Source organism: Mus caroli, unplaced genomic scaffold, assembly GCF_978045245.1.
Source record: "Mus caroli unplaced genomic scaffold, Mus_caroli_1 scaffold_20, whole genome shotgun sequence".
Taxonomy (NCBI): Eukaryota; Metazoa; Chordata; class Mammalia; order Rodentia; family Muridae; genus Mus; species Mus caroli.
This window is the reverse complement of record NW_028227275.1, coordinates 58,305,044-58,427,233: the sequence shown is the minus strand read 5'-3', so window position 1 is coordinate 58,427,233 and position 122,190 is coordinate 58,305,044. Positions and strand designations below refer to the sequence as shown.

At 49.4% G+C, this 122,190-nt stretch overlaps 3 protein-coding genes, 1 long non-coding RNA gene and 1 pseudogene across 6 annotated transcripts; 2 read left to right on the top strand and 3 right to left on the bottom strand.

Annotated features, from left to right (window-relative positions):
- Positions 1-20,015: 20,015 nt before the first annotated feature.
- LOC110285953 (large ribosomal subunit protein eL8 pseudogene) lies at positions 20,016-22,816 on the bottom strand (annotated as a pseudogene).
- A 4,070-nt stretch (positions 22,817-26,886) lies between these two features.
- Cpt1a (carnitine palmitoyltransferase 1A) lies at positions 26,887-86,665 on the top strand. 3 transcript variants are annotated; one of them, XM_021151271.2, is made up of 19 exons: positions 26,887-26,957; positions 49,121-49,274; positions 52,349-52,488; positions 57,209-57,380; positions 59,084-59,185; positions 62,957-63,094; positions 65,487-65,564; positions 66,861-66,968; positions 67,481-67,568; positions 70,158-70,353; positions 71,991-72,179; positions 72,842-72,947; positions 76,829-76,945; positions 78,101-78,265; positions 80,116-80,250; positions 81,788-81,940; positions 83,278-83,391; positions 83,600-83,692; positions 84,677-86,665. In XM_021151271.2, exons 2-19 carry the CDS (start codon positions 49,134-49,136, stop codon positions 84,761-84,763), a joined length of 2,322 nt encoding a protein of 773 aa, XP_021006930.1. In that variant the 5' UTR covers positions 26,887-26,957; positions 49,121-49,133; the 3' UTR covers positions 84,764-86,665. The 3 variants fall into 3 exon arrangements, with proteins under 3 accessions (XP_021006930.1, XP_021006932.1, XP_029328587.1); XM_021151273.2 differs by having other exon boundaries at positions 26,942-27,056; XM_029472727.2 differs by lacking the exon at positions 26,887-26,957 and adding an exon at positions 27,099-27,615.
- On the bottom strand, positions 73,951-77,028 carry LOC147000209 (uncharacterized). The gene is made up of 3 exons (XR_015046217.1): positions 76,978-77,028; positions 75,333-75,428; positions 73,951-74,075 (listed from the first exon to the last, which is right to left on the bottom strand). It is a non-coding gene; the product is annotated as an uncharacterized LOC147000209 (long non-coding RNA).
- A 3,171-nt stretch (positions 86,666-89,836) lies between the features above and the next one.
- On the top strand, positions 89,837-108,601 carry Tesmin (testis expressed metallothionein like protein). Its single transcript, XM_021151274.2, has 9 exons — positions 89,837-90,282; positions 93,074-93,232; positions 94,712-94,832; positions 96,492-96,565; positions 97,520-97,611; positions 103,023-103,113; positions 104,779-104,916; positions 105,741-105,916; positions 107,732-108,601. Exons 1-9 carry the CDS (start codon positions 89,899-89,901, stop codon positions 107,922-107,924), a joined length of 1,428 nt encoding a protein of 475 aa, XP_021006933.1. The 5' UTR covers positions 89,837-89,898; the 3' UTR covers positions 107,925-108,601.
- A 2,124-nt stretch (positions 108,602-110,725) lies between these two features.
- Positions 110,726-115,360, bottom strand: Gal (galanin and GMAP prepropeptide). The gene is made up of 6 exons (XM_021152524.2): positions 115,186-115,360; positions 114,894-114,974; positions 114,150-114,204; positions 112,333-112,422; positions 111,904-111,981; positions 110,726-110,955 (listed from the first exon to the last, which is right to left on the bottom strand). The coding sequence occupies exons 2-6, from the start codon at positions 114,972-114,974 to the stop codon at positions 110,885-110,887; spliced, it is 375 nt and encodes a 124-aa protein (XP_021008183.1). The 5' UTR covers positions 115,186-115,360; the 3' UTR covers positions 110,726-110,884.
- Between the last annotated feature and the right edge of the window lie 6,830 nt (positions 115,361-122,190).

Genomic DNA, 122,190 nt, shown 5'->3' with positions numbered 1-122,190 from the left:
GTCTATTCAGAACACATTCTGCTTTCAAGGCTGGGGACCAGACAACAACCAGATCAGTAGGACTCACTTCCCACCAGCTCTGAGCTGCAACACCTTGCAGTCCACATAGGCAGATTATGCCAGAGGCTGCAGCCTACCCCACCCTGGCTATCCTTCCAAACCCTGTCTGTCAGCCACTGTAACCACTGCACATGTCTTCCAGAGCTGGCATCTGTCTTCCTCTCATTTCCTGATCCACAGCCCCTAAAACCATCAGGCTCTCCTGGGGAACAGGATTGTCTTTTGCTATCAGCAGTGAGCCTACTGTTTTGGTTTCATTTGACCTGAGCTCTCACTACATACACCATGCCAGCCTCACAATGCTCCTCTTAGCCTCTCCAGTGTTGGGGTTGTGGGTGTGTACACTGCCCATTGGCCACACCCGATTTTATGGAGTTGAGGGGTCATATATGGTGGGATGGGCCAGAAGCAAGGATAAGAGGGTGGGACCCAGCCCTTGGCAAGAACAGAATTGGAAATTAGGTTCTATGAAAATACAGCTATGGGTGTGCATAAGACACACACACTTTTAAGAGGCTGTCTGAGAAGGCCTGGGACTCCTAGATGAGGAAGCTGCCTGTGAGTGCTTCAAAGCCCCTTTGAAGCCTGGCTGGAGCCACTCCTGAAGAGAGGGGGTATAGTGTGTTTGAGAGGACTGTGCAAGCCAGAATGTGTAAACAATCCATAGAAAAGTATCATATCTCTTCCACCTGGATGTTTCTGAGAAGAGAAATTGGGTGGCCCGAACACTTCCCCCACCTAATGCTATAAAGCCAAACCCTGAAGGGCGGGCTGTGGAATTCAGGCAGCCGGCTGCCGAGCAGGTGTGTCTGACTAGTTGGCATAGATCTAGGTGAAGGCATTATTTTTGGAGCAGCAAATGTTCCCCTGGTTATAGTGTAAAACACAGGCAGCTTTATGGTTTAGATTTTCCGAGCCCCCATGGGTTAAAGATTTGGATTCTGCGGTGGTGGCGGTTATTAGGTGGTGGTAAAACCTTTAGTAGGTGGAGCCTGGCAGGAGAAGTTAAGTCTTTGGGGTTGTGCCCTGAATGGAGGTCATGTCAGTTAGTTTTCTTGTTATTGTGACAGAGTAGCATACAAAAACAACTTCCAGGGGGAAGAAAGTTTTCTTTAGCTCAGGGTTTAAGGGACAAAGTCCGTCACGGTGCAGTCACAGTGGCAGGAATAGAAGGTTGCTGTCAGAGAGCCGAGAGGTGGTGCTCAGATTCATGTCCTGTGCTGTGGGGGACTCCAGCTCAAGGGGGTACCCCCTCCTCACCTGATGAGTTATGTCTTCTCAGTGGTTCCAAATATTTTCTGTTTTGTTTTGTTTTTCGAGACAGGGTTTCTCTGTGTAGCCCTGGCTGTCCTGGAACTCACTCTGTAGACCAGGCTGGCCTCGAACTCAGAAATCTGTCTGCCTCTGCCTCCCAAGTGCTGGGATTAAAGGTGTGTGCCACCACTCCCGGCTGGTGGTTCCAAATCTTGACCATGGAAGAACCATTATGGGAAAGGAGAAACACGCCGCCCACCCTCCCTCACCCCCACCCTGCCCTCTCCCTCTCCCTTCCCCATCCCTGCTCCATCCTTTTGGCTTATCTCTTCTACTCTTACATTTTCTCATCAGTTCTGTAAGGAGAGCAGCCTGCTCTGCCACAGGCTGTCCCGCCTAGACATAGGCCTGAAGCCATGGGGCCAGCCCTGCATGGAATAAAAGAAAAACCTCAGAAACTGTTCCAAGTGGAACTTTTCTCCTTTTAAATAGGTTTTCTCAAATGTGTTGTCACAGCAACAGGAAGCTACTTGTTGGTCCATCTTGTCCCACTAGCAGTTATTAACCAGACATGTAGAACATGAGCCTGGGACCCTCTGAGCCCCTCATACTGACAGAAGATCCAGGCACGGGAAGGTGGGTACAGCCTATTACAAGCCCTCGCTGCTCTTCCAGAAGACCAGAGCTCAGTTCCCAGCACCCACACCAGGCAGCTCACAAGCACCTTTAGCCTATACACACACACATACACACAGAGAGAGACAGAGAGACAGAGAGAACAGAGACAGAGTGGGGGCACTCACATAAGAGCACATGACTGTTCTTCCAGAGGCCCTGAGTTTAATTCCCATGTGGTTACATGATGGCTCATAACCATGTATAATGGCACCCTCTTCTTGTGTACACAATAAATAAATCTTTTAAGAAAGAGAGAGAACAAAAGAAAGAGTGAGAGAGAAGAAGGAGGAAGGGAGGGAGGGAGACAGAGAGAGAGAGAGAGAAGGAAGGAAGGAAGGAAGGAAGGAAGGAAGGAAGGAAGGAAGGAAGGAAGGAAGGAAGGAAGGAAAGAAAGAAAGAAAGAAAGAAAGAAAGAAAGAAAGAAAGAAAGAAAGAAAGAAAGAAAGAAAGAAAGAAAGAAAGATAGAAAAAAAGAAAATCTCTGTGTGTCTAAGCGTTACATGTGTTCATGTGGGTGTCAGTGGTTGTGCATGTGTGTGTTGTATGTGTTCATGTGGGTGACAGTGGTTGTGCATGTGTGTGTTGTATGTGTTCATGTGGGTGTGAGTGGTTGTGCATGTGTGTGTTGTATGTGTTCATGTGGGTGTGAGTGGTTGTGCATGTGTGTGTTGTATGTGTTCATGTGGGTGTGAGTGGTTGTGCACCTGTGGAGGTCAGAGCACCATTCTATGTCTCTCTCAATCATTCTCCACCTTAGTTTCTGAGGTGGGCCTTCACTGGAGTGATCTCACTAAATCTGGCCACACTCGGTGGACAGCAAGCCTCAAGAAGAGCAGTTGAATCTCATGTGGGGATCCAACCCCTGTTCTCTTACGAGAGAACACCACAGGCCCACCTTTATGTTTTTTAAGGTTTATCTATTTAGGAGCTGGAGAGATGGCTTAGCAGTTAAGAGTACTTATTGCTCTTACAGAAGACCAGGGTTCAATTCCTAGCACCGACATGGTGGCTCACAACCATCTGTAACTCTGGTTCCTGGGGAGCCAGTGCCCTCTTCTGGCCTCCACAGACACAAACCTTGAGTGTGATGCACATATATACACGGAGATAAACAGTCATACATATAAAATAAAAACTAAATCTAAAATGTATAAAATACATTTACTTACGTGGGTGAATGTTTTGCTTGCATATATGCGTGCATCATGTACATGTCTGGTACCCACAGAGGCCAGAAGACAGGTGTCTGACCCCCTGGAAAAGAGTTTTAAGAAGTTGTGAGTTATCAGACATGGGTGCTGGGAACTTAACTCAAGGCCCCCACAAAAGCAGTCAGTCTTAACTGCCGGCCACCTCTCCAGCTCCAGGCCCACCTTCACTGAGGGTCTCTAGCTGGTAGTCAGAGCTGCTCTGATTGAAATGGTTCTGGCCTCTCTGCTCCAAGGACAGTGTTCTACAGCATGGTCCCTGGGGTAGAAAACAGCAGTAAGTAAGTCCTGCCACCTGCAAAACAGACTGACACACATATGGTGGCTGTAATTAACCTAAAATAATACCTCATTTTAAATTTTATTTGTATATGTGTATGTGTGTGCCATGAGAAGTTGTCTGATCCCCTGGAATTGTTTGCTGCTAGACATGGGTGCTGGGAGTCAAGCTCTGGTCCTCAGGAAGGGCTGCCTATCCAGTCGCATGGCTGTTTGTTAAAATCTTCCTTATATCAGGATTCCAGAGCCCCTCACAGCCCCGGCCCTGCTTTCCTAGCTAAGAGTCTTGGGCACAGGACTGAACAAAACCAAATGAAGCTATGGTGTTAGTGCCCAAGGCCTGGTATACAGTGCTGCCTCCCCTAACACCTGACCCGGCACAATGGCAAAGTGTGATGTCCCTTGCATAGGTGGTAAAGTTGGGGCCCATGGCAGGTGAAGGAGAATCATAGCTCAGGTTGAAGAAATGAAATTGGCCCTGTAAGCAGAGTGTGCATTCTTACACGAACCCTGTAAGCAAGCAGGATGTCCCCTTTGTTTGTTTGTTTGTTTGTTTGTTTGTTTTGTTTTTTTCAAGACAGGGTTTCTCTGTGTAGCCCTGGCTGTCCTGGAACTCACTCTGTAGACCAGGCTGGCTTTGAACTCAGAAATCCACCTGCCTCTGACTCCCAAGTGCTGGGATTAAAGGCATGTGCCACCACTGCCCGGCTAGGGTGTCCCCTTTTACACGAAGCCTGTAAGCAGGGTGTACATGAAGAAGGCCTGGACTATGGCTCAGGAAGTAAAGGCACTTGCAATCCCAACTGATAACTGCGTTTGATTCCACAGACCCACATGGTGGAAGGAGAAAACCGACACTGAAGTGGGCCTCTGACCTCCACGTGTATACCATGCTAGTTGCGTGTCCGCATACATGTACACACACAACAAATAAAATCTAATAATTTTTACAAACAAGGAACTATGTAGCTCATTCCTGCCAGATCCCTCAGAAGGTGACGGACACATATGGAGGGCACCACAGCAGTCTCTAGAAACTGGTAAAACCCAACAGAAGCCTGCACCCTCCTCAGGTGGCCTCCCAGGACACGTGTGCATTCCATACATTCACAGACTGAATTAATTATTCCTTTTTGTGTGTTTATTTGCTTTAATTGCTTAATTTGTTTATTTTATGTGTATGAGCATTTGTTACCACATGTATGTCTGGTCTCTTTGGAGATCAAAAGAAGGAGTCAGAGCCCCTAGAACTGGAGTTATGATGTGAACTGCCATGTAGGTGCTGGAAATTGAACCCTGGTACTCTGCCAGATCACATGTTCTTATCTACTGAGCTAGGTCTCCAGCTCCATGCTTGCTCTGTGTTTGTGAAGCAGGATCTCATGTAGCCCACTGGATCTAAACTCACTATATAGCTGAGAACGGCCTTGGTCTTCCTGCCTGTGTGTCATGTAAGCTCATCCCAGAGGAGAGAGCTGGGGAATCCCTAGGGATTATTTTCAGACACCAGTAGATATACAGATAGATGACAGATTTGTTGTTAATAAGTAGGAAGGTAGATAGACAATGGATAGGTGGATAAATGGATGGGTTGATACACGGATGATACATAGATATATGATAGATGGATGGGTGGATGGATGAATGGATTGGTGGAGAAGTAGGTGGATGGCAGATAGATGATGAATAGGTAGATGGACAGACAGATGAGTAGGTAGACAGATGATAGAAAAGTCAATGATACCTAAAAGATGCTGGAAAGAGAGGGACAGATAAATGAGCAGTGGTTGATAGCGCTAGATATCTAGGTGACAGATGTTAGAGTGGCTAAGAGACAATGAGTAGACTGGCAGGTAGATTGTAGATATCAATAGATGATAGATAGATAGATAGATAGATAGATAGATAGATAGATAGATAGATAGATAGATGATACATTGATAGATAGACAGACAGAGAGACAGTCATCACAGCAGATGCTGGATATATGAGAGATGGCTCATAGACAGCTAGATGAAGCCCGTGTCTAAAGTAAAATCTGCTACTTAACCATTTGAACTCTTTTACAGAACCAAAGAGAATATATTGTCCTGGAGGGCTGGCCCAAGGCCAACAGGAGGCAGCGGTTGTCTGACCATCTCTCCCTCAGCACACACCACCCCCAGGCCCAGCGCATCAAGCCCTGCTTTAGAGGGGATTGAGTCTCCAAGGCTCTGGGATGTTGTGGCTCCCAAGAAGCCTGAACTGAACTTTCTAAAAATTCCCTGTGTAAACTGGGGGTGTAGCTTGGGCTGTGAGGTGCTTGACTAGAATGCATGAAGCCCAGGTTCCATCCCCAGCACTGTGTTAGCTCTCAGGGTATGGTAGCTCACATCTGTCATCCCAGAGCCACAAGAGGTGGAGAACAAGGAGCAAGAGTTCAAGTTCCAGCCGGGCGGTGGTGGCGCACGCCTTTAATCCCAGCACTCGGAAGGCAGAGGCAGGCAGATTTCTGAGCTCGAGGCCAACCTGCTCTACAAAGTGAGTTCCAGGACAGCCAGGGCTACACAGAGAAACCCTGTCTCGAAAAAACAAAACAAAAAACAAACAAACAAAAACAAACAAACAAACAAAAAACAACAACCAAAAAAAAAAAAACAACAAACAAAGAGTTCAAGTTCCTCTCAGCTGCACTGGGAGTTTGAGAGCAACGTGGGTGAGATGCTGCCTCAAATACCAAAGTGGTGTATGTGAGTGTGTGTACATGTGTATACTTATGTATACATGTGTACATGTGTGTGTACATGTATGTACATGTGTGTAGAGGCTACATTCACTTAGGTGGGTGTATGTAGAGACCAGAGGTTGATGTGGGAATTTCATCCTGAATCTATTCTCCAATGAGCCTCTGAGATCCTCCTATCTCTACCACTCAGTGCTGACATTACAGGCACACACTGCCCTGCCCAGCTTTTCCTTGGGTCAGAGGGGATCCAAATCCAGGTCCTCATGTTTGTACAGCATCTGCTCTACCCACTGAACCATCTCCTCCGCACTCCCAATTTGTAAGTGGGTTTCATTATTATTCAAGCTGGCAGGGCCATGGCAAGAGAATGAATGAGGTATTAGAGAATGTCACAAACAGTACAGGGACAGGGATCAAGGTGTCCCTCCTGAGGATGATGGCAAGCCAGGGAGCCCCCACTACCTCGTAGCAGACACTAGGGATGTTGATGCCTGGAATATGACAGGAGAAGATGGGAAGGAATTCTCAGGCAGAGGAAACAAGAAGCAGAAAGGTCCTGAGGCTTCAGAGTGGAAAGGGCTCAGTGTTCACAGTCCTGATGGCAGGGAGGAGGAGACACCTCAAACAGGAACTCCGTGGGTTAGACTGTCCCTGTGGTCAGAACTGACATAGGTTTGGATGCTAATGAGTTTACCAAGTCCAGCTGGTTTCTGTGTCACGTGGCTCCTGGGTGGCGGTCTCAGTCTTACATACAACAAAATGCAGCTTGCAGAGCCCAGGGGAGCACATCAAACAGAGTCCAGAAGCTTCCAACTCTTGCCAAAGCCAGCACGCAGCAGGCTCTCAGTAAATAGTAGTTGAAAGCTAGGCATGATGATTGGGTCCTGTAATCCCAGCAGTAAGGAAGCTGAGGCAGGAGGATTTGCATGATTTCCTGACCATCCTGGGCTACACAGAGAAGTCTAACAAGCCTGGGATACATAGAGAAGTCAAGCCAGACTGGGCTACAAAGTGAGACCTTGGATAAAAAACCAAATAGAAGTCGGAGATAGATGGTGATACACAACTCTAATCCCAGCACTCAGGAAGCAAAACCAGGCAGATTTCTGTGAGTTTGAGACCAGCCTGTTCTGTCCATACAGGCCAGCCAGGGTCACATAGAAAAACCTTGTCTCAAAAAAACCAAAAACAAAAACAAAAAAAACCAAGACCTGTACTCAGGTGATAGTTCAACAGGTAAAGTACCTGCTGTATAAAGATGAAGACCTCTCTGAACAGCAGAACCTGCCAGTCACAGCAGCACATACTCCTAACCCCAGTTCCCGAAATATAGAGACAGATGGATCCCTGAACCCACTGGCCAACCAGCCTGGCTCACAGCAAGCTCCAAGAGTCTTGAGAAATGCTCTCTCACAAAAGCAAAGTGAACAGCTCCTAAGTAGGTAGTCGTCTTCCTCCACGTGCACACGAACACGCATGTGCACCTACTCCAACAAGATATCCACACATGTAAGCACATACGAAGCTAACCATGCTTCCGCTGGGCATGGGAGCCACACGTACCTGTAGAGTCAGACAAGAGAACCAGCTCACCATTGCTCTTACAGTAGGAAATGGCGCTCAGGATCAGAGGCCAGACACCACCACCACACATTGTGTGACTTCATTTCTGTAATATTCCCTAGTCTATGATACTTCCCACCTAAATGAAATGTCCTGCAACTTCCCTAGACTCGTATATACTAGTTCTGTACAAAACCCGGGAAGCATAGACCATCAAAGCTGTGTCTTCTCAGGCAGGGAAGAGGTGAGACAGTATTCAGCTAGTTTAACCTACAAAAAGTAGGCAGGGGAGAGAGAGAATGAAGCCCATTCTCTGAAATGCCCAGAATAGGCAAGTTCACAGGGACAGAAAACAGACCAATGGTCGCCTGGGGCTGACAGAGGGCAGAGCGTGGGAGTGACTGCTGATTGTAGGAGTTTCCTGTGCAATGGTGACATGATGTTTCTGAAACAGATGAAGCTGATGGCAGCAGGGCTCGTTAAACATCATCAACCCCAGCGGCAGATGCATGAGTTCTGTCAGGTGCTGGTCACACATCAGCGGGACCAGTTGCTTGTTTGGCTTGGTTTTGTTCTTGCCCATTCATTTTGTTTTGTGGGTCTTTTGAAACAGGGTTTCCCTGTGTAGCTGTGGCTGGCCTCGAACTTGCTATGTGGGCCAGGCTGGCCTGGAACTTGCTAAAATCCTCCCACCTCTGCCTCCTGCCTTCTGGAATTACAAGCACATAACAGCAAAGCCCTACGTTTGTTGTATTACTACTCTTTCTTTGTGTGTTTGTGCGTGCTTATGTGCCACAGCATGCCTGAGGGTGTCAGAGGACAACTTGAAGGAATTGGTTCTCTCCTTTTTTGAAGACAGGGTTTCTTGCTGGCCAAGGGCTCACCAATGAGGCTAGGCTGGCTGGCCAGTAAACCCAGACAGCCACCTCTTCTCACCAGTGCTGGGCCTATCACCACATCTGCTTTTTAACTGGGTTCTGGGCTCTCACACTGACACAGCATGCTTTACAGACAGAGCCATTGCCCCAGCCTCCTGACAGCAGACACTAATGGACAGACCTCATCCAGTCACTTGGAGGGATACATGGAACACAGACCTTTCTTCAGGCCTAACTGCCTTGACCTTGGAGAATCACTATCCTTGCCTTTGAACTCACACTGCAAAGTCTCCCTGCCTGGTTCTCAACCCCATCGGCATTCAAAGGCGAATGCACTGTCTGCAGCTGCAGAGGGCAGGTCCTGGTGGTTGACAGCTTTGACGAATCACAGGCACACACAAGCTGCACACCCATGCGAACCCACACACATGCATACATACCCATTTGCTAGCGTGCACACATTGGCACAGAGGACACCCACATCTCCGTTTAGGCCAGCCTCTTAGGACAGCTTAATAAAGAAGACAGCTTGGAAGCCGGGCGTGGTGGCGCACGCCTTTAATCCCAGCACTCGGGAGGCAGAGGCAGGTGGATTTCTGAGTTCGAGGCCCGCCTGGTCTACAGAGTGAGTTCCAGGACAGCCAGAGCTATACAGAGAAACCCAGTCTCAAAAAAAAAAAAAAAGAAGAAGAAGAAGAAGAAGAGGACAGCTTGGTAGCGAGCACCGACAAGGCGTTCTGCACATGGCCTTGACCCAGCAATCAGTTCTGATAGTCCTCAGTACCCACTGGCCTGAGCAGCTGGCCTTTCAACTGTTATTTGGGGCTGTAGTATCTATGACAGGAAAAGCTTGAATACCCCTCCTGTTTCAGGGAACAAGTTAATTGTGGCAAAATAAAGCCATAGGAGGGGATACTCTTAGTAACCAGTAAGTCAAGAGGGATATCAGGGAAGCTGCATTTACTAAAGGCAAGTAGATTCAAGGTCTATAATGAAATATTACAGGCTAGTGGGAGCTGGCCATAGGACAAAAGAAATATCTAAACTGCATTATTTTGGCTAGGTATGGTGATGTATGCACACCTGTAATTCCAGCACTCCAGAGGCAGAACAAATCTCTGAGTGCAAGGCCCGCCTGGTCTACATAGAGGGTTCCAAGGTTCTGCCTCAAATTTTTATTTAATTAAAAGTTAAAGACAAATAAATTTGTTTGTTTATTTTTACAGTTCTGTTTTTCCAGTTTTCGGATTTTCTACACGCCCCCCCCCCCCCACACACACACACAATGAGTACCTATTCGGTTTGCTATTTAAAATTAGCATAAGAAAGCTTAGTTGTCCACAGCTTGTCTATAATTCCGAAGGCAAAGGAGGCAAACGATGCATCAAGTAGAAGGCCAGCCTGCTGCTACTTATACAGCTAGACTGTCTCTTAATACACAGTATAGCCTTGAGGCAGGGCTCAGGCGCTGAGGATTACTGCTGCCAGCACAGGGTGCAGACCCAATCCAGAGCAGGAATCCTGGAGTGCAGCTGCCCTATAGAGAGCTCAAGGCTGCGCCTGGGGGTGGGGAACCCACTGCAGTCCCTAACCCACCCCAGAGTCCTGCACAGGGCTAGGGACGCCTTCTCATTCTCCACGTGGGGGTGGAGGGACGCAGTCTGTCTGACATTAACCCTGAAAGAATGGCCCGAGTCCACCCACTCACCCCTTCAACCCCTAGTCCACACGCCCTCCCACGCACACCCCCTAGCTCCTGGCCGGGCCACCTTGACTCTCCCTCCCCCCAGCACAGGGCATCTGGATTCCCTGGTTTACAAGGGAAATACACCTAAGAGTCAAGGCAAACGGGCATCTCTAACTTAACCTGGGTGGAGTGTGGCCTCCGCAGCTCCCGGCCACACTCACCCGGAAGCCACAGGGCACAGTCGCTCCAGCTTCCACCTCCTTAGTGCTAGGACTGGTCTTATCTCCCTGGGGAACAATTAGCTTATCTGGAGGCCAGCTCCCTCATTTTCCATCACACAAGTTCTGTAGGGTTGGAAGGGCCCCAGGTCTCATTGGAGTTTCAGATAGGGAGTGGTGCAGGGAAATGCTGCCAATCCCAAGGAAGGCAGCTCAGAAGCCGGAAGACAGGGTTATCAGTCGGTCTTAGGGTCTGAGAGATGACGCAGGTAACCATAAGGTTGGACCTTGGAATCTCTTTACTTCCCAAATGGGAAAGACTTCAGCAATCTAGTCACAGTTTAAAGTCATAGTGAGAGGACCTCCCACCAACACACCCTACCTAGGCTCATTAGAAGCCACAGTCACCCCTCCACTGATAAATGGAGAAAATAAATGTGGTATGCCCATACAGATGGAATATTACTCAGTCCTACTCAGTGGTGGTTACGCCTTTATTCTCAGCACTCAGGAGGCAGAGTTAGGAGGATCTCTGTCAATTCTAAGCCAGCCTGTTTTACAGAGCTAGTTCCAGGGCAGCCAGTGCTATACAGTGAAACCTTGTCTCAAAAAGGAAGGGGGGGAGGGAAGAGGAGGGAGAAGAAGAAGAACTAAAGACACTTACCACAACACACCAGGTGACCCCTGAGAAGGACATGCGCAGTGAAAGAGGCTAGACACAAATGATCATGTTGTATTTATATGATATGTCTAAAATAGGTTAATCCTTATTTTTTTGTTGTTAAAGATTTATTTATTATTATATGTAAGTACACTGTAACTGTCTTCAGACACTCCAGAAGAGGGAGTCAGATCTCGCTACGGATGGTTGTGAGCCACCATGTGGTTGCTGGGATTTGAACTCCAGACCTTCGGAAGAACAGTCAGGTGCTCTTACCCACTGAGCCATCTCACCAGCCCAATTCTTATTTTTTAATTTGACAGAAAAACAAGTTAGTGCCTGCCAAGGATTTGGGGCTGGAAGACTAATGGCTTTTTATCACCCTGTGGGTACAGCCAAAGCTACCAGATTGTGTGTCTCCAAGTAACTCAATATGATACACAAGTCATATCTTTTTAAAAAAAATATTTAATGTATGTGAATACACTGTTGCTGTCTTCAGACACACCAGAAGAGGGCATCTGATCCCATTACAGATGGTTGTGAGCCACCATGTGGTTGCTGGGAATTGAACTCAGGACCTCTGGAAGAGCAGTCAGTGCTCTTAACCACTGAGCCATCTCTCCAGCCCCACAAGTCATATCTTTGTAGACTTAAAAATTGAGACCTTACATTTTAAAAAAAATACCAATATACAGCAAAGATGAGTTCATTGTCTGAACACAAAAAAGCCAAGCAGAGCTGCATGCAACCGGTGCATGCTGGGGCTCACTGTCACCCCATTTGCCCCCTAGGAGGCTGATACAGCAGCCTCTTGTTGGTTCCTGCTGGCACAGCATAGCAGGCAGACTAGAGCCTGTTTGTTCTCCAGGCATGTCTTCTCTAGAGAGCCAGGATTAATCTGGTTGGCCCCTATCTCCCCTTCAGGTCTCTGGTGCATAGCTGTACACAAAGACAGGAAGAAAAGACAGGAAGCCTAGTGAGGTCCTAGTGCAGACATGGCGGAGCTCAGAGATGTGGGGACTCAGGCTGGGAAGAGATCCCGACTCGAGGGCAGGGGCAGCTCTACAAGTATGCCACCTAAAGTCAGTCACATAAGTATGCCACCTAAAGTCAGTCACATGAGACCCCGCTGTTGCTCTTAAAATTATTCTCTTCTTCTTCTTCTTCTTCTTCTTCTTCTTCTTCTTCTTCTTCTTCTTCTTCTTCTTCTTCTTCTTCTTCTTCTTTTCTTCTTCTTCTCTCCTCCTCCTCCTCTTCCTCCTCTCTCTCCTCCTCTTCTTTCTCCTCCTCCTCCTCTTTCTCCTCCTCTTTCTCCTCCTCTTTCTCCTCCTCTTTCTCTTCCTCCTCCTCCTTCTCCTTCTCTTCCTTCTTCCCTCCCCTTTGGTATTTGGAGACTCATCTAGTCTTGATGTGATTGTCTGCCGTTCTTTTTGCTCCTCTCCCTGAATACTCAGGTTCTGCAGAGGGGTCTCCCTTACCCATTCATCCCATCTCCCTCCAGCCATTACTCTACCTTGACCATCTCCACAGGGGTTAAAACTACTACTTAGGACTTTGTCACATGTCAGTGTTTATCCCCTGTCTTCACCACTGAATCCCAAGCCCCTGTAGGGTGAGGACTTGGCTTTCTGCAGAAGCCAAAGCTTATTACGTTTTAAAAGCATGTTTGTAGGGGTGTCTACAAGTGTGCATGTACATCATATGTGCATTTGATGCCCAAAAAAGTCAGAAGAAGGTGTTAGATCCTCTAGAACTGAAATTACAAGAGGCTGGGAGCCACCAAATGGGTTCTGGGAACCAAATATGGGTCCTTTGCGAGAGCAGCCAGTGCTCTTAACCAATGAGCCAGTGGTGGTCTTGGGTTGTATGAGAAAGGTAACTGAGCACACAGGAGGAACAAGCCAGCAAGCAGCATCCCTCCGTGCTCAGCTTCAGTTCCTGCCCTGACTTCCCTCAAGGAAGAAGGGAAACTTGAAAGCCAAACAAACCCTTTCCTCTCCAAGCTGCTTTTGGTCATGGGTTTACCACAGCAACAGAAAGCATGCTCGCTGGATTTTTCTTACATTTATTATTTATGGAGGTGGGGCTGGAGTGGAGGGTGGAGGACAACTTGCAGGAGTTGATTCTCTCCTTTTACCATTTGATCCAGGAAATCAAACTCAAGTCATCAGGCAAGCACCTATACCACCCAGCCATCTCACCAGCTGTCTTGTTTAGGGTTTTATTGCTTCAAAGAGACATCATGACCACGACAACTCTTATAAAGGACAACATTTCATTGGGGCTGGCTTTCAGGTTCAGAGGTTTAGTTCATTATTATCATGGTGGTGTCCAGGCAGGCATGATGCTGGAGAAGGAGCTGAGAGTTCTGCATGTTAATCCAAAGGCAGCCAGAAGCAGACTTTCTACACTGGGCAGAGCTTGGGCACCAGCAGACCTCAAAGTGTACCCCCACAGTGACACACTTCCTCTAACAAGGCCACACCTCTTCTGATAAGGCCACACTTCCCAATAGTGCAACTCCCATGGGCCAAGCATATTCAAACCACCACGCCAGCCCTATTCCTAGTTTCTTCAAGGTTTTAGACATTTTTTTTCCCCTAGCTGGGCATGGTGGAGTACACCTTTAATCCCAGCAATCTGGAGGACAGAGACAGGTGGACCTCTGAATTCAAGGCCAGCCTGGTCTACAGGGAGAATTGCAGAATAACCAGGGCTACACAGAGAAACTTTGTCTTGAGAAAAATAATTTCTTCTTTTGTAGGTGTGTATGTCTTCCATTCATATGTATGTGACATGGTATCATATGGAGCTCAGAGGACACCCTCAGGAACTGATCCTCACCCCCTATCTTGTTCAAGGCAGTCTCTTTGTTGTTACCACTGTGTACATCAAGCTAGCTGGCCTGTTAGCTCCTGCAAATCGTCTTGTCTGTGCTTCTCTTCTCTCTCTAGGAACACTGGGATTAGACACGTGATATCATGCCTGGCTTTCTATGGGTTCTTAGGGTTTAAACTCAGGTCCTCGTGCTCGTATGGCAAAAGTTTTACCCACTGAGCAACATCTCTGGCCCTTTAAGAAAGTTCTTGTAAAGAAGGGGTGTTGAATTTTAAACAATATATTTATGAATTTTTAAGAACATTTTAACGTTGTAGATATTGAATTTTATCAAAGGCCCTTTCTGAGTCAGTTGAGATGACATGATTTTTTTTTTATATTTTTATTACATATTTTCCTCAATTACAAGAGATGACATGATTGATTTGTGTTGTGTTCTCCCTATGGATTTGCATATGTTCAATCATTCTCGAATCCCTGAGCAAGACCAACTTGTGATTAGTGGTCATGAAGTGTGAAAAATCCTACTGTGTTCTTTTTGGGTTTGTTTTGGTTTTGGAGACTTGTTTTAGTTAGGATTTTATTGTGACGAGGAGACACCATGACCAAAGCAACTCTTATACAGAACAACATTTAATTGGGCTGGCTCATGGTTTCAGAGGTTGAGTCCATTATCATCTTGTTAGAAAGCATGGCTGCGTGCAGGCAGACATGGAGCTGAAGAAGGAGCTGAGAGTTCTACATCTTGATCCACAGGCAGTAGAGGAAGACTACGTGCTACCCTGGGCATAGCTTGAGCATATGAGACCTCAAAGCCCACAGTAACACTCCAACAATTGTACTTCCTCCAACAAGGTCATGCCCACTCCAATGAGGCCACACCTCCTAATAGTGCCACTTTCTATGGGCAAGCATTCAAACACATGAGTCTATAAAGGCCATTCCTATTTAAACCACAACAAAGACAAAGTCTCTCTATGTAGCCCTGGCTGGCCAAAAACTCTGTTTGAACCAGACTGGCGTCTAATTTATGAGAAATGGATTAAAGGAGCATATCCCAACACCCAATTTTTAATAATTCCTTTGAGAATGTTTTCGTCTGTGTTCCTCAGAAATCCCACCTGTCATGTCAACACCCAGCCATTGGGAGAGCAGAGGAGCAGGAGTTTAAGATCATCCTTGGTTGGTTACATAGCAAATTTGAGGCCAGCCTGGGCTTCAGAAGTCTCATTTTCTGCTGTTCTTTTGTTTTGCTTTGTTTTTGAGGCAGAGTTTCTCTATGTATCACTGTCTGGCCTGGAATTCCCTATGTAGACCAGGCTGACCTCAAACTTGAACTCTTAGAGATCCGCCTGCTTCTACCTCCCCAGTGCTGGGATTAAAAGCATGTGCCACCACACCTGGCTCATAAGATTCATTTTCAAAGAATTCCCTCCAAATTTTTTTCTTAAAAAAAAAATCAATGGTTGGGCTACCTAGTGAGATCCTATCTTAACAAAAACAAATATTAATTTAAGATGAGTCCTTTTTTTTAAGATCTAAAAAACTTTTTATATGTGTGTTTATGTCTATGTGATTATGTTCCTGGTGGGTGTACCTGGAGCTGAAGTTAGTGGGAGCCACCTGACATAGGTGCTGGGATCCGAACCCTGGTCCTCTGGGAGATCAGTAAGTGCTCCTCACCATCTCCCCAGCCCCTGGTTTCTAGATCTTTCTAGGGTTTATTCCCCTATGAGCCGATAAACAACAACAGTTAATTTTGACCTCTTACCCTCCACTTCCCTGGCGATGGGCAAAGAGACACCTTGTTGATAATGTGGTTCTTGTATCAGTCAAAGGCAGAGCAGACAGCAGTCCTTTGTCTATCCTAGCTTGATTCCTAGCTTCCTGGACAAAGCTATCTTATGGCTATGACTCATAAAAACTAAGTCAAATCAAATCAAATCCAGGCAGGGCAGCACAGGAGGAGGAAGCCAGAGACCTGTGGATTGCTATGCCACCCATAGAACTGCCCTCCAGCACATGGCACAAGCAAGCTGTAGATACCCACTTGCTGCTATGCCATGCAGCACAGGTATAAGATGTCACCCAGGAGCCCACCAGCTTCGAGGATAGCCTGCTGGAGGCACTACAATGTGTGAGTCTGTGGTGGTCAGATGGAAGGGAAAGAGAAATGGAACAGCTTGAGTGTTATGAAGAGAGATGGAACTGGAAACTGGAAGGTAGAGGGGAGTTGCCTATTGTGAGTGGCCAGCTCTGCCAGCTGGGTATATTGGTGAGGTCCCAGCCCAAGCTGCCACTGAGGGTCATGTCTGAGTTCATGGACACACAGTGGCAGGGGTCAGTGTTGATGTCCCTGGCTCACATTACCACTAGAGAACACGGGGAAGTTCCCGGTTGGAGCAGCTGCCTGGGACCACCTGGATGTCCATGGGCTGTGTAACTGGCCCCGCCCCTCAGGGCATGCAGAGCTCTGGAGAGATGGCCCCATCTCTTACCAGGCAGCAGCACGTAGGAGAGCAGGCCCTGAACTTCACCCAGGCAGCTGGCTCTGGAGGTGGTGGTGTTGGTGAGCTAGCCCTGAGGGCATGAGTGTGGGAGCACTGACCTCTCCACTTTATCTGCCCTGAGATAGCACAGATGCAGGGCTATGTCCTTTCTCCCCTCTCCACTTCCAGCAGTGGAGAAAGCTGCCCACAGAGTCACGAGCTCAGGAGAGCTGGCCCTGCCCCTCCCCTGGACAGCACAGCAAGCTGACCCTAGTGTCAGGGAGCAGGCCATTAAGACCCCAGAGCAAGAGTTTGGGAGCCTGGTCTCATCCGCCATGAGGTGGTATTTGGGCTAGGCTGATGCCCTCCCTCTCCTTGCCCCTCATTGCCTGTGGCATTCTGGAGGGCTGGCTCTGGGGTTGTGAGAGTGGGAGAGCTGGCCCTGCCCCTTACTGGCTGTAGAACTTGGAAGAGTGGGCCCTGCACCTTGACTGGCTCTGGAGGTGTGGGTAAGAGTGATCACTCAGGAGAGCAGGCCCTGAGTCACCTAGGCAGCAAGTGGAACTGGCTCTGGTTAGCAGCGGGGCGTGGGTGAGCTGGCCCTGACGCCATGAGAAAAGGAGAGCTGACCCTGCCTCTTGCACATGGTGGCATTGGGTCACCTAGCCTGAGCAGTGCTGGAGAGCTCACCCTGGTGGTGCGGATAAGAGAGAGCCAGTGCCCTGAGGAGCTCAGCTGCAAATGGCTGGGACACACGAAAGGGCCAGTCCTGGAGTTCCAAAGTTGCAGGATCTCCATGACACAGGGTTTCAACAGGATAACTGGGAAGGGAGTGGGATGGGGGTATCTTGATGAGGATTCGATATTGATGATCACAGAACCCAGAGATCTCCAACCAGACCAATGATTCATTGCAATGAGCATTTGCCATGTGTAGATGTGTTGACAGAGAGATGTGCTGTGGGACACACTGTGACACTCTATGAGATTTTTTTTCTATGTATGCTTTGTTATTGTTGTTATTGTTTGTGTTTTATTTTGGGGGGAAGGTTTCAAGGGTGAAGAATGGATATGAGGGGATGGGGAGATGAGCAGGACTGGGGTGCATGATGGGAAAATCACAATAGCTTTTTTTTTTAAAGAGATAATTTTGATATTCTGTATTTGGTATGACTTGTTCTGTGGCCTAGAAAGATTCTAGAGACACTTCCTTGGTCTAGACTCAAACTTGCAGCAAGCCTTTTGCCCCAGTCTCCCAAGTGTTGGCCTTACAGGCTCCAATTCACCATGTGGCAAGAATGACCTTAAACTTCGGATCCTCCTACCTCCAACTCCTGAGTGCTGGGCTGGCAGGCATGCACAACCTTGCCTTGCTTGTATGGGGCTACGGAGCAAACCGAGGACCTTGTGCTTGCTCAGCAAGCACTACCAACTCTGCTCCATCCCTGGTCCCTCAGGGTAGGGACAAACCCCAAGTGTACTAGGGCTTCCTTGCTCCCGTGGCCTCAGGCTGCACTAGGTCATGTGTAAGGAAATAGAAAATACTCAAATGCATTTTAAAACCTGAGAAGACTAGCATTTGCAAGTAGAACAGAATAAAGCAGACTTATAAATACCAGACCCACAGCTCCTTGAGCAGCAGCTAGGGCTACATTAATAAATAAATAAATAAATAAATAAATAAATAAATAAATAAATAAATAAATACATACATACATACATACATACATACATACATAAATACATAAATACATAAATGAATAAATAAATAAATAAATAAATATCCTATCTCGATAAATAAATAATCTTTTATAAAAAGAATGCCAGCAACTGCTCTCAACACACAGAAGCCAGCTCAGCCATGCCCACAGTGAGTCCCCTGGTGTCCTGTAACCTATGGAAAGAGCCCTTCTGTCAGGGGAGTCCCAGTTCCTACGTCCTAATTATGACCCTCTTCTCCCATCCTCAGGCCCTTGGTGGTCTGAGACCTTGCACCACCAGACTTCAGCTCAAAACCATTTGCCTCTCTCGGGAATGATGACACATGTCAGATGCAGTTGCCAGCAAGACAAAGGTGTGATTCAAGTTTCAAGTGAGCACATGTCAAAGCAAGTCAGAAAAGACTCTGGAAGCTGAGTCTAGCTCTGGAAGATATGAGCCGGAAAAGTTGAAGAGATAGATAGCCGGGTGATTAAAACACTTGGCCATGAAAGTCTGAGGATCCAAATTCTGGTCTCCAGAAAACCACATAAAGACTGACCAGTATAATTCCAGCCTTCGAAGGCAAGAGATAGGGGGTATCCAGAACATACCGGCCAGCAGGACTAGGCATATCAGTGAGCTCTGGATTTGACTGGGAGAGTCTTCCTCCGTGAATGGGGTGGAAGAGCCCCATTCTTTTTTTTTTTTTTTAAGTATTTTTATTTTGGTTTTTTTTGAGACAGGGTTTCTCTGTATAGCCCTGGCTGTCCTGGATCTCACTTTGTAGACCAGGCTGGCCTTGAACTCAGAAATCCACCTGCCTCTGCCTCCCGAGTGCTGGGATTAAAGGCGTGTGCCACCACGCCCGGCTGAGCCCCATTCTTGTAATGGAAGATGGCTCTTACATCAGCCTCAGACCTCCCCATGCCTGTGCACCCACATGAACAAGTATCCTCACACATGCAAAAACATGTGTGCATGTAAATTCATTTTAAATTATGAAAATGTTTAAATTTGTATTAAGAGCTGCAGCAAGGTAGCAGAGCAAATGAGAGAAGATTCTAGAACCTGGGAAGAAAGCATGCTGTAATAGACTAATTTCCAAAGCAGTTAATACCAAACAGAGCAGCAAAGCCCAACCTTGAAAAGACTCTTTGAGACAAGGTGTAGTTAATAAAGCTTGAGCTGGCCTTGAACCCATGACCCTCCAGCCTCAGCCTCCCAAGGACTGGGAATTACACATGCACTCTGCTGCAGCACTCTTGCTTTGCCTGTCCTCACTCTTCAGCCCATTAAAAATCTTACTTCTACCCTAATATGTCTTCATTCCCCCCTCTTAAAATTATTTTAAAATAAAAATATTTGTCTGAAGCTGCATTAATTTATTGTTATTTAAGCTGTGTGGCAGCGATCTGTGCTTGTTCTTTCTCCTTCTCCCTCCACCCCCCATTCCCAGGGTCTAAATGGGCTTGGTTGGTCTGAAACTCACAAAGATCTGCCTGCCTCTGCCTCTCTCTCTCTCTCTCTTTCTTTTTTTAAAATTTTATTTATTTAATGTATGAGTGCTCTGATGCATATATATCTGCCTGCCTGAAAAGGGCATCAGATCCCCCATATAGATGGCTGTGAGCCACCATGTGGTTGCTGGGAATTGAACTCAGGACCTCTAAGAGCAGCCAGTGCTTTTAGCCACTGAGCCATCTCACTAGCCCATTTGTTTGTTTGTTTTTAAATTTTGTAGTTATATTTATGTACAGAAAACTTAATGTACATTTAACCCAGTGTAGTGGCGAGTTCTTTAGCCTTTGCCTTTTCCAGCTTGGCAATGTGAGCCACAGACTTGGGACCCAGGACGTTGCCTCCCCAGTGGCAACGGATCTCATCATATCTGTCATTATAATTGGTCCTAATAGCTTCCACCAGCTTAGCCAGAACACCCTTGTCTTCCGAGTTATCCTGTGTGAAGACAACCGTGGTGCATGTCTTCCTGTGGACCAGGCATCCCAGTCTGGCCTTTCCCTGGATGATGCAGTAGGGCACCCCCATCTTTCGACACAGGGCAGGCAGGAAAACCACCAGCTCAGTGGGGTCTACATCATGGGCAATCACCACCAGATGAACCTTCTTGTTCTCCACCAAGGTGGTGACTGTATTGACTCCTGCTCGGAGGACAGGTGGTCTCTTAGTTGGGATGTCACCTTTGCCAGCAGCTTTCTTCTCAGCACGGGCCAGTAGCCTTTGCTTCTTCTCTTGCTTTGCCTCTGGCCTGTACCTGTGGGCAAGCTTAAGCAGCTGAGTAGCTGTTTGCCTGTCCAGCACCTGGGTGAACTGGTTAATGGCAGGAGGTGCTTTGAGCCGTTTATAGGGGATGGCTCTTTGCCGCTGCAGCTTGATGTAGCCGGGCCATTTGACAAAGTGTGTTAGATCTCTTTTGGGCTGGATATCCTGACCAATTCCAAAGTTCTTGGGCCTTTTCTCAAACAAAGGATTGACCACCTTTTTGGCCTCCTGTTTCTGGACGATGGCTGGGGCCGGGGCCACCTTCTTCCCAGTGGCCTTCTTTTCTTTGGGCGTCCTGCTTGGCTGGTGGAGAGAGAAAGTGCCTCTGCCTCTTGAGTTCAAGAATTAAAGAAACACTCCGGCGAACCCAGCCTTTTAACTGAATTTTACTTAATAATAACGATGGTGATGATAATATTTATTACTGTGTCTCAAGAATGTTGGTTTCTTTAAAAGTCAAGTTATGTTATGTGCCTATGTTTTTGTTAGTTTATTTAACCCCAGGTTTGGGATAAGAGGCTGCTTCACAGCAGGTGATTATGATTTGCCTCAGCACTAGCAGGGCAGTGATTTTTGTCAGCACAGATATTTTCATTTGGGAAACTCTGGAGAGGGTATACATGAGAGAGTCCCCAGAGGGCTGTGGCTGCTGCTGCTCCCCTGCTGCTCCCCCAGCTGCTCCCCTGCTGCCCCCCTGCTGCTCCCCCTGCTGCTCCCCTTGCTGCTCCCCCAGCTCCCCTGCTGCTCCCCCTGCTGCTCCCCCAGCTCCCCTGCTGCTCCCCTGCCTGCTCCCCCAGCTCCCCTGCTGCTCCCCCTGCTGCTCCCCCAGCTCCCCTGCTGCTCCCCTGCTGCTCCCCCAGCTCCCCTGCTGCTCCCCCTGCTGCTCCCCCAGCTCCCCTGCTGCTCCCCCAGCTGCTCCCCTGCTGCTCCCCTGCTGCTCCCCCTGCTGCTCCCCCTGCTGCTCCCCCAGCTCCCCTGCTGTTCCCCTGCCTGCTCCCCCAGCTCCCCTGCTGCTCCCCCTGCCTGCTCCCCCAGCTCCCCTGCTGCTCCCCCAGCTCCCCTGCTGCTCCCCCAGCTCCCCTGCTGCTCCCCCTGCCTGCTCCCCCAGCTCCCCTGCTGCTCCCCCAGCTCCCCTGCTGCTCCCCCAGCTCCCCTGCTGCTCCCCTGCTGCTCCCCTGCTGCTCCCCTGCTGCTCCCCCAGCTCCCCTGCTGCTCCCCTGCTGCTCCCCCTGCTGCTCCCCCTGCTGCTCCCCCAGCTCCCCTGCTGCTCCCCTGCCTGCTCCCCCAGCTCCCCTGCTGCTCCCCTGCTGCTCCCCCAGCTCCCCTGCTGCTCCCCTGCTGCTCCCCTGCTGCTCCCCCAGCTCCCCTGCTGCTCCCCTGCTGCTCCCCTGCCTGCTCCCCCAGCTCCCCTGCTGCTCCCCTGCTGCTCCCCCAGCTCCCCTGCTGCTCCCCTGCTGCTCCCCCAGCTCCCCTGCTGCTCCCCTGCTGCTCCCCTGTTGCTCCCCTGCTGCTCCCCCTGCTGCTCCCCTGCTGCTCCCCCTGCTGCTCCCCCTGCTGCTCCCCTGCTGCTCCCCTGCTGCCCCCCTGCTGCTCCCCCTGCTGCTCCCCCTGCTGCTCCCCTGCTGCTCCCCCAGCTCCCCTGATGCTCCCCCTGCTACACCCCTGCTGCTCCTCCTGTTCCCCTGCTGCTCCCTGTTGCTCCTCTGCTGCTCCCCTACTTCCCCTGCTGCTCCCCTGCTGCTCCCCTGCTGCTCCCCTGCTGCTCCCCCTGCTGCTCCTGGTTGCTTTTGTTGCAGTTTGTCTGGGGTCATGAGCAAAGAGATGAGAAGTTGGAGATATCCTGACAATGAGGACTGAACTCGCCCCAAGGAACTCAAGGCCTCCAGTCAGCAGGAAGTGGTCTAAAGAGGTGCACACCTCCTTTCCCCTCTCACCTTCCTTCTCTCCTCTCTGGTGTTGGAGGGTTGGAAGGGATTAGAGTACAATAACTGTTTGGAAGGGAGGCAGAGAGATAAGAACCCAATAAAATAGCTAAATAACTATGCCAACATTATTGTTGTTGTTGTTTCTTTTTAAAAGTAATATCTGTATCTCTGTTTTCCTTCATACATGTCTGTGCACCATTTGTGTGCCTAGTGTCCTCAGAGGCCAGAAGAGGGTATAGGGTCCCTCATAACTCAAGTTACAGAGGATTGAGAGCCACCAAGTGGAGGTGGAACAGAATCCAGGAGCTGGATCCTCAGCAAGAGCAGCCTTTGCCCATAACTACTGAGCCTCACCTTCAGCCCTTTCATTTTTCCACCCAAGAGGAAAGACCTAGGGCAGCCACACAGTAAACCTCAGCAGAAGACCGGAGTTCAGTTCCCAGAATCTATACAAAGCCGCTCACAACCACCTGTAACTCCAGCTCCTGAGACCTAGTGCCCTCTTCTGACCTCAGGGCACCTACACATCCGTGAACACAGATAAAAAGCTTTAAAATCTTTAAGAATAAATAGATAGATAAATAGATAGATAGATAGATAGATAGATAGATAGATAGATAGATAGATAGATAGATATTTTAAAAACAAAACTCCTAATGACAGAGCTTCTTGCCTCACTTGTTTCCTCTACCCCCAGAGGCTCTGTCACCTACCTAGGCATCAACTGGACACAGCCCAGACTTATCTGAGGACATCACATGAGGGGAATTGCCTAATTCAATTGGCCTGTGGCACATCTGTGGGAGTAGCTCAGTTGGTAGGGTACTCAACATTCCTGGCCATTGTCTCCAGCACCACACAGACCTGGCACGATGGGGCACATCTGCAGTCCCAGTACGGGCAGGTAGTGGCAGGAGATCAGGAGTTCAAGGTCACTCTTGGCTACGTCGTCAGTACCAGACCAGCATGCACTACTTCTCAAAGAATGGTAGGGTGGAGGGGCAGGAGTACTCATTGGCCACTCTTGCCGAGGACCCAAGTTCAAGTATTCCTAGCATCCAGATGGTAGTTCACAAGCATTTGTGCATGGTGCCTTATCTGTGTATGTCCATGAGTGTGTGAGCCATGTCTCTGGCCCTGACTTCATTTCCTAGGGTGAGGAAACTGAGGCTTACATGGGACCAGGAGGGGTTCACACTGACACTCCTAGCCCTGGTCTTGTGGCTTCGATTGTTTCTTCTCTGGGATAGTAAACACTGCCAACTTTCCTTTCACTGGGTGCTCGGGAAGGCAAGGCAGAGGAAAACAGTGAAGTGGTCCCCAGAGGGGGACAGGCAGGGTACATTTCACAGGACATTTGCACTCTCTGGTGGGAACACCGGGACACAGAAGAAGCCTCATGGACTCAGAGTTTCTTTTCCCACACTCATTGGCAGCCTTGGGTTTGTTATCCTTTCGACAATGCCACTGTCCTCATGAAACCTGGTGACGTTGGCTGAGCAAATACTACCTCCGCTATTGACTCAAAACGTGTACAGGGGCTCAAAGTTCAAGTTCAGGGGGGCCCGAGGCTTGAAGAAGGGGAAAACACTGCCTCCTGTGATTACAACATTCTTTAGTATGAAGTAGAATTCCCACAAAACTAGGTCTCAGAGCCAAGTCCCCAAATGTCTTAAGCACTTTGGATAAATATCTATTGAGTCCTGCCAACCGAAAAGGAGGCTAGAGAGAATGACCACGGAGCAGCCATTCTCTTGGCAAAACAGTGGGGGCTGTGAAGTCCCTGCCTGTCACGCACGTTAGGTGGATAGTTAGGGTTGGGATGTTGTCGGGCCTACTACACATAAGACCTTGCCTTCTAGCGCTAGTACTGAAACAAAACAAAACAAAACAAACAAGGGCTGTGGTAGCTCCGTGGCAGAGCACCTGACTAGCATGCATGCAACCCTACGATTAACCAGCTTATCTTATTCTTTCCATTGTCCTCAAACTTGATATGTGGCCAAGGACAACTTGAACTTCTTGCTGGGATCACAAGTGTGCATCATTATACCCTCTTTATGTGGTGTGGGGGATGGGATATAGGACTTCATGCCTGATAGACAAGCGCTGTAATACTGAGCCACATCCCCAGTTGTGGTTTGTTTTGTTTTGTTTTGTTTTGTTTTAGATTAAAAATAATGTGTATGGGAATGTATGGACACATAAATGCAGGTGCCCATGATGGCCAGAAGGGGGCGCAAGATCCCCAGGAGCTGGAGTTATAGGTGTTTGTGAACATTGAGACTTGGATGCCGGGAACCAAATTGTGGTCTTGGGCAAGAGTAGTATTCGTACTTAGTTACTGAGTAATTTCCTCCAACTCTGTTTTTGTTTTGTTTTGGTTTGGTTTGGTTTGGTTTTTGAGACAGGCTCACGCTGTAACCCAGGCTGGTCTCCAACTCATATATGATTCTCCTGCCTCAGTCTCCCAAGTAATGAAATCACAGATGTGAGCCACCACACAGGGCAAGCGTATCCATCGTGAGCAGCTGGCACAGTCTATGGGATTAAAACTGAGAAAGAATGTGAAAAATAAACAGGCAAGCTTGAGAAAGGTTATTCTAGCCTTGGTGCCAGTTCCTGGTATATTTTCAGCGCTCAGGGAGTTTAGGTTAATGCCCCAAGCTTCCCCATCCCCACCCGGAGGGGCAAGGGGGAGGTTAAGCTTTTTATTAATAGCCACCCCAGGAGCTACAGTCCTTGGGAAAAGGGCTATGGTAAGGGCAGAGGAAGGAAAATGAGGTCTCCACAGGATAAAACCAGGTGCAGGCAGCTCTGGCTCATTATGGTGCCTCCCCAAGGCACGAGGTGTCTGAGAGTTCCTTCTGATGTTGTCTCCGCCCCTGCTTCTGTCCCTCCTGGCCTGCAGGGAGGGCCTGCTGTCAAGGCCGCTGAGCCTCCTGGACAGACAGGGCACAGGGCCAATCCAGAGGGACGCAAAGCAGGACGCCAAGAAAAGAGGAAGTGTCCTTGGGGAGGGGACCGGTTAGGGCTGGGGTTCTAGGGAGAGAAGGAAGGGCATTTAAGGTGAGTCCAACAGTCCAGGACTTAAAAGGAGCCTTAAGTAGGGGGCAGCAAGAGGTGACACTAGAGCCATCGAGGCCGAGGCCCGGGGGACAGCAGAAAGTGTTTCCAGATACCGCCTCTGCAGTGCCAGCCACATGTCACACTTGTCTCTCTGCTTCCACGCTCAGGAACAGGTGCTCAGATAAGGATGCTTAAGAAGATGGAAGGCGTTTGGGTGTGTGTCAGAACAATGTAGGCAAGTGAAAGACCCCGATTCTCTATGAGTCCCTTCACATAAACTAAGTAAAAATCGCAAAGTTACACCCAACAATCGCTTGGCCTTTTAAATAATAGAGGTGTAGGGGGAGATGAGATACAGCAACAGTTAACTACAGTTGGGGGCGGGATCAAGGGGAACTTTCATTTTCTCTATAGAACCCTTCCGCGGCATGCAGGGAAAGATGGAGGCAAACAAGGCTCTTCCATGACCAAGCGTGCTTGACCTCAGAGCCGCGATGGAGAGCTTGCTACACGCAGGGCCTGGAGCTGCAGCCTGGGAGGGCGCCCATTTGGCGGGTAGAGTGCTTTGCCATGTCTGGCCGGACTTCTCTGCACCCTGTTCACAACTCACGCTGCAACCTTCGTTCCCCGTGTGCTGCCAGCTATCCCCCTCCAGAAGCCACTCTGTCCGAGGTTCCAATCACTCCCCTACTGACACCTATTCGTTCTCAGCGTTCAAAGAGTACTTCGATTCCGTTCCTTTTGGGCGCAGAGACTTGAATCCAGGACCTTACACAGGCCAGGAATGCACGGCATTGTGAGCTACTCACACACCCTAATTGTTCCGCAGATGAGGGTCCCCCCCCCCCGACGATTTTATCCCAGGGAGACTATGAGTGTGTTGGCCTCTGGCGCCAACCTGCCCCCGGATGACAAACATCTGTTCGCAAACTTGGAACTTGAGCTTACTTCTTCATTCTGTGATGTTAGACAAGCCGTTCTCCCTCCCCCGCAAGCGTCCCACCCCCCTTTAAAAAAAATAATCAACCAAACAACCAAACAAACCAAAAGTCTGGAGCAAAAACAGCATAACCCCCGCAGGGATGCAGAGAAGTTTACGTGCGGCTGAGTGTAAACCGCGAGTGTAAGCCAGGTATGGTGCAAAGAGCTGTTATGAGCATGGCTTTAATGAGTTGGTCCCTTTTGTATATGAAGAAACTGAGGCTCTCAGGGTAAGGAATGCTGTCCTAGGTCTGCTGTTGGCAAGCTCGGGACTTAGCCTCAGTTTCCTTACTGAACTCCTCCCCGCAGCCCCGCCCCGTCCAGGCCCCGCCCCGCCCCGCCCGCGCTGCAGCCGGGCCAGGCTCAGCCAATCACCCGCGGCGCGCGTCGGTGAGCCTGGCCTCGCCCGCCCCGGCCCGGACTCCGCTCGCTCATTCCGCCGCGGCCGTCTGCAGACTCGGTAAGACACCGCGAGGGCATCGCTGCGGCACCGCCCTGGGCTGGGCGCGCGGGTGTCAACCTTAGGAGCGCCGAGGGAGACCCAGACTGTGCCCGTAGGGTATGCGTGAGCCGCGTATTGGAGAAGCAGAGGGCACTCCCTCCCCTGCTCAGTGACAGATCTGGGGGATCCCGGGACGGGAGAAAAGATGCTTGGTCCCCCGGCTGGGCAAAATGCCTCCACTCGGGACGCGTGGGACCTCGGCTCGTGGTGTCCCGCCCCACGGTGGATTCTCTCACCGCGTGGGTTTGGGGGTCTTCATTGCTCTGTGAAAGATGCTCAGGATTAGGCGTCACTCCTTGGTCCCTGACCAGTAGGGGTATCAACTCCCTTTCTGACCCCTTCTCACTCCCCACTCCGCGGGTGGCTTGGGGCCAGTGTGGACGCCGAGCGTTCTCCAGGCTCTTTCTACCCGCTACTCTGCAGGTGGAATGGTTCTCGGGATCCGTGAGGGTCGGGCTCGGCAGTAGGAAGGATGCTCCGACAGGGGACTTGGCAGGTGGCTGGTGCCCTCTCTTCGTGCGGGTCCCTGCAGTACAGCCTTCGGGACACACCCTTGGCGCAGAGACTTAAGTGTTTTGCACCCCTCACCGCGGTTTTGCCCGGGGTTCAAGGGCAGGTGGGTGTCAGAGACTGCCCAAGGTCGCGCCGGGACCAGAGCCCGGGGAGGGTGGGGGCGTCACGTGACCTGGCCTGGGCGAACTTGGCCTGGGACAGCCCGACAGCGCGGTCTGGGCAGCCAGGCTGTGCCGTAACAGACGGTGCCCTTCGTTTTTCTTCATCTTATTGTGAATCGGGTCTGGTTTTCGTTGATGTCACAGAATACAGATGAAGGCTCAGGTTTTTAAGGAGTTATAAAAAGTTCCTAGTGTGAACCAGGCTACATACAATCAAGCTCAGTACTCTCAGCTCTGGGCCGACTCTCGTTCCGTGCATTCAAATAGTTGTCCAAAAACAGATTTTAGTCGGAAACTGCTAACTTTGGAAGTTCGCAAATAAAATGAAAGTGAGTTTAGAAGCCTTTCGGAACGCGTATTTAGTTACAGCATTTTGTTGCACAGGCGTCTGGTTTCTGGTCATTCCTGATATTCAAGCGTGTTTATCACTGTCAAAACCACAAGCCAAATGACTAAAACACAGCTTTGGCCTTTTATTTGTGCCAGCAAGCATACATCACCACCACCCCCTTCCTAGTCGGTCGACTCAGGGCTCAGTGAGGACCTAAAGCAGAGGACTGTGGTGAGCGGAGGACAGTGCTTGCTCCGGGGCAGTGCAGAGCAGTAGGTAGGTCTGGGCAGCATCCGCATTCAGAGTCTTGGACTAGACTGGTTTTGCTGCAGCACCCTGAGCTCTTTTGTCATGTAAATTATTGGTTTTTTTAAACTAATGCCTCGTTAGACTTAACCTTACACTTGGATTTTCTCTTTTATCTATTTATTTACTTTTAAAAATTGAGATAGGGTCTCATGTAACACAGGCTGCCCGCCAGCCTGCTCTGTACCCAAGGTTGGCTTTGAACCCCCGATCTCCTTCCTGCACCCACCCCTAAGTGCGGTGATTATAGGCGAGCACCACCACGCCCGGCTTTGAACTCCTTAACCGTCTTTGGAATCAAGCTCCGGTTAGGTTTTGCATCAAAAGTGGCCGAAGCGGCTTCCTGCACAAGACAAAACCTTTCGAGTTTGAGCTAGAAAGCCACCTGACTGCAGATGAGGGGTGGAACGCCTCCCTTCCGCCGCCGCTGCGCTTGGCCCTGACCCAGTGGTCACGAAACCGGCAGGCCTGATTCTCTCGGGAGTTTGGGGCGCTGGCCCGAGCTTAGCCAACCCTGATTCCTCTTGCCCATTTTGCCCATTCATAAAAGCGCTGCAATTTTTACTTTATTTTCCTCTTGGGTTTCGCAGCGAAACCCTTCGAGGCACGGTGCCGGCTGGCTGTTTTGTTGTATGCGACAGCTGTCCTCGGACAAAGCGGATCGTTGGCTCCGGGATGGCAGCGGCGACGCGTCGCTCCGGAAGGCCTGCGTGGGCTCGGCCGGTGGAACAGGATCCGAGCGCCCCGGACGCGCCAGCACGGGGGCGGGGCTCCCGTAACCTTTCCCCTACTTTTCTCAGCCGTCACGTGACCCCGGCCGGGTGGGGGAAGGGGCGGGGCGGGAAGCCGTTGTTGCTAGTGCCCTTCCCTTCCCCAGCGCCTTGAACTTGCAGTCTGGATCTGCAGGACTCTCCTGTATACTTTGACCGTTTGAAGGGTTTTTTGGGTTTTTTTTGTTTTTTGGTTAGAAAATATGTTTAGTCACTCTGCATAGATATTCACCGGTAGGCCCGAGTCTTAAGGCTGGTGGAAGTCTGCATTTGAACTAGTTTAGAATAAAATGGTAGTCCAAGGTGGATAATTTTAAAGTGTGTTTAGCAGACTCTCTCTCCCTGAAGGAGGGAGAGTCGCTCGAATCTGGGAGTTAAGGGACAGCCTGGGAATAGGCAAAGATCCATCCTCAGCTCAGGAAAGAAGAAAAGGGGAGGTGGGGTTTTAAGCCGGTGGCGCGCCTAGTAGGCTTAAAAAGGATTACTGCACACTTGAATTAATGCCAATTTAAGCTCTTAGTGCAAGAATTTTTGTTGTTTGGAAAATAAGCCTGCTGCCAAGCCTGACTACCATAGCTCGAAGGGTGAAAATGATCCCGACTTCTGCACACCGTGCTATAGTGTGCACTCAACCGCCACCATAAATAAATAAGATACATGGTTTTGTTTTAAGTAAAAAGCAATACAAGCATATTGTGCAAAGTTAGAAAGGTGAAAATGGGGTGCCACGCGGTCACCTCCTTACTCAGTAGTTACTGCAAAGGCCACCACTGTGAGCAGTTCATTCAGGACTGTGATGGTGTGTGTACCTGTACCATCTAGCTCTTCGGAGGTGGATAGAGGAGAGCCGGACTTAAGGCCAGCTACCACCATCTGTGAGTTGGAGTCCTGTGTGGGATACACAAGAACTTGTCTCTAAACCAAACCTAGACTGCAAAGTTTATTAATTTTTTTAATCTCTTACCTAACACAAGGAGTGAGTTCTCCTTGTTGATTTCAAATATCTGTTGCCTTTTGTACTCTTCACCTTGAACCCCGTGCAAATATTGAGGTGGACATTGGGTCCCCGCAGGCCCTGGGCTAAGGCCAGCTTTGCTCTGTTGAGGTAACGTGGCAGCCTGGTTCTGAGAAGTGCCCACCCTTTGCCCTTTTTGTGCGAGTTGTTCTGACCTTCAGGAATGTTTTTTGGAAGTTAATAGCAGCGGGCATGCTGCCCATTTCAGGGCCCCGACACCTGGGTAACTGCCACTCTAGAAGGTTGGGAAACAGGATGACTGCTGACCTTGCCTCTGAGGAGTGTCAACCCGTGTTGCGCACAGACCCATTTAGGTAGAAATGTAAGTTGCACACAGACCCATTTAGGTAGAAATGTAAGGGAAGCTTGGTGTGGTATAAAACACCTATAATCCTAGGGTTTGGGGGATGGTGCTGAGGCAGGAGGATTCCATGACTCCATAGTGAGACCTTGACTCAAAAAATAAAATTAAACAAACCAAACCAAACCCAGCAAAGACCGGATTAGACTGGGTTGTCCATGCCTATAATCCCAGTCCTTAGTAGGTGGAGACAGAAAATTAGTAGTTCAAGATCAGCATCAGTGATGTACCTGGTGTAGGGCTAGCATGGACTACTTAAGACCTATCTCAAAAACAAGACAAAATACTGTATGCACTGGTGTTGTGCACTGGCTGTGGCACTTAGGAAAACAAAGATCATCTATACTCTTTCTGTCTCTTCCTCCTCCATGTGTGGTCCAAGGAGCTGAGTCTCACTTCTGTTTCTTAAGTCCCGCTAGAATTTGTCTTCCTCAGTCTCCCTGACCCTGTGCAGGCCTGCAAATCATTGCTGAAGCAAGGACAGGTTGGGGCTCCCTTTCTCCACTGGACACATCCAGCCTACTGATATTAAGGGGGTGAGGGCCTTTTGGAATTTTCACTGGTTACACCCCTAGAAATTAATGCCTAGAGGGAGGGCTTAGAGGAAGTGGTTGGGCCCCTAGCTCAGTGTGCTTCCATGGTACGCGGCTCTGGGATGGCTTGCCTGACATCTCTGTCCCCATCCAGGCCACATGCTCTCTGCAGTGACCACATCCAAACCCACCTCTCTTCTTTTAGGGTTTCCTTGGCTTTGGGTAGGTAAAGCCATGAATAGAGAATTCAACAAGCCTCGTTATCATGGCCAGAAGGGATATTCCTATGTCTACGGGACAGGGACACTGAGTGACTCCCCACAACCCTGTCCCCCTTGAAACAAGGGTTTCACTCTGTAGTCCTGGCTAGCCTGAAACTCACTATGTAGACCAGGGTGACTTTGAACTTCTGATCCTCTTGCCTCCACTTCAGATAAAAACTTGGCCCTTTATGAAACTGGCTGGTTTATTAACATACTCACCCCTAGCTTCCCAGAAGCTGCTCCTGGAAATGCTACAAGGAAGGCCCAGCCCCGGAGCCCACTGCGTCCACTGGTCTGTGAAGGTATTCTGAAAAGATATGAATGAGCTGCCCATGTTAGTCAGAGTTAGAAGACAGGCTGAGGTACCCTATGCTCACCCTGAAGCATTGAGCTGGGTGGGCCTTGGGGGAAAGAGCCAGGACAGACACCCACTTTCTTGAAGGACAAGTGTTGACTTCAGGCTCCTGGTGGGATAACAGAGTGTGGCCTTGTATTAAAGAACACGTTCTGTGTTTGCACACTCTAGTATCCTTCGATTGATGGGAGCTGTTCTGCCCTGTGCTGATAAAGCATACGGAAGAGGCTGATGTTTGTCAGTGAGCTGGAGATCTGGAAGTGAACCCAAATCTGTGTTATAGCCACTCTCTCACCTGCTGTCACAGAGCAGGGCTCTTAGTGGCGGCCATCACCTCTATACATGCAGACTTAAGACTGATATTGAAGTGCGGACATGTCTGGGTGTTCATTTCCTTCTCTGTAGGATGGTAGCTCTGATACCTGCTCTCCCGTGTCCCTTGAGTCCCAGGAGACTCCATTAAGGAGTGAGACCTCAGTCTTAGCGTTCAGGTGACAAAGATAGGCTGATCTCTAGGTTTGAGGTTGGCTTTGTCTTCCTGCAGTATGACCTATGCATAATCATGAACTTTAGAATGCCCTTTAAAAAAAAGGATTTATTTTATTCTTCTTTTTGTTTTGTTTTGATTTGTTTTAGGATCAATATGTATATAGCCTTTACTAGCCTGGAACTTGCTACATAGACCAGGCTAGTCTTGAACTCACAGAGATCTACCTGTCTCTCTCTCCAAAGTGCTGGGATTAAAGTGTGCCACCACACACAGTGCTTTTTACATTTTTAACTTTTTTATTTACGAGTATGCTATGCATCTCTGTGTGCGCACCTCCGACGGCTGGAGGCATCAGCTCCCAAGGGGCTGAAGACAGGCAGTTATAAGCTGCAGAGGCGCTAGGAGCTGTGCTCACTCCTCTGAAGAGCCTCAGGCACTCTTAGCCTTCCTCTAGCCTGGTCCCTGATGCCTGAAAACACCACACATCCCATGGAAAGTGAATTTAGAAGGTTGACTTTGGATCTTCTCCTGGGGCTAATGAGGTGAAATGCCATCTTCCATGTGACCCTGGGTGACTTCAGCATGACCCCACAACTGTGAGGAGGACCAGAAGCCCTTCACAGGACATTATGTTGTGAAGGTGTGAAGGTGTGACAGACAAGCAGTAGATTGAATGGACTCCGTGTTTTTTCCTTTTTTTCTTCCCCCTGCATGGAGACTGGCTATGAGGATTATTGATGAACTTGTGCAAGCAGCAGACATTCTTAACCCCTAAGCCGTGTCTCCAGCCCCACCTAACAGCATTTTCTACCTGGAGGTGGCCTGTGGCATGTGACTCCTGCCCCATACATCAAAACATTTGTAGATACAGGTTCTAGACACCAATGTCAGGACTGCACCCGGGTGGGTTTTCTGGTGGTCAGATCTCAGGTTGCTGAGGTGACAAACATAGAGAGGATTTGGGAACGTGTATAGGGACAGTGGTATGAGGAGGAGTTCGGTTTTCTTGAGCTAACAGATGCATGCCACTTCCTGGCAGTCAAGAGTTCAGGCTGGCATCCTGTTCTGGCAAGATTGGACCCATGTGCTGTTTCAGCATGGATGGGGTAGACTCTTAGCCTTGTTAAACTGTATTTCACTTCTCATTACAAATTTTTACATGTATTTTTGTTGTTGTTGTTGTTGTTGTTGTTTTGGTATTGTGAGGCAGAGGTGTGTGTGTGGGACCTGTGAGGAGGTCAGAGGACAGTTTGTGGGACTTGGTTCTCTTCCTCTCCTGTGAGGATTGAACTCATGTTGACTTGGCAGCCAAGAGCCTTCTCCTGCTGAATCATCTTGCTGGTCCTCTTTGTTACTTTGTTTTGCAGTTTTTGAGACCGAGTCTTAGATATGCATGGTGAGCTTAAACTCACTATGTAGTTGAGGACAATTTGATCCTCCTGCCTCCTGCTCTTGAGTACTGGGATTACAGGTCTGTGCCACCAAGCCAGCTTTAGTGGCATTAGAGAGAGATGCAGGGTCATTCGGACTTCCCCCATGCTAGACAAGTACTCTGTCAACTAAGCCATGTCCCCAGTCCTGGCTACTTCCCTTAGAAGTGTGTCCTCTGCTGGCTTCCCCACGTGTCACATTTCTCTGACTGCCATTTCTTAATCATGTGCTGCAGTCTACAGCCTAAATTGGATTTTGCTTTACTTCGAACTTTTCTTTATTTTTGAAATGGGGTCTTACTAAGTAGCTCTAACTGGCTTAGAACTGGAGATGTAGACCAGGCTGGCCCCAAATGTACAGCAGTCCCTCTGCCTGCTCGGATTACGGGCGAGCACCACCACACCTGGCTTTTATTTCATTATTATCGTTATCATTTTAAATGGAGGCAGGGTCTCTGTAGCCTCAGCTGGCTTTATGGCCACAGATGCCTTTGCATTCCTGATTCTGTTGCCTTCAGCTCCCAAGTGCTGGAGCTGGAACGGTTCGGCATCCTGTCTAGCGTGGGTTTTTACAGTGTGTGGTAGGTGGGATTTCTGTTGTTATTTTGGGGGAGTGTAGACTGAATTGAAAATAGATTGAAAAAAAAAAGAAAATAGATTGAAATTTTATTTTTACCATCCAAAAACTAACCCTGCTTAGCTTCTTTTAAAAATCAGACCATTTAAAATGGTATGTCCAGGGCTGGAGAGATGGCTCGGTGGTTAAGAGCTGACTGCTCTTCCAAAGGTCCTGAGTTCAATTCCTAGCAACCACATGGTGGCTCACAACCATCTATAATGGGATCCAGTGCCCTCTTCTGGTGTGTCTGTAGACAGCAAACAATGTACTCACATATGTAAAATAAATAAATCTTTAAAAAAATTTTTTTTTAAATAATAAAATAAAATGATATGGCCATAGACCAGAATTTGTTTTCTAACCTGATCTGAACTACTGTGTCCAGCCAAACAGCACAAATGGCTTATGGTGATATGCCACAATGTGGGAAAGTCACCCAGGGCTAAATTACATAATGCAAATGAAGACTGTTCAGGCATGAATTCCAAATACAACCTTTCACAGTGAGTTCCTGTGACCTCTCCACCTATACAGTAAGTTAACAACAACAACAAAATTGAAATCTGGTAGCCAGTGTGACAGTTTCCAAGGTGGAGTCTTTCAAGCAGGGTCTAGTGTCTTGGTCTGGATTCGTTCTTAGATTGGATTCATTCTCATAGGTATAGTGCCTTGGGCCTCTTTCTCTCCTCCATACTCTTCCACTCTTGCCCACGCTCCAACCACTCCAGTGCCTTCTCCCATCCAAGGGCATAGCATAAGGCACTCACCTAGAAGGAGTGATCCTGAACTCTCCAGTCTCTGGAGCTATGAGACCCATAACTCTCTTTATAAAGTACCCGCCCTTGGCAACTCTACAGCAGCTGTAAGTCTACTAAGACACTCCTTCACCTTCCTCATACCCCAAGCCAGCCCACAGAAGGCACAAGGCGCAACGGTCTCATTTCTATTTGGGTATAGCAGTTGTACTCAGATTTTTAAGTCTCTTTTTTATTTTTGATGTGTGTGAGCATTTCACATGTGTATGTAGCCCAGAGGCCACAGGCAGTGTCATCTTCAGTTACTCTTCGGGTTTATTTTTTTTCTTTGAAACAGGAGTGTGTGTGTGTGTGTGTGTGTGTGTGTAATGGACGTGGCTGACATGGAGTTATTTATTGACCAGGCTGGCCTCGAACTCACAGAGATCCACCTGCCTCTGGCTCTTGAGTGGTATGCCCGACCATGCCCAGCCTCTCTAAGTTACAGACATTTCTGTTTAGCGGAGCAGAGCGCTCCCAGAAGTTAGATCCTACCAGCAGCATCTGCCCAGGGGCAGGGCCCAGGGTTCATCAGCCCGGTGCTGTTCCTTCTGAGGGATGCCTGCCATGTTCCTGGATGCCCTGCCTAGAATTCTGTTAAGGTGCCACTTCCTGTGGGTAACCCTTTCTCTCAGGATTTCCAGAGGTTGTTTACTGTAGTCAAGATGGACAGCTGGTAAGGGATTAGAGCTGCAGGCAGAGCCTGCGTCTGCCTGGCGATGAATGATGCGATTCTGGTGGGCACCTAGGTCACACTGAGTCATTAGCCTTGGTCCGAGTTTGTAGTAATCGAGTTTTCCTGTTGGCTACCATCTATCATTTTGGCTACAGCAGTGACGTAAGCCGGTGTGTGTTGCAACTGCAGGAATCTTTTGCTAGCCTTTGCTGTCACAGCTGCTACTGCACGTTGGAAGGTAAGGACATGCCCGTTGGAGCTGAGCCTGGACCTGATTCCTGCTTTACAGTTGGCTAGCTGTGACCTTACACAAGCGTTTGACATCTGAGTCTTGTTTTCCTCATCAGTGAATGGGGACAACCGGGGATTCATTAATTAGAGTTGTAGTTAGAATTTAACAAGCTGATGGATGAGAAACAAATTAATAATAATAATAAAACCGGCAGGTGGCCTATGCCTTTAATTTCACTTGGTAAGCAGAAGGTGGAATCTGTGAGTTTCAGGCCAGGCCTCATAGACCCTGTCAAAAGAAGAAAAGAAAAAGGCCTGGGATGAGGAGGTGGTTCCGTGAGTTTTGTGCTTGCTGTGCAAGCATGAGGAGCTGAGTACGGATCCCAGCGCCCACGTAAGAAGCCGGGAGCAGTGGTGCAAATCTGTAATGCCAACCCTGGGATTAGAGACAGAGACCGGAAGAACCCTGGGGCTCGCTGGTTAGCCAGCCTCGCCACATCGGCGGTCTCTGGGTTCTGAGGGAGACCCTTTCTCAAACAATAAGGTAAAGAGTGATGGACACCGATTTGGACACAGGCATTCATGCACAAAATAGGGAGGGCATTGTTTGGTTTGTGCCAAGCAGTTATTAGGCAAACCCCACACCTTTTTGGCCATGAAAACAAGCCTGCTAACCATCCATGCTAGTATACGGTGAGTCACCTGCTTGCCTGTTGTCTTGTCTGCCTGTCTACCGACCTATCTGGCTCCCCATCTGTGGGCTGCAGGGCTGTGTTGCAATACTCCCTGGGGCCCAGAATCCATTTGCATAATTCGGTTACTCAGAAGCCTGTCATCCCTGGGTAGGTCTTATTGTTTGATTTATATGGTGGACACGGTTTTCTCATTGCAGTTTCTCTGGCATGTGCCAGTTTCTGGCGGTGTGCTGGACCTCTCCTGAACTTTCCCCTCCTTTCCTAGCTGGCTGCCTCTCAACTCTGCAGCCCCGGGGAGCTACAGGAAGAGCAGAGAGGCTGAGAGGGCCTGGTCGTGGGGTGGCAGCTTGGTGGCATGGCCATCGTTAGGGCTCATGGGCTAACCTCAGAGGTGAAATGGTTTTGATGCAGACGGCTTGACTGTGGAGAAAGCAAGCCCAGTGGGTAAAGTCCCATCAGCCAAGCTCAGAGGACTGGCGCTTGACACCAAGCCATGTTATTAAAATGAAGACAGTCTCAAGTCAGCAAGAAGCCTCAGCAGATAAAGTGCTTGCTGTGCAAGCTTTGTGACCTGAGACAACTCCCTGATCCCACATACATGTAGGAGATAAGAGACTTCACAGAGCTATCCACTGGCCTCTGCACATGCTCAGTAGCGTGTGTCCATACCCCACCCCATCCCCTTCATGCACGCACACTCGAACAATACTAAAAACAAATTTAAAAATGAAGACAGTCTTGGCAGAGGCAATTGTGCTGCAGCCTGCAGGGTTCTACGTGATTTGATCAAGAGCATTAAGCTTTGGGGTCTTTGAAAAGCTTTCAGTTAATTGAGGGGATGATTAAACACAGCTTGAAAAGGGGGAATCCTTTGCCAGAGAGCAGAGGTGAGTGCTTGAGTGCCATCTTGTGCATCTCTGTACTTTGGGAATGTGAAGTCAGTAGCTGTCCAAAACCGGGTCCTGAGGGAGCTAAGGTAAGAACAGGTATGACCCAGTAGGGGCTAAGGAAATGGAGCAGACAGTGAAGTGTTTGCCTTGCAAGCGTGGGGACCCAAGAAAGGTCAGGTGTGGCAGTGCACAATTGCAACCCCAGCTCAGAAGAGGTGAATTCAGGAGAACCTCTGGGGCTCGCCAGCCAAACCAACCTCGAGGAATTAGCCAGGGAGAGAAGCTTGGCCCTTCAGGAACAACACCCAGGATTGATCTCAGGTACACACACACACACACACACACACACACACACACACACAGACCAAGAGCATAGTGCAGGTGAAGATACAACATAGCAAGCAGGTGCCAGTTAAACACCAGACCTAATATGTGTCCTTAGTTTTTGGTGGAGGTATCTTGTTCTGCATTGCAGTAAGGGGCTTAGGAGTCTGCCGTAGCCCTCTTTGGGAGTTCCTCCTTGGCAGGTGAGGTTTGAGGCTGGTATGTAGGCAGGGTTGGGCCTGGAAGCATGGGGACACCTGCAGACAAGGAAGTTGGCAGGTAGGATTTGGGAGTGAGCAGTCACCCACCGCACTAACACTGCCACTTGGGGCAGGGCAAGAGCACAGGTCTCCACGCGAGCATCTTTGTGTTCTCTCTGACACCAGAAACCAAAGCCTAGTCATACACCTAATGGAGGTTTTAACTCTAGGCCTTGTGGGTGCATCCCTGGCCATGTTTAACTCTAGGCGTTGTGGGTGCATCCCTGGCCATGTCCTCCTGGGCTGGGCTAGGGTACAGGTTTCTGCCACAGAAACCACCTGTAGTTTTGCCCTGAGCCATTGTAAGGACACAGGGCAAGACACTGTGTTGTGTTAGGAACAATCCCAGAGGGGCCTTTCCTGTGTACCTGGCCAGACTTGCTTCTGAGTTAAAGCTGTCGGTGTGTTTACCCTACAGGGTGTGTCCCATGTAACCCTTTTCCTCTGGTTTTGATTTCTAATCCAAAGGCTAAAGCTAGGTGTGGTGGTTATATATACTGTAATCCCAATATGAGGGCAGCCACAAGGTCAAGGCCAGTCTGGTGTAGACACTGAGTTGTCCTTGCTGAGCAGCTTGGGAGGGACAGTGAATGGCAGAGGGCAGGTCAAAGCCCTTCTCTCTGTGCCCATGTGTCTCTTATCATGCTTCTGTCCAGTGTGTGCTCTTGTGGCCCTCTTTGAACTTGGGTCCCAGGTGCATGCCCTGCAGGTATCGTCCCTGTGGTCCTGGTGCTGTGATGGCTCAGCCCCTGGGGCAATATACAAAGCAGAGCTTCACGGGGCACTTGGGACATCTTGTGAGCAGTAATAGAGGTCGGGGAATCAGGAGGGGCACTGAAAAGCCAAGTCTATATCCAGGCAAAGAAGGGTGCAGGTTGAAGAGGCACTGGTAGGCTAACACGCCTCCTTCCTCTGTGGGTTCTGTGCCTGGGTGAGTGAAGCAGAGGCAGGGAGATCATTTTGGGTAACTGATGGTTCCTGTGTGCCCCACTGAGGCAGGCCAAGTAGGGGAGAGGTCAGGTCGAGAGAGTGCAGCTTGAGAGATGGGCTGATGCAGTATCTGTAGTTTGGGCCTTGGAAGGTGGGTTTGTAACATCTGGTCACATGCACAGGTTGTAGAGGTCTGATTAGGGACAGGGGCCCTGGCTAGCTCCTAGGGTAAAGAGAGCCAAAGAACCTCCTATCAGTGCAGACAGAGATCGGGGTTGGAGGTCTAGCAGACAATGTGGTGGGCCTGGCCTGTGTAATCGAGGACTGGTTGTGGGAAAGCAGTGCTTTAGTGCCCCCTGCATGGAGCCACCATGGAGGTCTGCCGGGCCCTCCCTACAACAGCCTTTGGAAGGGAGGAAGCAGCTGCCCAATGTCAGTGGTCTGTATCCAGGCACAGCTGGCTTGCCAGACAGAATGGCTGGGACAGTTGGCCTCGAGGGCCTTTCTTCCAGGACGTCAAGTTCCCAGCTTCATAGACACAAGAATGCAGCCTTGTGCCCAGGCTGGGCAGGGTGTGATGGCAGGAAGGGCTCTTGGGAAGGGAGAGTGGGAGTCAGAGCAGTCGGGGCTCTTACTCTCTGGCCTCAGGTGCCAGCTGGGGAATGGATTGGCTTTCTATTGGCAAGGGCACACCAAAGAAGAATGGGGAGGGACCTGTGGATGGGTCAGGCAGGGACAGGCCTGGCCCCAGGCCTTGCTGCTTCTGAGACAGGAATACGTTTCTAGAGAAAGGAGAGGAAGGGTTTCTGGTGGGCAGACCGCTTGAGCACACTTCCTTGGGTGTCTAAGGTGAGGTGGGTGGGGACATGCAGACTCCTGGGGGGAACTGAGTTGGGGATACGGCAAGATTTGTGGACCACATGCACACACATGCTTGCGTGTACAAATGTGTACACTCACACAGGTAGCCCATGGCTGCTCAGACACAAATGTGAGAGAAGCCCAGGGTTCCAGGGAAGAGGTGTCGGAGTGTCTGCGTGTGTGTATCATGTGCATTGCAGTGGCCTTGGAGCCTAGACATTGGGTCCTCTGGATTTGGAGTTCAGGCAGCTATTGAGCCACATAGTGTTGGTGCTGGGAACTGAACTTGGGTCCTCCTTGAGAACTGTATACTGTTTTTTAAAAAGTAATTATTTTTTATTATTTTAGATTATGTGGTTATGTGCAACTGTGTGCGTGTGAGTGAAGGTGTTCCTGAGCCCAGAGATGTCCGATGTCCCTACGGACAGTTACAGACATCTCAGAATCATGTGATGTGGGTGGTGGGAACTGAACTGGGGTCCTCTGCATGAACAGGGTGTGTTCTTAACTACCTAGCCACCTCTCCAGCCCGAGGCTGTGTTCTTATTTATTTATTTATTTTTACTTTTTATTGATTCTTTGTAAGTTTCACACTGTGCACCCCAGTCCCACTCATCTCCCTGTCCCCTCAGGTCAGCCCTTGTAACCCCAAAATAACACATACACAATAGAAAAAAAAATCTCATCACATAAGCTGTAGTGTGTTACAGTGTGTCCCACAGTATATCGGTCTGTCCACACATCTTCCCTTGCAACAAGGAGTCATTGGAAGTGTCTGGCTTCTGTGACACCATCACTACTGGGTCCTCACTGGGACTCCTCCAGGTTATGTTGTTGCTGTTGCCCTGTGTCGTGGAGATTCTGCTCCTTTGGATCAGTAGGACCAGCTTTTCCACGCATCCCAGCGATTGACAGATGATACAGATTTGGGGGTGGGCCAATTCAGTGCCCTGGGTCTGGGCCTGGGCGGTAGCTGAGCTGGTGGTCAGCACACCGGCTCTTCCTTACCAGCACCACTAGGGAAAGTTCTCCAGCATTGTTTCAGCTAAGCCATCCAATGCCACCATCAGCAGGAGGCAGAGTTATGCCCTCAGGCTGGTTCACCCACACACATGCCTTCAGAGCCAGCTCCACTGAGTTGCCCAGGAAAGGTGCAGGGCCCACTCTTCTGAGTGCTATAGCCAGTGAGGGGGCAGGGCTAGGTCTCCCACTCTCACCCCTAGGGACCAACTAACTATCCTAACTGCTCAGATGGTAAGGGAAGGAGGGAAGGCATCACCCCTGCATCCTTGCCACCTCCCAGCAGACAAGTGACAGAGCCTGCCTCCCCCCACCCTTGCTCTTGTCCTCAGGGTTGGAGCACCCACACACTCTTGACCAGGGCTGTCCAGGTGAGGGGCAGGACCAGCTCAAATGGTCTCACAGCCCTGTGGTCAGCTCTCCCAACTGCCACAGGTGGCAAAAGAGGAGGGAAGTGCATCACGGCCAAAACCACATCACCTCCTGGCAACGTGGAGCCAGCTCTCCCTGACCCCCATCCCCACCCCACTCCACTCTTACCCTCCGGGAACCAGCTCACCTGTGCTCCCACCACCAGGGTCAGCTCTGCTGTGCTGTCCAGGGGAGGGGCAGGGCCTGCTCTCCCAAGGGCTGCAGCTGGTGAGGGACAGGACTAGCTCTCGTGAGCTCATGACTCTGTGAGCAGCTTTCCCACTGCCAGAGTCAACCCTCTCTACTCTCACACCATGAGGGCCAGCTCTCCAGAGTGCTGTAGCCAATGAGGGGCAGGGCCAGTTCTGCATAGCCCTTGGTCAGCTTTATGGTCCCCTATGGCTGTCCCAACTAGGGACTTGCCCATGTCCTCTAGTGGTAATATGAGCCAAGGATAGAAACACCGGCCCCTGCCACTGGGTAGCCATTGACTCAGACTTGGCCCTTAACAGCAGCGAGCTAGGACCTGTAACAAGCCCAGGTGGCAGGGCTGGCCACTCACAACAGGTGACTCCTCTCCACCCTCGAGTCTCCAGTCCCATCTCCTCATAATAATACTCAAGCTGTTCCACACTTCTCTTCCCTCTGACCACCCATTCCTGCGCAGCCTGTGCTGTGTGCCAGAGGGCAGTTCTGTGGGTGGCATTGTGGTCTGCAGGCCTCTGTCTTCCTTCTCGTTACACTGCATGGTGACAGGAGGGGCTCTGTGTGTCTGTGGCCTGCCTGTGCCACGGGGCAGCTCTGGCCACCAAGCCAGGCATCAAGCTAGGATGAACAAAGGACTGCCCTAACCCTATAAGGTTAGACTGCTATAAGGACAGCAAGGTGTCTCTTTGCCTTTGCCTGGGGGTTGGGGGGTGCTGTATTATTAATTGAAGAGGACCAGATCGCCATAGGTCTGTGTCACCAACAGGCCATTGCTGGAGCAGGTACACAAGTGAAGTTCTGTACTGACCTGTATGTATTGTGTTTTATAACTGAGCATTTGAGGAAGTGTTCAGTTAAGGCCAAGTTCATGGAGGCTTTGGGGGAACTCTCGCAAGCTCCTTGGATTTGTGGGCATTTTGCTTCCCTCCATGGAACTGTGTATACCCCAGTACCTTCTCCTCACACATCCAGCCGGCTCTGCCAGGTGCACCAGGCCTCCAATTCCATGCTTGAGGGTGAACTTGCTTTTGGTGCTTTACAGAGAGCTACTCATTCTACCACAGTGGCTTCAAATGGTAGGTGAGGGGGAACCAAGGGTGTCTGACCCACAGCCTGTGGGGCACATGCCGCTAAGGATATGAAAACAGCCCGGCACATGCTCCATAGTATTGAGTAGAGGTTAGAAGACAGTTTTCAGGAGTTGGTTCGCTTATCCCACCCACCATGTAAATTCTGGAAATTGACCGTGAGTGGGCAGGACTTGGCAGCATGCACCTTTTCCCGGTAGCAATCTTGCTAGCCCAGGATATTTTTCCTTTTTTTTTTTTTTTCTTTTTCGTAACTTGATTGATTGTTGTAGATAAGTAATGTTCTGTTGAAAGTCAAAACGTGAGACATCCTGCCTACGGTTACTTTCCCTCGAGGGCCTCTGGGATGCTGGCTCTGAGTCAGGGATGAAGAGGGCCTTCCCCACACAGGCCTGGGATCAGGTTGACTAAGCAGAACTGTGGTGACTGGGTTGGGACTCTCTGGGGCTACTGTTTCTGGGGTCACAGAGCCTCCCACAGGGACATCTGTGCCCACCTGAAAAGGAGGGAGCTGCAGGTGGCAGTTTCTGCCAGGTGTGGGTGTGGTCCCCAGGGCAGGAAGAGAATGGCAGGACCAGTGTGCATCCCGACCAGCAGGTGTCGTTGGGTCTGGTCAGATACCTCAGAGAGTGGCATATGTACACACATGAACTCAATCCAGATCAGGCCACAAAAGCCCAACTGGGCAAAACAGTGATTTTTGGCGGGGAGAGGTATTTACGGGAATAGAGGGGAGGGATTCCTTACTGGAGCAGAAATTACTCAAAGACAGCTGCCTTCCCAAGGCACACCCCAGCGTGGGTGACAGCACACAAAGCTGGGAACTTAGAGCACACTGCACACACTGATGGCCCCTCACACATTGGAGAGAGTTCTTTCCAGGAGCCTCGGTTGGCCTAAACCTCTATCAGTTAGCTTGGCTGGTTTCTGCTTCTTTTAGGCAGCTGGTCTCTAGAGACTTCTTTGAAGTTTGTCTTGTCTTTGTCTTACTTACAGCTCTGTTGTTGGGCTAGTCTCAGAGGGACCCACCGCTTTTATTGTTTTCTCTGGCAGTGAGTGGCCTAGTGGATCTGGTCAGTTTCAGGGACTTCCTGGAGGTGTTTACCCTTGTTAAGGAGCCTGCCTGCAGGATGGAATGTTTTGGAGGAAATGGATACACAAGAAGTGGGCATGGGATGGGAGTTGGGAGCTTGGGTTGCTGCAGCTGCCTTCCCCTCCCTCCTGACTCCACTTGCAGGAGTCTGCTGTGCTGTATGTGGGTGGAGCAAGTGCTTCACTTCACAGCAAGCATGGGCACCCAGTTCTGCTTAGCATCCATGAGAGCTCTGGCTTATTGAGCAGACAGCTGTGTGGGTACATTCAGAGCTGTGGGGAGATGATAGACTTGTACAGAAGAAGAGTTCAGAGGATGGAGCTTCCTGTGGTCACTGCCCACCTTTCCGGGCTCTCACTGAAACTCTGCCCACTCTTCCTCACCCAAATCCTAGGTGCCATGGAATCCATGGTGGGATTCCTGTAGGTCAGAGGTCAGATTCCTTGCACAGTCTGCCTTATTTTTTTTTGAGGCATGGTTGAAGCAGGCTGGCTGGTAAGCCCAAGGGATCCTCCTGTGTCTGCCTCCCAGTGTTGGGGTTACGTATGTGTCTGGCTTTTTTTGTAGATTGAGCTCAGATCTTCATTCCACTCAGCAAGGGACGCACCTTACTGTCTGAGCTGTCTACAGATGCTTTGGTATCTGTCCTACCGCACCAGGAGATCCCTGAAAAATTACTTAGTTCTGGAGGGTGATGTTTGTTCTGAATGAAGCCTTGGAGGGAACAGTGGTGGGGTGGCCTGCTAGAGCCACTCCTTCCACACTGATGGCCGCAGCTGTGTGACCAGAGATGGATTTGATGCTTAAGTGTAAGTGTTAAGAAGACAACATTTGTGTTTCGTGAGAGGACATTTCCTTTTTTTCCTTTCTTTCTTCACCATTTTTTCTTTGTGAATGTGCAGTATATTCATGTGTATGCGTGCCTGCATGTGTGTGCATGTGGAGGTCAGAGGTCAGTTGTCTTAGCAGTGGTCAGTTTTCCTTCCACTTAAACATCTTAGTTTACTATTACTGTGTACATGATGTGAGAGAGAGAGTGGGGACGCATGCGCCACAATGGATGGAGGGCAGAGGACAGCTCTGCACGTCAGTCCTTTACTTTCACATTTTTTCCCTTTAATTAAAAGAAATTTAGGGGTGTGTGTGTGTGTGTGTGTGTGTGTGTGTGTGTGTAGGTTTTCCTGTGAACTTGTTTGGGTTAGCTTAGCCAAGGAGAGGTTGCTGGGTTCCATGGGTTTTAGTTTTGCTTTTTGTTGTTGTTGTTGTTGTTGTTGTTGTTGTTGTTGTTGTTGAGATAATGGTTATTTAGTGTAGCCCAGGCTAGCCTGGAATTAGCTTTATGCTTAGCCTTTCAGGAAAGGACAGGCTGTCTTCCGGAATGACCTGAACCTGTCACATTTCTTTGACAGTGCCGTAGGTGGGGGTGGGGGTGGGGTGAGGGAGAGCTCCTGATCTCTCAGTGTCCCTGACAGCACCTGTCACTCATTGTTTGCATTCTAGCCATTCCTGTGGGTGGTATGTGCTGTGATTTGATTGTACTTCTGGAAGCAGTCAGAGAATTTAAAGTAGTCTGTGAAGCCAACATGGAGACTGTGGCCGCCTCATTAGATCTGTAGGCCTGAGTTTCTCAGGCTGGTGTTTTCTGGCACCAGTGCCTGCTTAATGGCTTGACGCAGGGAGGCTGTGAGGGCAGAGTGCAATGTTCATGCATGCCCACGGAGCAGCAGGAGTGCCTGCTATCCCAGGCCTTTATTAAGGCCTTTATTAAGTTTAGGCAGGTTTTTTTAGTCTGTTGGTGGCAGGGTTTTATTTAGACCAGGCTGGTCTTGAATTCACTGTGTAGCCAAAGATAACCTTGAAGAGTCTCTTGCTTCTACATCGATAATGTTAGGTTTATAGGCTTGTGCCGTCACACCTGGTTGGTTCGGGTGGTTGTGAACATTAGACTCAGGTCATGTGACAGGGCCATTTCACCCTGGAAAGGACACCATAAATATTCCCAGGCCCCATGATTGTCCTGAGACCAGGTTTGGTTTCCGGGCAAACATGGGGTTCATGACTTTGGATAGAATTAATTGCAACACTGTGTTTAATCCACTGCTGTTAACAACCCCCTTATGAGCTGGGGAGATGACTCAGTGGGTAAAGTGCTTGCTGGGCAGGCTTGAGTTTGAGCCTCAGTATCCATGGAAAGTGCTGAGAACAGAAGCGCAGCTCGGTTTCCAGTGCTGGGGTTGGTGGTGGGAGCAGGAGGTTCCTCGGATGCGTTCGTGGGTGTGCATAGCTGCAGGCCTGAGTTCAACACGAGATGCTTTCTTCTGTGGTTTATAACCTTACTGTTTGGAGGCAAGGTCTCTCTCAGAACCTGGAGCTCGCTGCCTGGCTGAGTGGTCAGTGAATCTGAGCAGGAGGTTCCTCGGACGTAGATACACAGGAACTTCCCTTGGGCTCTAAATTATCTTCAGTACCAGTGGCTGTCTCCCCCTCAACCTTTCTGAGGTCAGAACAGCACTCAAAGGCCAGTTTCCAGGTGTGCCACCCACAGGTATTGTCCTCTTCCTCCCACATCCACCTGTCCCTAGCTGCCCCACCTAGGTGTCCTAGATGACACTGTGCCATTTCCAACACAGCAGGCCCACAGGTGCATTGTCTGATGTCTGCTCCTGCCACCCCAGGAGTGGCTCCGCAGAGCACAATAGTTCAAGGCTGCAGGGTCCCTTTGATCAGCTTGTCCAGCTCACAGGTCTCAGACCTGTTCAGTAGGGTGGCATCTTCATCTTCACTGGCACCACACTGAGCCAGGGCTGTCTGCTCTCCTTTCCAGAGTGGCCTGCTGAGCTGTGTGGTGTCCTGCCTGGCCCTCTTTCTCCTGCATCCTAACTACTATGTAGGCATTGCTTGCTCTTTGCCTCTCAGCTCTGCCACAGGAGGGCAGAAGGGTCATTTCTGCGAGGGTCTAGTTCCTCACCTCTCGGGTTCATGGAACACAGACAGCAAGGATTTGTTGAATGACCAAGTGATTGACAGTTGATACCATCTCATTCTGCAGCTTAGGCTGGTAGATCACTCAAGCTGGCCTCAAACTTGTGGCAATCATCCTCCTGAGGTGCATGTCACCACACACAGCTAGCTTTGGTTGATATCTTTGAGTTGTATTGATGTGTGTGTGTGTGTGTGTGTGTGTGTGTATTATTTATTTACTTATTTATTTATAATTTCTTTTGCAGTGCTGGGGTTAGAACCCAGGCCTCACATACATTAGCAAATAAATGATCCAACCACTGAGCTACATCCCCAATTCTGCTTGTTGATATCATGTAGCCCAGGCTGGCCTCTAACTTTTGATATAACCAAGGATAATGCTGAACTCTGATTTTCTTGCCTCCATCTCCTGAGTGCTGGAATTACAGGCATGGGCTACCACACACAATAATGAGCATCACACCGAGGGCTCGTGCAAGCTAAACAGGCATTCTTCTACATGAGCTACAGCCTAGAACCCTGACTGCTGATTTTCTAAAAAGGCACATATTTAAAGTTTTTTAAAATCTGAGTGTTTTGCCTACATGCATATATATATATATATATATATGTATATATATGTATATATATATATATATGCAGCATATATAAGTCGTGCCTAGGGAAGACAGAAGACAGTGTGTGATCCTATGGAACTGAAGATACAGATGGTTGTGAGCCACCATTTAAATGCTGGGAACCAAAGACAAGTCCTCTGTAAGACCAGTAAGTACTTTTAACAGCTAAACCATCTCTCTAGTCCTGATACCTATTGGTTTAGACAGGTTTCTCAGACTGTCTGGGCCTCAGTAGGAAAGTTACTATCTGATGAGAACATACCCATAAATTTGATTTTATTATTGTTCTGCATAGTTTTTACCTTGTATCTTTTATATATGTATACACATTTTATATGTATATAGTATATACAAAGTGTGTGTAGTATATATAGATTCACACACACACGCACACTTCGCAAACACACTTTGTAACAAACAGCTTTGGAAAACAGAGGGGTTGCACACTTTCAGAAGAGGGGATACCTCAGGCACTGCTGGGGAGTGAGGGAAGCCAGGAAGGGGTGATACTTCTGCTGTACTGAGTGTGGAGGGGGTTGGAAGCTGTTGATTCTGACAGACAACAGGAGTAAGTGAAGAAGAGAGGGAAAGAATGCATTGTAGATCCCTCTTGTTCTATTATTTGCCTGTATTAGTGTACACTGTGTGTATGTGCATGTGAGTGTAGTACCCACAGAGGCCAGAAGAGGGCATCATATCTCATGGAGCTGGAGGTATAGATGGCAGTGAGCTAGCTGCTTGTCTTGGGTTCTGGGAATTGAACGCAGGTCCTCTGCAAGAGCAGGAAACATTGTTCCCAGCCAAGCCATCTCTTCAGCTCCAGATCCTCTTATTTTGGGGGGCTGGGGATCTAACCTGGGCTTCACACATGACAGGTATTGAGATAGCACCTGTAGATTTCTAAGATTTACTGTATTGAGTTGGGCAAAGTACAGAAGAGGCTTTGTTTTGTGCAGGGATGATGAAGGCCCCATACATGGGTGCTTAAGACCAGTTTGACTTGAGGCCTGGCCTCAGAGGACCAGGACCAGTGGGGGTCTGTGCAGTTTGTAGGGTGCTAGTGGAGTCTTTTTTATTTTTCTTGTTGGGTTTTGTTTTGTTTTTTTTTTTTACGCTTTTGTTGGTTTTTTGAGTCAGGGTTTTTCTATGTAGCCCTGGCTGTCTTGGAACTTCCGCTGTAAACAGGCTGGCCTCAAACTCAGAAATCTGCCTTCTTCTGCCTCCTAAGTGCTGGGATTAAAGGCATACACCACCACAACCAGTGTTAAAAGCATTTTTATTTATTCCATGTGGGGGGGCAGGGCATGCACACCACAGTGTTGTTGTGAAGGTCAAAGGACAACTTTGTGGAGTCGGTCCTCTCCTTCCACCTTCCCTGGATTCTGGGATGGAGCTCACATTTGTCAATCTTTGGAGGACCGAGCTTGTCCAGCCGAGCTATCTCACCACCCCACTTGGAGTCTTTATAGCACCATCCAAAGCTGGAGGTGCAGTGGTCCTATCTGAAGGCTAGGGTTCAGGGCCACTGGGGGCTTGTTTGTGGCTACTCCAGGTGTCTTCACAAAAACTGAAGGGGATGAGCTGCAAGAAGATTCATCTCTACAGTTCAGGTCAATGCATGGCCACCAATGTCCTTTGCCATGCTGGCTGAGAATGCCATTGGAGGTGTGGCTCTGTGGGATAGGTAGAGAGGGTTGGTGAGCCCACACCATCACCCTGGGTCTCTAAATGGAGCAGGCCTGTTGGGAGCTGCACAGTGAGGAGTGTGGGGTGAGGGGCAGAATTGTATCTATTGAGCATGAGTCTGTTGGGCCACAGGGTTCACTTCGAGAGGGTCTTCTCCTGCTGCTTCCTGGTGCCAGGCTTCTCAAAGCCATCTCTCACCCCTCCTCCAGGTCACCACTCAAGATGGCAGAGGCTCACCAAGCTGTGGCCTTCCAGTTCACAGTCACCCCTGATGGCATCGATCTCCGCCTGAGCCATGAAGCCCTCAAACAGATCTGCCTGTCGGGGCTGCACTCCTGGAAGAAGAAGTTCATCCGATTCAAGGTTTGTTGGTTGATCGTTTCTGCAGCACTTGCTCAAATGCACCTCCCTGGGCCCCCGCTGAGGAAGGAATGTGTCTTCGGTGGGTCTCTGAGAGAGCAGTGGCCTCAGTGCTGGCTAAGGCTTGTGGAGGACACAGATAAATAAAATGGCCTCATCGCCTCATAGCTCCTTCTTATTGTTGGGTTTGGGGCTTTTTGTTTGTTTGCTTTTGTTTTTAAGACACAGTCTCTCTGCAACCCTCACTCTCCTGGAACTCACTCTGTAGAACTCACAGAGATCTGCCTGCTTCTGCCTCCCAAGTGCTGGGATAGCAAGTCTATGCTACCATGCCCTGGAAGGCAACTGGAGCTCATCAGATTAATGTAAAACAGGCCAAGCACCTGATGCCAGAGCAGGGGCCCACGTATGGGGAGTCAGTGTCCAAACAGGAACACAGGTCTGCCCTCTGCCCCTCAGCTGGATTCCTTGTACCTTACTGAAGAGGGTTATTTTCAAACTTTAATGAATTTGTGTCTTATTTGCTTAAAGAAAAGTTCTCAGGAAGCTCAGGCTAGCCTGAAATTCTCCATGTAGCTGAGGATGGCCTTGTATATCTGGTTCTTCTGCCTCTGTCCTCCCTGGTGCTGAACCACAGACATGTCTGTTGGGTTTTATTAGGTTTCTTAGGGTTTGGTTGGCGTCAGGGATGCCAGGGGTTTGCTCAGGTTAGGCAGTCATACATGTTACATGTGTCACAAAAACAAAAGGTTCTCAGAGGTCAGTGTGATGTCACCTGTCATCCCAGCACTTAGAGGCTGAGGCAGGATGACTGTTTAGCTTGGACTAGAATGAGACCCTATCTTTAAAATTGCTTTTAATTATGTATATCTCTGTGTGTCTGTGTATGGGTAGGTGCCTGCAGAGGCCAGAGGCATGTGATCCCCTGAAGCTGGCATTACAGGTGGTTCATCAGCTACCTGACATGGGTGTTAGGAATTGAACTCGGGTCTCTACAAGAGCAAGTGCTCTTAACTACTGAGCCTTCTCTAGCCCCAAGAATGTGTGTCTTAGGGTTTTACTGCTGTGTACAGACACCATGACCAAGGCAAGTCTTATAAAAAAAAATAACATTTAATTGGGGCTGGCTTATAGGTTCAGAGGTTCAGTCCATTATCATCAAGATGGGAGCATGGCAGCATCCAGGCAGGCATGGCGCAGGCAAAGCTAAGAGTTCTACATCTTCATCCAAAGGCTGCTAGTGGAAGACTGACTTCCAGGCAACTAGGATGAGAGTCTTAAGCCCACACCCACAGTGACACACCTATTCCAACCAGGCCACACCTCCAGATGGTACCACTCCCTGGTCCGAAAATATACAAACCATCACAATGTGTTTTTAGTTGAAAGGTTTTTCTTCTTGGTTTTGTTTGCCTGTGTGTACAGGGGTGGGGGGAGAGAGAGAGAAAGAGAGTGTGTAAGAGTGAGTGTGTGTGAGCACACGAGTGTGTATATGCATGGAGGCCTGACCTTTAAAGCAGATGTCTTCCTCTATAGCTTCATTAATTGAGATGAGTCTCTCACAGAACCTGAGATCACTGATTCTGGCTAGTCTAGAGTCTGGCTAGTCTAGTTAGCCAGCTTGCCTCTGGAGCACTGGGGTTACATACAGGTGAAACCCATTCCTGCCTGGCTTTTACATTGACTCTAGAGATCCAAATGCCAGGCCTTCCCCCAGCTTGTGTGCTAAGTGCTTTACCCACTGAGCCGTGTCCCAACCTCAAAAAGCTCCTCTGTAACTAAAGGCAGTTCTCCTTTCTTAGCCTCTCACGTGCGGGGAGGATGTGTGAGCCCCCACACCGAGCTCGAACAGTTGTTGTTGTTGTTGTTGTTAACATCAATATTATTGAGTTAGGGTCTCACTGTGTACTCATGGCTGACCTGGTGCTCACGGTGGAGACCAGACTGGCCTCAAACTCACAGAGCTCCATCTGCCTCTGCTTCCCGAGTGCTGAGGTGAAATGTGTGTATCCATTAAGAATTTATTATGCAGGGCTGGAGAGATGGCTTAGTGGTTAAGAGCACTGACTGTTCTTCTGAAGGTCCTGAGTTCAAATCCCAGCAACCACATGGTGGCTCACAACCATCTGTAATGAGATCTGACTCCCTCTCCTGGAGTGTCTGAAGACAACTGCAGTGTTCTTACTTATAATAAATAAATCTTTTTTTAAAAAATAATTTATTATGCTGGGTGTGGTGGCACACTTCTCTAATCGCAGCACTCAAAAAACAAAACCAAAAAACCAACAAAATAGAATTAACTTTTTATAAAACTCAAACATCCAACAAAGCAGAAAAAACAGCTCTCTGTCCCCACCACCCTCCTCCTGGTTCCCAGAGCTGGCAGAGCCTGGCCAGTGTTGAGTCACGCAAGCCTTCTCTCCCCTAACCCCAATTCTTTAGACCAGTTTTTTAATTGGGTGGGCAAGATTGCAGCCCAGCTGATGACCTGAGTTTGACCCAAAGTTCCACAAGATAGGAGGAGAGATCTGACCTCTGACCTCCACCTTTGCGCCTTATGGTCCTTGCATGCACCTACATACAATAAATAAATGTAACAACAAAATTAATGTAAACTTTATTTTGCTGGGTTATTTTGCAGCAATGGTATGGGGGCTCCTGTAAACACATCTTGACTCAGGAACAGGGCCAGGGTAATTTGGGAGCTGGGGTTCCTGACTGGCAGATAGTGGCAGAGTGAGAATGGGACTTCACAGTGTCCAGGCTGCCAGTCACCATATGGAGACCTGTATGGTAAGTCAGGCCTGACTGTTTTACCAATCTGGAGTCCCTTTCTTGGAAAATCTCCCAGGATGCATTAGGGTTCAGAAGTTCAGGGGAGAGAATAGACTGTGTAAAGAAAGGTGAGGCAGTTGTGACTTCAGGCAGAGACACAGCTACTGGGCTTTGGTGGCCTGCATATATGGCACCTTCTCCCTGCTGCCTGATGTCCCAGCTGCCTGTTGCCACAGGGCTGCTGATAGGTAGTGATGGTGACCTCGGGGAGGATGCAGCTCACAGCTCACATGTCTTTCCAGAATGGCATCATCACTGGTGTGTTCCCCGCGAGTCCCTCCAGCTGGCTTATCGTGGTGGTGGGTGTGATATCATCCATGCATACCAAAGTGGACCCCTCCCTGGGCATGATTGCAAAGATTAATCGGACCCTAGACACCACGTGAGTAACTCACCTCCACCCTCTGCATCTTGAAGATGATGGTACCTCTGTTGACTGTCCTCGATCTGAAATGTCTGCGTACAACTATGCTATCGCTGTTTTTCCGCGTGCTCTTTGCCCTTCTGACAGTGCCCTTCTGGCAGTGTCTGCAGACTGATTGAAAGTCTGCAGACATTGCCACCCTTCTTCTGAAGACTAGGCTAAGAGTGGCAGAAGCACGGGGACCTGCCTTCCAGGTGTCTGTCTCCTGAGATTAAGATGGAGACAGTGGTGACCTCAGAGGGCATCTCTGCCCCAGAAGATGGCTCCAAGTGTGGCTGTTGCCCTGGTCCATCCAGTGATCTGGTCCTCTGAACTTACTGCCAGTCATTGCTTAGGGATACCTCAGCCCTTGGCCCCTTCACAGTGGCTTAGATGCCTGCAGGGAAGTGCATTACTCCTTGGCTTTGAGTTTTGGTTTATTCTGGGAACTTAAAAAAGTAGTTGTCATCCTGTTTAGGGACAAATCCTGGCCAGCTTCTAGTTTTTCTTTTTTTTCTCTCTCTCTTCTTTCCCTTCTTTCTTTCTTCCTTCCTTCCTTTTTTTTTTTTTTTTTTTTTTTGAGACAGGGTCTCACTGTATAGCTCCAGCTGTTCTAGCTATGTACATCAGTCTGGCCTAGAACTCAGAGATCTGCCTTTGCCTCCAGAGTGTTGGGATTAAAAGTGTGTCCCACCATACCTGGCTTTTAAGAAAAAGATTTATTTATTCATTTTTAGGTATATCAGTGCTTTGCCTGCCTGTATGTATGTATGTGTGCTACATGTGTGCCTGGTGCCCTTAAGGCAAGAAGAGGCTTTTGTGTTTCCTGAAATTGGCATTCTTGAACTACCTGTCATAGATGCTGAGAACCAAACTCCCGTCATCTCCCGTCATCTGCAAGAGCAACAGCTGTTCTTAACCACTCCAGCCCTGTAATACTTTTCTTGGGTCCTTTGTACCTAGGGTCTCCTGCTGATCTGGACCTGATCTAGAAGGTAGCTAGGCAACATTCAGCACACTTCTCTCCTTCTCTGTGATGGGCACGGAGCCCTGGGGCTCCTGCATAATTACCACTGAACCTCACAGCCTTAGGTCACCCCTGGAGACAGTTATGCCATTAAGGTCCCTGATACCATCTAGGATAGAGGCTATTAGATCCTCTCAGTGTGGAGTGGCTGGGCACGGGACACAAGCACCTGAGTTACCTTGTGCATTTGAACACACTTTCTTTTGTTTTTTCTGAGACAGGGTCTCAAGTATCCCAGACTAGTCTTGAACACTTGAGGGTAACCTCATCAGTCTGTGTGTATCACATGGACTGCAGGCATGTACTACCACTGTGGGCTCAAACATGTTGTCTCAGAATTGGCCCTAGCTGTCCTATGTCACGTGAGTCCTTTAGACACACTGGGTTTGTACCTGAGCAACGATGACTGAAAGTGCCTTGCTGTGCGCTTGGCCTTTCTTCCTGGCCAGAAGTTGGGGAGGGTCCGTACAACCCAGTTGGGTGTGTGAGAGCCAACCTTGAACTCAGGACCCCTGGAAGAGCAGCAAGTCCTCTTAACCACTGAGCCATCTCTCCAGCCCAGCTCTAGGCCTTTCCAGTCTGTCTCTGTCTCTTGTCTGTCTCTCTATCTCTCTTTGTCTCTTCTCTCTCTCTCTGTCTCTGTCTCTCTCTGTGTCTGTCTGTCTGTCTGTCTGTCTCTCTCTCTCTCTCTCCTGGTTGTTCAGCTGTAGATACTGTACGCTAGGAAGGATTGCACAAGCAAACAGATGAGAGAGTGGCCCCAGGGAGCGCTCACAGCTGGAGGAGTTGGTTTCTGCTGACTCAGAGCAACTAGCAGATTTAACCCAGCAGTGTGGCATGTTTAAGACAGCTTGAATAGGTGCTTGGGAATCCTGGAGGTCAGTCTTTAATGGGTCTGCATGCCCTGCCTTCTGATTGAGACACCCAGGAGTGACTGAGAAGCCAGCCAGCTCCTCAGCCTCCAGCCCTCCCGGCAGCATTGGTCATTCCTTTGTAAGCAACTGCAGGAAACAAGATAAAAATGCCTGTCCAGGCGTCCTGCCAAGGGTCCTGTCTGCCTGGGGCCTGGAACATCGAGCTGGGGCTAGGTTCTCAGAAGCAGCTGGCAGAGCTGGTCACTAAAGACTGGACCTGTGCTGTCCTGAGAGGTGAGGAAAGTCCTGTGAACGCTCACCCTGCTGCCCTGAGTGTTGAGCTGGCTGCCAGGCCCAAGGCAGCTGTGAGGCCAACAGCCAAGGTTTGCTCTTACATGGGCTGTGTGTCTCAAAGCCGGATTGCACACAGCCATGCCAGCTACTAAAACCTTGCCTAATCTCGGTCTTTATACGATTTGTTTCTTTGTCCCTTGGACTCTATTTTTGTAAACTGGGTCATCTCTGGCTCAAATTTAGAAAGGTCAGGTGAAGGCTCAGAGACTTGCAGCCTGAGGGGCTGTTCTGGAAGCATCTTTCCAGTGTGGGTGGAGTGCCTGTGTCTCCTAGGCTGCTTTGGTTTTGTTTGCTTAGATTTGAAAGGAAGGCCATAGAGGTTATCAGCACAGCTGAGAGTGACATTACTTTTTGTCCTTATTGGATTTTTTTTTTTTTTTTTTTTTTGGTTTTTTGAGACAGGGTCTCTGTGTAGCCCTGGCTGTCCTGGAACTTGCTATGTTGACCAACCTTGTCTCATGAACTCATAGAGATCTACTTGCCTCTATATGTGACACCATGCCCAGCTTGGATTTTTTTTTTTTTTTAATTTTATTCTATGACAGTTGTGCTAGGCACCCATCCTGTTCTTCTGGGAGGCGAGGCCTCCAGAGCATCGGTCTTTTTTTTTTTTTTTTTTTTTTTTTTTTTTTTGGTTTTTTGAGACAGGGTTTCTCTGTGTAGCTCTGGCTGTCCTGGCACTCACTTTGTAGACCAGGCTGGCCTCGAACTCAGAAATCCGCCTGCCTCTGCCTCCCGAGTGCTGGGACTAAAGGCGTGCGCCACCACGCCCGGCGAGCATCGGTCTTTTACCGTGGAAGAAACTTGTCTCTCACATGATGTTAATGTTTTCCAATATCAGAACTCTGAAGGTTAGATATGCTACTATTCTGATCACTGGGACCTCTTAGTTTTGTTATGTTTTGCTTTTAGATTTATTTATTTTTATGTATTATGTATTAGTTACATATTATGCATATATGTTTTTAAGATTTATTTATTTATTTTAGTACGCTATAGCTGTCCTCAGACACACCTGAAGAGAGCATCAGATTCCTTTACAGATGGTTGTGAGCCACCATGTGGTTGCTGGGAATCAAACTCAGGACCTCTGGAAGAGCAGTCAGTGCTCTTAACCTCTGAGCCGTCTCTACAGCCTCATATTATGCATATATTATGTATGTGTGTGTGTGTGTATGTATGTATGTATGTATATGCCTGCAGGCCAGAAGGGGGCACCAAATCTCATTATAGATCAGCCACCATGTGGTTGCTGGGAATTGAACTCAGGATATCTGGAAGAACAGCCAGTGCGCTTAACCTCTGAGCCAGACTTGACTCTTGGTTTTTAGTAGACTGTCTTTCATTTGGTCCTTGACATTCCATACATGTCAGCAGGATATCTTGATTTAACCCATCCCAACTCTCCACTCAAACCTTTTGTTAAAACCCACTGAGTTCCCTTAGCATCCCCTGCTGGAGGATCCCTGGTCGGGCCAGCTGGCTTGATCCACTTTTCAGTGAGTCTTGTCTGCAGCAGCCATGTTGTGTTCACATCTGGCTGCACCCTTTCCACCCCTTCTTCCATGATGTCCCCTGAGCCATGAAGGGGAAGGGCTAATTTTAAATTTTGACACTATTTTTCCATTTCTAAAACAACTGAAATAACCCCTCAAAATAGCAGCACTTTGTTTTGAGTTTTCTTTCATAGTCGATGACTTTGATTTTTAACTACTTAAAAGTCTTTTAAGTTTTTTTTAAAGATTTGTTTATTTTTATTTATGTGGGGATTTTTTGGCTTTGTTTTGTTCTGTTTTTGTGTTTGAGACAAGGTCTTATTATGTAGACCATGGTAGTCTTGAACTCACAGAGGTCTATCTGCCTCTGCCTCCAGCTTGCTAGGACATTTGAGTTTCTTATAAATAAAGACAGCATCTAAGGTTATATCTGAGGACTGGGGATATAACTCAGGGGTTGAGCCCCTGCCTAGAAAGCATGAAGCCCATAGTTTACCCCTGGGCACAGCACAGCAAAACCCAGCAAATACAAGCAAGGTATGTTTGAAAGACTGGCAAAGCATTATAATCTGAAGAAAACAGGCCAGGATCCCTTTGAGCAGCAGTTGGCAGGCCCCACCCACTGGGAGCAGTTGCCATCATGAGCAGCTCTCTGCCCCACAGGAGTCTCTCCTCCAGAGACTGGAAAAACTTTGTGTTGTTCAAGACTGCTCAGGTTGCTGGCTGGCCTCTTGATTCTTCCTTGGGCCTCCAGAGACAGGCTACTCTGCTGCACCCAGCCAAGGCTGGCCCATTTTGAGAGGAATAGAGACTGCCAGGGCGCTTGGAGAACTGGGGTCCCTCAGGCTTCTTCTGCAGCCTGCTCACTCCTGTCGCTGGGAGGGTGCTTGGTCAGCCTACTTTCTGGTAGCTGCCATTACCACCTTCCATGCTGACATCTTAGCTCCTTGTCTGCTCCATCCTCACAGTGGCCGCATGTCAAGCCAGACGAAGAACATCGTTAGTGGCGTCCTCTTCGGCACGGGGCTCTGGGTGGCGATCATCATGACTATGCGCTACTCGCTGAAGGTGCTGCTCTCCTACCATGGCTGGATGTTTGCAGAGCACGGCAAAATGAGCCGCAGCACCAGGATCTGGATGGTAACCGCCCGTCACCCGCCAGGGGACCCACTCCGAGTCAGAGCAGGATCCTTGCCTCCTTAGACCTTTCCTCCTCTGTTCCTTGGTGTGTAACCTGTCCCCAGCCTCTGGCTATGGGAGAGCTATGGCTCATGACACTTGCATGGATGGAGCCAGGGCTGCTTTTGCTAATGATTTCTGGGAGTTCTGCCATCTCTCTGTTCATCTCTGTGTGGCCTGTGGTTCAGGCTGGATATTGAGCATAAGTACCACCCAGGACGTCTTTGTAGCCTTGGGGGCCACTTTGCAGGCAGACACCAGATGGTTTTCTGAGTTGGTCAGATCACATGATTTACCCTAACCCGTCAGTGTTCTCTATTTCTCCATGACCTTAAGGCCAAGGCACCATGTTTAAGGGAGAGGGTTATGCCATATGCATGCGTGTTTGTTAAATTATAACTGGTTGTGAAGGCTTTTGTTGTTGTTTAGTTTTGGTTTTTGAGATGAGGGCTCATGTCACCCTGGCTGGCCATACACTGTCTCTAGCCAAGGATGACCTTGAGTTTCTGGTTCTCCTGCACCACCATGCCTGATTTTTATGAGATGCCAGTGACCAAACCCAGAGCTTCATGCCTGGCTTACCCAGATGAGCCGTCTGCCCACTGAAGGGCATCCAAAGCCCCAACGAGCTTCTTTTATAGTTCTCTGGAGAAGGGGGAGGAGGATGGCTGATCACTCCTGGGACCTCCCTCTTTGGCACTCAGACCTCAGCCTTTCCTTCCCACACACGCCTTTGTGTGGCTGTCACATATCCCCCACCCACCCACATATTGTCACCCCTCTTGGCTTCTGATTTTTATAAAGAAAAAGTCATTTTCTGCACCCAAGGTTTGTAAAGGATTTTGGTGACTCTGGTTCTGGTAACATTGCCTTTCAAAGGCTTCTCACTGGAGCTCCTCCTTTGTGCATGGGAGGAGTAGGTCAGCTTGGCCTTGACTTGCAGGCCAGTGTGCCCGCATTGCCCACACTTGTGAACGTCTTCAAGGTCCCCTTGCTGCCCACCACGCACTCCCGGCCTCCATCTTTCACAAACCAGCTTCCACCTTATATATGAGTTTTTTAATGTCTAGAGTAGCAAAACTTAACCAACAGGCTTAAACAGTGTCCTCTAAGGATGGCCCTTGTGGCTGCTGTTGAGCTGAGTCCCAGTACTTCCTGAGCATCGTGAATGAAAATCACTGACTGCACCTTGAACCCTTAGAGATGCCCTAGCTCCTGCCAGCAGGAGGCAGCTGCCTTCCATAGCTGGCCTGCAAAATCTTTGTACAGGCTGTGGGGGGAGCTCACTCTCTAGGCTGCTTGACCTGATGGGCAGGGACACACTGCTGCCCCTGGGGATGGCTTGAGGTCAGGCACCTCAGCTGATCCTACTCCCTATGTGCAGAGCGGGCACCAGCCTCAAACCAAGGACCTTCCAGGAGGAGGCAGACAGCCCACCTGCAGAATCGCTCGCTGTCAGATCCAGGGTTCTTAGTCGGGAAAGACAGTAGGCAGCCACACCAGAAGACTTCTCTTTTCAGCTGAGCTCTCGGTGGGACCGGAGCCTGATGGTGTAGACCAGGGATGGCTCTGTCATAAAACACTCAGCAAGTCACACGCAGTTGAACCCTGGCTTTGGTTCTTTAACACAGCCTCGTCTTTGAAAACGTAACTTGTGTCTCCAGGCTATGGTCAAGGTCTTCTCGGGTCGAAAGCCCATGTTGTACAGCTTCCAGACGTCTCTGCCGCGCCTGCCTGTCCCAGCTGTCAAAGATACCGTGAGCAGGGTAGGTATGATCCACACTCCTGCTGAGATGCCAGTGTCCTTGGGATCCATGTTTCTGCCTAATTGTGACTGTAAATTAAAGTTCTTAATCTTTGTTATTGCTCTGCAGTCTCTCCTGTAGGGTTATTATAATAATGTTCCCCCAACTCCCACCCCACAGAGTCCTTGCACTAGCTAGACAAGTGTTCTACCAGTGAGCTACATCCACAGCCCTTTGATAGATAGATAGATATATTTTTTTTTTTTTTTTTTTTTGGATACAAGGTCTTTCTAGTTAGCACACACTGGCCTTGAACCTTTTTTTGTTTACTTGTTAGGGCTTTTGTTTTGTTTTCTTTTTCTAGACAGGGTTTCTCCATGTAGCCTTGACTGTCCTGGACTGACTTTGTACACTGGGCTGACCTAGAACTCCCAGAGATCCTCCTGCCTCTGCCTCCTAAGCACTGGTATTAAAGGCATGCGCGACCACTTCTGGTGAACATTTTAAGATTTACTCACCTTTTGCTTTATATGTAGGAGTGTTTGACTTTGTGTATGTATGTACACCATATGCTCGCAGTGCCTGAGGAGGCCGGAAGAGGGTGTTGGAGTCCCTGGGACTGGGGTTACAGATGATTGTGAGCCTCCAAGTGAATGTTAGCGACAGAGCCTGTGTCCTCTGCAAGAGTAGCCAGTGCTCTTCCCTACCATCCATCCCTCAGCCCCATGACCTTGAACTCCTGATCTCTTGCCATAGCCTCCTGATGGTAGACGAGTTTCACTATCCATGGCTTGATACTGTTTTCTCTAGAGCATTATTGCATCTGCAGTGTTTAAAGTGCTGTGTCCCACCTATTGGGGCATGATTCTTGTTTGTTTGTTTGTTTGTTTGTTTGTGTGTTTTGAGACAGGGTTTCTCTGTATAGCCCTGACTGTCCTGGAACTCACTTTGTAGACCAGGCTGGCCTGGAACTCAGAAATCTGCCTGCCTCTGCCTCCCAAATGCTGGGATTAAAGGTGTGCACCACCACCGACTGGCTGCATGATTACTTTTTAATGGTGTTACTGAGATGCAGTTTAGGACTGTATAGTGCCCTTGATTAATGTGCAGAGTTCAGTATTTGAGTTTGTATCCATTATTTTAAACTGGAAAATACATACAAAGACCACATTTATTATTTTTTTTAAAGGCTGGGCATGGTGGCACTAGCCACCTTTTAATCTTTTAATCTTAGCACCCAAAAGGCAAAGGAAGGCAGATCTCTTGTGAGTTCAAACCAGCCAGTGCTACACAGTGAAACACTTTCCAAAAAAAACAAAAAACAAAAAAACAGAAGGAAGAAAATGGTTAAGGAGATAGCTCAGTCGGTAAAACGTTTGCTGGCAAGCATGAGAGCCTGCATTCTGCATTTGATTTGTCAGCACCCATACATGATAGCGACAGATTTTTGGCATACACTGGTAATCCCAGTACTGGGGAGTGGAGGCAGGGGGATGCCTGTGGCTCACTGCCCAGTGAGCCTAGCCTGACTGGTGAACTTCAGGCTGCTTCCAGGGAGGTGGATAGCATGTGTCAGGCTGACTCCTGAGTGCCACCACACATAGGTGCATCTTTTCGCTCTGGCTCTCGGGCACGTGTGCACATACACAGAATCATTTTAACTGTTTCCAAGTGTACGCCCAGCAGTGCATCTCTCTGCTCTAGGGTGTCGAGGAGTTGTATCCACCCTGGATTGTCGTCAAGCTTTTTTATAGCCTCGGGCAAAAGCCACAAACCTCCCATGCTCCCTGCCACAGGCCTGCCAGCTTCTGTTCCACTTGTTTTAGTTCTGCCTCGTGAGGGAATATGGTAGGAACGGGATTATGTAATCTGTGACTTTTGTGAGGGGTTCCCCCTCCTAGCATTTATTTCTCTTTGAATCAGAATCTTAACCGAGGCTAGCCTCAGACTTGTAATCCTCCTGTCTCAGCTTCCCAGGCAGGATGATTTCAAGCTTCATCCCTGTCTTTTTTTTTTTTTTTGGTTTTTCGAGACAGGGTTTCTCTGTACAGCCCTGGCTTCATCCCTTTCTTAACAAGGCTATGCTTCTTCCCTTTTTGTGGCTGATAACACTCAGTGTAGGTAGACCAGTTATCTGTCCATCTGATGGTGTGAATATGGGTTGTGTTGTAAGCAGGGAAGCTGGGAATATCTATGCATGGTTTTTATCTGGGTACTTGGCGCCTCTTGTTGATAGCAGAGTCCATCACATCACAGAGTAAGTAGCAGAGGCTGGCTCTGTCATGATCCTGATCTGCTGTAAAATGGCAGCACCTGAGTTCTTTCCAGCTTCCTATGCTGGAGGGCACCCATATTGTTATGACTTCTGCCCTCTCCTCAGAACTGTAAATCAAAAACACCTTGGCTTCAGGGGTTGGATCCTGGCTTAGGGATTTAGTCCTTATTGCCCTTGACAAGTTCCTTTCCATCTCTCATCTCCCAGATTGGGGCACAAACGAGACTCCCAGTCTCGGCTTGGAGGTGGTGCAGCCACCTACCTGCCCCACTCTTCTTCTTAAAACAGGATCTCACATTGCCCAGACTGGTTTTGAACTTCCTAGATTCCCTATATAGCTGAGAACGACCTAGAGCCTCAGGTTCTTCTGTATCTGCCACCTGAGTGCTGGGTCACAGGCTGGCCTATTACACTCGGTTTTATGCAGTGCTGGGGATAGAATCCAGGGCCTTGTGTATGCTAGGCAAGTGATCTGCCAGCTTAGCCCTGGAGAGTGCAACCTTTGTTTTATCAGTACACAAGTTGCACTTGGAGCTAGCCAGACAGTTGCAGCTGGCTCTGACCCTTCATTGTGCAAAGCCGACCCTATGTAGCCTCTGTTGGCCTGGAATTTTCCATGTAGACCAGGCTGGACTTGAACCCTCATTGATTTCTGCTACCTCACTTCCTAAGTGCTGGGATTATAGGTATTGTCCACCACACCCTGCTCAAACTTTGTTTCCTGACCAATCAGGCTTGGCGGCAGTTCTGCTTCCTGGAACTCACTCAGTGTAGGTGGGAGCTTTCAGAATCCTCAGATAGAACCACACTTAGCCAGGCGTGGTGGAGGAGGAGGTAGGAGGTAGGAGGAGAATCAGGAGTTCAAGACCAGCCTCAGTTATATTGTGAGTTTGAGTCCAAAAAAGGGGGCTAGAGAGATGGCTCAGCAGTTACTCTTCCAGAGGTCCTGAATTCAATTTCCAGCAACCACATGGTGACTCACAACCATCTGTAATGGGATCTGATGCCCTCTTTTGGCATGCAGGTGTGCATGAAGGTAGAGCACTCACATGCATAAATCTTTAGGAAAAAAGAAGATTGCGTGTGAGATGTTCCTGTATGTTTTACCCCCAAGCCTGTTCAAGGTGTGTGTCTGCCAGTCTGTGTGAGCTGAGGATCTAGACTCTAAACATGGCCTGTGTCATGACTGCCTTGTTGAGCACCTGCCTGGCCTCACTGGGCTGTCAGGGTTCCCACCCATCTCACCACACCAACCCAGGTCATCACTGAAGCAATGGCTAGGTGTCTTGGTACCTCCATCAGGAAGCCGTGACCTTAATTATCATCCACCTGCAGCGCTGCTTAGCCCTGCAGGGGACTGTCTTGTCCGACCTATCTGCCTGTGTGAAAGCAGAGAGGACAGACTGACTTAGGGAAGCTTTTCTAACCTTTTCTACACTGTTTACTTTTCTGAGGCCTTTGAAGTGATGCACAGCTTGGAGAAGGGTGTTTAACTCTGCCCGTGTTTCTCTCTCTAGTACCTGGAGTCTGTAAGGCCACTGATGAAGGAGGGAGACTTCCAACGCATGACAGCACTGGCCCAGGATTTTGCTGTCAACCTTGGACCCAAATTGCAGTGGTATTTGAAGCTAAAATCCTGGTGGGCCACAAATTATGTAAGTACTTCTGCACGTAGTGGTGTGAAAGTTCTTACTTGGGTACCAGGGCTCACAGAGTTCTAGCTCTGGCTGAGGGCAGCCATACTTTCCCCTGAGACCTGTGCTCAGAATTGCTAGCATTTCTTCCCTCCTGCAAGCTCCTTAGCAGCCTTTGCACCCTGCTCAGGGCAGGGAGCTGCTTTGGACCCTGTAGTCCCGACCTGGCATGCCACAGGCTGTTCTTTCCTGTGGTGGCCCAGCCACCCCACCTCCCTTTGCGGCATCTTTTCCATCCAAGAGTATCACTTCTGAGTGCTCTGGTCAGAGTTCAGATGCTGTTGACAGTGGCAGCTGTCTGCTGGGAGCCAGCTAAGCATCTGCGTGTGGTGTTGGGAGGGGCAAGTGGGCACACTGCAGGATATGAAGCCAAGAAGGGGAATTCAGGTGTCATGAATAACTTGATGGAAGGGAAGGAATTGAAAATAACCTATGGGCCCGGCTTGGTGGCGCACGCCTTTAATCCCAGCACTCGGGAGGCAGAGGCAGGCGGATTTCTGAGTTCAAGGCCAGCCTGGTCTACAAAGTGAGTTCCAGGACAGCCAGGGCTATATAGAGAAGCCCTGTCTTGAAAAACCAAAAACCAAAAAAAAAAAAAAAAAAAATAACCTATGGGAGCCAGACACATGCCTATAGGCAATATAGGCACATGCCTATAGTCCCAGCACTCAGAAGTCAGAGGTAGGAGAACTGTGGGCTCAAAGTAACCAGGGTCACACAGGGAGACCAGACCCTATCTCAAGAAAAACTCTTAAATTTAAAAAATTATTTACTTATACATGTATATATTTGCCTAGGTGAGTTTATATGTATTACACGAATGCAGATGACATGGAAACTAGAGGGCATTGTATCTCCTAACAGTTGCAGGTGATTGTGTGCTGCCCAACATGGGTGCTGGGAGCCAAACTAGGGTCCTCTGTAAGAGCAGCACACATGGAGCCAGCTCTGTAGTCTATCAAAAAGAAGTCTCAAGAGCTGGGAAGGAAGCTCAGTTGGAGTCCCTGCCTCTGGTGCAAAATGCCCTGGGTCCAGTCCCCAACACCACACCTGTTCTATGCCACACGCATGTATCCCAAGGGCTTGAGAGATAGAGGCAGGAAGATCAAAGTTCAAGATTGTCTGTGCTTCTATAGAGTTTAAGGTGAGCCTGGACTGCATGGACCCTGCTTTAAAAATAAAACCAGGAGCTGGAGAGAAGGCTCAGCAGTTAAGAGCATTTGTCATTCTGGCTGAAAACCTGGATTTGATTCCCAGCACTCACAAGGTGGCTCACAACTATCTATAACTCCAGTGCCAGGGAATCCAACATCCTTTTCTGACCTCTATAGGTACCATGCACACACATGGCGCACATACTTTATATGCAGACAAAACACACACATGAAAGACATCTTAGTGCACACCTTTAGTCCCAGCACTGGGAAGGCAGAGAGAGGCAGGTGGGTCTCTGAGTTCAAAGCCAGGGCTACACAGAGAAACCCTGACCCCTGGCCCCTCAAAAAAGAAAAATTTTTAAAACACAAATAATAAGTAGACAAAAATGAACAGAGAAAATAGACAAAAAGAAACAAGAGTCAGCAGATGGCGCCAGACCCAGGCACTGTGCCCAGCAGGGCAGGAGGCCACAGCACCTGGGTCATCAGGTCTGGGTGTAATCCTAAGCAGCTGGCCTGCTGTGCATTTAGACTCTCGTGCAAGCCTTTTCTCAGGTGTGCGCTCCTGCACGATGCTCAAATCATCACGGGTTGTAGATCGGCAGCCCCTGGGTGGCTGCATTGCCATGGTCACTCTGGAGAATCGAGACAGCATATGCTGGCCTCAGGCTTAGTTCTGTGGCTGAGATGTACCCAGGCATCAGGAAGAAGATCGATCTTTGGGGAGATCTGGGTGTTTTTTTCCTGCAGTGCTGGGGATGGGACTGGGACTGAAGGTCTGGTGAATATCAGACAAGCGTTCGGCACAGCACTTTGGCAGTTAAGGGTTTTTGGAAATGTGGCCCCCAGGCTAGCCTTAAACTTGCTACATAGCAGTCTTGAACTTGCTATAACCTTGAATTCCTGATCCCCCTGCCCATGTGTGCACTGCTATATAGTTCTGTGCCTAGTTTTATGCATCCCAACAGTTGAGCTAAAACCCAGCCCGACTATTTATTTATTTAAATGCAATATGAAATGATGCTCTATAGTCTAGCCAGGTCTCCCTTTAAGGCCAGTGTGTCTCTCAATTCCTTATGGCCTGTCTGCTTGAGGCAGCTTTGTTTTGGAGCCTGTCATAAACTGGAATTTTCCAGGAAGATTTGCATACATCTGGACATGACTGCTCAGCACGCTGACTTGTGTTTGTACCATAGGTGAGTGACTGGTGGGAGGAATACATCTACCTGCGGGGCCGAGGGCCGATCATGGTTAACAGCAACTACTATGCCATGGTGAGTCGGTCTTCCATTCCCACTGCAGCCAAGATGGGTTTGTCCTGCTGGGTGGCCTGGGAAAGCTCCTCTTGCTCCTGCTTCTTTTGTCCAAGTCTTCATGTTGCTGTGAAGAGCCCACCTGGGGCCCATGTGTTAGACCCCCCCGTGTCTTAATGGGCCCCTGCCCCCCACCCAACAGTGCAAATACATTTTCATTGCAAAGCACGTTCGTGGCAAACAACACTTGCTAAGTGCAGGCTGGGCTTGAACCTGTGGTAGAATAGCAGGAAGCTGGCGTTATAATAGAGCAATAACAAAATTAGGGCTTGTGGTGTCTCATGCCTGCCAGGCAAGCACTGGGGAGGTGGAGACAGAGGGATTAGTTCAGGGTTATCCTTGGCTACATAGGTAGTTCAAGGCCCTCCGAAATTGTAAGAGATACTCTCTCAAAAAAGTAAGTCTGAGCCGGGCGTGGTGGTGCACACCTTTAATCCCAGTACTCAGGAGGCAGAGGCAGGCAGATTTCTTTTTTTTTTTTTTTTTTTTTTTGGTTTTTCAAGACAGGGTTTCTCTGTATAGCCCTGGCTGTCCTGGAACTCACTTTGTAGACCAGGCTGGCCTCGAACTCAGAAATCTGCCTGCCTCTGCCTCCCGAGTGCTGGGATTAAAGGTGTGCGCCACCACGCCCGGCTCAGCAGGCAGATTTCTGAGTTCGAGGCCAGCCTGGTCTACAGAGTGAGTTCCAGGACATCCAGGGCTACAGAGAGAAACCCTGTCTCAAAAAACCAAAAAAAAAAGTAAGTCTGGCGCTCGAAGGATGGTTTAGCAGTTTACGAGCCCTTACTGCTCTTCCAGAGGACCTGAGTTCGGTTTCCAGTACACATCTCAAGTGGTTCAGAACCATCTGTAACTCCAGTTGCAGGAGATCTGATGCCCTCTTCTGGCCTCTCGGGGTACCTGCACACACATATACACTTAACCCCACACAATCACACACATACACAGAGAAAAAAACATATCCAATTTGCTAGAAAAACAAATGGACCTAAAGCAGTAACAAAAGTATCCAAAGTTGTAAAGTCAGGCATAGTGACACATAGCTTTAATCCTAGCACTCAGGAACCTGGGGTAGGAGAATTGCCTGAAAGCTACATAACCTGCTCTCAACAAAAGCCAAAAGCCCACCTAAAACAAATACAAAAGGCGGCTGTAACTTAGCACAGCTGTCAGGGAGCACTCACACACCCACACACACCATGTATACAGACCGCTGTGTCACCCCGATGAGCCCTCTTTTCTGTCTCATCCTCACAGGAGATGCTCTACGTCACCCCAACCCATATTCAGGCAGCGAGAGCTGGCAACACCATCCACGCCATACTGCTGTATCGTCGCACGGTAGACCGTGAGGAACTCAAACCTGTATGTTAACTTGCCTTTAAAATTATCTCTTGGGAGGCTAGAGAGGCGGCCTGATGAATAAAGTGCTTGCTTTGAGAAGAGTGTTCATTACGGTTGTAATCGCAGCACTGGGGAGCCAGAGTCAGACAGAGCTGGGGCTTCCTAATCAGTGAGGCCCAGGTGCAGCTAGGGACTTGTCTAGGCCTGGGTGTTCAATTCCGGGGATCCACATGGTAGGCTGAGAGAACCAGCTCCTGCAAGCTGTCCTCTGACCCCCACATGTATTGATACACGGGTAAACTCCTCAGGAGAACGGTTTCTTCATAACTTCAGGTGGCTTACGTGTTTATCTGGAAGGAACTTCAGTAGCCTGGCCCTGCTCAGCGAGTCCCCCAGGTGCTACCCTAGGGGATGCTGAGCGATGTAGTCAGACTGGGCAGTGTGCACAGGAAACAAACCGGATTTTAATCAGCTCATTGCAAAGCTTTCCTCTGGGATTTTGCCTGTTGGTTTAAAACACATTTTTATTACAGATTCGTCTTCTGGGATCTACAATTCCCCTCTGCTCTGCTCAGTGGGAGCGACTCTTCAATACTTCCCGAATCCCTGGGGAGGAGACAGGTAGGTAGTGCTTACCGGGGTCTCCGCTGGGAGCCAGCATTTGCCATTTTGCTGCTCAGAACAAGGAATAGTTGGGGAACGTTGGGAACAGAGTGGTCTACAGGGTCTGTCCCAAGAGCGCCTATCTCTGATTGTTCCTCCTCTTGGAATCGCTTTGGCTTTTGTCATTGGGGGTGGTTTGGAAACAGGATCTCACATGTTCCAGACTGGCCTAAAATAATATGCAGTTAAGGATGACCCTTTTGCCTCCCAGTGGATTCTAGGCATGTGTCATCATGCCCAGAGTATATGTTGCTGTGATTGGAACTCTTGGCTTCATATATATTAGACAATCCAACTGAACCAAAGTTCAGCTCTGGCCTGAATTTCCTTTGTCCACTAGGCCTGGACAACAGGCCCATTTCCAGATTTTAGTATTTCTTCAGTTGAGAGTTTCTTTCGTTGGGCATTTTCCTCAGACCTGCTGAAATATTCCCACATGACTCCTTGGGCATCTTGTTCTGGCCCATGCAGGGTTTGCTGTAAGACACCCTTGAGAACCAATGTGCCTGAGCAGCTGGATTGAGGCCCAGCTGCTGCTGCTGGCAGCCTGGCCTGGGCTGGGTGGTCATCTCATCTGCTTCTAACCTAGGATATCCTTGGAAAAGGATGGAGGGAGGGAGAACGGATGCCAGATGGTGCCATGCAGGCCTGCTGGGGTCAAGTGTACAGCATTGGTCACTTTTAAACATGGTGACAAATAACGTGAGCAAAACCACTTAGGGAGGAAAGATTTATTCTACCTCCTGGAGCCAGAGCCTGGAGCCCATTGTTCCTGGGCTATGGAAGGGCAAAGCATCATGCGTACAGGGCATGTGAGGGAGCAGAGCATTTACCTCTGACAGGCAGGACACAGCTCAAGAAAAGGGACTAGAGTCAAGGGTCCCCTTCAGGCTGACAGGTGACTCAGCGCCTGAATGAGCCGGTCTGTAAACCGGGTGCTTGTACTTGATGCCAGGCTCTCTTGTAGAAGGAGACAACAGACTCCCAGGAGCTGTCCTCTGCCTTCTACACATGTATGGGGCATGCTTGTCCTCACACATATTTGAGCACTCACACAAGATAAATTCCATTTATCCTTGAGGGAGCTGGTTCTCTTCTTCCACAGTGTGGGTCCAGGCCAGGCAACAAGTGCCTTTATCAGCTGAGCCATCTCGCTGGCTCCATCATGGTCTTCAATAGTAGTGATCACAAATATTAACTAAAATCTGGGTAACACTGGGTATGGTGGAGGCTGAAACAGGTAGATTTCAGTGAGTTTGAGCCCAGTCTGGTCTATACTATGTCTACATAGCGAGTAACAGGCCAGCTAAAGCTTCTTAATGAAACCCTACCGAAAAGAAAAGTTATCACTTATGAAAATGTAGTATGCTCGGTGAGGTCGTACAGAGCATGCTAGCTGTCAGAGGCCTCTCCTGCTCTGTGGGCTCTGGTTGTTTGCTTCTTCTGAGACAGGATTTCCTGAAACCCTGGCTCTTCTGAATTCCCTAGCTAGACCAAGTTAACTCACAGAGATCCACCTGCCTCTGCCTTCTCAGTGCTGAGATTAAAGGTGTGTGCCACCACAATCAGCCTTTTGCTATCAATTCTCTTTAAGATTTTTCATTGTGTTTGTGTGTAGGAAGGACACAGCCACACTATAGCAGTTATGTGCAGATGACAGTGCCGTGAGGCTGCAGATCAAACGAGGGCCACTGGCTTGCATGGCAAGGGTTACCCACAAGTCATCTCCCAGGTCCTCTTCCCCCCTTTTGGGACAGGGTCTTATGTAGCTCAGACTAGCCTCTAATTTGATATGTAAAGGCTGGCTTTGAACTCCTGATCCTTCCAAGTGGTACACCATTGTGCCTGGCTAAAACATTCCTTTTTTTTAGGATTTATTTTTGCTTTTTATTTTTTATTTTTTTTAAAGATTTATTATTACATGTAAGTACCCTGTAGCTGTCTTCAGACACACCAGAAGAGGGCGTCAGATCTCATTATGGGTGGTTGTGACCCACCATGTGGTTGCTGGGATTTGAACTCAGGACCTTCAGAAGAGCAGTCAGTGCTCTTAACCACTGAGCCATCTCTCCAGCCCTGCTTTTTATTTTTATGTAGTGTTGCCTCTTTATGTGTATGGCACTGACCATGTGAAGTGCCCACAGAAGCCAGAAGAGGGCACCAGATCCCCGGAGCTGGAGTTCCGGGAGGCTATAAACCACCTGATGTGGGTACTGGGACCCGAATTCTGCCTGTGACTTATGGGAGAGATCTCATTCAATATTACATGTGCCAACCTTGTTTCATAGATAGGAAACTGGCTTAGGTTATAGGGGCTGGTTAAGCCAAAGGGAGTGACTCAGTATGGAATCAAGGGCCACACAGTAATATTCCCAGAACTCAGGAGGTGGAGGCAGAAGAATTGGGAGTTCAAGGTCATCGTTGGCTACATAGACAGTTTAAGACCAGCCTGGGCTACATGAGACCCTCACAAAGCAAACCGGTCAGGTCAGATGAGCCCAAGGCTTTCTGACTTCTTGTCACTCCTTCGTCTCCTCACCACCTCAGACACCATCCAACACGTCAAGGACAGCAGGCACATTGTCGTGTACCACAGAGGCCGTTACTTCAAGGTCTGGCTCTACCACGATGGGAGGCTGCTGAGGCCCCGAGAGCTGGAGCAGCAGATGCAGCAGATCCTGGATGACACCTCAGAGCCGCAGCCCGGGGAAGCCAAGCTTGCCGCCCTCACTGCTGCAGACAGGTGCGTGCGTGCATGCGTGTGTGCGTGCGTGCGTGCGTGCATGCATGGCCTCTCACACCCTTCCGGTGTGTTTGAGGGCCTCAGTCCAGTGCCTCAATCCTGGGGTCCTCCATTCCTCCACCACCTATAAGCTTGGATTAAAGTCCTGTATCACCACATTCAGTTAGCTTCCTTCATTTCTTTTTGAGGTAAGTGCTCCACCACTGAGCAGCCAGGGAGACGTGTGTGTGTGTGTGTGTGTGTGTGTGTGTGTGTGTGTGTGTGTAGTGTATGTGCATGTGTGTCAATGCTGGGTATCTTCATCTGTTCCTCTCCATCTTATATTATGCAGACAAGGTCACTCCCAAAGCCTGGAGCTCACTGATTGGCTTGTCTGGCAGACCAGTGAGTTCTGGGGATAATCTTGTCTCTGCCTTCTCAGTACTAGGATAATAGGTCAGGGCCCCAGATCCTCATGCTTATGCAGAGTACTTTTCCCACACTCCCCAACACACACCAAAGGAGCATGCGTATCTTTAAGACCAGCATTGTGGGATTGGACTGTGGGAAAGAGGAACTGCCCTGTGCCCTGCTTTGAACAGAGTAAGAAGCAGGTAGAGTGAGTTGGTGGGGAGAGGATTTTGCTCTCTGGGGCCAAAAGTATACCAGCACTTCACAAAAGACCATCTTTCACAGAACCCTGAGCTGCTCTAAGCTCTAACGCTTTAATAAAGAGTTGCTCCAGGCACTCAGGAGATAACAAGGCTGTGTGTTGTTTGGAGCCTGGGACTGAGAAGGAAAACCAGAAAGCGAGGAAGGCCATAGTCTATGCTTCATCTCCTGCCTTAAGGGCTGGGGTGCACTGGAGACCTGCGGCATTTGTGGGTGTTGATACCAAAAGTTGAGAGAGGTGGGCAGTGGACGGGAGGCAGCACTGAGGGCCTGAGGCTGAGAACTGTGGGAGGGACCCAGGATCCATGGGAGGAAGCTACTTCAGGGTAGCTCTGAAGGGAGACCAAGGTGAGCATCGTGGTGGGCACAGGGAGGTCATTGTGGGAGTATCATGTGACCAGTCCTGGTCTGGGGTCAGGGTGTCGTTCCTTCCCTGCCCCAAAGTAGTTGTGGCATGATCTCTGTGCCTCAGGTTTCCTCATCTGACAAATGGGTCTGTGGTGCTGAAGACATCAGTGGACTGACTGATGCCTGAAAGGGGCTCAGGTCAGAGCCTGGCTCCAGGGCAGAGAAGGGTGCTTCTCCCTGGCTGCTGCAGAGACAGGTTGGATTTCATTCTGAGCAGTGTGTGTGTGTGTGTGTGTGTGTGTGTGTGTGCATGTGTGCACATACTTGTGTGTGTGTGTGTCTATGAATATGTTGTTCCTCGGGTACTAACTAGCTGTCCACACTGATGTTGGAGACAGGGTCCCTCAGTAGCCTGGAGCATACCCATTTAGGTGACCTGTCTGGCTAACAAGCCCTGGGGATCCTGATTTTGTCTCTCAGACCTGAGATTAGGAGCACATACCACCACACCTGGCTCCTCTACATGGGCTGTGGGGGGTGAAATTCAGGTTCTTGTGCTGACAAGCAAGCACTATTGCCTACTAAGCCATCTCCCCACCCTGAATACTGATTTTAGATGCATTTACTCCTTGCCACAGAGTGCCCTGGGCAAAGTGTCGGCAGACCTATTTTGCACGAGGAAAAAATAAGCAATCCCTGGATGCGGTAGAAAAGGCAGCATTCTTCGTGACGTTGGACGAATCGGAACAGGGATATAGAAAGGAGGACCCTGAGGCATCTATTGATAGCTACGCCAAATCTCTGCTGCATGGTAAATGTTTCGACAGGTAACTCCCGTTTTTAATCTCTGAGGTTGATGGGGGGTTGTGGGAGATGTTTCTGGGGGTGCCTGTGAGCAGCTTCCCAAATCTGACTCCCGCTGTGGGGTTGTACTAGGAAGGAATGAGCATCCAAACAGAAAGCTCTGCTTTCTTCCCTCCACACAAACTCACAGACACAGCCTAGGCCCGGTGGTTTTGAGGTCCCCTCCTTTGCTTACCCACCACCCTTCTTAACTGTGGGTTACCTGACTCCCAGCAGAACTGTGGGAGGGACCCAGGATCCACGGAGGAAGCACATAGAGCAGTCCTGGGAACCATCACTGGCCTTGTGCAGTTGCTGTGACCCTGCCCTCCTGGATCCCCTTTCTGTAGGTGTAAAGTGAGGAGGTGCCTCCCAGGCCTGGCTGGAGAGGGCACGGGCCCGGACTCCGTGTTACATCTGGACCCAGGGCTCACACACATGCTGTATTGTATCTCTGATACAAGAAGCTATGAATGACTCTGTGTTCTCTGTGCCCCTTGAGTCACCTTCCTGGGGTGTAGAAACCTGGAGAATTGTCAGGGATGGAGAGAAGCAATGGTCTCTGCAGAAAGAAGCACCCATGTAGCTTTTGGGTTCCCATGTCGATATAACCCTGGAAGCCCATGATCATGTTGTCTCCCCGTAGGTGGTTTGACAAGTCCATCACCTTTGTTGTCTTCAAAAACAGCAAAATAGGCATAAACGCAGAGCATTCCTGGGCGGACGCGCCTATCGTGGGCCATCTGTGGGAGGTGAGCCACACCATTGTTACCTGTTTGAATGTGGAAGGTGCTTTGGGAAAGAAACCCAACCCAGGCCCACTTGAACTCTGCAGTATTTGACTAATCCTGTATTGGTCACATTTCTCTCTCCCTGATGAAATACCTAGGAGAGGAAGGACAGATTTCTTTCAGTTTAGGCTTTGAGAGGGCGTAGCCCACGGTGGCAATGAAGTGTGGGGGCTGCTTGCTGACTGTTCAGTGCACCAAGGAGCAGAGACCAGACAGGAAGCAGGGCCCTGGCTGTAAACCCCAAAGCCTGCTCCCAGTAGCTCACTCCTCCGAGAGAGTCCATAACATCAAAGATAGCACCACCAAGGACTGGAGAGATGGCTCAGAGGTTAAGAAGGCCCTGAGTTCAAATCTCAGCAACCACGTGGTGGCTTATAACCATCTGTAATGAGATCTGATGCCCTCTTCAGGGAGTCTGAAGACAGCTACAGTGTACTTACATATAATAAATAAATAAATCTTTGTGCCAGTACAAGTAAAGCCGGGGAGAGAAGAAAAAGTGTTGAAAATATAAAGCACTGACTGCTCTTCCAGAGGTCCTGAGTTCAATTCCCAGCAACCACGTGGTGGCTCCCAACCATCTGTAATGGGATCTGATGCCCTCTTCTGGAGTGTCTGAAGACAGGGACAGTGTACTCATCTAAAATAAATCAAAAAAAAAAAAAAAAAAAAGATAGCACCACTACCTGGGGACCAAGTGTTAAAACACCTGTGCCTGTAACCTGGGCAGTGGTGGCTCACACCTTTAATCCCAGCACTCTCTGAGTCAGAGGCCAGCCTGGTTTACGGAGTGAGTTCCAAGACAGCCAGGACAACACAGAGACACCCTGTCTTGAAAACCAAAAATAAATGAACAGAAAAAGAGCCGGTAGGGGCTACTTACGTTCAAACCATAGCACCATGTTTTTCATTGGTGTTGGTCCCACACAGGAGGTGAGAGACATTTGAGTCTTGTTTCCTGTAAGTTCTGTTCTTGAGTACTGGCATATGTGGTATTTATGCAGCTGAAGTCACACAGTGGCTCTCAGCTCACAGAGCTTCGCTAGTTCTGACATGATTAGTTTACTGCCAGATTTCCTGGTGTCTCACCTTAGTTTGACGGCAAACAGAAAAAAAAAAACACATTAAAATCTGTGTGAGTGAGTGTGTGTGTGAGAGTGTGTGTGTGTATGTGTGTGTGGTGTGTGTGTGAGAGAGAGAGAGTGTGAGAGTGAGTATGAGTGTATGTGAGTGTGTGTGTGTAAGTGACTGTGAGTGTGTGAGAGTGAGTATGAGTGTGTGTGTGTGTGTGTGTGTGTGTGTGTGTGGTGCTAGGGATGGAACCCAGGGCCTGCCTCACACTTGCCTGGCAGCTGCTCCACACCAAGGCTGTATAACCTTAGCCTTTATTTTGGAGACAAGGTATCACTAGATAGAAACATGCTAGACTTGAACTCACTGTATTGCCCAGACTAACCTCAGACCTGGAATTCTCCTGCCTCAGCGTGTTGAGTATCAGACATTACAGGTATGTACCACCAGGCCTGGGTTAGCATCTTGGCTTATAAAATGGCAGTGTCCTGGAGCCAGAGAGATGCTAGTAGGGTAAAGTCTGATGATCTGAGTTCAACCCCTGACACCCATGGACGGTAGAAGGGCAGCACCCCATGTGCACCCTCACACACCCCAATAGTTAAATAAAAAAAAAGTAAGGCAATGCATCTAACTGAAAATATTTCAGTTACTAAAATGACCAGGTCACTTGAAGACCACCAAATCTCTGTCCCCCTTTCTCCTAACCCAGCTTTCAAAAACACAGAGTTGGGTGTGGTGACACATGATTGTCACCCTAGTACAGGAGACTGAGGCAGGAGGATCAGGAACTTGAGGCCAGCTTGGACTATAAAACGAAGCCATTTCAAAAGAGAGAGAGGCAAAGCAAAAGAAAGGGAGAGCATGGTCAGAACCAGACTGCAGATCTGGTGTCTTTGTAGACTTCTCAGTCAAATAGCTGTATTTCAGAAATCTGAAATCTATTAAATATTGACGTAACTCTCAACGAAGTTGAAAATTTTCGTAAGATTTTGGACTTCAGGCTAGGGATGCTCTCTCCCTCTCTTCCTTCCTCTCTCCAGGGTCTCACCGTTTAGCCCAAGCCAAATGGCACTGCTCTTGCCTCAGCCTCGGGAGTGCTGCTGGTTTCAGGTTGCCCTGCCACCCCCAGCTAAGACTTTGCATCTTGGTTTCTCCTTGCAGCGCTGTGCCAGCGATTTCTTTTCCTGTGGTGCAGAGTCAACTGCAGGGTGCAGATTGTGTCTGCTTGTTTGTACACATGCTCTGGCCTCCCTCCCTCCCTCGATCACTTACCCTCTCATCCCTTGGGTGCTCGGACCTCTGCTTGGGGTCTTGGCAGAGTCCCAGCTGCTCGGCTTCAGCCAGGGAAGAGTTCCTACACGAGACAGCCTGGGAAAGGAAGAACCAGGCAGTCTGGATCTAAGACACCAGTGTGTTCCGCTGAGACACCGATTCCAATGGCAAAGTGCAAGGGCTCGTGTCCCTGCCAGCCCCTGAACTGATGCCAGCAGCAGCCCCAGTCCAGACGCACAGATACCTCACCTCCACTAGCTCCTAGACCCTGCGGCTCACTTCTCTGGGAAGCTCTGCAAAGCCCACAGTATGGGCCCATGAGAATATCCCGGGGACTTTTCAGATAACACATGCACAGCTGCCGTTGGGTAATGAGGGTCTCTGAGGCCCAGGCAACTTGCAGCATACACAGCACCGTTCTCAAGGGCAGACATAGAGGGCACATAGTGGCACGTGCCTATAATTCCAGCACTCCAGAGGCTGAGATGGGAGGATTACTGAAAAGCCTGAGAACCATCAGGTCCACATAATAAAAAACAAAACCAAACAAAAGGTTGAAAAGAGATGAAGAAGAAATATCAGCAAGATATCCACAAGGTCTGGCTGCTGTTAAGGTTTCTTGTGTCTACATGTGCACATGAGTGTGGTACATGCAGCAACCAAAGGGGGGTGGGTAGATCCCTTGGAGCTGGGGTTAAAGGCAGTTGTGAGCTGGAACCCAAACCCCAAACTTCTGCTAGAGCAGCAGGCACTTTTAACAGAGGAGTCGGCTCTCCAGCTGACATTTTAAAGTAGCTGATCAAGATAAGGCTAAGGAGAAGGCCAAGATCAAGATAAGGCTAAGGCCAAGGCCACAAGTAGAATCAGTATTCAGTTTCCTGTCTGCCTGATGGAATGAGGACGACTCTTGAATGGAGTCTAGGTTCCCAGGATAGTGCTGGGCACCCGGCTCTCATCTTGGAGGGGCAGTGCGCCAGTAACAATGGGCTGATTCTGAGACGTGAAACCAGGTGGGGACAACTTCGTAGTAGCATCCTGTGTGCTGTGGGTCCAGCATCCTGAGAACTGATGATCCTCCCATCAGCCCTGATTCAAGGTTTCCCTGCTTACCTTCTCTTGACAGATTCGTCTCCTAGAGCAGCTCTGGCTCAGGGGGACGCCTATGCTTCTCTCTTATTACAAAGGGCGCAGAAGGCTGTGGCAGGTGGGCTCCAGAGACGCAGAGGTTCAGAGCCACGGTGTTACCCTCCCTGGTTTCTAGAAACCACCCATTAGTTAGCTTTCTGGGGCCTTCCTGCTCTTTGCCCTCTGGTGTGTGTGTGTGTCTGTGTGTCTGTGTGTCTGTGTGTGACTGGGGAAGGTGCTTGGTGTGTGGAGACTCACCCTTACTCCCAGGATTGGTTCCAGGAGTGTGGAGTGCTCTGCCCTGAGCACAGTAGGAAGGAAACACTGTGTTTACTCACGGCTTCTACTCCGTCTCTGCTTCTTTGTCTCAGTATGTCATGGCCACCGACGTCTTCCAGCTGGGCTACTCAGAGGATGGACACTGTAAAGGAGACAAGAACCCCAACATCCCCAAACCCACCAGGCTACAGTGGGACATTCCAGGAGAAGTAAGTCTGGTGACCCAGAGACCATCACTCACCTGGGTGGCAATCTTGTTCTGGTGTTAGGCATGCTCTCTACCAAACAGAAAACTGTTTGCCCAGAGTTGGGGAAGGGGCCTGGGATGCTGAGAGAAATGGAACTTCCGTTCTCGGTTGAGATTCCGACTGAAAAGTAGCTGGGCTTCTGTAAATTCCCTGTAAACAGGGATAAAATCTTAAATCATAGTCAGGCAATAGTGGTACACTCCTGTAATCCCAGCACTCGGGAGGCAGTAGCAGATCTTTTTGAGTTCCAGGCCAGCCTGATCTACAAAGCTAGTTCCAGGACAATAAGGGCTACAGAAAAACCTAGTCTTAGAGATTTTGGGGCTGTGTAAAGATGGCCCATTTCTGTCATCCCAGCCCCTGTGGCTGAGGCCAGAGAACTCTGTGACTGTGTCTCAACAACCAACAACAGATTCTGAGATTCAGTCCACTCAGGAGCCCTGAGAAGGGATGTTAGGGTTGGAACCATAACTCCAGCCTGTCTGATCCAAGTGTGAGTTTCTGGGGCCTGAGAAGTACTTTTTCGTGTGTCCAGCACTCTGAGGACCCAGGACAGTGTATGATCCATAGAGGAACAATACTTCTGTGGAGGCCTGACCTTGGGGCCGGGCTCACTGGCTCTCTTCAACACACCTGTAATAGTGCCATGCTGGGTTCGTGGCAGAATTTTGAGGAAGATGCAGGTATTTCCTGGAAACCCACAGTCTGCCCCCTCAGCATCATCACCCCAGTGGTCTGTCAGGCATCCTGGCACATCCCAGGTTTACACAGCATCGCCTGGATGGGATTGGGTGTGTTGTGTCACGTGACTAGTGCCCAGAGTCAGATGTCAGTGACATTGCTATAAACACCATGGCCTCTGCCTCTCATCCAGCTCCTTTCTGGCCCCTGGCCACCATGGATCCCTGTGTTTGTCCTTTAAAAAACAATATTCTTTTATTTGTGCTTCTAGAATTGAGCACATGTAAAAAATGTGTCTTGATTATATCCATGGCTTCCTCCTCGAGCCAACTCCCCTAAGGCCCTAGAGACTGAAGTGCAGACTTCCAGATTGTTCCGCCCTGCTTCCTTCTGCTGTGCTTCCCCACTAAGCAGAGCTGCCTTCTTCCTCTGCAGTGCCAGGAGGTCATAGAGACATCCCTAAGCAGTGCCAGTTTTTTGGCAAATGATGTGGACCTGCATTCCTTCCCATTTGACACCTTTGGCAAAGGCTTGATCAAGAAGTGCCGGACAAGTCCCGATGCCTTCATCCAGCTGGCACTGCAGCTCGCACATTACAAGGTAAGAAGGGATCTGCGCTCACTGTGGGCACTCTGGAGCCCCACACAGACATCTGGGCTGTTTCCCTAGTGGGCAGAGGCTATAAAACCCAGCATGGAGGGCAGCTGACACCAAACACCAGCCCTGGGGCTCCCTGAGGTACCAAGGTATGAAATGTTACACTGCAGAGCAGATCACCCTTGGTTTTGTGACATCCCTCTCAGGCAGAAGCTCCTATCACAGATGAGAGCTTGGGACATAAGCAAATGAACAGTGTAACTGGGACTGGAGAGATGGCCTGGCAGTTCAGACTACGTGCTGCCTCTGCAGAGGACCCCATTCGGCTCTTGGCACCTTCACGTAGCAGCTCACAGCCACCTGTAACTGCAGTTCCATGGGATCTGGTGCCACTCTTCTGCCTTCTGTGAACTGCACGTGGTTATACATATGCACAAAGGCAAACACACACATAAAATGTTAAGATATAAATCTTGTAAAACAACCCCATAATAAGCTCTGACTCTTACAATATTGTCAAGAAATACTTAGGACAAATTGCTTAATGTGTCTGACTTTTGACATGCCTTTCCTTAAAGCAGAAGCTATGAGCTCCTCATTGCTCTAGGCTGAGTCAGATTTCTGTATCCACCCAGGACTGTGTGCCATTTCTATCGTTTCCCTGAGCAGTACTAAAGGGTGGCAGAAGCAGTCTGTACCTGTGTGAGGATGTGGAAGGAACTTTAGTTCTCGGTAGAGGTCAGCCTACCCCAGACAGAAGCATTCAGTTGCTGGCAATGCAGAAGTCATTGTGGCACCAGATCTAGAAGTGCACAGTGGGAGGGTGGACATGCCAGGGGCTCCGCTTCAGGTGCCACCAGCTGTGTCCACCACCCCTGCCTCACCAGGAGCTCTTCCTGCCCCACCCCTACCCTGTTTCTCTTCTTGTCCTCTCTGGCACAACTCCCAAGGCCTCTGTAATCGATTACTTCTAACCCCAGCTTCCTCGTCTCTCTCCCTAGCCACGCCCCCTGACCACTCCCCTGCTGTTCCTTTTCCCCAGCCCTAGCCACACTCTCCTCCAGCCAGGAGCCTCTCATCTCTTCCTGAAGCTCATCGCCAGCTTCTACTCTGCTTCCAGAAAGGCAGCCTTACCTGCAGACGCCTTTGCTTCAAGCTAAGGAGTGCTGGCTGCAGTAGCCTTCCACCTGTGGTACCTCCCATCCTGCCTTCCACGGGTGGCCCTTCTGTCCTGTCCAGACAATAGGCTGTTCCCGTGGGGACTCCTGTCTGCTTCTGCTCACTCCTCCTGGCTACTGTCTTGTCCATGGCCATACTAACTGGACTCCCCCTCATTCCCTAGTCCTGCCCTTTTGCCTGTCCCTCCCCTGTGTCTCTCAGACCTCAGACCCTGCTGTGTGCCTTGTCCTTTCTCCTAAAAATTCACATCAGCTGGAGGGCTTTCTGGAGGACATTATGGCCTTAGTCATGTCTTGGACCAGAAATCATGCAAAGACAAACTCCAGGAGGCTGGAGAGATGGCTCAGCAGTTAAGAGCACCGTCTGCACTTCCAGAGGATTTGAGTTCAATTTCTAGCACTCACATTGCAGCTCACAGTCATCTGTAACTCCAGTCCTCAGGGATCCCGTGCCCTCTTCTGGCCTCTGGACACCAGGCTTGTCCTTGTTGGGCAGATATATGTGCAGGCAACACACACATACACACACACACACACACACACACACTAGGGGAAGCAGACTGCCACCTCCTCTCAGATCCATTCCAGGTCCCTTCTCCCTTAGACTTAGATGGCCACTCCCACCTGTTAGCCTGTTATCCCATTAGCCCTAAGCTAGTTTTCCTTCCTTCCCAGGACATGGGCAAGTTCTGCCTCACGTATGAGGCTTCCATGACTCGGCTCTTCCGAGAGGGGAGGACAGAGACTGTACGCTCCTGCACTACGGAATCCTGCAACTTTGTGCTGGCCATGATGGACCCCACGACAACGGTAAGACCATGGTGGCAGAACATGGCACGGTGCATGGTTTCCTGGAAGACACTAGAACAGTGGTTCTCAACCTGTGGGTCGTGACCCCATTGGGGTCACATATCAGATATCCTACACATCAGATCCTTACACTGAAATTCATAAAGTAGCAAACTTACAGTTATGAAGTAGCAATGAAGTAATTGTATTCATTATGAGGAACCATGTTACACAACATGAGGAACTGTGTTAAAGGGAGACAGCAGGAGAAGGTTGAAAGTCACTGCCCTGGAAGCTGACCATGAAGCTCCATAGCCCCTCCAGCTCTAGCCTTCCTCCCTCTACCCTCCTCCCCCTGCTCCTCCACCCCTACCCTACTTCTGCATCCCATCCCCCAGCTCCTTATGCAAAGGAACAGAAAGCATTTAAGAGGACACACACAGTATTGTTCTCTGAGCTTTGGGAATGAGATTATATGTATGGAGAACCTTCACATGCGACTGGACATGGCACAGACACAGGAAGCCGGACGCCCATCCCTGGGGTCAGAGCCTGTTACACCAATCTACCAGATACTACAGAGTACTACAGCGTGCTCTGCCTCTTAGGAGCCCTGCAGTGGCCTTGGGAAAATGAACTCGGATGAATCCAATGCATTGCTGGACCCAGCTGGCACATGGCCACATTCAGAGCTATGCCTAGGTTCCCCAAGCCCTGAGACAGGCACTTACCACCAACAGACAACAGACTGCATTTTTTTTTTTTTTTACTCTAGAGAGAGAAAAAAAAAAAAAAAGCAAGCGCTACTTCTGTCACTAGAACTTCCAGGAGGCTCCTATGAGGCTGGGTCTGTCATAGGAAGGCCAGTGCCTTGACATACCTCCATGTCTCAGGTGGTGGTGTAATGTCCAGAAGATTCCAAAGCAGCCTGTATGTCTGTGTTTGTGTGAACACGTGTGTATGTATGTACTTGTATTATGTTGTATATGTGTATACATATGTGTAGTGAGGCCAGAAATGTGTGGTTGTCTTCCTCTGTTACTCTCCACCCTGTACTTTGAGCCAGGGTCTCTCCCCGAATATAGAGCTGCTACTTAGACTAGACTGGCTGCTCAGCAAGCCCTGAGAAGCCTGATGGTTTGGTGCAGCAAGCACAGGTCTTCAGTCCCCTGAAGCCTCCCCCTTGGGTCATAAGGAAGCCCTCACATTTTAGCAGAGTAGCCTAGGAGGGTTAGCATTCATCCCTGTGACAAAATAAACTTAGGGTCAGAGCTGGAATAGAGCTCCAGGTTTGGCCAGAACTCTTAACAGCTTGAGTGGTCCACATTTGGCTCTCTGTGTACATAGCACACACGCCGTCACAGGGTGCCTCTCCATCAACCTGCCCACTGCCCAGCAGCCCTTCTGAGGCAAGAATCTGGAAAGGGATCGTGGGCTGGTGGGGCTCCATCAAGTATCTTGGTCACAGCACCCTGCCTTTTACAGACCACTGAAGAGAAAGTGGCCCGGCGCACAACCTGAACCATGCAAAGCATGTCCTTCTCCTGTTGACCCTTAGGCAGAGCAGAGGCTCAAGCTGTTCAAGATAGCTTGTGAGAAACACCAGCATCTGTACCGCCTCGCCATGACGGGCGCTGGCATCGACCGCCACCTCTTCTGCCTCTATGTGGTGTCCAAGTATCTGGCAGTCGACTCACCTTTCCTGAAGGAGGTAAGTGCTTGGATTGTGTGTGTCCAGCCTGGCTTTTCTGTGTTGAGACAAGATCTCACTCTGTAGCCTAGACTAGCCTTAAATAGCAATCCTCCTGCTTCAGCCTCCTGAATGCTGGGACTACAGGCGTGCATCAGCATACTGGCTTTTAACAGTGGCTGCATAGAATGAGCTAGAAAAGCCCTTGAGAACCTAGAGGTGGGTTTGTAGAGGCTACCTTAGACCCCACGGGCTGTCCTCTGCCTTCCCTGTGAGAGGTGGTTTGGTCAAGGGGAGGGGCTCACATACTTTAACCTTGGTGTGGCCCTGAGGGGCTTGGAGAAATAGTCTCTGACCACGCAGTCTTTCCTTGCCTCCCTCTTAGGGGGTCCTCAGACAGAGACGAGGTACTCTACATTGCTTTTTGCTGCTGTAGAAAGCACTCTGACCACTTGCCGCTTGGAAGTCAGGGCAGGAACTTAAGCCGGAACAGAGTCAGAAGCCATGGAGGAAGGCTTCTTGCCGGCCTGTGCACGGGCTCACATTTGGTTAACTTCCTTTACAAATATAATTTTACGTGTGTGCTTTGCCTTCATGTGTAGGTGTGTGTATGGTATGTGTGCGGTGACTAGAGGGATGTCTAGGAACTAGAGTTACAGGTCCATGATGTGGGTGCTAGCAATCAAAGCTGGGTGCTCTGCAAGAGCAACAAGTGCTCTTAGCCACTGAGCCCTCTCTCTAGTCCTCTCCAGCTAGATGGACACCTGTCCAGGGACAGAACCCACTACCCTGAGCTGGACCTTCCTGCAGCAAGACAATTTCCCACGCACATGGCTGTCTTAATGAGTGTTTTGGGCGGAAAGTGTTTATTCAGCTTACATATCCATATCATAGTCCATTACTGAAGGAAGTTGGGATAGAAACCCAAGCAGAGGTGGACCTGTGAGGTGGGACCTGGCACATAGGCCATGGAGGGGTGCTGCTTGCTGGCTTGCTTCCCCTGGCTCACTCAGCCTTTCCTATAGAACTCAGCATCACCAGCCCATGGATGATCCCATCCAGAATGGGCTGGGCCTCCCTACATTGATGGATAATTGAGAAAATGCCTTACATCTGGATCTCACTGAGGCAATTCCTCAACTGAAGTTCCTTCCTCTGTGATGACTCCAGCTGTGTCAACCTGACACATAAAACAAGCCAGGACAGTGTCCACAAACCAGTGTGATGGCAGATAGTTACTCAGTTGAGAATGTCTGTGGTTCCCCCCAGGTGATTGTCAGCAGTGTCAGGTTGACAGTCGGTGCTCACTAGGAGAACCGAGTGGGGAAGTCATGTGGACATTTTTTGCTTTGTCGCAGGTACTGTCTGAGCCATGGAGGTTGTCCACGAGCCAGACTCCTCAGCAGCAGGTGGACCTGTTTGACTTTGAGAAACACCCTGACTATGTGTCCTGTGGCGGGGGCTTTGGGCCGGTAAGTGCAGCCAGGCCCACCCACTAACTTCAAGCCCATCCCATTGTCCCCAGGCTGGCCTCAAACTCACTCACTGAAAAGTCCAGGCTGGCCATCACCATCCTCCTGCCTCAGCCTCTTCAGTGCCCAGACTTACATTGAGAACAGGAAGTCGCCATCCACATTATCTCATTTCCTAGTGATAAAACTGCCCTTTCTCTCTCTGCAGGTTGCTGATGATGGCTATGGTGTTTCCTACATTATTGTGGGAGAGAATTTCATCCACTTCCATATTTCTTCCAAGTTTTCCAGCCCCGAGACAGTGAGTATATTGAGCACTACTTTTTCTAGACATGTGGTAAATTTCTTTTTGGAGGGAGCACATCTTTAACCAAAACATTCATTTCAGGTGTCATCCTTTTTTTAGCTTAGTTTCACATCGATGAATTTCACTCATTTGAAAGACATATATTTATTTCATTTACCTGCCTTTGATGGTAGCAGTGGTCTTAAATCTCAATGTGTCTGTGTTTCTGTCATTCTTTCTACCCTAAACAACTCCGTGAGCAAGTTCTGGCCTTACGTAGGGAGTAAGTCTCTGAGGGAGCCTCTTGGGAACCTCTTTGATGGTGGCCCTCAGCAGTATCAGCCTAGCCAGTGCTACAAAATCTTCCAGGCTGCCCACTCCCACCCACAGACCCGGAGTCCTCAGGAAGCCAGGCATGAGGTACACACCTCTAACCCTAGCATTACTTAGGAAGCTGAGGCAGGAACTGAGAGTTCAGGATAGCCTGGGGTGTAGCACAGAGTGACCCATCCATGCACATAGCAAGCCACCCTTGGCTGTCCCCCACTGAGTGCTCAGGGTACTTTTATTGCTCCTTCACTAATTCCCTCAGAGCTTGGAGAATGGGAAGACATTCCCATGTAGAAAACCTGGGTTAGGTTTGCCTAACCCAGGGACAGATGATAATGGGCGGTTCCAAAAGTGAGACTTGCTGCATGCCAGAGCTTTTCCTTCTCTGTGTCTCTCTGTGTTTCTCTGTGTCTCTCTGCGTCTCTGTCTCTGTCTCTCTCTGTGTGTGTGTGTGTGTGTGTGTGTGTGTGTGTGTGTGTGCTTGCACAAGCACTTTGTCCACTGAGCCATCTCCCCAGCTCCTCTCATTTGGCTCTTGAAGACAAGAGTCTTGCTATATAGCCCAGGCTGGGTTTGAACTTGCTGCAGTTGATGCTCCTGCCTCAGTTTTGCAGGCGCTGGGATTTATTTGCCCGGCTGCTGATGTGCTGTTCGGCTTCTTTCTTTTAGGACTCACACCGCTTTGGGAAGCACTTGAGACAAGCCATGGTGGACATTATCTCCTTGTTTGGCCTCACCGTCAATTCCAAAAAGTAACTGTCGGAGCCGCACGGAAGGAAAACGGACTCTCGTGATACAAACCAAATGAATAGGTGTTGCTCCTGACCATAGGACAGGCAGAAAATTGTTCTTATAAAACTCAGTTTTCCTTCCAGAAGGTTTACCGTCAGTCTCCCTAGAACAACCGTAGGCTCCACCGTGTGACTTGTGACCCTACTACATCCAGAGATGCCTTGGCTCCAGGAATATTGGGCACAGTCCCCCGAAGTCTTTTGAATCGGCTCCTAATGGATAAAGGGATTTAAATGCTGGTGAATCCCTGGATTTTGGGGGTTGTATCAACATGTGTTGGAGGTGACAGACTTCCTCAGTGGTGACCCTGTGGATACTTGGGACTTGAGGGTCCTGACTTCACCCAGGCAGTTCGAGCATCACCTTGTGGAAAGAGAAAGTGGCTTCAGAGCCAGTGGAGGTAACAGCTCTAGCTAACACACCTGTAACACACTAATGGAATGGTTAGGCCTGGGGATTAAGGTTCTGCTATGAATGACAGCCACCATCGCTTTGGGAGTCCACATTTGACTCCACATTTCCTGGAAGCAGAATACCACCTCCTCAGTGCCACCTTCAAAACCCAGTGCCTTAACGATGGGAGCCCATTGACAAGTGGGGCCATAGAGAAGACTTAGCATGTGAAGCCTTTGGGTGGATATGTGAGGATGCTGCTTCCCTCATAAATTCCTGCATAGGGATGTCCCTAAGGAAGCACTTCCCCCAACCCTACAAGATGAGGTCCCTGGTGAAGGGAGCGATGCAGAATCTCATGGCCACCAGTTCCATTAAGCGACAAAATAATAGATGTGTCCACAGAGGGAGGTGAGGGGCTTGGTAGTCAAAGGCTACCAAGTTGGACACCAGCTGGAGAGTGTGGCAGCCATTGGCACGGAGAGTGAGACCCTGGTCACTGAATCAGGCATACTGACACAGGCAGCCAAAACCTTGTCATGGCAGCCAGGAGATAGAGATCCTGGCAGATACACCAACGGGCTCATCTTCTAATCCCACCCAGTCAGATTCCAACCAGAGCAAATTCGATAGAAGGCTAGGTCATTTTGGCGACAGACTTGGGGGTCTCAAGTAATGGGTGCTTTGTACCCAAATGCCTTTCTTGACAGCATCCGATGGACTGTAAAGCAATTCTAAAGCAACTCCATTTGGTATTCAATGTAAACATAACATAATGGAGTTGCCTCCCCTACCTGTTACCATCCTGTCCTGACAAGTTTAGCTATTCGTGTTTTAAATCATGTATTTATTTTCTAGTGCCCCTTTGGCCTTGCTTGATTCCTGCTCCTGTGCTAGCAGTAGCACATAAGTGAGGGGTGGGGTGACCAGAAGTACAGAAAGGTGCTGGCTGAACAGCTCATGCGTGTTTTATAAGTATCCATGAATACAAAAAAAAAAAAAAAAAAAGAATCACACCTACAAGGGCCAAAGTTTTTTTTCCTACTAAAACAAAAAAACAAAAGGCAACATAAATACATAGCAGAGACAACTGTAAGTCAGAGCCGCCTGACCTCACTGTTAGGACTACTCGCTAACCTCTGTTACTCGGAGTATTCCTGCTAGTGCCCAAGTGTGACATTCCTCTCTCAGGTCTCCAGTGTCCTTGCTGCTCCTGAGCAGTTACCAATGCAATTTTGTACTCCTTACAAGGCAGAAGAGTGGGCTTTCACTGTAAGTGTTCAAAGGAGGAGGTAAGACTACTATGTATTTAATGTGGAACAAAACAGTCTTACTGCAGCCAAGGTTCAAATTTGGTATTCTAATCTGTCCATTGCATGTAAATACCATATGCTGTTTGGATATAAATCTTAGAAATGCATGTGTGAACGAATATAGCTGACCATTAATAAAACATTAATCCCGCTTACTACAGCATCTGTCCCTGTGTCCTTTGTCATACTAATCAGGGTTATACTATCAGGTACTGGCTGTGAGCCTGTAGTGTGGGAGGCACCACTGTCATGTACTTGACCAAGGAGCAGCACACAGTGGAGTTTGCCCACTGCCACATCTATCCTCCATCCCTGTGTGGGTGCCTGGCAGCACAGAGGTACTATAGTGCATGTTAGTGAATGCTAACACTTCCTTTTTAGGAACGTGTAACGTGTGCGCCTGTGTGGCATGTGCACATTGGCATACGGCTGCAGGTACATGCAGAGGCCAGAGGAGTCGTCCGGCATTCTTCACCCCCTTTCTTTGAGACAGGGTCTGTATCTGAACCTGAAGCTTATATTTTTTGGCAATGCCAGTGGCCAGGAAGCCCCAGCAGTGCTGACTCTGTCCCACTTCAGTGATGGGTTTTAGGCATGTATACAAGCACACCTACCATGTTAAGGGGTGCTGGTATCTGAACTCTGGCCCTCATGTCATCTGTGTCTTAACTGCTGAGCCATCTCTCCAGACCAGCACTGAGTTTCTTCATCAGGCTCTTCCAAGCATCTGCTCTAGGCACGGAGAATAAAGACCTAACTCCCTGCCTCTAGTTCTGGATGTTAGCTCCAGTTTCAAGACAGCCAACTGAAGGAAGGATCTTAAGTATTGCAACTCGAGTGAGGTCTGGGCATGATGGCATGGACCTCGAATCCCAGGACTAGGAAGGTGAAGGTAGGAAGATCATGAGTATGAGGCCAACCTAGGCTACATACAGAGTTCCGGACTAACCTGATCTATATAGTGAAACCCTGTCTCCTAAAATGAAACAACATGAAACTGGACATAGCAATTAAGAACACTTGTTGCTCTTCCAGAGGACCTGGGGTCAATGCCCAGCAGTCATGGTAACTTGCAACCACCTGTATGTAACTCCAGTTCACAGTATCTGACACCCTCTTCTGGCCTCCAACACAGGCATGCACATGGTGCACATACAGACAGACAAAACATCCATTCACATAAATTTTTTTTTTTTTTTTTTTGGTTTTTCAAGACAGGGTTTCTCTGTGTAGTCCTGGCTGTCCTGGAACTCACTCTGTAGACCAGGCTGGCCTCAAACTCAGAAATCCGCCTGCTTCTGCCTCCCAAGTGCTGGGATTAAAGCCATGTGCCACCACCGCCTGGCTAAAATAAACCTTTAAAAAATGTAAAAATAAACAAGAGCCAGATGTAGGAAGTGGAAGCTGGCACAAGGAAGTGCCCAGATGGGCATGGGTTAGAACTGTGACCAACAAGAATAACAAGACAGAGGCAGCTTTAGCCAACCTACTGGGGACAGCAGCAGTCGTGGAGTTCCCAGGCTTCATTCTGACCAGCTTGGTGACATACCAGTGTCTGTGTTTATCTGGTGGGTAGGTGTCTGAGACTCCTTACCATGCTTTCTTGGCAATTTTTGATTGAATGCACTAGGATTCCCAGGCTAGCCCTTAATGCAGTGTGCTTATTACAGCTGTGGAACATGTGTACACAGACCCAAGAGAGCATTGGGAGATACGAACCGTTGTGACAGGACAGTCTGGTGCACAACAGGATGTCAGCCTCACCTTCCATTTAAACAGTTGGTGAGAGACTTTCATAGTATGTAACTGAGTCGGGGCTCGCCTCATTTTAACTGGAAGAAGCTGCCAGAGCACTGTATAGAATCCTTCTCAACGATATGGGAATGGCGAGGTGCGAAGGAATTCTTGCTGCCCACTGTGGGATGTGGATTAGCTTACAGAGTGCTTGCCTGGCATGCAAGAAGCCCTGGGTGTAATTCCCATACTAAATAAGCTGATGATAGTGGTGCATACCTATAATCCTAGCACTCAGTAGGCAGAGGCAGGAAAGTGAGAAGTTCAAGATTGCCTTTGATTACATAGTAAATTCAACGAAGTCTGGGCCACATGAGACCTTACCTTTAAAAGATATAAGTAAAAAATGAGTTGGAAGCCAACCTAGACTAAATAGTGATCACCAGGTCAACTAGAGTCACGCGACAAGACCCTGTCTCAAACAGACTAACAAGAAGCTAAAATGGCTGATGAGATAGTTTAGTGGGTAAAGGTGTGTGCTGCCTGACAACCTGAGTTTGATCCCAGAAGCCGCACAGGGAAGGAAAGACTCAACTCTCCACTCTGGAAAGTTTTTCTTTCCTTCAGATTAATGCCATGGTGTGTCCACAAATGTACATGCAAATACTCATTAAGTGTAAATAACAAAAACCCTGAAAGCAAAACCTGATGGCACAGGACTTTAATTGCAACTACTGAGACTGAGACAAGGTAACACGTTCAAAGGCAGAGTTCCCAGCATGTAGGAGGCCCTAGATTCAATCTCCAGTACTGCCTGAGCAATAATAGATAAATATCCTGGAAGTGACTCACAGGTTAATAGCACTTGTTTTCGCTGAGGACCCAAACTCACTTCCCAGCACCTGTTAACTCAGTTTCGCCACGCCCCCGAGAGGTTGGACCTTTAGGGAAGGGGGCGGGGCCATCTCTGCCTAGACAGGGCGGGGCCTTGACAGGGGTGGGTGGGGCCTCCCACCTAGCACTGCTTCAAATTTCCTGGAGTATTTAGTCATGTTTTTAACCCCAATTTTTGGGAGGCAGAGGCAGGTGGAGCTCTGTGAGTTCCAGGCCAGCTTGGTCTACGTAAAGAGTTCTAAGCCAGCCAAGGCTACCTACTGAGATTCTGACTTAAAAACAAAAACAGATGAAAAGGAGGGGTAAAAATGATGTAAATACAGTACTCACCAATGAAATTCTCAAAGTTTAAAAAAAAGAGAAAGAACCGCCACCTTGGGAGCCTCAGTTTCCCCCACTAGGGGCAGGAGAGGTTGGCTGATACCCAGTCCCTCCAGCCTCCATCCAAGCATACAGAAAGGCTGCACTACAAGCCTTGCCGGCCAACCACAGCCCAGGTCCCTTCCATCATGCTCAGGCCCCGCCCGCCAAGAGCCAAAGCCCAACCTCCATGGCAAGGCCCCGCCCACCATAGCCTCCCACCTACCACAACCCAGGCTCCTGTCATCTTGGCAGAGGCCCCACCCACCGCAGCCCAGGCTCCGCCCCGTTTAGTCAGAGACCGGCCCCGCCCCTTTCCCTAACGGTCAACGGTCGTCCAACCTCTCAGGAGCAAGGCGAGCTGGACGGCCGCGTCGTGTCGCTGTTCTCGGGTCCCAGTTGGCCATGGAGGACGCGCTGCTCGGCGCCATGACTGGCCCCGAAGACGAGCTGGGCGCCGAGCTGTTCGGGTCAGAGCGTCCGTTCGCGGACGGGCTGGCGCTGAGCCCCGCAGGCGGTGCGGCCGACCGGGATGAGTTGCCCGTTCTGGCCGACGCCTACCTGGGCGCCACCGAGCCAGGGGAGCCGTTGCTGCGTGCGCTCAGCCCCCCGCCGGGTGCTGAGGTACCGGCCGCCCTGCTCGGCGACTTCCCGGGGCTGCCCGAGCTCCGCAGCTCAGACGACGCCGCTCCGCCTCCCGCCTACAGCGTGCACGTGCTATCGTCGTTACTTCCCGGTGCTCGCGGGCCCGCGCTGTTGCCGCTAAGCGCAGGAGTGCGCGTGATCCCAGTAAGCGCCAGCAGAGGCCACCGTCCCGCCGTCTCTCCGCGTGCCTAGCCTGCGGGCTGGCCCGGGGCAGCAGGCTCTCAGGGAGTTAGGGCGTCCCTGGGTGGCTCAGGCACCACAAGGGATACAAGGGAGGTGGCACCTCCCTGCCCAGCCTTTTCCCCTGCAGATGACTGTGCCACACTAGAAGAGTTTATAACTGTTGCCATCACAGTGGGTGTTCCTGGCCTGTTGGACTTGTGTCTCCACCCCACCTCCGCCCCAGCAGGGCTAGGGATAGAACCCAGGGCCTTTTGCGTGTTCTACAGATAGTTTTCAGCCTAGTAGTTTGGGGTTGGCTGGGAGATTTTTTTTTCTTCACACCAAAGACTTTCATTATTGAGGATATTTTCAGTTTATGGTCTCTCCCCTCTGTAAGATAAGGGACAGTTCTTTAAACCTATGCAGAGTTTTGATGAATTCTGCTTCTCAACCATATTGCTAAGCTATATAGCAATTCCTTGAAATTGCTATATAGCTTAGAATGACCTTGAACCTCTGATTCTCCTGCCTCTATCTCCTGAGTGCTAGGAGTACAGGTGAGCCCCACCACACCTGGCTGATACAATGCTGGGAACCACACCCTGCCTTAGGCTAATCAAGTGTCCTTCCAACTAACCCACATCCCCAACACCTCGACTCTCTTGCCAATAGAAAGGAATCCACCTTTTCAAGGAAACCAGGCACAGGTCAGCCCCAAAGAACCCTGCTTGGGAAACTGGTCTCATCATCCAGTCAAGTGTGTCAGGTCTAGAGTAAGCCTTCATAGAATTTTTGTTGTTTTAAATCTCTGTGGAGATGACAGGAGCCTGGCTTTGTACACCAGTAAATCACAGCTAGTAGAGCTCAGAACCCAGAAATCCTGTTCCCTGCTCAATTTACAGGGAAGGTGGGACTCTAGCCTTCCCACAGGAACCTTCTAACTCAGCCTCTTTCCCAGGCAGAGGCCTCCTCCTGGTTTCCAGTGCTTCCAAATGCCAGCAGTTTGATTTACCTTAAACAGGAGCTGGCTCAGCACCTTCTGCCTCCTAGCTCTCCTCTCCCCTCTATGAGAAGAACAGGAAAGGGAATAAGCCAATGTGGATGACAGGTTCTCTTCTAATTTAATCCAGGTTTAATTACTGGGTGACAAAACTTTGTGTGTGTGTGTGGGGGGGGGGGGGGTGGTTTTGAGACATGGTTTCTCTGTGTAGCCCTGGCTGTCCTGGAACTCACTCTGTAGACCAGGCTGGCCTCGAACTCAGAAATTCTGCCTGCCTCTGCCTCCCAAGTGCTGGGATTAAAGGTGTGCGCCACCACACCCAGCGTGACAAAACTTTAAAACACTTTTTAAAGATTTTTTTTTTAATGTGTGAATTTGTTTACATGTAGGGGCCTTGTAAGTATGCAGTACTCAAGGAGGCCAGAAGAGGGTGGCAGATCCCCTGAAACAAATCACCCACCAGTTGTGAGCCACCATGTGGGTGCTGGGAACTGAACCCAGGTCCTTTTGTAGACCTTTTTGTTTTTGTGAGGCAGAGTCTCATGTAGCCTAGGCTGGTCCTGAACTCTGTACCTACACATGATCTTCATGCCTGCTCCTCCTTTCCCACAAAAGGGTTAGGATCCCAGGCTCAGGCCAGCACTCCTGGCTCTTTCTGAGGGAACCCTCCTCACACATTTTCATGCAGTTAGGTTCAGTCTGGAAAAGTACTACTGCTGTAGTATGAATAGCTCTGATATTTGTTGCTGCTGCTGCTGGTGCTAGCAGCAGTTGTGTGTTTGTGGGTAGGGGGAAATCATTTCGGTGAGACTCCAATGAACTACTGGCAGGTTCCCAAAGCAGCAAGCAAGAAAAAGTGTAAGTTTCCTGCATTTAGGTAAAATCTGAATTCTGCGTAAGGCTGCTCCTCAAAACCTAACTGTACTTTCTTGTCTTCTAAGGTTTGGATCATACAAGTCTGATGTAAATTTTGTAACCATTGGGACCTTTCCGCTTTTAAATCCCATTGCTTCTTAGTAAATGCAATTTTGTCTTATTTATCTATTTTATAATTGGATTTATTTATCTGTGTGTAGATGCATGTTCCACAGTGGTCAGAGAGGTCAGAGGATAACTTACAACAGTTGACTCTCTCTACCATGTGTGTTCTTGAGTTCATACTTGGCTTGTCAGGCTTGGTAGCAAGTGCTCTTACCTACTGAGCTATCTTGCTGGTCCTCTTTCTTTCTTTCTTCCTTCTTTCTTTCCTTCCTTCCTTCCTTTCTCTCTCTCTCTCTACCTTTCTTTCTTTCTTTCTTTCTTTCTTTCTTTCTTTCTTTCTTTCTTTCTTTCTTTCTTTCTAAAAGATTTATTTATTTATGTAAGTACACTGTAGCTGTCTTCAGATGCTCCAGAAGAGGGCATCAGATCTCATTACAGATGGTTGTGAGCCACCATGTGGTTGCTGGGACTTGAACTCAGGACCTTCAGAAGAGCAGCCAGTGTCTTAACCACTGAGCCACCTCTCCAGCCCTATTTATTTCTTTCTGATGCAGGCTCTCAGTATGTTCCCAACTCTTGTCCTCTTCACACTCTGGAACTGATGGCGTCCTCAGAGTTCTCCATCCTGAGGCTGCTCAGATGACTAGTTCGCTTTATTTCTCAAAGGAGAAAATGACTGAGGGCCAGGGCAATCCTTGCTCTGCTGCTGACCCCAGACTTAGATGTCAGTCTTCCACGTGCTATCACTTCACTCCATGTCTGTATCCTCTAATGTGACCACTGCTTTTCCAGGTTGAAATCAAAGAAGCAGGTGGTAGTGTGCCAGGCAGCAGCCCTGAAGACGCAGCTTTCCAGGCCCCTCTGGCTCAGGAATCCTGCTGCAAGTTCCCATCATCCCAGGAGGCAGAGGAGGCCTCCAGCTGCCCTCGGAAGAAAGACTCCAGCCCCGTGGTAACTATGAAAAAAAAAAAAAAAGGCATCACTCAGCCAGTCCAAGATCCCTGCCTGCCCCTGCTGTTCACCATAAGTAATGCTGTCTGCTGCTATCTGTGTAGTGTTAGGAACTGAGGTGGGGACAGTCCACCCTAGGGTTTGGACTGATGGTTTCTTCAAGGCTGTGTTTTTATACCTTCAGGGCATAGGCCCAACCTTCTGCCAGCTTCCAGGTTGCAAAGGTGTAATGGCCACCTCCAGGGACTGTTCCTGTGTGATGTCATTTCCTTATCTCAACCCCTCAGGCAGTCTAGTCTGTCTTAGATTACAGATGCCTCGGGGCTGTCTCAGCCCTGGGTGTGGTGTGGTGTGCTTCTGGAAGTGCTCTGCAGACACTCATTAGCTCATTAGCACTTCAGCCCAGCTTGGGCTCCACAAGCAGCATGGCCTCAGAGCCACTCCAGATAAGGCTGCCCCAGAAACACTTGAAATAATGTCCTTGTGAAATCTGTCTTTTGGGTGTAAATACTAGTACCCATCTGTGTCTGAGACTTATTTGGACTCACAGGTTTTGATGGCAGAGCTTCCCAGGACCTTTGAGAAGCCATAGGAAAAGGACTCTGACTCCTTCCACACTGTAGGGTGACATCTCCCATCTCTTCCTGGGCTGTGGAGCCCAAAGCCTGGGCATCAGTTTAGGCGGTTCCCATTTTAGTGTATGCCTCAACGTGGCTACATAGTCCTCTGAATAGAGCTGTGCGGGCCACTGGTCTCTGCCGGTGATCTCTGCCCTGGAACCTACTTTTCTTCTTGTAGCAGGTTCATGGTGTTATTCAGATGACTTCTGTCCTTTTGCCTAGTTGATTGAGTTCTCCGGACAGTCTCCACAGCACACACCCTGGAACTGCTGGGTGTGCAGGGCACTCCCTCCATCAGTGCTGGACTGCTGGCTCTGATGGGCTTGCTGAGGCTGAGTGCTCAAACCCACATGGGGTCTGGCAGTGTTAGTCAGGCCCCATGAGTTCAACATAGTTTCTTAGGAGTTTCTAGTCATCCTTCTTAACTGTATTTATAGGAAATAAAACAACAGGCATAAAAAATCCACAAGATCACCTGTTAGATAATAACCTGGCTCTGCAGCAGGGAAGAACACACAGCAAATTAAAGTTAATTCTACAGATGTGCTTAGCCCCCAGAGGTCTCAGAGGTAATTGAGGTTTAGGGGGCAGGCAGATCCCTGTCCACTAGGTTGTGGACATCAGGAAGAAATCTCAGTTCATAGCCAAGTCCTTCAGAGGATGCCGGAGCAACCTATGAGTATGTGGATACGTCCCAGGAATACATGGGGTTAGGCTAGGGAGCAGCAGTTAGTGTAGAGGAAGACATGGGGAAAATACCCACCTCCTTCCCCCAATTTAGACCCCGGGAACATCTCAGATGTCAGTCTGTTCCTGCTCTGAGCTGGAGTCATCTGCCCTCTTCACCATGTCATTTCAGGTGATTTGTCAGCTGAAAGGAGGTGCACAGATGCTCTGCATAGACAACTGTGGTGCGAGGGAGCTCAAAGCGCTCCATGTGCTTCCTCAGTACGATGACCAGAGCAGTTTCCCTCAGTCAGGTACCACAGTGCAAAGGCTTTTCTGGGCCACTCACACTGGAGGTGGTGAGGAATGGGGCAGTAACTGAGCCTGTTAGGCTCATGTCCAAGGACAAGAGGAGGGAGGAGGAAGCCCTGTCAGTAGTTGGCCAGCCAGCCCAGGCTACTTGGTGAGTTCAGACCAATGAGAGACCCTGCCTAGAAAAAAAGAGAAAAGGTAGCTGGCAACTGAAGAACATCACAAAAGATTCTCTACATGCAAACACATATACAGACATACACACAGGCGTCCCCACTACACACACACTAACAGTAAAACAGGCCAATGAGTGCTTGAGCAAACCTGCACAATAGCGGTCAGAGTGGAATGAAACAGCTGACCACAGCCTAATCTTTCCACATTGTGTCAAGCGACTCTCTCTTGTCTGGCTTCCTCCACTGGCTTGCCTTCTAGTAAGTGACATTTCTCATCAGTCTGGCTCTGCTTCGTCCCTCTAGGCAGGGGCAGATGTGGCTTGCCTGAAACATTATCAAATGTGTTCTAAATTATTGGCATTTTAATAGAAACAGTTTGTGTGATCAATAAGGGTAGTCCCTCTGCTTTACCCTCAGGAGTTCCAAGCTGGCTCTCCAGTGACTATTTGACAGTCACTTACCCAACTCCTCACATGGACACAATAATTGACAAATGACCCCAAAAGGCCTGATCTACACTTCAAAGCTGATGAGTGCTTAGTGAAAGATTAATGTGCTTGTGGAGGAATTGAGACTCTTTCCCAGTTGTTGCTTCCTGCTACTTGTAGCACATCTATGGTCTCCAGTCTTTCTCTTACTGAAGGATACAGAGGACCAGAGCAGGAAATAGGTGCATACCAGAAGGCTGCAGGGAGGAAGAGGAGGATATACCAGTCTCCAGGGAAGTTACCTGATGGAGCCTTTGGGCTAAAGTACAAGTGGCTTCCTCTAGAGAGTGATATCCTAACAACTTAGGGCAATGCAAGAAAAGCAGATGTATAGATTAAAAGTCCTAGATGTGGTATCCAACAGTTGTTGTTAGGCTTTCATTGAAAATATAAAGTGCCTCAAGGTAGTCAGGAAATTTGCTGGGTCATGTACGGGTATCTTGGCCCACAGTTTTAGAAGCCGGGTACTAACATTTTCAGTATTGTAGACCTCTGTAATGCTCAGGCCAAGCAGCTTTATGATGAAAAAATAGCAAAATAAGATAAAATAAAATAAAAAGTTTAAAAGAACTTTGGCCCAAAAGGAACTATAGAAAAAAAATCACAAAACCAAGAGGGATGGTACCTCCCTGTGCCACTCAAGGAGTACATACACAGTGAGGTAAGCTCCAACTTTATGAGACCCTGTCTAAAAACAAGGGGCTAGAAAAATGGCTTAGCAGTCAAGAGCGCTTGCTGTTCATCTGGCGGCCCCAGCTCCCAACATCCACTTCACGTGGCTCACAAACTGCCTGTAACCACTGATCCAAGGGATCAGACACCTTCTGGCCTCTGGGTGTCTGCACACACATGACATATACCCACACATGTGCACATATGTATAAAGAAAATTAAAAACAAAAAGACTAAGATCAGGGTAAGTTTAAATAGCCTTGCCCATGGCAGACCTACACAATTCAGTGTCTGCTGTCAGTTAATGTCAAGTGTTTTCCTACAGAGCTCCCTAAGCCAATGACAACTTTAGTGGGAAGACTTCTGCCAGTACCAGCGAAGTTAAATCTCATCACACAGGTGAGTATTCAGTACAAAAGCACACTTGATCTCACCTTGTGGCATGCCAGTCACTGCACTTGTGTCTCCTCAGGTTATGTAGTTAGCAGTGAGAGGCAGGCATGTCCATAATCTCAACAGTGGAAAGTGGAGGTGGGAGGCTCAGGAGTTCAAGGTCATCCTCATCTGTTTAGCAAGCTTAAGATCAGCCCAGGTTACATAGAACCTGTCTTAACTCTATGAAAATCAATAGTGAAATGTTTACTGAGTACTCGTCCTTTCACACCTGTGTCAGACCCTGGATGGAAGACCATACATAGGGACATGAGGCTGTGGGAAAGACAACAGTCCAAGCATTAGCCAGGAATCCCTTATGTCACCATTGCTGGCCCTCTGCCTGAACAAATTCTAAGTCAGATGAGATAGCAATGGTGTGGAGAGGGAATAGAGGACACCCTCCTGAGTGTTGCAGCAGGGATTTTTTTGGGAGGGGGTCAGGGTAGACAAGATGTGAGTAGAAAGATAGAGTCCAACTGGAAAGTCTGAAAAAGAAAAAAAAAAAAAACAGCAATATTTGCCAGTGAGACTTCAGATGTCCGAGTCTCTTTTGTTCAGGAATGGACATTTGTAACTGATTGTATTTTCAACTACTGGTTTAGGGACACAAAGTATTCCATGACAGTGTCTCCCTAAGTGACAGCTGTATGCACTGCTCCCTAGCTTGTCCTTGCTGGCCCTAGACCCTACCCCACCCTGACTGTTCTCTCCATCCCCATGGTTAGAGACTCTGTACCCATGGGGCCCTTGGCCCCACACATGGGAATAGCTACAAGATGGTCTCAGTCTATAGGTTCAATATCAGTGGACTGCAGAGGTCATGAGGCCTAGCCATGTGATTGTGACACCAACCTGTAGGGGCTGCTGCTGGCACTTCACACACACTCTGAAGAGACCATTCTTGTTTGCCTCCATCAGGTTGATAATGGAGCTCTCCCATCATCTGTCAACGGGCCTGCCTTTCCCTCTGGTCCTGCTCTGCAAGGGCCACCCAAAATAACTCTGTCTGGGTAAGGATTAAAGTCAGAAGACACTGCCTGTGATGCAAGCATCTAAGATGCTGCTGTGTAAGCTGCTCTTCTTGCTGCACTGTAAAATGAACTCTGCTGGAACATCAGTAGTCATCCTGTCCCTGCCCCCAGAGCAAGATCACTGACCTTCCTGTGGGTACATTAGTGGTAGGCCCTGGCTTCCCCTCTACTCTCTGCTACCCCATGTGTGTTCCATGATCCATAGTTGTAGCTCTGTCTTGGTGTACACTCAGGTGGGTAGTGCCACACTGTCTCCTCTTTCAGTGCAGGTCACATAGTGGCAGCTGCTTATGTGGCTAGTGAGGGGTTGCAGCGCTGCCTCTGTGTCCCTGGCACACACTTTGTGGCACATGTCCATAGTCTCAGGTGGGCATGAGGTGCACTTACCCAGGTCCACTCTGTCCACTTTAATGCCATGTGTATGCTGCAGCTGATTAAACTGAGCACCCTGGTAAGAACTGTTAGGTCACCGTGTGTTAGCTGTGCTCTGAGCCTGTGCTGTTATTGGCAAGTGTGAGACAAGGGATACAGACAGTTTTAATGTGTTAGGCTCAAGTCAGTGGCACCTGAGGCTTTGGTTGTAGCACATTTGGGGCAATGCTATGCATAGTTAGCTGATGATTTTCCTCAAATGATCTAGAATGAGACAGGATGGGTTCTTACTTTCCTCTGTGAGCATAGTGTACCTGGATTTGTGGCATTCTCATTGATCATCCTTTGGTAGCTGTTTATACTGGAAGAAGAAACAAGATGGCTTCTGCAGCTTGCAGCTGCTGCTGATAGCATCAAGGCTGTGCAGGGGACCTGGGGGTATTACAGGCCATGTGAAAGGCTCACCACACCTTTGTTGTGATCAGGAGACACCACCCCATGCTCTGTCATGTCCAGAATAGTAGCAGATGCTGGCTCACAGTCACAGCTCTGTGGAGTTCCACTGCAGCAGCCGGTATGCTGTCCAAAGGAGCAATGTGTCTGCAGTGTAGTTTGTCCTTCTCTCGTGATCATCACTCTCTCACACATACTGTCTGAATTTTTTTAAATAAAATTCTACAGGGCCCAAAAGCTTTTTCTTTCATAGAGAATGCACCAAGAAACACCTGAGCTTTGAGCTTATTGTTCTGCTGTGGTAATGACCAGACCATTGTCTGAACCAGCCCTGCAGGTGTCCTGACTGGAGGGTGGGTACAGTGTGAAGATCTGGGCCTGGTAGCTTCACTATGGGAATTTGCAGTCTGAAGTAACCCACCATCCTCTCCTCTTCACATGCTCCTCAGCCTCTTGACTTCATAGTCAACCAGATCTGAGAGATCAAAAGGAAACTCTCACCCATAACTGTTCCTGTTAGAGGACAGAGAAGCAGCTCCCTGGGGCCTGAAGGATAAATATGTGGCTTGGTCCAGTCCCAGAGCCTGGTGCTGATTGGCTAACTTATCCACCTTTTGTTACTATATTCTAGAACTCCGAGATAACACTTGTTGATTGGCTTTAGCACTCAGATCACCTTGCCAGGTCATGTATGTGAATCTTGCCCTATGGGTGATGTTATCACTTGTGTAACATAACCAATTGTTATGATGAGATTAGCTGGTGGTTGGCATCTTCAAAGGCATGGCTCATTTGTGGTACCCTGCAGAGGTGAGGTTATCCAGATCTTGGCAGGCCTTTTGGCCCCACTAGGACAATAGTCAGACACTGTCAAAGCCACAGAAGCCTTTCCCAGTAATTTCAAGCCCAGGAAACGGTTTGTTTCTCCTATGCTCCATTTATTCCTAGTGGCCTGTCTTTGCTCACAGTATGCATCAACACATTCCTTCAACCGTAGGAAACCCACTGCCAGGGCTGGGGAGAAGGCTGTTGTCAGTCTTGTGCAAGCATAAAGATCTGAGTTCCATTCCTGGACCCCACATAACATGCCAGGGCATGGTGGTGTCTACTGAGGGTGAGAACAGAAGTATCTCTGGGTCTTTCTGACCAGCCAGTTTTCCTGATTGGCAAACTCTAGAGCAATAGGAGACTCTGTCTCAAAATAATAATAATAACAATAATAATAATAATAAATAATGTAAAGGCTGGAGTGATGGCTCAGTGGTTAAGTTAAGAACATGTGCAGTTCTTGCATACGGATCTGGCTTCTGTTCCCAGGACCCACACCAGGCAGATGACAACTGCTGTAACTCTAGCTCCAGAGGATTTGGTGCTGTCTTCTGGCCTCCATGGGTATTCCATGCGCATGATACATGTAATCTACACTGAGATACACATCAAATACTTTAAACAAATCAGGTGGAACACAGTAAAGGAAGACACACAAACTAGCTGGTCAATGTGGTCAGTGAGGCCAGGAATTCACTCGTCCCCGTCCCCGTGCTAGGTTACAGGAGTGTAGCAGCACACCCAGCCCAGCTTTTTGTGTGGGATCTGGGGTTGGAACTCAGGTCCGCATGCTTGGATGACAAGCACTTTAACTACTGAGCCATCTCTCCAGCTCCTGTCTGTAGCTCTGTGATGCCCACTTTGTAGTGTTCAGATTTGGTGGGAAATCCCACTTAGAGCAAAAGAGGCCTAAGCTCAGAGGTGGAGCCTTGGGAAGACTGCAAAATAGTAGGTGGCTATGGGAACCACCCTCGCTGACCTGACAGCCTCCCTCCCCGCCCCATCTTACACTGGATGTGTTTAGAAGCACTTATTAGTAGCTGCTGCCTGTCCAGCTTTTAGAGCTCATTCTCCTTTTATTGTATTTTTAGTTTTATTTTTAGCTAGCATACAAACTAATGGGCTTTGCTGTGTCATTTTCACACACATAACACTGTATTCTTACTCTTTACCACTGCTCTCCGCTGTCCCCCCACTTTCCTCTTGGTGGTCCCCTTCTACTTCCATGTGTCTTCCCCTCTCATGGTCACCATCTACTATGTACACATGTAAACATTCAGGGTTCTTTTTCAAGACCAGCCATCTGAAGACATTTTCCTTTTTAATCTTTGTAGAGTAACTCTGAGCTCACAGGACACAAAGTCTAAAGAGCCATGTACCTGCACCAAATCCCTGACCTGAAATTAAATGCTTTCCTTCCAAGATGAGGGTCCTCAGGCTGGATGATCAGTGCAGTGTAGGCCAGCTGCAGCCCCAGCTAGCACTCCAAAGTCATGGTCCGATACTTTGCCCAGACCAGCAGGCAAGGTCATGCTAGGTGACTGGCCGGGTGACTTCAGGTGTGACACCAAGTATGCAGTCTTCCGTGCCATGGTTTGGTCGGTGTCCTCTGCCTCTTCTGTGATGTGGCACCCTCACACTCGGTCTCTAAAGGTCTGGTGATTGACATGATCCATATTGAATTTTTCTCTAAATAATTCTGTCCCCAGGATGCGGAGCCTCCCTCCCAGAAGTCTCAGGGAAAAGGGTGGGGAATCAGGGCAAGCTGTACAGTGAACATGGGCTGACGTTGATGGCTGCACCTTCATGATCTTTTCACTGCAGAGCTCCTGCTGATGGAGGTCCACTATGGGGTAGGGACAGCAGTGGTTTCTATACTTTTACCCAGAGCAAAACTGAAAACACTGCTGGAAGCTGGGGATGGGGCTTACAGGCAGAGCCCCATACTTGGGAGACTGAGACAGAATTGCCACAGTTTTGAGGATATCTTGGGCTACAGAGTGGGTATGAGGTTAGCACAGGTTATGAGTGAGGTACTTCTTTTACAAAATAATACTGAAGGCTGGTGTTGCCTGCAAACATTGGATTGAGTCTGGCCTGATGTGGCCCTCTCTGGGCTGGAACCCTAAAAGTGAGGGTGAGGACAGAAGCTAGGTGGGCACAGCTTCAGATAGGATGTGATGTGGGGGTCAAGAGGTGGACTGTAATGGAGGCCTGAGTTCCTTATAAATATGCTGGAGCAGTGCTTTACTTCATAATGTACCCAGGGTTGTCTCCTCGTGTGAGGCTCACTTCTGTGGCAGCAGTTTGGATGAGCAGCCATGCCAACCTCAATAGTCTTTACCCCATCATTTCACAGAACAGGAAGGGGCTTCTCACTGGGCTGAGGGTATCTTCCTTGATGGGGCACACTCCAAAATTGAAATCAGTTTGCACAATGACTGTAAATAGTTTTCAGAGCAGGTTTTTTGGGGTTCGGTGGTTTGGTTTTATAGAATTTGAAACGGGGTATTCCTGTAGCCCTGTCTGTTCTGGAACTCACCATGTAGACTATGCCAGCCTAGAGCTCACAGAGATCCACCTGCCTCTGTCTCTAAGTACTGGGAGTGTCTGGCCTGGCAGTGTTTTGAGACAGGGTCTCATGCAGCTCAAGCTGGCTTTGAACTCCTGATCCTCCTACCTCGCTCTCCTGAGAGTTGGGGTGATAGGCCTGTACTCCTCCTTGCTCATGTTAGCAGACTGGGTCATTTGGAGTCTGGAACTCACAGCACTGACATACAAGGCTCCAGCTTGTCTGAATCTCTCTTACTTTCTGGAGTTCCTGCTCACCTGCTCACTTTGTGTCCTGTGGCTGCATTTTCCTGTGAAGTTTACCAGTGAGGAGTTAGGTGAAGGAATTATTTGTGGCTTGGCACTTTGGGGAGTGACTTCACTTCCCCTGGGGCTGTGGTTCCCAAGTTGGACAACAAAAAGTTTCAACCAGTAAGGTCTGCTGCTTCTGAAGGAAACATGGCACAGAGCGTCACAGGCAGGTCCTCGAACACCGTTTTTACCTCTCCATAATAACTGGGGCTGGATGACCCAGAAAGCATTGCTATCAGCCACCCTGGAGTAATGTATACCTAGAGGTGACAGCTGTTGCACACCATTCGGTGTTCACTGATACTTCACTGACAAAGGGAACACAACATTCAAGTGGTAGTGTCTGTCCATGAGGTTTCCCAGCCAACAGTGGAAGTAGACTGATGGCAGAGGATGCCTGTACCTTGTACCATAATCCCTAGATGCTCATGGTACAGAGCCTGAGAGCAGCGGGAGTGCCATGCTGAGTTTCTCCCTGCTGCCACTGATGTTGCTATGCCAACGTGACTTGACGGATCAGGACTATTGGTCGAGGAGAGCAGTGCTGCCCAGAAGAAGCTGTGGTGACAGCTTGGTGGAAATAGCCTGGGATCTACTTGCTGCTGTGCCAGGGAGAGTAGAGGAGAGCAGAGAGCCATGGAGCGACAGTGGGCAGCATGTCTTCCAGGAACTGGTACTGCTTCAAAGTGCCTTAGAAAGCTGGTGGCTGTACTGGTTTGTCTGTCTTCTGTGTTAGAAGACATCACACCCCTGCTTCCAATTCTAATGTTCATTTAAAAAGTCCAAAGGAAACCCCTAAACTAAGTCACCTGTCCTTGTATGCATGCTCTCACCTCAGGCTGCCTGTGCACAACTCAGTGAGCTCTCCCTCACAGGTACTGTGACTGCTTCTCCAGCGGGGACTTCTGCAACAGCTGCAGCTGCAACAACCTGCGCCATGAGCTCGAGCGCTTCAAAGCCATTAAGGTAATGCACTTGGCAGAGCATTGCCAGTATTGTCTGTGAATGCTCTCCAGAGCCCAATTCAGGCAGAAGTGTAGACAGGCACAGTGACCAAGACTGTAGTGATACAGCAGACTTGGGCACTTCAGGCCTGCAGCAGAGTCTGGGAAGCTCTGACTGAAGAGCATAGTCTGTCTCAGCTCTAGGTTCATAACTATGGTTGGACTGTGCCCTGTCGGGAGGTACAGTGTATCCCCTGAGGGTGGGAAGCACTTGGTTAGACCTCACAGTCTCTAAACTTCCATTCCTTTAGTTTCAGGTACAAGATCTAAGCTTTCTCAAGTCAGCTGCCGGCTGTATATATGCCTTCCTATGGGCACAAGGACCAGGGGATGGGAGGGATAGCTAGGCTGGGCCTGGCAACTTCTCCAGAGACACTTCCAGGGCCCTAAAGAGCATCAGCTAAGGCTGGAGGGTATCCTGTTCAGTGGAGCAGAAATGACCCCGAGCCTTGGTCAGTCTGCCTTTTTTTTTTTTTAAGATTTATTTATTTATATGTAAGTACACTGTAGCTGTCTTCAGACATTCCAAAAGAGGGAGTCAGATCTCCTTACAGATGGTTGTGAACCACCATGTGGTTGCTGGGATTTGAACTCCGGACCTTCGGAAGAGCAGTCGGGTGCTCTTACCCACTGAGCCATCTCTCCAGCCCCCCAGTCTGCCTTTTATCTCCCTCTCTAGAACAGTTTATTTCCTCCTCTTGAGTTGCAGATATATCACTTAGCAGTATCTTACCAATTCAGATCTGGCCAGACCCAGAGGACAAGAAAGAAGGCCATGGCCCTGAGCTTCACAGCACTTGGTTGTTCTTTTTATGTAGCAGTGAGTGCAGTGGTCTGTGTGAGATCAGGATTCTCATGTGACAGGGATGGGAACATGGCTTGATAAAGCACTACTCTGAGAAATGATTAGGAGACACTCTGACAGCTAAATGTTTGCCTAGATGTCACCCAACTTGTTCCTCCCTAACACATAGCCAATGGAAGCTGGAGGAACTTGCCAAGCAAGTTCCCGGCAGCTTGGTTCATAACAGACAAAACCTGCCACAAGCCGACAGCTCATCAGTGGTGGAGTGGCACATCTGCTAGCTAGGTGAATACAGATGCCACACACCATAGGGAGAGACTAGTGGTCCCTTCCAGTAGAAGAAGTCATGCTAGCCTTGCCCTTGTTTTGGGCCATGAACACACTGTCTACCAGACACCCCTACAGTTTTAAAGCTCCAAAGTTTGCCAACAGGATGAAATGAAAGACAGTATGCATCAGAGAGAAAGATGGCTAGGTGCTGGTGTGAGCAGTTTGCTATGCCATGGCCTCACCTGCCTCAGGCAAAAGTGCAAGGCATACTGGAGGGCACCCTGGCTTTCTTTACATCATTACTATGTACTATTCCCTAGAGTACACATATGGTGAGCTATCAAATGCAGAGAAGGGACTCCGTGCTTCTAGAACCCAGCCACCAACACAGTTCTCTGTGAGGTGAGGCATAGCTGCACAGAAGCCTCAAGGCCTCTGTCATGTCCTGAGGCCCTAGCTCCCTCAGTGGCTTCCCCTGCATGGTCTTCCCTTGCACAGAGCCTTGCTTCTGGCTCCCATGCAGCTCCTGATGGTTTTCATGTTCTCTCTTAGGCGTGTCTTGATAGAAATCCTGAAGCTTTCCAACCAAAAATGGGGAAAGGCCGGCTGGGAGCTACTAAACTTCGACACAACAAAGGGTGCAACTGTAAGCGCTCAGGCTGCCTGAAGAACTACTGTGAGTGCTATGAGGCAAGTGCCAGCTTCCTGGAATAAGCAGAGACATCCAAGTAGCTTTATGGTTAGAAGACGTTTGCTGTAATGTAAAAAGGGATGCGCAATCCCTGTCCATCCTTCCCCATGTGATGATAGGGTGCTGTCAACTTGGCAGGGTCTAGAGCCACTGGAAAGCAGGCCTTTAAGGGATGTCTTGGTCAGACTTAACTGTCACCTTGGCAGGGTCTAGAGCCACCTGGGAAACAGTCCTCTGGATGTGTGTGCTATGGGGATTATCTTGAGGTGGAAGAAAGACCTGCCCATTAGGGGCAGCACCATTCCCTAGCTTCATTCCTGGACTGTGTACGTGGAGAGAGGGAGCGCAGCAGCAGCAGCAGCAGCAGCAGCAGCAGTATTCCTCACTCCTTGCTTCCTGATTGTGAATCCCAGCTGCTTCAAGTGCCTATCTTTTTGACTTCCTCTCCATGCTGAACTGTAGCCTTGATCTGTGTGCTGAAGTGAGCTATTTCTCCTCTGAGTTGCTTTTGTTCAAGGTATTTTACCACAGCATCAAGAAACAAAACTAAGACACAATTTTGTTTTTATAGTCAGGTCTCATGTAGTTGAGGCTGGCCTAGAACATGATCCCTAGCCAAGGATGCTGACCTTGAATCTATGTCTCCTGCCTCCACCTCTAGAGCACTTGGATCATGGCCATTCACTAATGCTGCCATGCCTCCTGCTTCCTTCCCTGGTGAACAGGCTCTAGTGTTAATATGAACTAATCTTATCAAGCAGATGTGAGTGCTGGGTGGCTTGTGTGGAAACCCTGATTTCATCAAAGCATTTTTTATCATCAGGCCAAAATCATGTGTTCTTCCATTTGCAAATGCATTGCTTGCAAAAACTATGAAGAAAGTCCAGAACGAAAAATGCTGATGAGCACACCCCACTACATGGAGCCTGGGGACTTTGAGAGCAGCCACCATTTGTCCCCAGCCAAGTTCTCAGGACCTCCAAAACTGAGAAAAAATAGGTAAGTGCTCTGAACAGTTAGGTGGGGTGGTTCTGAGGGAGGCTTAGAAACCACATCTGCACTAGCTGGAATTTTAGGGCTACAGGGCACAGGAGGGACAGGAAGATGGAAACCCAGTGTGCAAGGTGGCTACTGTGGTTAAGGTAGCCTGTTCTATAATCATGAGGACAGGAGTTCAAATCTTAGCTCCCATATAAAACGTCAGGCTTGATGGCCTATGCCAGTGATCCCAGTACTGGGAATGGAGACAGGATCCCTGGGGCCCACTGGCTAGCCAGGTAAGCCAATTGATGAGCTCCAGGTCAATGAATGACTCTTATCGTACAGAGGACCATCTGGGGAAGCCACTCAATGGTAAAGCCTTGCTTTGCAAGCCTGAGAGTGAAGCATGGGTGGGTGGGCAGGTACCTGTAATCCCAAAGACTCAATTATATATATTTATCTCAAAATATAAGCTAGAAGAACCATCAAGGAAGACACCTAGTGTCAACCACTAGCCTTCACACACTTGCATGCAATTACACACATCCATACACAGCTATCATACACTACACATGTGCACAAAAGCACACACACACCCAAAACCTAACCAACCAAAGGAAGAACATTCCTTTTAAGTGCTGAGCAGTTAGTCATTGGAATGTCACAAATGAACCAACTTCATTTTGCAAAGCCAAACCCAGGCTTATTCAGTTAGAGAGGAGAGAAATGCTCCCACCAAGCCTGCATCCTCCGTGATGCTCTCCCCATCCTGGGCTAGCCTTCTCCAAGGTTGTTTGAAAGTGAGCCCTGCTCATGGCTGGCTGGGTAAGCATCCTTGCTCCAGAGCTCAGAGAGGAAATGCCAAGTCCTAAAAAGCCCAGCCCAGGCCAGACTTCTTTGGGGTTCCCAGGGTGAGATGTCCTCATGATATGCCCACAGGTATAACAGGAGAATCTCAGAGCCACGTGGTACTTTGCAGTTCCTGGTATCCTGCAAATAGGACAAGCAGACCCCCACTCTGGCTGTCACACTGCCAGCTCTCATCTCCTGACTTATGCAGGGAACTGAGGGCATCTGTACACTATCTGGGAGTCAGTCCTCCATTGCCAAGCCTTGTGTGACCTGTGGGTTTGCCACCAAAGCACATGAGCCTCTGGGTCTAGCAATAGCCTTACACTGAGACATTTAGACTCTGCCAGGTGATGAATGCTGCTCCTCAAAGCACAGCCTCATGCTGTCTTCTATTTATTTATTTACTTCTGATGTGCTGCCAGTATCTCTCCCTCTAGCCCAAACTGGGTCACAGGCATGATGGGCCAGTGGGCTCTGCTCAAATAAAACCCATTTTATTACCAGAAAGGGACATACATAGCTCCTTCCCCTACCCAGCAATTTCATGCGCATGTACTATGTGTTGTGATCATAGTCCCCTTCTTACTAGCTCTTCCTCAGCTCAATCCCTCTGATAACTCTCCCAAACTCACCCTCCTCCTCCTCTCTGGTTTTTCCTTTCTCCTCCTTTGTTGTTTGTGTGTGTGTGTGCATGTGACTTTTTCTGTTTACTTAGGGCTTCTCATCTGTGCATGGGGTAGTTATTTACTAGGGCATGGGCAGTTTACCCCAGCATCCATTAGCTACCAAGCTTTCCTGAGAGAGGGCTGGGGCCTCATGAGCCCCTCCCCCATCCGTTCTAGGGTATGTAAAGATCCAGTCCTGTAGAGGTCTTCTGAGATGTTTCCTGGGCCTTGAGGGGGGAGGTGATGTAGGTAACCTCTCTACAGAGCCGTCGACTAGAGTGATTGGGTGCCCCTGAGTAGTTGTGTCTCTCCCCAGGCAGGCCTTCTCCTGTATCTCCTGGGAAGTAGTGGAGGCCACATGTGCCTGCCTGCTGGCCCAGGGTGAGGAGGCGGAGCAGGAGCGCTGTTCCCCAAGCTTGGCTGAGCAGATGGTTCTGGAGGAGTTTGGAAGGTGCCTGTCACAGATTCTCCACATCGAGTTCAAGTCCAAGGGGCTGAAGATTGAGTAGCGTGCAAGCTGGTAAAGGGGAATGAATACCTGCGGCAAGCCTCAGCCCTGGGAGTCTGCACTGAGGAAGCTGGTGCCCAGGGAGGAGCAGAGGCCCCGCACCATGGCCAGGTCAGCTGTGAGGTCTGAGTGATCTGCATGGTACTGGCCAGCCTACTCAAGGTATCCTAAAATGCAAGCAGGCAGAGCCACCCTGGGGATGGACACTGGCCCTCCTGTCCCTGGGGAGGCCCTCTGGGGACTCCCTGCCCTGCATAAAAAGAGGGTGATTTTCTGCTTGTTATATGTTTGCTTTCAAATTGCTTAGTAGTACCTCCATTCAAGTTATTATGAGCCAGCCTCCAGTTAGAGAGCTAGGCTCTTCTTCAGGTGGACTCTGCCCAAATCACATACAAGTCAGGTGGCCATCAGGGGACTTCCAGGCCAGGCCTGTGACAGGAGATGTAGGAGGGGGGTCGGGTTAGAGCTGGGTTTGTTTGGATTTTTTGCGGTTTTTTTTCCCCTGTATTTCTGCTTGAAGTGAGAAAACTTGTCTCTTGTCCAACCCTCTTCTCCATAATTATTGCTGCACGGTCACCTGCTGACCAGTCACAGTGACCTCAGACACCAGAAGGTGAGGTGGCTTATTATGCCCACACTTTGTGTTTTGTTGTGAGAATAAACTTTTCCAGATTCCCAGTTGGTTGGTAGCTGAAAATATATTTGTCTCAGTACCCATTCTGGACTCCACAGAGACTCCGTCCTTCCTTGAGTCTATGGGAAAGGTTCATGAGTCTAACAGCACTGCCACCTCATCACTTGGAGAGTTAGGAAACTGACCCTGGCTGAAGGCTGGCTGTGAGAAGCCAGAAGCTCACTGACAAGAAGGAAAGGACTGGAGATGGCGCTGCAGTAAAGTGCTTGCAGAGCAAGCCTGAGGATCAGAGTGTTAGCCAGAATCTGTGTTAAAGATGAACACCCTACCCCCACCCCAGCCACAAACACAAAAGCAAAAGGAACAGACACTGACTTGTAGCCCAGTACCGGGGAAGCAGAGGCAGGAGGCTCCTGGGACTCACTGCACAGCCTCATTGGCAAATCACAGGTGGAAGAGAGCCTGGCTCCTAAGACAAGGTGGGCAGCTCCTGTACACACACGCCTCCTGTACACACATGCCTTTGCACTGACACGCGTGCACAAACACAGCATGAAGCACAGATTCAGAGAAGTTGGAAGATGGTAAGGGGTGACTGGACAGCTGTGCACTGCTGACCCAGAGGCTGGGTTGCCATGGCAATGTCTTCAGGAACTCATAGAGCCCTGATACCAACAGCCTTGCAGGAGCCTAGAACTCAGGAGACTCTGATGAGATGGTTAGCTCCCCAGAATTAAAGTGACAGCTTTCTATTAGGGTTCTCCACCACTGAAGCCAGGGAAAAGGAAGGCTGCCACTTAACAAGGTGGTCCTGACAGATCCCTGGACAGTGTGCCAGACATTGGGAGGGACAGGTGGGAGGGCTGAGGTGAGACAAGGCTGGCCTAGTTGCTAGCTTGGAGAATTGGGGATGGGGACAGAAGAAGCAAGGCTAGAAGGATGCCGTATAGAGTAGGCTTCAGGCTGGGGGGCTGACTCTAACAGCCCAGGGTCATCCTTCTGGGGAGTCTTTTTGAAGCACAATATGGCCTCCAGACCCACCTTGACACTCAGCAGGGTCCAGTATTCTGTTCTCTGTAAGCCTTGGGGTCCAGAGTCAAAGTTAAGTGCTCAAGTCAGAGTTAAGTATGGGAGGAAGAGTGAGGGGGACTGGAGAAATGACTGCGTAAGAACTCTTGCTTCTCTTCCAGAGGACACGAGGTTGTTTCCTATCACCCATGTGGGGTGACTCCCGACCACCTGTAGATCCAGCTCAGGGGCTCCTGAAGCTGCACACATAAGCATGTGGCTCCCGCCTTCAGAGTTTTTTTTAAAAAGAAGAGTAAAGAGAGTAGGAAGGGGACCAGGTGGTTCAGTCCAGGCAGACAGCCTTCATGCATGTAGCACCTGGCCTGGGGGTAGGAACTGGATCTGAATCACAGGAGTATATGAGAGGGAGGGAATGAGCCTGAGGACACCGTGCTGGCATCAGCTAGTGTCTCTTGAAGGGACAGGGAAGTAGGGTTGCATTCACTATGAGGTTGGATTCATCATTGGTGTGGAGCCTCTACGGACTCCTTTAGTCTCCCCTGTTCTGCAGAGGGACTCATATAGGCAGCCAGGTGAGGCCAGAGCTGTCAGCCTGTCCCTCCAGCCAGGGAGACATAGGAGGTAAGGCTCAGCTCCATCTAGCACATGGGTACCTGGCTCTCCTGTCACCTGGTTTCTTCTCTGATCAGGTATTATCTGCTTTCTGCTCAACGCCAGTTCATCCTGTCTCCATAGCCACTGCTGCAGGTGGGCTTGTACCCATTCATGCCTTTGTTCACCTCAGCAGCACACTAGACAGCTGCATCAGACTGAGCTGAGCAGCAGACAACTGTTCCTGGGCACAGCAAGAGCTGACAGGTACCCTGCAGTTCTTGTGGAATTCCGGTTTAAACCTTACCTAATGCATGGGTGGATGACTACTATGACCTTTTAAAACATACTATGGGGAGTCAGAGAGATGGCTCCGCAGGTAAAAGCACCTACTGCCGCTCCTGTGGATCTGAGTTCAGTACACAAGGTGCATTCGCACATGTGCACACTCATATACAAAATACAATAAACAACCACACTGGAGGTGAAAGCGATACACTGCAGCATAGAAGAACCAAACAGTCCCAGATACTTGCTAGTTTTTATTATGTCACACAATATAATTACTCCAATCAAAACATCTTAATTATAACACAGCTTCAAAGCAGAGAACAGAGGATTGGCTTGAGGAGTTGGCAGAAGATTCTTATTAGCCTAGAATGACTTTAAATTACAGCACAGGACACACGTGCACAGTGGGCATGGTCTCAGGACTTCTCTAGGTCTTCTGAGGAGATGGCCAAGGGAATGCCAGGCAGGCTGTCGACGGCCCCGGCCTCTAAAGAATAGCAGTCAGGTAGTTAGTGTGAGAGAATGGAATTGGAATACCTATGGAGAGGGGTGAGTTCTCACTGTGGGGACCCTGATTTGGGGACAGCATCTGAAGGACTGTCCACTCTTCAAAGAAGGCAGGCCATTGGAAGTGTGAAGCTGGTATCCAAGAACACTTTCTCATGAGATCAAAACTAAATGGACGCTCAGAACCCCCAGCAGTGCTGTGGTGCCCTCTGCAAGAACAGCCATGCAGAGGTTTCTGGAAAGCCCTAGAGGCTTTTTAGAGGCCTGGGGACTAACTGGGGGATGAAGACTCTAACACCATCTCCCTGCCCTGATGGATGGTTTCACTTTTATAAAGATTTCATTTCATTTATATGTTGTGTGTGTCCTCAAAGCAGGAAGGGGGGTACCAGATCTTCTGAAGCTGAAGTTACAGGAGGTTGTGAGCCACCTGACATAGATGCTGGGAACTAAACCCGGGTCCTTTGGAAGAGCAGCAAATGTTCTCAAGTACTGGGCCGTCCCTCCACCCTGCAAACACACACACACACACACACACACCAGGTTTTAATCTCCTGCTCCTCAGCTCCTCTTGAAAGGGCAGAAACTGAGCGAGGCAGAAACAGCATCCTTCCAGAGTTGACCTGCCAGGCATTGTGCTAACACAATATGGCTTCTCATGACCCCACAGAACCTGGCTTGAGGCATACTATACCCTAAAAAAGACTATGCCAAAAATAGGAGGCAGGAGAGTGACGTGTCCAAAGCTTCACTATCTTCCCACATCAGCCTGGTGACACTCAGCCCAGCACAGGATGTTGGAGTGTGACTAGCCTCAGTCCTAACATAGTGCAAAGGGTAATGGATGGTTCCCCTTCACTTTTTTCCTGCCAGTACTAGGGAGAGCTGCAGCCCAAGACACCATTTTAGATGGAAATCATTCACATACCTTTAAGGTGCAAGAAACTGAGAAACTCCATTATAGTGCGGACAATGTTGCTCTCAGGCAGGGCCACATCAACACTTCCTAGACAATGGAAAAGAACAGTGTTCACAGCCTACTTCCTCACCACCCTCCTCAAAGGCCAGGGAGGCTGCCCAAAGGCCTGGGGACATCCTAAGCCATCCAGGGCCTTTCTAGAGAAGTGAGGGTGTTGGGGGTCCTGGGCCAGCTCTCCCAGGGGCCTCTGTGGCCAGGCCCCTTGTTGTAGCTGCATGCCCCAAAACTTTGCTCCCCAGTCCTGGCAGTTGAGAGGTGTGGTTAGGGCAGCCTTAGGCTATGACTGAAGCAGAAGGGTGGTGGGTGTCACACCATATGGCCACATGCACCTGGGAGTCCCAGGAATGATGGCATTTACATTTGGAACTCAGGCCTTACCTGGTCTCCTTTCCTCCACCTCCAGTTGTAACTCCCTCTTGCCTGTGAGGCCATGCTTGTCGCTAAATGATCTGTGGTTGTCAATGGCATCTGTTTGCAGACCAGAGAGGAAGCCATCTGTCACTGTTGTGCATCCCATCTCCAACCCCAGGGGAAGACCCCACACAGCTGGGCCACTAGCATAAAGCCAAAAGTGTGGAAGCCCCAGCAGAGGATAGTAGTATCTCCAGGGGCTCTGCACAGGGCGCTAGGCAGGTTTTGTTTCTCAAAGGATGACCACACACATCTGCAGCATGAACACATGGCTTCATGCAGACTCTGGGGCTGGGAAGCCCCTCTCCATGGTCCCCTCCGTGCTGGTGGACTGGGGACAGGAGCTGGATGGATGTGTCTGGGGACCATGAGTGAGTACTTAAGGCAGACAGGCATCTCAGATCTCAGATCCAGCTGTGCATATAAATTTAAAAGAGACTAACTAGGCTGCTCTCAGAAGGGAGCCACTATGTTCCTGCCCAGTCACCTCCTTTGGGATAGTTCACATCTGAAGGTATTAATGCAAGTCACAAACATCCAGGACACTCACTAGGGGGCAGGGCAGGCAGGGAGCATATGTGGTGGTGATGATGTGGTGGTGGTGGTGGTGGTGGTGGTGGTGGTGGTGGTGGTGGTGGTAGTGGTAGTGGTGATGGTGGTGATGGTGGTGATGGTGGTGGTGGTGGTCTTCGAGCATGGCCTTTCCCCTCTCGCTGCAGAGCTGTACCCTGCCTCACCCCACCCCCGTGATTCCACAGCCCCAAACAAAATCTCCATCTCTAGTGGTCACATGTGAGAAAGCATTCACACTACACAGAAACAACATCAAACTCAAAAGGCAGTCATCAGTTTCCATTTCCCACAGTGTGGTAGCATAGCGTTGGGATGCAGAAGGTGAGGCCATGGGGACACAGTGGGTGCTCTGCTCCACCCTAGTCCATGAGTGGCCAGGAGCTGGCAAAGTCCTCAGATTCTAACCCTCCCCAGCTCTGAATGCAGAGAAAGAACAAACAACATAGGTGAGAGCAGGACCTGTGCCACAGGACAAGACTAGTGTTAGTGTAAGGCGCTGAGGTGACAGCAGGGCTGAGACTGGGGAGCAGGTTTGAGCAAGAAAGTAACCAGCTCAAGTGGGTCTCAAGGTAGGGTGTCTGGCTACCTTCAGTTTGTCAGAGTTCCCTACCAGAGCTCAGAGGACTGCTCCAGGATACCATGAAGTGTGAGAGGGTTTTTAGGGAGACCTGGGGACTCAGAGAGTCTAAGCAGAACTCCAAGGAGGCCTAAAAGACTCCTCTAAAAAATGTGAATGGTGGTGTGAGGTCAGGAAATCAGTAAAAGAAACGTCTAGAAGGAGCAGGTGGTAAGGTTAAAGGTGCAGAGCAGTGATGGGAAGTCCCTGGTGAGTACTGGGGATGTGGGATGCTGAGAGTCAGGGCAGGTTTCAAAAGTGGGAAGGAAAAGAAGTTCAGGCTCTGCCTAGACAGCAGGAGGATGGGTGCTGGGGTTCCAGGAGGCTATTGTGGGTGATGGCAGGAGAGCCCAGGATGGGCTCATTGGCTATGAATAAGAAGAGTGGAGGCCTTTCGGGAGCGAGAAAGCACCCCCCCACCACCACCCACAATGCAGCAGGTTAGGCTAATGGAAACCCACAGTCTCCAAAGCCACGTAGGAATTTCCCCTGCTTCTTTGCATCTGAGAGTAAATGGGCTTTGAGAACAGTGCCTGGCTCCCATAGTCACATCAGGACACCATCCAGCCTCAGCATCCAGCCCTGCATCACTCACGTGGGCCCAGAAGGTAGCCAGCGCTATTCAGGGTCCAGCCTCTCTTCTCCTTTGCCTAAAACAGGATTACACAGGGTTAGACAGCCTAGGAGGACCCGGGGCTGAGGAACAGAATAGCCTGTGCTTAACTCCCCAACACAACACAGCAGAAACCCGGGCATCTAGGCTGCCTGGAGTGGCTGGCTGCATTTGACCTGAACACACTACTGGGTCCACTAATGCTCAAGTCAGACCAGGGCTCAGCAGCTGATAACCCCCAGTGTTGTCTTCAGAGCCAAGTGTCAGGCTTACCTCTGAGCAACCCCAGGGCTGAGGGTTGAGCCTTCAGCCCTCCCAGGCTTCAGGGGAGGTTTGTCTATCACAGGCATTGGTCAACAAATGGGAGGCCTTTCCTTGCTGTTCTGTTGAGATAGCACTTTATATAGCCCACGCTGGCCTAAAATTCTATATGTAGGGGAGGTTGGCCTTAAATTTTTGGTCCTCCTGCCTCCACCTCCCTCCTGAGTGCTGGGATTACAAACCTGGGCCCCCTACTCCTGGCCATGAATGGAACCATTTTGAACCTGTGTCCAGATGGTCCTCAGCCCTTCTCCTGGAACCCTCCCTACCTTCAGCAGCTTCAGGGACATGCCCCCCCTCCTTGCACTCCTGCCGCGGGGACAATGAACCATCCTTTGTTTCAGGCAGATCCTCAGGTCTGACACCCTTAGTCTTCTTTACCTGTCGACTGTCCCCAGTACTTACAGGCATCCCAAGTCCCAGAGTGGCTGACAGGGTCACAACCAACAGGAGCCAGCCTAGCAGGATAACGCTGCCTCTGGCCATCTGGAAGGAAACAAGTGGATGAGTTGACACCACCTCAGCAGCCCTGCACACGCACATGTCTGGGGGCACTTGGCCTGCAGACTGCGATGGTATCGGTGTGGGAGTGGGAGGAAGGGTGAAGGGGACAGAGCTGTGAGGGGTGCAGGGGCAACGATGGGGAGGTAACCGCAGGAAGACTAGAGCCTGACAAGTCTTGGTGAGACGCAGGTACCTTGAGCAGCGGTGAGAATCGGGCGTGGTTGGTCAGTGCAGGATCAAGGCTCTCTCAGTCCGGGTCCGGGGCGTGGTGAAGAGTGGCGGGCTGGATGGTAGCTTACTGTATGGCGCAGCTCAGCCGAGTGGAGAAGCGCAAGAGGATCCCTCGACGTGTCCGTGGCAGGAGCCGCGCTGCTGCCGCCGCTATTTATGCCCGGTGGGAGCTGCCGCGTCACCCGCTCAGCGCCGCCTCCTGCGAGTCCCAAGGGCCGCTGTGACCGGAACCGCTCTCGCTCCCGAGGCTCAGGAGAGGACCACCCACAGTCCCAGACCCAGCCAACCCTGCATTACAGAGTCACTCACCGCTGCTCCGCCCGGTACTCACACAAGAGTGAGTCCCTACACCTCCGGTCCTGAGACCTGTAAGAGGTCTTGCTCTCCTTCCCAGGGCTGGGCTGGAATGGACCACCCCAGAGCCCAAGCAAGGCCAGTCACAGACACCTTCTCAGAAATCAAACTCCCAGGTCCTGCTTTGCACCTGGATGTGACTGCAGCTTCCCTACCAGGGTCCTCCACTCCTGTTTTGCTAGGGAAAAGGGGGCGGGAGGGGGGTGTTTCAGCTATTCAGGGCTGAGGGCAGGATGGAGGGTGGCTGGTCCGTTTTCCCTTGGAGCTCCCTCTCCTCAGTGGACTCTGTCATAGCTGTGGTTGAGTCCTGCAGAGATCCAGACCAGATTCTTGCCAAGGGGCAGAGCTGTCTACACCCTGGGAGTTTAGCCACCTGTCAAGGACAGCACACAGGCATACACACACCCTGAAATCATACCTCAGGACAGATACACGGGTAGCAACTCCATACTCCCAATGTGTGAGATATTTCAACCAGGTACAGCTCTCTGATGAATGCCTCAGCCTTCGAGGCTCATAGAAGCGCTCTGTCACCTGGCTCAGAAGTGGACCTCACTAGCATTGTCAGCCAGGTCCTAAGAAGCTTGTACACGAATGAGAAGAGAGTTTCTGCTCTTGGCTTAACATGACTCCTTTGCTGGACCAAGCAGTCTCGCCATCACATGAGACATGTCACTTGGACTAACCTCAGTGTCTTGATGAACACTGACCTGACCCTGTGCTGAGGTGTCCCCTCTTCCCCTAAGACCCGTTTGGGACCCGAGGTGAGCAGAATACAAGGCAAATGGTAAATGTTAATGTCACATTCCAAGTGTCCCCACACTAGACTTAGGAGGCTGTGCAGACTCAGGCCACTCCTGGAGGGATCGGCTGACCCATAGGGACAGGAAGGCCACAAAATGCTGGAAGACTCTGGGTTATCATGCCTGTGTGTGCCACGGCTCACATGTCGAAGTCAAGAGATAACTTTGTAAAGTTAGTTCTCTCCTTTCATGTTTATATGGATCTGGGGATTTGAACTTGGGTCTCTAGACTTCTACTGAGTGTCTTTACCCACTAAGCCATCTTGCTGGCCCTCCTTTTAACAAAATGATACTTTGCGTCTGAGTCACCCCTTTTCTTGCAAATGTTCAAAACCAATAGGTGGAGAACACCCCACTGCCCACGTCTTCCAATGTCTCCAGGGAAACCCAACCTCAGGCAGGCTAGGGTCTCAAGCCCTGTTGGGGTCTCGGTGGAGAGGACCATGCCTCTTACCTTAGCCACTGGCTGAGACCTCTGCCAGCTGACCAGAAGACAGAGCCCCAGAGTAGCCCCCTGCTCAGAAGGGTAGGGGGCCCAAACAGAACAAGCAAGTCTGCCCATAGCCAATAAGAACGTCTTGAAAGACTGGAAGCCAGACACAGCAGCAAGGGCCTGCAGCTCAGCTGCCCCAGCTAAGGCAAGATGGTGTTGAGCCTAGGACTTCAAGGCCAGCCTGGGCAATGTGACCAGACGCCATATCACCATCTCAAAATAAATAAAATAGAATTAAAAAAAAAGTCGGGGGGCTGGGGGGAGCCAGACCAAGGCTGACCACCACTCTTACCTGCCTCACAGGGAAATCAGACACGTCTGTAAGCATGTACTACGTGTTATGAATTCATTCAAAGAGAACAGCAAGCTGGGTGTAGTGGTCTGCACTGTAACCTCAGCACCCAGCAGGCAGAGCAGCAGGAGCTGCAAGTTCACTCTTGGCTACGTAGCGCCAGGCCAGCTTGGAATAGATGAGACTCTGTTAGAGGGGATGGGGACTCAGGCCAGACTCAAAGCCCACACTTCAGTGCCACTCTCTTCGGGGTATTTCCACCATGTGCGGTGGCCACTGATGTCATGCTCCCACTTTGCTTGGGTGAGGGGATTTCTCTCTAGTTCTTAGAGTGTGGCTGGATCCTCCCGGGAAACACTGGCAGGAGGGCAGGCAGGACCAGGAGGGGCTGTGGCTCCCCATATCACTGACAGATTCACTCCTACAAATGAGGACAGGGTTCAGGATCGCAGATCTCTGCTTCCTGGTACACTCTGTGCTGGAACCCACAGCCTGATTCTAATGGACTCCACACTCAGCAATGACCCAATGGAGTCACCGTCAACTTGTCATCTTCAAGGCAGCCCAGCGTGGAGCTAGCAAAATGGGTCACCATTAGAGTAATGGACACAGCACACAAAGCTGTCATTTCCTACCTGTAAGTCCAGACTTCCTCAGAAGCCCTGCTTGCTGCTGCCAGTCACCAAGGAAAAACACCCAAATCTGAATACCAAAGAGAGCTGGAGTCTGGAGGACAGCTGGAGTGTGTCTCAGCAGTGCTGAGATCATCATCAGAGGGGCCTGCCCCCACAGGGATTCCATTCTGGTGCAGACCGAAATATACACCAATTCCCCAATTAACTATTCAGTTATCATGGGAAGGGCTGTGGATTCGGGGAGCCAGACCTAACAGGCAGGTGCATCTGTCTGGGTGATCCAGGGCTCTGCACTGGGGAAGACAGCTCATGGATATGCAACTATGCCTCTTCTCAGTTTTCCTTCTTCCTTCTGCCTGGAATTTGAAGGTGGGAGCTGGAGGGGAGCAACCATCTTGGAGCCCAAGGTGACGGCAGTGGATGACAGCCAGGCTAATGGAGCTGTGCTTGTGGGTACCTGCGCTGCCAGCTGCTAAGCTTGTTTCAGAACAGAGGGAAAGTCTCCTTTTTGTTCAAGGCCTTGTTACTTTGGAGTAACAGTGGATGCAATTGGAGCTACTATGATGAACACCTCCCAGGAAACACTCAGCCGATGTCTGATGGAGAAATGAGCACATACAAGCAAATGGAAGAACATGTCATCCATTGTCAGTGGTGCTGATGCTGGGAAGATGGACTCATGAAAGGAGTGGTTGGGGAGAGCATCAGAGAGATAAGCGCCCCTGCACCTCACTGTGACCTCATTATGACTGGAAAAGCAACCAAGGAAGTGGTCAGGCGATATAAAACTGGCTAACCTTCACTCTGGAGATGCCTGTGCACTTGATCCCCTCTTCCCTCCGTTTCTAGCTGGTTCCTTCCATCTGACCCTAGTAACACGGAGGCCATTGGAAAAAAAGAATCCAGGCTTAATTCTCTCTGGAGAAAACAGTAGCTGGGGCTAGGGTTTGTGATACAGAAGTAGACCACTTTAGAATGTCCCACCCAGGGGCTGAGAGTGTGGCTCAGTTGTACAATGCTGTCAGGCACTCACAAGCCTTATAAACAAAACATTACAATGAAACAAAATATCACCTTGGAAAAATGTTAGCTAAAGCAACTGTCAGCAGATAGAACTGAGCCATCCTGTGTGTGTTTGAGTACCTGTATTCAGTTGTCCAGCGTAACTCCATTTCATAGCTTCAAAACACACAAAAAGCTGGCCCACCTTCCTTCATATATATAGCAGGGGTTTCCCACGGGGCTGTGGTGGCAGGCCTTGAGGGATGATGTATAGGCTGAGGAGGAAAACCTGAGGTTTTTTATTTTAAAAAAAAAAAGTTTTACACTTGTATTTATATTTTTATGTGCCTAGGGGTTTGTATGTGTGCCAAGTGCGTGCAGTACCTACAGTGATGAGATAGTGGAGTCAGATCCCCTGGAATGGGGGTTACAAGGGATTGTGAGTAGACATGGGGATGCTGGGAATCAAACCTGGGTCCTCTGGAAGAACAGCTACTTCTCTTAGCTGCTGAGTGTCTCTCCAGCCCCATGCTGTTTTTCTATGTTAATCCGGTAGTGTCTGTTTAATTTAATTTATTGTTCGTGGTGTGTGTGTGTGTTTGCTTATGTGTATAGGCATGTCCAAGTAAGAATGCATGTGGACGCCTGTGGTTCCCCCAGGACCTGCCCCCTTGCTTTTTCCTTAATTTGTGTATATGAGTACACTGTTGCTGTCTTCAGACATACCAGATAAGGGCAACAGATCTCATTACAGATGGTAGCTGGGATTTGAACTCAGGACATCTGGAAGAGCAGTCAGTGCTCTTAACTACTGAGCCGTCTCTCCAGCCCTGCTTTGTTTTTGTCTTGAGACTTGGTCTCTTAGTGGGATCTGGAGCTTGCAAATTAGGCTCTGCTGACTAGACCCTGGGCCCTGAGGCTCTGCCTGTCTCTCTCCCAGCAGTGGGATTACAAGTGTGCACCATTTATGCCCAGGGTTTTTATATATCTGTTGGGGATAGAATACAATCCCTTGATCACGCGGCAACCAATTTATAGACCGCTTCTAGCCCCTATTAGCATACATTAATTATGCATAATAATGGGCTTCATTATGACATGTCTGTACATGGGTATAATGTATTTTGGTTATATCTGCCTCCCATTAGAGAATTCTGTCCTTAGGAAGCTTTCAAAGATGGTTCCCCACTCATACCCAATGTTAAAGGCCTAGGGGCACCCAGCCATGGCAGGGCTTTGTGGTGAGGTCCTTCGTGTGGCCTTGGATAGGCACCATGGCTCTGAGGCTGGAAGAAGAGAGACAGGGGACATGGGAGGACCTGTGACCTGCTTCGGGTGGAGCTTTAAGTGTTTCCTGGGCCAGGGCAGCACTCCTTTCTGTGAACCCCCTCCCTGCAACTTGCCCACAGCAACTCTGCCCACAGGCCTTCCCATCAGGAAGGAGCTTTGAGGGCTGAGCCTTTCCTGGGAACTCTAGAGATGATGAGGTACACGCCCCCTCCTGGTAGTCTGGGATTCCACCTGCATCCTGGGGTGACTCACCCAGCTCAGCCTGAGAGAACTGCTGATGAGCAGACCAGTGCCCACAGTGGGGACTGAGGCAGCTGGTGACTCAGCCCAGCCCTGGCCAGCTGCACCTGCTTCCTGGCCCTGAGTCAGACAAACCCGTAGCATTGTCTGGGGCAGACGGGGCCCATCTGGCTTTCGGGATGTAAAGTCTCTGAGGAGGACAGGCCACCTCTGCCTGAGCTGTGCAGCAGTCATCCACAGCCTTGTCTCTGTCTCCTTCTAAGGGACCCAGCACACTTCAGGGAACTTTACCTCTGTGTCACCAGCCCTCATTCAAAGTGACATCCATTTCCTTAAGTACCAATGTCCCTTCTGCCACTGTCCCTCAGATGGACCAGCTGTCGGACTTCAAGGGCTGCTTCTGAGCCTTCCCAGGGGCTGCTTTTCTTCTTGACACCTACTTCACTTTCTTCTGATGGCTTCTTGGGTTTGCATCTTCATGTCCCTGCATGTTCAGAACCTCAAGGGCTGAGCCACAGCTTCCCACAGGGACGCCATTGACCAGTGTCCTCCCAGCTGGGCTTCGTGAGCAGACATTTCCACTAGAGTCACAGGAGCCACTGTGGATCTGTGTGACTGGGCTAAGAAGCCCTACCAGGTACAGTGAAGCAGCCCCCATGTTCATGCACGCACTCCTCCTCAGGGACCCCACCTGCTCACAGACACCCTCACAGCTCTAGGCTTTTCCCTGTCCCATCTAGAATCCTCCCTGCTGTGTATGCAATCAGGCCAATTTCCTAGGGCGGAGGGGTTTCTGAGACATGGAGTTTTCCATGTCAAATCCAAGGCAATGTGGGACACTGGTTGGTGGGTTGCCAAAGTCTCCTCTTCCGTAGGATACCCCGGTGTCCCCATTCTCTCCTCTCCACTCCACCGATCCTGACCCAAGCACCTTGAGACCCCCCTTTCTCTGAGTGTTTCCTGTAACACAGCACCCTGTTCACCCCCACCATTCCCCAAATGTTTCAGGCATGGTTAGGCACATACAAACAGAAAATGTGAGCTAAACTGGAAATTAAGATAGACAATTTTAGATTTTTCTTGTATTTTTAAAAGATTTATTTATTTTCATTTTATGTTCCCATGTTCTGAGTGTGTGTGTGTGTGTGTGTGTGTGTGTGTGTGTGTATACACCACATGTTTGCAGTGCCCGTGCAGGCCAAAAAAGGGCATGGAGTCAGAAACAGTTGTGAACCACCATCCTGGAGGAGCAGCTATCTCTCCAGCCCCTAAAAACGTCCTTCTGCTTATGTAAGTTCACAGAACATCCCTGAGAAAGACAGAGACAGTTGTCAAGAGTCAGTTCTCTCCTACCCAGGAACTGAACTCAGGTCACCAGGCTTAGTCATCTCACCAGCCCAACAAATGAGTATTTTTGAATATATGCTTCATGCAATACTCAGGATGTATGTCTGCCCGTACATCTGTTCACCATGTGCACACAGAGGTCACAGAGGCCAGAAGAGACTTCTGATGATCTTGAAGTCTAAACGTAACTGGATGCCCCGCATTTTTACTTCCCCCCAGGTCCCCAGAGTGGGAACCCAGTCCTCAAAAGCTGAACTCTAAGGGTGGAGAGATGGTTCAGTGGTTAAGAGCACTGGCTCCTTAGCACCTACATGGCTACTAATAACTTTATGTAACTCCAGCTACAAGGGATTTCATGTTCTCTTCTGTCCTCTGTGACCCTGTATGTGCGCGGTGCACAGATGTACATGCAGACAAAACACCTATACAGACAAACAAATAAATTATTTAATAATTAAAAAAATAAACTTGCACTCTCTGGCCAGGTGTGATGTCCCAGGAATGGTGACAT

What these genes read in the sequence shown, in the direction of transcription:
- Cpt1a (XM_021151271.2), top strand. Translation starts at nt 49,134, where the DNA reads ATGGCAGAGGCTCACCAAGCTGTGGCCTTCCAGTTCACAGTCACCCCT. An exon ending in TCAAAGATACCGTGAGCAGG is followed by an intron (nt 59,186 to 62,956) that starts GTAGGTATGATC and finishes TTCTCTCTCTAG; the next exon opens with TACCTGGAGTCTGTAAGGCC. An exon ending in GTGGCGGGGGCTTTGGGCCG is followed by an intron (nt 83,392 to 83,599) that starts GTAAGTGCAGCC and finishes CTCTCTCTGCAG; the next exon opens with GTTGCTGATGATGGCTATGG.
- Tesmin (XM_021151274.2), top strand. Translation starts at nt 89,899, where the DNA reads ATGGAGGACGCGCTGCTCGGCGCCATGACTGGCCCCGAAGACGAGCTG. An exon ending in CAGGAGTGCGCGTGATCCCA is followed by an intron (nt 90,283 to 93,073) that starts GTAAGCGCCAGC and finishes CTGCTTTTCCAG; the next exon opens with GTTGAAATCAAAGAAGCAGG. An exon ending in AGTTAAATCTCATCACACAG is followed by an intron (nt 96,566 to 97,519) that starts GTGAGTATTCAG and finishes TGCCTCCATCAG; the next exon opens with GTTGATAATGGAGCTCTCCC.
- Gal (XM_021152524.2), bottom strand. Translation starts at nt 114,974, where the DNA reads ATGGCCAGAGGCAGCGTTATCCTGCTAGGCTGGCTCCTGTTGGTTGTG. An exon ending in TGGCTACCTTCTGGGCCCAC is followed by an intron (nt 112,423 to 114,149) that starts GTGAGTGATGCA and finishes GTCTGCAAACAG; the next exon opens with ATGCCATTGACAACCACAGA. An exon ending in GGTGGAGGAAAGGAGACCAG is followed by an intron (nt 111,982 to 112,332) that starts GTAAGGCCTGAG and finishes TCCATTGTCTAG; the next exon opens with GAAGTGTTGATGTGGCCCTG.